Here is a 142,381-nt window from a genome sequence, read left to right as displayed (position 1 = left end):
GCATCGGACGGTACTGGGTCTCCTTAAAAAACCCCAGTGGGCAATCTTCTCAGTCCATGTCAGTTCTAGAGTAAAGCAGGTTCATTTTGTACAATCATGACTAGCCAATGTAAAATGTCTTGTTTGGCTCTCTTCTCTAAGGTACCATATACTTAGATATTTTCAAATACTGGGGACAACATCCTTGTCCTCATAGAGGAATCTGTAATTTGAATAATCAAGTTGTGAATAATCAACAATGCAGGAGGCCCCATAATATCACAGGTCACTTACATGAACTAAAGAAACTTGTAATTTGAACTCTATATAAGGTGATTGTTTGTAAAATTTCAATTAACCTTGGAGATCGAAAATGAACATAAGCTGGTTGAGGCCGCATCCCGTTCAAAAGGGCCACCTTATGTTCACTGGGCAGCGGCAATGGCAGTAAGTCGCACTCTGCAGACAGGTGTTCTGTGGATGATTCCCCGGATCCAATTGTCAGTGACTCAGTGGCCATATTTATACAATTATGGGAAATGTTCTGTGGATGATATCGTTTTTGAATACCAGCGCAATGTTGATGATATGGCTTAGATTAATAACTGAAATGGGCTCATCTGTGGAGAAACAATTTCTAGGCCCAGATTCGCCAAACATTTGGAGCATCGCAAGGTCTACAAAACTTTCACCAATATTCAAGTGGCGAACACACAACACTCATCAGAAAGAAACTGTACCATACGCAAACACTCTTTCTGGATGTGGCGCAATTAACCTCATTTGGACATGAGTAGTGTATCAGGCTTCCGCTGTTTGCTTGGTGTGTTTGGCTTCGAACTTGGCCTAGAGCTTGATGTGTTGCTTCCAGCAGTGCCAACTGTGACAATTTGCCCAGAAGCCACCACTGCCGCTGCCTTTGCAACCTTTCGTGTACTCTTGTCAAGCTCGATCAAGCTTCGGGCTGCTAAGATTGCCTGTGGCACAAGGTCGTGGCACGCACGAGCATAAACAACCCTCACTGCTTCTGCTGCAGCATCATGCACCTCGGCCAGGTTCAGCGGTGCAAGCAAGCAGTGGCCAAGAACCCTCATCACTGGCTGGAGCAGGTCCCAGGGAAGTGGCACCCTTGCCTCCATGTCCTCCTCGCTGCAATTGTTGTCTCCATTGATACGCAGCCTGGCCAATTCGTCCACCAGCTCCTTCCCATTCTCAGCCTCCGAGGACACTGGCGAGACAGACCCCAAAGAGTCAGCTTCCTCTTCTTCCAGTTCCTTCTCATCCAGCTCAAAACGGCATTTGCAGTACTGCCCCGCCCACGCAGCAGCAGCATTGCAGGCATCCACCTTCGACGCAGCAAGCATCTGCCAAATCTTAGAATAGTAGGCCTCAAATGCGATCCCAATGATTCCCGCGCGCTTCGTTGATTTCACCGCGGCCTGTGGCTCCAGCGGCGGCGAGAGAACCCCCACCACGGGAGTCGCCTGCGGAGGGGGGATTGGCGGGGACTGCGGGGGCTGCGACCACCGAGGGGACTTGGAGCTGAGGCTGGACGCCATCGCTGGCGTGTGGTACAGGGATGGGACAGAGAGGTCGGGCATCTGGACGAGGACCGGCTTCCCCTGACGATTCTTGGCTTCGGAGGAGTAGACGGCGAGGAGGACGGCCTCGAAGCCCGAAAGCGAGGAGCGGAGCTCGGGCGGGAGGTGGCGGAGGTAGAGCGCCGCCAGCAGGGGCAGGAACGCGAGCGCGGCGAGGCGGAGGTCGGGGTCGGCGGAGAGGAGCGTGTCGTAGAGCCAGTGGCAGGCGGGGTCATCGGCGCCGCCACCCGCCCGCAGTGCGTCAGAGAGCGCCGCGTAGGCAGCGGGCGAGCGGAGGAGCGCGCGCGCCGGTCGGTCGGCGTCGGCCAGCGCCGCGACGTCGTGGGAGGCCGGGGCCGGCAGGATGGAGGAGAGCGCCAGGATGCGGGAGCGCGCCTGCGACACGGACTCCCACCAGGACGGGGTTGGGTCGGAGGCCGAGGCGGACGCGGAGCCGGACGGCGAGGCGGAGCCCGCGGCGGAGGATGGGGAGGGAGGCATAGCGGCGACGGCGGCGGAGAACTCGAGATAAGATCTTTACCTTTGAAAATGGAGAACATTGGCCTACTGTTTACTCAACTGGCCGTCCAATCAAAATGGCTTCAGTTTTAGATACAGGGATTTTCTAGCTACCATCCTAATTAAAACCTTAGTATTTTAAAACAAATAGTAAAATATTTCTTTCTAGTTATTATATACTAATAAAATATACATGCAATGTTTATCTTCTGTTTCTTTTTTCTATTCTTCCTCTTCTCTTTTCAACTTGTCTCCCACATCTCTACTGCTCTACCGTACCTATCCTCTTCTTCAACCTCCACCACACCATACATGTTCTTTGGTCATGCTAGGATGCCTCCAACACGAAGAAGCTATTTCAGCCAACCATTTGATCTTTTCGTTGCCATCAGTGGTTGAATTGCCCATCCAAATTATAAGTATATCCAACAGAAAAGTCATTTTACCTTCTATATTTATATCAAATAGTACTGATATTGAGTTGGTGGATAGTTGACTGTCTGCCATTGAGATACGTATAAAAATAGTTGTCCTTGCTAGCATTCATTTTAACTTTTCTCTATCATCTTATCCAAAATGGTTGCTCTTTTTATCGGTACAGAGAAACTCGGTTCTGAACCTTTGTAATTGTGTTTTTTAGAGCCGCCGGTATTATAGGCCGGTTGAAATAACTATATGTACCACGGATAATTGAGAACCATCGATTTCCACCTACGGTCGAGGTAATAAAAACTTTAGTGAAAATCTTTTCTGGATAAAGCACAATTGTCTTGCCCTGGGGCAAAAATAAATCTTTCATAAAGTTTGGGAACCCCCGTGGAACTTGTAGACCATACCAAAAGGGACGCCCGAACTCCTTATCTGTTGTTGAGAAGGTAAATTTCGCACGGAATTTTGACAAATGCTCACATGAAAATGAAATAGACCCCGGTATCAGAGAGAACCAATGGACCAGATATCAGTTCTTAATTTTTTGAGATGTGTTGATGCATGTGGACTTGGATCGATGCACTCAAGCACATGGACTTAGTCTTGTATGAGTCTGAGTTCTTACTATGCAATGTTGTCGCTACTGGGGTTATATTATGGTTTACAATCCGGGGGTGGGTTGAAGGCAGGGTTCACAGTTTCGTATTGGGTCAACCGAATTTCGTTTTGTTAACTAAAATTTGACATTTATATTTTTATATTTTGAATCGAAATTCATTTGAAACCTTGCTGAAATTCGTTTTTCGCTTAGTAGCGAAAACAGAAGAAAAAAAAACCACCGGGTTTTGGTGATTTCCCAGCGAGAAGTTGTTCCATGGTTGAAGGCGGCATCTACAAGGGTTAACTCTATATTTCAATGTAAACAATGAGGTTCATACATGCTGTATGGTAATCGTCTATCTACATTGAGATGAGATCCACATATCTACCGTTGACCATATCAAACTTTGCACTTTTACATAACAGCTCTGTCCATTATTCTTGGCAGGATTGTCTGGACACCAATAGACGAGATGATCTTCGGGAAGGGTTTATGCCCTGGAGTCACCAAAACCCTCGCCATTGGAGCGGACTGTTCTTGGTGGCCACTACAAGTACAACCGTGCATACCAGGCTCCACTACAGTTCTGTCCATTGAAAGTTGTTCCTGAACAGTGACCCGAAGCTGAGTCCTGAAAGGTGACGGTTGAAGACAGCGATCGATACTGTCCATCTGCGCCAGCAAATGCATCATGCATTGTGATCTCTACATGGACTGTTCGATTGAGAAGCGCCAACGAACCTGCCATGACGCATGGAGGAGATCCGATGCACATGAAACTGTTCAGAACTGGCATCCCCTTTCGTTATGAACATCATCAGATCGCACTAAATGCAGCCCATCTAAACGCTCCCCCTTCATTCATGTTGTGTCGCGTACGTCATGAACTCTCTGGATTAGCCAGTGACAACGATGCTGCATAAATTCTAGATCGGAAAGATGGCTCGTCGTTTCCTCAAGATCGGGGACACAGATGAGCTGCCCACTGTGATACTGATACCACCATGGTTACAGCGTGGGGCTGTAGGTTGAGGAAGACGAAACCTTCAGCTTCCCATTATTTGGCTTGTCATTTTGCCGTAGCTTCTGGGTTATGAGCTTGAAAGCGCCCGTGCTGTACGGACATTGGATTGGAGCGTGCAGTAGTAAAATTTCATTCGGCTCTTAGAGAGCTGCTCCGGTTTTATTTGAGCCGGTGCAGTGGCGAAGCTAGAGCAAATTTGACGGGTGCAATTGCTTCATGGGTGCATAGATATCAAGTAATGTGAGTGCATATATGGTGAAATTTTGCGTATTATAACTGATTCTGTATTTTTTAGGGGGTGCACTAGAATGAACCTAGCTTCGCATGGTGTTGTCTTGAGACGTCAACGTTGTGGCGGCATCTTCGGTTTGGATCAAATTTATATAATAAAACAATAATATCTATGTATCATTAGATTTTTTATTGATTATATTCTTATAGTATATCTAGGTTTTATAATTTTGACTAAATTTAAGATACTTTGGCTTTTAAAAAAGTTAAAATATCTTATAGTTTGAAAGAGATGGGGGTACATCACAATCACAAAGCAGGCGACATCTTAGCTAACGGAATCTTTTTCTCCGCAATTTGGCACGTAGCATTTTCACGGATAATGCTGGCCACATTTTTTAGAGGGAGGGTTGGGAAATGGTGCTACACTGCTCCTCACAAGTGCGTTTGTTTCTGAATGGCTTACCTGTTGCCTCTTCTGCATACTCTTTCTGTAAGTCTGTAGTATGAGTGTGTTTGATGGTATGCCCAAAGGCATTAATTCCAAACTTACTGATTCTCTTTCAGTAAAAGCTTGGAATGCTTCATGCAACCAAAATTATAAACTCTGCCTCCTTTTCGTGAAAGAAATATGAACTGGCGACCAGTTTTTTGTCTCCAGGTTTTTCAGAGGATTGAGCGTTCCTCATTTCTTGGGAATTATGGAAAGAACAGAAGACAATAGTTTCACAGACGATTGAGCTAGCTGCGAAGATTAAGGATGAAGTGAGATGTTGGATTCATGCTGGGAGCAAGAGTTTTAGATTGCTAGCTTCCTTAGTCTAGTTTTTTCATCTAGGTAGACGCTGTTGTATAGCTCCTATTCTCTTTTCTTTCATCTCTTGTTTCTGGGCCTAGGTCTTTTAACTCTTCAATATCAATAGAAATCTGGCATGTCTCATGCCAGCTTTACGTTGAAAAGGAGGATTGAGCGTTGAAAGTGCATTTCAGAAGGCTGGCCTAGTAGTTGGTACACAGATAAGATGCCAGGGTGTGTGTTCAGGTCCTATCCAGGTCTTAAACCCCACACACGAAGCAGAGTATTAGTATAATCCAAGATAGTGGCTACATTGGAGCATCCAGCATTCCAGCTTTATTAGATGGCCGTGGGAGGCCCAGCCATCTTCTTGTTTCTTAGCTTTAGCAGCAGGCAATACAAACCGAGATTCTCGCGCATTATAATTCATAAACACTAGCCAATGTTTGATTATTCTGCGTACATAACCAAACCAGGGCCCAGGGCACATGATTGCTCTCTGCTATCCACTAACACAATACTCTCGTCAGAAGACCTGTGAAGGAAAGGATAAGGCTGATGACATTGCAGAAAATAAATAAATTTGGCACTCTTTATTTTCTACCGCAACATCTTTACAGAGTATGGTGGAAAATAAAAAAATGTATATTTTTCTTCTTTCAGAATCGATATTAACATCAATCAACTGTTGCTGTCTCTATTCAGTCCAACATCAGAAAGCTCACATCTGAGTGTTTTTTTTTATTGAGCGAAATAGAACTCGTACATAAACTGGCTGATCTAGGCAGAATGACAAATAGATATCTTCCCCATCTGCCGACACTTGAGTGATAGTCTCTGCTGCTGCTGCTACCACTACGATAACGGTGTCGTATGCTGAGGTTTACATCAGGTTGTTCCAGTGGTTGCAACAGCGACAATGATACGGAGGGAGGAGAAGCGAAACAAGAAATTGAAAGAAACGATCGCGCTGGTTTACCTAATTACCTTGGACCTGATGGGTAGGATGTGATTTGGACAACAGCAAAGTGGATGGCAAACTGTCCTCACTCCTCAGCCCATATCACAGTGTTCTGATCCTACAATTTCGCGAGATAATTGGATTTTTGCCACTCACAATATTGTCTTCTTGTTATAATTAACATTGTGCCTATGAATTGTGGGTCCAGTTGTGTCTATGAAATGTGGGTCTGATGGCAATTTTACAAACCTGTTTCTTACTGATGGCAAATATCAGAATCTCTCACAATTTCGCGGTAATGACGTAGCAGGGAATCTAATAATGGTACCATCTTAAATCTCTTATCTCCCAACATGCAATATCATTGCCCATTGATATAATTTTCTAAGTAGCACCTAGCAGCTTCCATCAGGAAAGAAAAAAAGGAGAGAAGATCAAGGACACCGACCGAGAAGGCATATCTCGATTTGGAATCAAATAAAGGCAAGAGTGAGGAGAGGCCCCGAGTGTTTTCGTTTTTTTTCTAACGGGTGGTAGTGGTAGTGGTAGTATGATCCAAGAACTTTGAAAGCAATAAACATGATGCCAATAATTCGAAGAAGAAAAAACGTCTATTTTATGATCACGTTGTCAACCTCACATCGCTTTTGCAGAGATGGTTCATTGGAGGGCCCTCTCCCTAGCTACACCTAGAGCAGCATATATGTTGATTAAAGAATCAATTACCTTAACTTTTTCCCAACCATTTCGTGCCAAATTATACAGGTATAGGTGATGAATGTGCTGCCATGAGATGTTGCGATGGTTATCTGAGGCTCAGAGCGCATTTCGCACTGTTTCTGTGTCAACTCCAGCATGAAAGAACGTAGCCTTCCTTGCAGTATATATTTTATTTTAGGGCTGGTTTGAAAACCACATTTTTTCTATGGGATTTTCATTTTTCCATGGTAAATAAGAATCCCTTGAAAAAATGGAGTTTCTAAACTAGTCCTTAAACAAATAAAATCCTGAAAATGTCGGTTTCACTTACTGAAACTGTCAAAATAGTTCGTCAAACTTTTTTAGACTTTAACGAGAGGTATGATCTAAAAATGTGGGAGCTTGGCTCTTGATCCTGGTCTTCGTTGTCGGAGCAGCGGGGTGAAGGCTGAGAGCGTCCCAAGAAATCGAAAGAGGAAGAGAACTAGTGAAGCCGTAGGGAAACTTAAACTGTCATTTAATATTAAAATTTTTATGTGGTACTTGTTAAAAGGAGTAGTGCTGACAAAATATAATTTAGCAAAACACTATTTAAGGTAGCAGTAAGTGTGGCTTTTGTAATTTGGATAAAATCAATTAGCATTTATTTATTGACTGTTATGTTGCTCATTTTATGTGGCGGTTGATATCCAACTGTTTCGGTTTGTCGGGTCCTAGATCTGTCAAACATTGCTTTGGAAGATGGTTGATGGGGTGGATTTAAATACTAAGAATCTTATTATTACGGGTGTCTCAGTATTGTGCTGGGCTATCTGGATAAGTAGAAATGGCTTAGTGTTTAATAAAGCACAAATGTTTACTTATTTGCAGGTTCTATTCAGAGGAACTCATTGGCTCAAACTATGGGCGCAGCTGCAAAGAAGTGACGATTCAGCGGATCTGTTAAGAAGAGCTTGTCGATATCTGGAGACGATGGCCATGCAGTTTTTTGCTTATCGGGGTTGGAGGTTTTTTAATAGGATTGCGTTGTATTGATCATTCTTCTTTTTTTAAGAGAGTGTTGCATCGGTGAGGAATAAGGGAGAGTTTAATTCTTTTAGGCTAACAGTTTTTGCCTTCTTACGTAGTAGTTGAAGTTGTTATATGATGTGTAACTTTGGCGCTTTTCGAGGCGAAACCCGGATTTTATTCCATTATTAAAAAAAGGAAGGTGTGGCGTGTTGGTATCGTTGCACTGAAATGCGACCCCAAGAAGAAATTTCACCTCGGCGCTTTTCTAACTAAAAGCTTATAGGTTGGCGAGTCAAAATCAAGTAGCGCGAGAGACCTGACGTGGACGCGGCGGAACAAGGTCAAACACCAGCCCGCCTTTCATGTTTCGCTCAACCACTCTGCACTGTTGGATTTCCTCCTTTTTTTTTTTGCTGCCGCTCGCTGCTATTGGTTAGCCCCTTTCCGGTACGAGTGTGAGTGAGTGGCACTAATCCCTTAGGGTTTGGTGCGAGCATTTGCTCGTCCGGGACATGGTCCAGTCAAGTGGCGTGCGAAGTGACCCCCTAACCGCAAGCAGCAGCAGTCCTGCTTGGCCCTCCTTGCCCCCTCCCCTCCTTGTGCCTTGTCTTTTTCGAAGGTGAAGAAAAAGAACAGTACTAAAGAGTTCTGCCATTTCGCGCTGAGCAGAATATCGGAGTCGTTTAGGAAGGTCCCCACTACCCCCACGCCATGCATGTCTACGTGCCACTCCACTGTTGCCCAGATCCGAAGCAGCGTTACTGTACTGCATCGAGTACACGAGTACGTGGGGGCACTGCCGCACTGGTGTAGTGGTGGCATCTCATCTGCGACGAGATGGCCAGATGGGCCATCCGCGACCAGCGACAGCAGCTGCCTCGGCCTTCTGCGTGCTACCTGGCGAGTGGCGAGTGGCGACCTCCTCAGTCACACGGGCGTGCTCGGAAGAAGAATCCAAGGAGGCCGAGGGCATGGGTTCTTTTGACTGGTCCGCGTCCGCCGGTGGATCTGCTGTCCATACGGACCGTACGCCCACGGTGGGCCCGAGCCCGGTTATAATTTTCTGAAACGGACGATCTCGATGCGTGCGGGTGCGCTGCGCCAATCGCGTGGTGCAAAATGGAATATCGCGTCGCCCGTCGGGTAATTTTGTACGGGCCATCATCGCCAGCGAGCCGCGGCAGCTGACTGCGCGGGGAAGAAAACAAGAAAAAAAAACTCGCCGATCTGGCGCCTGCCGGAACAGCACCAGATACCGCTGCAGCTGCCGGTACGGACAATTATTGCGGCGACCAATCATTGGCTCGCCTGCTGCAGGCGATCGAATCGTCCTTCTCCGTCAGTGTGATTAGAGAGGTTCATGCGTTTTTTTTATGTTAAGTTACTGTAGGGTGTAGGGGTGCCTGCAGTATTTTTATTGATTTTTTTGCAAAGTATGAACAATTTACAAGGTGGGTATTGAACCATTACGTTACATAGTGTTGAATCCAACTTCTAATTTTATCGTCTATCTCTGTCTTAACTCGGTGACAAACGAGACTCATTTCACCCTTGAACATCTCCCTGCATGCTTCCACAGTGAGCGAGATCTCGTTGAATATCCAGTTGTTCCTACTTTTCCAAATACGTGCTTTTATTGACAAATTTTGTGGTGAGCCAGTGCGAAACGCAAAGCAAACAGATCTCACGCGATGGCATCGTTGGGTCTCGTGTTCCTAGGTGACAATGGCCTCTAAGTTTTACTCTAGAAAATTTAAGTATCAGATCGTATTAGATTCTGACTTTATTTCTATTTAATTTTAAATAAAAATAATTTAAGGTCCTAATAAATTATGAAGAAACATTTAAATCCGGATCTATTACTGTCGGTGTTTTGGGTCCGACCGCACACCCGGGGTTGCCCCTCAAGGTGTTTCTAGGAGTAGGACGGTATCGACGACTGTAGCAAAATGGTTCGTGCCGATCGCACGAGGGACAGTGGACAAGATTTACAGGTTCGGGCCGCTTAGAGATGCGTAACACCCTACGTCCTGGTGAGTATGTTTGGTGAGCGTGGTTACAAGAGGGCTCTCTGGATTGAAGACACAGAGAGTTGATGTGGGTGGCTAAGTAAGATAGGGTCGATCGTTCTGAATGGGTGCCCCCTAGGCCTTATATACTCGACCGTGGGGCAGTACACGTGGATATGATAACAACAAGTAGCTAAAAGGTAGTGAACCTCTTGAGTTTATCCCTACGTAACCCTCGCCGACTTATCCTCGCATGGCTCCGTTCCATGGGGGCTTCAGCGCGGGAAAGTCGGGTCTCTGTTGCGATTTACTCGTTCGACGTTGTGGGCCGTCCGGGTTTGCACCAATTCGGTCTCACGTCGCTCTGCTTTATTGGTTGTTTCTCCCCAGGCCCATGAAAGAATGACCTTACGATTTATTGGGCCCTTGGGCCTTTCGTGAGGTCTTTTACTCCTTTAGTGGACCCGGGGGATATCTATCCCCCACAAGCCCCCGATCTTTGGGTTAATTTAGAGGTAATCAGCCCAAAGATCCCAGGTCCAACTTGCGGGTGTTTTGAAGAAAAATGACTTCCTGCTGTCTTCTCTTGCTCCGATCACTCATTTGACCGAAGCTTAGTTTCATGCTTGTGCCTTAGAGGTCGGCATTTCAATTTGTAGGATTCTGAACTTCATTGGGTGCACCGGTGCACCCAATGGGTGTAGCCCCCGAGCTTTAAGTAGATTTTAGAAAATAATCTACTCGAAGGTCTTCCCCCGAAATTATCTCCATTTGTGCTCCTGCATCTTGGTTGAGGGTTGGTCTTTTAATCTTGTCCCACGCCTTAGAAGTCGGCACTATCTCGGCTTGGAATGATAATCCATGGGGTGCACCGGAGGTGCACCCAATGGGTGTAGCCCCCGACCTTCAAATGGATTTTTTAAGGATAATCCATTCGAAGGTCTTCCTTTCGTGCCTCTTTGCTGAAAATTATCTCTTTCGTTTGTAAAAATTGGCATGAAGCTATTTGCATTATGCTTTGGAGGTCAGCATTATGTCATCAATATTTTGCTGCAGAGGTCAGCATATATTTTGTCTTTAGCAGCCGAGTTTGCAATCCATTCATGTCTTGCTAGGTAGTGCAATTTATTTGCTTCTGCGACTGATTGGACGTTTGATGGACGTTCTCTGTCTAGTCTTCACGTCGCTTCTGCCGCCCATATCTTGTACTTCGCTGGCTATATTTGGCTTTCCTCTGATCCTTACTGATATCTCATTTTTGTCTTGAGGTATTCACTGCGTGCCCTGCACAGATGTGACCGTTTTGAAAAATATACTGATAATTTCTGTGCGTCCCCCCCCAATGGGTGTGGGCAAGGGACGGCTTGGTACGCTGAGTGTTTTAGTCGGCTGCTTCTGAGTAGTAATGTGATGGGACGGCGAGTGTAATCATATCCTTTGCGCTGTTGACTGGAGTCCCAATGGGTGTAGTGTTGCATGAAACGGTGTCAGCTGCCTGACGTGTCTCCAGACGGGTGGAAGTGCTTATTGAATGCTTTGCGACTGTTCAGTGACCATGGTTGGAGGTGAGCGGTTGCCTTTCCCTTCTATAAATAACGTTGTTGCCCCTCTGGTTTTTTCACATCTCTTCGCTGTTCTTTACTGCATCCTTCTCTTCTCTCCCGTCTGCTTCCGCCATGGGCAAGAGTAACAAACGCAAGCGCGAGCCGACTCCTCCGTCGGAGGACTTCGGCGACTCGGAATACTCGGAGGAGGAGTTCTCCTCCGAGTCCGAGGGGTCTCCGGCTCCCGTCTCTCCCCCGGCGTCGTCTGATGATTCAGACGACTCCCAGGGGATTGCCGCGGAAGTCTGGACGTACATCCGGGTCGTCGAGCGCTCCGGGCTCGAGGGCTCGGATGAGTCGGAGTACTCCTCGGATGAGGAGGACTCAGACGGCGGCGAGGACGAGGACGACGACGGCGACGACGACGACGGTGGCGACGGCGACGGTGACGGCAGCGGCAGCGGCGGGGGCAGCGGCGGCGGCGACGAGAGCAAGGGCAGCACCAGAGGCGGCAGCAGCAAGGGCAGCACCAGGGTCGGCGACGGTGGCAGCAGCAGCAAGGCCAGTGGCTAAACGCCACTGGTCTTTAGATATTAGTATAGTGTAGTTAGAATAATGTAGTAGTAATGTAGAGTAGTATAGCGTAGTATAGTAGTAGTAGTAATGTAATGTAGTAATAGTAGGGAAGCATCAACTCGCAAAGAGTTGATTTGTAAGCTTATTGTCTTCCCTTAATGAAAGAATGACGTTGGCTTCTTCTTGCTTTGCTTGATTATAAAACTGGTTCTTTTGAGACAGTAGATGAATAACTTGGGCATCACACTGACGCTTCCAGAAGTAGCTGCCGAGTAATCTTGTAGTATGTGTCGAAGTTTTAGAAGTAATGCCGAGCGACTGAAGGTCGACGTCGGCATTTTAGAAGTAATGCCGAGCGATTGAACACGAGATCAACGTTTTAGAGGCAACGCCGAGTGATTGAAGGTCGATGTCGGCATTTTAGAAGTAGTGCCGAGCGATTGAAGGTCGACGTCGGCATTTTAGAAGTAATGCCAAGCGATTGAACACGAGATCAGCGTTTTAGAGGCAACGCCGAGTGATTGAAGGTCGCCGTCGGCATTTTAGAAGTAATGCCGAGCGATTGAACACGAGATTAGCGTTTTAGAGGCAACGCCGAGTGATTGAAGGTCGTCGTCGGCATTTTAGAAGTAATGTCGAGCGATTGAACACGAGATCAGCGTTTTAGAGGCAACGCCGAGTGATTGAAGGTCGCCGTCGGCATTTTAGAAGTAATGCCGAGCGATTGAACACGAGATCAGCGTTTTAGAGGCAACGCCGAGTGACTGGATGGTGACGTCGGCATTTTAGAGGTAATGCCGAGCGACTGAATATGAAATCAGCGTTTTAGAGTCAACGCCGAGTGATAGCAGGCCGCATGAGCTATTTTGAGGATGATAACCGAGTGATGAGGTGGCGCATCGGCTTTTTGGAAATAACTGCCGGATGACCACGTGGCATGCTGGGGTTTTGGAAATAACCGTCGGGTGATGACTGGGCACTTTTTGAAACGGTATCTGGCTCGAGAATATCCCATAAGAGCTGCGCTTTTAGCCGCCTTTGCTTTCCGTGCCCTAGTTCTTGCATTCCCGCTTCCGAATCCTCTCTGCCATTCGCCTCCTACTCTGCTCGCTGGTGAAATCGAGATGGCGCCCAAGAGGAAGACTGCGAGCTCGTCTGCTGCGGTGATCCCTCCGATCGACCCCAACAGCCAGTTGCCTTTCGCAGGTAACCATATGTCCATCATTTCCGAAGCTGAACTTCTCCACCTCGTATCCATCGGGGTTCTTCCTCCGCGGGAACTCTGTTCTTGGCGGATTTGCCACGGGACTACTGTCCCAACAGAGGATACCCACGAGTCTGTAGTTTACGCTCCTTTTCTTCTCCGCGGCCTCGGCCTTCCCATCTCTCCCTTTTTCCGTGGCCTCCTTGATTTCTACCACATTAACTTGACCCATTTGAACCCTAATTCCATTCTGCAAATCTCCATTTTCGTTCACCTATGTGAAGCCTTTCTTGGCGTGCTGCCGCATTTTGGTTTATGGAAGTATTTGTATCATTGTCGCCCTGGGATGGCCGGGGGACAACATTAGTTGGTCGGAGGTGCCAGTTTGGAGATGCGTCGCGGGCGGAAAACTGAGTATCTTGAGATTCCCCTCAAGGACATTATTAAGGGGTGGCGTCTAGAGTGGTTCATAGTTGATAATTATGGAAATTCTCTCCCCTCCCGGTCGGGAAGACAGCCAGACGTTCGCACTCCGAGCTGGACCGAGTCTCCCACAGATCAGAAAGTGGCTGAGGCAGGTGTGTTGCTAACTGAAGTTGGACTGCTGAAAGAGAGAGGTCTGACTCCTGAAGCTGTGGTTGCTGACTTTGTTTTCAAGAACATTCAGCCACTGAAAGATAGGGCCTATCCAGCATATCTGTATCGAGGGCTAGCCGACTCAACTCGGGTTACCAATAGGAGAATTCCTTCTGTAGACTTAGTAAGCCGACTTGAAATGATCCTCAGGGGTAAGGTGTCAAATGTTGGTGCTCCTGTGGCATACTCATCCTGGAACCTGCCTCCTCCCAAAGCCTTCACCCTTTTTGTGTCAAATCCGCCTGTGACTGATGGCAATTTGGGCCTTAGAGTGCGACCCTCTGCTGAAGAAGTCAGTACTTTGGTTGCTTCGCTTGGGGAGATTCCTGATGACGAACGGCAGGTCCATTTTGAGGTGCCCCTGAACCCTAGTGATGCGGATATAAATGCCATGCTTGATCTGCTAGCTGAGGATTCCTCCGACGCTGCTCCTGCTGGTACGTTGGCAGTGGTGCCCCTTCCAGAGGTTGATACAACTTTGGATGTCCAGAAACCTGTCAGTACTCGCCCGAGGCACCCTAGCCGAAACAATCAGCCTGAGCCTTCTGCTGATGAGCAAAAGAAGAAAAGAAGACGCCTCCCGCGAGTATCCAGTTTTGATGAGGACGCTGGTACCTCAGTTCCTGCTACTGAAGAAGTGCCTGCGACTGGACTTACTGACGCTGACCCCAATGGGTGTACCCAAACTGCTACTGATCCCAATGGGGGTGCTGCTTGTGTTGTCACTGTGGAAGATGAGGAGGAAGAAAATGAGGCTCCTTTAACTCGGAAAAACAGTCGGCAGTTCATCGCCAGAGGTGAAAGTAGTGGAGTTCCTTCTCCTGCTTTGTCTGCCCTCATTGGTCTGCAAGAACTGTCCCTGGCCAACTTTGATCAAACTCTTGAGGATATGGTCCCAGAGGACTTGTTATCAGAGCCAGTGGATGATGATGCAACGGAGGCTTGCGCTGCCGTGCCTGATGCTGGGTTGAGGTCATCCCGTGCCTCGTCGACCTTAGAGCACGATCTCGAGGGTCGGGATGCTAACTTGGATTGTCCTGGTCCCATGGAAGTGGCTGAAGGCCCGTCAACCTTAGAGGTGATTACTGCGGAGAGTCTGGACCTCAAGAATGGTGCTGACACATGCCCAGCCCCCAAGGATGTCACCGGGGATGACTTAGCTCGGGTGAAGAGTGTAAGCCACTGCCCTGCCCCCGAGGGTGCTACCGGGGATGATCCGGCTCAAGTGGGCAGTGCCAACTATGACCCAGCCCCCGAGGGTGCCCAAGCAGGGTCTCCTTCCTGCACTTCCATGGACGTTCACGCGGGATCACCTCCACATTCTGGCTGCATGGTGGTAGCCCAAACTTTGGACCAGGGAGTTGCTTTAGAGGGCAGCGTCCCCGCTGATCGGGCGTTTGGCTCTGTTGAAGGCACTGAGCTGATTCCTACTGGTCCGTTGCAAGCTGCTTCGGGTGGTGGCCTTGCGCCTGGTTATCAGCTGATTTCTCCTGATTTGGGGATCCCTTCGTTCTTTTCCAACCTCCAGGTACTGTGCTGTATTTTAGCTTGATCTTTACATTGCATGAACTTTTGTCATTATGTTCATCTGTTCTTCTCATTAGGCTTTGGTGGATGGGATGGCCAGCCAGCTGAGATTGCAGGGTGCTTCCGTCCCAGAAGTGGCTTCGTCTCTTGCGTGTTGGAATCCAGTGTCACTTCATCGTCGTGTATCCGAGTTGGAGGCAGCTAACGCTGGTTAGTGCTCTTTTTCTTCTCTTTGCCTTTGTTGTGGACTGTTTTACCTTCTGACCTCGTTTTGTTTGATTACCTCTTGCTAGGAATGACTCGGCAGATTGCAATTCATGAGGAAAAACATTCCCGAGATCAGGCTGAAATGGTTCAACGGTGCGCTGACTTCGAGGAGAAGTACTCTCAGAGCCAAACTGAACTAAATCAGGTCTCCGCTGCCTTGGATGACGCCAATGCCCTGAGTTCTTCTCTTCATGCTCGGCTTGACTCTGAAAAGGTAACTTACAAAACTGTGCCTTGCCTTGCTATGTTCCTATTACTTGCTTGGTTTCTGAAGGAGTTGATTTTTGTTTGCAGGAAGAAAAGCGTATCCTTGCTGCTTCTCGTGACAATCTTGACAGATTGTATCGTGATTCTAGCAACTCGCTGTCAATCTTGGAGAGGAGTCACCGTTTTACAATGGAGGAACTGGACAATCAACGTTGTAAGCTGCAGGAATCTGCGGACGAAGTGACCCGCCTTAAGCAATTGATATCAGCAAAGGATGCCACCATCAAAGAACTCCAAGCCTCCAAGAAATCCATTGCCCAGGAGTTAGAGGCTGCTCGGCTGGCTGCTAAAGTTGCCGAAGAAACTGCCGCTACTCTCAAAGCCCAGCGTGATAAAGCCATGGACAAGGCTATTCGGGCGGGACGAATCTTAATGAGGAGACCCGGCGTGGTTGTTCCTGAAGACATAAAGGCTGACGTGAATGCTGCCCCTGATTCCTCGAGTCGCCCTTCTTCGTCGGTCGCTCCTGAGAAAGACATTGCGAAATAGAGAAACATTTTTCGTGCTCTGAGCGCGCGGTTAGCATGATCGAGTATTTGTTAGAGGACATCAGTTTATCATTCGAATGACATAATTACTCTCTTATTGTATCAGAATTTGTTGGTTCGTAAATTTGCGGTAATGAAATGACGCATGATGATTATGAAATTTGTTTGCGGGATATGGAAATCATCCCCCGAATCACATAGGTGCGAGTATGTTGCACCGGCTTAAGTCGCCACTGACTTTAGCCGATAGCTTCGTTAGTAGGGTATAGTGGTCACCCCGAGTTAAGTAAGCATGAGCATGTTGCACTGCCTTAAGTCGTTGCCGACTTAAGTCGATTGCTCCGTTTGTAGGGCATAGTGGTCACCCCAAGTTAAGTAAGCGTGAGCATGTCGCACCGCCTTAAGTCGTTGCCGACTTAAGTCGATTGCTCCGTTTGTAGGGCATAGTGGTCACCCCAAGTTAAGTAAGCGTGAGCATGTCGCACCGCCATAAGTCGTTGCCGACTTAAGTCGATTGCTCCGTTTGTAGGGCATAGTGGTCACCCCGAGTTAAGTAAGCGTGAGCATGTTGCACCGCCTTAAGTCGTTGCCGACTTAAGTCGATTGCTCCGTTTGTAGGGCATAGTGGTCACCCCAAGTTAAGTAAGCGTGAGCATGTTGCACCGCCTTAAGTCGTTGCCGACTTAGTCGATTGCTCCGTTTGTAGGGCATAGTGGTCACCCCGAGTTAAGTAAGCGTGAGCATGTTGCACCGCCTTAAGTCGTTGCCGACTTAAGTCGATTGCTCCGTTTGCAGGGCATAGTGGTCACCCCGAGTTAAGTAAGAATGCAAGTCAATCGTAAACGAACTGAGTATCTTTGAAATCTCTCTTTATTGATGACATATTTCCACTTTACAGAATACATTGTCGCCCCAGCAGTTTTGAAATACAGCTAGGGATAAAACTTTCTGAGGTGCTCTATGTTCCAGGAGTTCCCAACTTCTGTGCCATCCATCTGAGTGAGGCAATACGATCCGGGCCGAGTGACTTCTGCTACTATGAAGGGTCCTTCCCATAAGGGTGATAACTTGTGTCGTCCCTCCCCTGTTAGAATTCGGCGGAGGACGAGGTCTCCTACTGAAAAGAACCGTTGCCGCACAGCCTTGTCGTGATAGCGCCTTAGAGTCTGCTGGTACCGTGCTGATTGGATTACCGCATTCAGCCGTTCTTCCTCAAGTACATCAATGTCCTCCAGCCTGGTGGCCTCAGCTTCTGCTATGCTTTCGAAGATCAACCTTGGCGCCCCAAACTTGAGATCAGCAGGTAGCACTGCCTCCGACCCATAGACCATGAAGAAAGGAGTGTTTCCATGCAGGGCTCGGCTAGGTTGAGTTCTTAGGCTCCAAACAACATAAGGCAATTCTCTTATCCACTTTCCTGCGAATTTTTCATTCTTATTGAAGACCTTTTTCCTGAGTGCCTCCAATATCATTCCGTTGGCTCGCTCAACCTGCCCGTTGGCTCTTGGATGTGCTACAGATGCGTACTTGATCTGAATGCTCTTTTGCTCGCAGAAGTCGAAGAATTCTGAACTGGTGAAGTTGGATCCTAAGTCAGTTATGATGCTGTTTGGTATCCCGAATCTGAATATTATGTCTTGTATGAATTCCACGGCCTTAGCAGAGGTTAAAGAGGCAATGGGCTTGAACTCTATCCATTTAGTGAATTTGTCAATCGCCACCAATACATGAGTATATCCCCCTTGAGCTTTCTTGAAAGGTCCAATCATATCCAGTCCCCAGCATGCGAAAGGCCAGGTTACTGGTATGGTCTGCAGTTGCTGTGCTGGCAGGTGTTGTTGTTTTGACAAGTATTGGCAAGCTTCGCACCTCTGAACTAACTCGGCTGCATCGTTCTTCGCTGTCGTCCAATAGAATCCTGACCTAAAGACCTTCCCGACTAGTGTTCTGGACGCTGCATGTATTCCGCATTGCCCAGCGTGGACCTCCTCCAGAAGTTGCTTTCCAGTGGATGGGAGAATGCACTTCATGAGGACGCCTGATGCACCCCTTTTGTATAATATCTCCCCAATGAGTGTATAGTGAGCCGACTGTCTAGCGATGCGCTCTGCTGAGTTCTTGTCGTCTGGTTCTTCTTCATTCTTTATATACTTAACGATCGGCCTTCTCCAGTCATCAGAGTCTGACTCGAGTTGATCTATGACGTTGCACTCTTCTGTTTGATCCATTGAGATACTCGGCTGTTGGATTTCTTGCACGAAGACTCCGGGTGGGACCTGAGTTCGACTAGATCCGAGCTTGGACAGTACATCGGCTGCTGTGTTCCGATCTCTTTCTACATGATGAAATTCCAGACCCTCGAATTTATCTTCCAGCTTTCGGACGGCAGCGCAGTATTTTCCCATTGAATCGCTTGAACAATCCCATTCCTTGTTTATCTGGCTGATGACTACCAGAGAATCTCCGTATACCATCAATCTCTTGACGCCCAGTGATATGGCGATGTTCAATCCGTGTATCAAAGCTTCATACTCGGCTGCATTGTTAGAGGCCGGGAATAGCAACTGGAGGGCGTACTTGAGGTGTTCGCCTCCAGGTGCGGTGAAGAGAATCCCTGCTCCTGCTCCCTGCAGCTTCAGCGAGCCATCAAAATACATTCGCCATACTTTTGCAGTTTCTGGATTATCCGGTGCTTGCTGTTCTGTCAACTCTGATACGAAATCAACCAGTGCTTGAGTTTTGATGGCAGTGCGAGGTCGGAACTCGATGTCGTGGGATCCTAGCTCGCAAGCCCACTTGGCTATTCGGCCAATGGCTTCCTTGTTGCGAAGAATATCCCCTATTGGAAAACCAGTGACTACTATGACTTTGTGCTCGTCAAAGTAGTGACGCAGCTTGCGGGCAGTTAGAAGTAATGCATATAATAGCTTCTGAACTTGAGGATACTTTTTCTTTGAGGGGCCCAGAACTTCACTGATGAAGTAAACAGGATGTTGCACTGGGTAGGCATGTCCTTCTTCTACTCGCTCGACTACCAACACGGTGCTTACCACGTGAGTCGTGCAAGAAATATACAGTAGCAATTCTTCGGCCAGTTGAGTCGACGTAGCTCGCCGGGGTGGTTTCAGTACTGGTGGTGTTGTCAAGAATTTCTTCAGTGCATCTAGAGCTTCTTGTGCTTCTGAAGTCCATTGAAACTTATCCACCTTCTTGAGTAGCTTGTAAAATGGCAAACCTTTTTCTCCCAGTCTGGATATAAATCTGCTCAGAGCTGCCATACATCCAGTAAGTCGCTGAACCTTCTTTTGTGACCGAGCAGCTTCCATCTTCATGATAGCTTCAATCTTATCTGGATTAGCCTCAATTCCCCGGTGGCTGATGATAAACCCGAGCAACTTTCCTGCTGGTACCCCGAAAACACATTTTTCGGGATTGAGCTTCCATCTATATCTTCTCAGGCTGTTGAAAACCAGCTGTAAGTCTTCGATGAAGTTTTCCGAATCCTCTGTTTTGATTACCACATCATCTACGTAAGCCTCCACACGCTTGCCCCAGTGATCGGCTAGGCATGTTTGAATGGCTCTCTGATAAGTCGCTCCAGCGTTTTTGAGGCCGAACGACATGGAGGTATAACAGAAAGCACCAAACGGAGTGATGAACGCCGTTTTTTTCCTCGTCTTCTTTTGCCAAACTAATCTGATGATACCCGGAATAGCAATCTAAGAAAGACAGCACAGAACATCCAGCGGTAGAGTCCACCACCTGATCTATCCTCGGGAGCCCGAAGGGATCCTTCGGACAGTGTTTGTTGAGATCAGTATAGTCGACGCACATGCGCCAATCCACTTTATTCTTTTTGAGTACAAGAACAGGATTGGCTAACCACTCGGGGTGTAATTGTCGGTGTTTTGGGTCCGACCGCACACCCGGGGTTGCCCCTCAAGGTGTTTTTAGGAGTAGGACGGTGTCAACAACTGTAGCAAAATGGTTCGTGCCGATCGCACGAGGGACAATGGACAAGATTTGCAGGTTCGGGCCGCTTAGAGATGCGTAACACCCTACGTCCTGGTGAGCATTCGAGTGTGGTTACAGGAGGGCTCTCTGGATTGAAGGCACCGAGAGTTTACGTGGGTGGCTAAGTAAAGTAGGGTCGATCGTTCTGAAGGGGTGCCCCCTAGGCCTTATATACTCGACCGTGGGGCAGTACACGTGGATATGATAGCTACAAGTAGCTGAAAGATAGTAAACCTCTTGAGTTTATCCCTACGTAACCCTTGCCGACTTATCCTCGCATGGCTCTGTTGCATGGGGGCTTCAGCGCGGGAAAGTCGGGTCTCTGTTGCGATTTACTCGTTCGACGTTGTGGGCCGTCCGGGTTTGCTCCAATCCAGTCTTACGTCTTCTCCGCTTCGTTGATTGTCTTTCCCCAGGCCCACGAAAGAACGACCTTACGATTTATTGGGCCTTTGGGCCTTTCGTGAGGTCTTTTATCTCTTTAGTGGACCCAGGGGATATCTATCCCCCACAAGCCCCCGATCTTTGGGTTGATTTAGAGGTAATCAACTCAAAGATCCAAGGTCCGAAAAATGACTTCCTGCTGTCTTCTCTTGCTCCGATCACTCGTTCGACCAAAGTTTAGTTTTGTGCTTGTGCCTTAGAGGTCGGCATTTTGAATTGTGGGATTCTGGACTTCATTGGGTGCACCGGAGGTGCACCCAATGGGTGTAGCCCCCGACCTTTGAGTAGATTTTAGAAGATAATCTACTCGAAGGTCTTCCCCAAAGATTATCTCCATTCGCGCTCCTGCATCTCGGTTGAGAATTGGTCTTTTCAATCTTGTCCCACGCCTTAGAAGTCGGCGCTATATCGGTTTAGAATGATAATCCATGGGGTGCACCGGAGGTGCACCCAATGGGTGTAGCCCCCGACCTTCAAATGGATTTTTTAAGGATAATCCATTCGAAGGTCTTCCTTTTGCTTGTAAAAATTGGCATGAAGCTAATCGCATTATGCTTTGGAGGTCAGCATTATGTCATCAAAATTTTGCTGCAGAGGTCAGCATATATTTTGTCTTTTAGCAGCCGAGTTTGCAATCCATCCATATCTTGCTAGGTAATGCAATTTATTTGCTTCTGTGACTTGATTGAACGTTTGATGGACGTTCTCTGTCTAGTCCTCACATCGCTTCTGTCGGTCATATCTTGTACTTTGCTGGCTATATTTGGCTTTCCTCTGATCCTTACTGATGTCTCATTTTTGTCTTGAGGTATTTACTGCGTGCCCTGCACGGATGTGACCGTTTTGAAAAATATACTGATAATTCCTGGGCGTCCCCCCCCAATGGGTGTGGGCAAGGGACGGCTTGGTACGCTAAGTGTTTTAGCCGGCTGCTTCTGAGTAGTAATGTGATGGGACGGCTAGTGTAATCATATCCTTTGCGCTGTTGACTGGAGTCCCAATGGGTGTAGTGCTGCATGAAACGGCGTCTGCCGTCTGACGTGTCTTTAGATGGGTGGGAGTGCTTATTGAATGCTTTGCGACTGTTCAGTGACCGCGGTTGGAAGTGAGCGGTTGCCTTTCCTTTCTATAAATAACGCCCTTGCTCCTCTGGTTTTTTCACATCTCTTCGCTGTTCTTTACTGCGCCCTTCTTCTCCCCTCTGTCTGCTTCCACCATGGGCAAGGGTACCAAGCGCAAGCGTGAGCCGACTCCTCCGTCGGATGATTTCGGTGACTCGGAATACTCGGAGGAGGAGTTCTCCTCCGAGTCCGAGGGATCTCCGGCTCCCGTCTCTCCCCCGACGTCGTCTGATGATTCTGACGACTCCCAGGGGATTGCCGCGGAGGTCTGTACATCTGGGCCGTCGAGCGCTCCGGGCTCGAGGGCTCGGATGAGTCTGAGTTCTCCTCGGACGAGGAGGACTCGGACGGCGGCGAGGACGAAGATGAAGACAACGACGACGGCGACGACGACGACGGTGGCGACGGCGATGGTGACGGCAGCAACGGCGACGGGGGCGGCGGCGGCAAGGGCAGCACCAGAGGCGGCAGCAGCAAGGACAGCACCAGGGGCGGCGGCGGCAAGGGCAGCAGCAGCAAGGCCAGTGGCTAAACGCCACTGGTCTTTAGATATTAGTATAGCGTAGTTAGAATAATGTAGTAGTAATGTAGAGCAATATAGTGTAGTTTAGTAGTAGTAGTAATGTAGAGTAGAAGTAGGGAAGCACCAACTCGCGAAGAGTTGGTTTGTAAACTTATTAACTTCCCCTTAATGAAGAACTGTCATTGGTCCCTTCTCGATGACTCGCTTTCTCTGATTGTCGAACTGATTCTTTTGATATAGTAGATGAATAACTTGCGCATCACATTGACGCTTCCAGAAGTTGCTGCCGAGTAATATTGCAGTCGGTGTCGGTGTTTTAGAAGCAACGCCGAGCGATTGAAGGTTGACATCAGCGTTTTAGAAGTAACACCGAGCAATCGAACACGAGACCAGCGTTTTAGAGGCGACGCCGAGTTAGTGAAGGTCGACATCGGTATTTTAGAAGCGACGCCGAGCGATTGAACATGCGATCGGCGTTTTAGAGGCCATGCCGAGTGATTGAAGGTCGGCGTCGGCATTTTAGAAGTAATGCCAAGCGATAGAATACGAGTTCAGCGTTTTGGAGGCAACGCCGAGTGATAGAAGGTCAGCGTCGGTATTTTAGAAGTAATGCCGAGCGAGTGAATACGAGGTCGGCGTGTTAGAGGCCACGCCAAGTGATTGAAGGTCGGCGTCGGCATTTTAGAAGTAATGCCGAGCGATAGAATACGAGTTCAGCGTTTTAGAGGCAACGCCGAGTGATAGAAGGTCAGCGTCGGCATTTTAGAAGTAATGCCGAGCGATTGAATACGAGGTCAGCGTTTTAGAGGCAACGCTGAGTGATTGAAGGTCGGCGCCGGCATTTTAGAAGTAATGCCGAGCGATAGAATACGAGTTCAGCGTTTTAGAGGCAACGCCGAGTGATAGCCGGTCGCGCGAGTTATTTTGAGGATAATAACCGAGTGATGAAATGGCACGTCGGCTTTCTCGGAAATATCTGCCAGACGCCCACGTGGCATGCTGAGGTTTCAGGAATAACCGCCGGGTGATGACTGGGCACTTTTTGAAGCGGTATCTGGCTCAAGAATATCCCGTAAGAGTTGCGCTTTTAGCTGCCTTTGCTTTCCATGCCCTAGTTCTTGCATTTCCGCATCTGAATCTTCTCTGCCACTCGCCTCCTACTCCGTTCGCCAGTGAGAAGCAAGATGGCGCCCAAGAGAAAAACTGCGAACTCGTCTGCTGCGGTGATCCCCGCAATCGACCCCAACAGTCAGTTACCCTTCGCAGGTAACCACATGTCTGTTATTTCCGAAGCTAAGCTTCTCCGCTTCATCTCCATCGGGGTTCTTCCTCCGCGGGAACTCTGTTCTTGGCGGATTTGCCACGGGACTACTGTCCCAACCGAAGATACCCACGAGTCAGTAGTTTACGCTCCTTTTCTTCTCCGCGGCCTCGGCCTTCCCATCTCTCCTTTTTTTCCGTGGCCTCCTTGATTTCTATCATATCAACTTGACTCATTTGAACCCTAATTTCATTCTCCAAATCTCCATTTTCGTTCACCTGTGCGAAGTCTACCTCGGTGTGCTGCCGCATTTCGGTTTATGGAAGTATCTGTATCATTGTCGTCCTGGGATGGCCGGGGGGCAACATCAGCTGGTCGGAGGTGCCAGTTTGGAGATGCGCCGTGGGCGGAAGACCGAGTATCTTGAGATTCCCCTCAAAGATAGCATTAAAGGGTGGCGTCTGGAGTGGTTTATAGTTGATAATTATGGAAATTCTCTCCCCTCCCGGTCAGGAAGACAGCCAGACGTTCGCACTCCGAGTTGGACTGAGTCTCCCACAGATCAGGAAGTGGTCGAGGCAGGTGTGTTGCTTACTGAAGTCGGATTACTAAAAGAGAGAGGTCTGACTGCCGAAGCTGTGGTCACTGATTTTGTTTTCAAGAACATTCAGCCACTGAAAGACAGGGCCTATCCGGCATATCTGTATCGAGGGCTGGCCGACTCAACCCGGGTTACCAATAGGAGAATTCCTTCTGTTGACTTGGTAAGCCGACTTGAAATGATCCTCAGGGGTAAAGTTTCAAATGTTGGTGCTCCAGTGGCATACTCGGCTTGGAACCTACCTCCTCCCAAAGCTTTCACCCTTTTTGTGTCAAATCCGCCTGTGACTGATAGCAATTTGGGCCTTAGAGTGCGACCTTCTGCTGAAGAAGTCAGTACTTTGGTTGCTTCGCTCGGGGCGATTCCTGATGATGAACGGCAGATTTATTTTGAAGTGCCTCTGAACCCTAGTGATGCAGACATAAATGACATGCTTGATCTGTTAGCTGAGGATTCGTCCGATGCTGCTCCTGATGGCACGTTGGCAGTAGTGCCCCTTCCAGAGGTTGATACAACTTTGGATGTCCCGAAACCTGTCAGTACTCGCCCGAGACGCCCTAGCCGAACCAGTCAGCCCGAGCCTTCTGCTGATGAGCAAAAGAAGAAGAGAAGACGCCTCCGGCGAGTATCCAGTTTTGATGAGGACGCCGGTACCTTAGCTCCTGTCGCTGAAGAAGTGCCTGCAACTGGTCTTACTGACACTGATCCCAATGGGTGTGCCCAAACTGTTGCTGATCCCAATGGGAGTGCTGCTTGCGTTGCCGCTGTGGAGGATGAAAAGGAAGAAGATGAAGCTCCTTTAACTCGGAAAAACAGTCGGCAGTTCATCGCCAGCGGTGGAAGTAGTGGAGTTCCTTCTCCTGCTTTGTCTGCCCTTATTGGTCTGCAAGAACTGTCCATGGCCAACTTTGATCAAACTCTAGAGGATATGGTTCCAGAAGATTTGCTATCAGAGCCTGTGGATGTTGATGCAACAGAGACTTGTGCCGCCGTGCCCGATGCTGGGTTGAGGTCATCCCGTGCCTCGTCGACCTTAGAGCATGATCTCGAGGGTCGGGATGCTGAATTGGATTGTTCCGGTCCCATGGAAGTAGCAGAAGGCCCGTCAACCTTAGAGGTGGTTACGACAGAGAGCTTGGACCCCTTGAATAGTGCTGACATGTGCCCAGCCCCCGAGGATGTCGCCGGGGAAGACTTAGCTCGGGTGAAGAGTATAAGCCGCTGCCCAGCCCCCGAGGGTGTTGCCGGGGATGATCCGGCTCAAGTGGGCAGTGCCAACTGTGACCCAGCCCCTGAGGGTGTCCGAGCAAGGTCTCCTTCCTGCACTTCCATGAATGTTCATGCAGGTTCACCTCCATACTCTGGCGGTATGGTGGTGGCCCAAACTCTGGATCAGGGAGTTGCTTTAGAGGGCAGCATCCTCGCTGGTCTGGCGTTAGGTTCTGTTGAATGTACTGAGCTCGTTCCTGCTGGTCTGTTGCAAGCTGCTTCGGGTGGTGGCCTGGCACCTGGTTATCAGCTGATTTCTCCTGATTTGGGGATCCCTTCGTTCTTTTCCAACCTCCAGGTACTGTGCTGTATTTTAGCTTGACCTTTTCGTTGCATGATTTTTTGTCATTATGTTCATCCGCTCTTCTCATCAGGCTTTGGTGGATGGGATGGCCAGCCAGCTGAGATCGCAGGGTGCTTCCATCCCAGAAGTGGCTTCATCTCTTGAGCATTGGAATCCGATGTCGCTTCATCGTCGTGTATCCGAGTTGGAGGCAACTAATGCTGGTTAGTGCTCTTCTTCTTCTTCCTTGCCTTTATTCGTGGATTGTTTTACCTTCTGACCTCATTTCGTTTGATTACCTCTTGATAGGAATGACTCGGCAGATTGCAGTTCTTGAGGAAAAACATTCCCGAGATCAAGCTGAAATGGCTCAACGGTGTGCTGACTTCGAGGAGAAGTATTCTCAAAGCCAGACTGAACTGAATCAGGTCTCCGCTGCTTTGGATGACGCCAACGCTCTGAGTTCTTCTCTTCATGCTCGGCTTGACTCTGAAAAGGTAACTTACAATACCGTGCTTCGCCTTATTACATGCTTGGATTCTGAATGAGTTGATTTTTGTTTGTAGGAAGAAAAACGTATCCTTGCTGCTTCTCGCGACAATCTGGACAGATTGTATCGAGACTCTAGCAACTCGCTAACCATCTTGGAGAGGAGCCACCGTTTTACGATGGAAGAACTGGACAATCAGCGTCGCAGGCTGCAAGAATCTGCAGACGAAGTGACCCGCCTCACGCAATTGATATCAGCAAAATATGCCACCATCAAGGGACTCCGAGCTTCTAAGAAATCCATTGCTCAGGAGTTAGAAGCTGCTCAACTGGCTGCTAGAGTTGCCGAAGAAACTGCTGTCACTCTCAAAGCTCAGCGTGATAAAGCCATGGACAAGGCTATTCGGGCGGGACGAATCTTGATGAGAAGACCCGGCGTGGTTGTCCCTGAAGACATAAAAGCCGATGTGAACGCTGCCCCCGATTCTTCGAATCGCCCTTCTTCGTCAGTCGCTCCTGAGAAAGACATTGGAAAATAGAGAAACATTTCGCATGCTATGAGCGCGCGGTTAGCATGATCAAGTACTCGTTAGGGGCTATCAGCTTATCATTCGAATGATATGATCACTCTCTTATTGTATCAGAATTTATTAATTCGCAAGTTTGTGGTAACGCTGCATGATGATTATGAAGTTTGTTTTCGGGATATGGAAGTCATCCCCTGAATTGCATAAGCGCGAGTATGTTGCACCGGCTTAAGCCATCGCTGACTTTTAGCCGATAGCTCCGTTGGTAGGGCATAGTGGTCGCCCTGGGTTAAGTAGGCGTGAGCATGTTGCACCGGCTTAAGTCGTTGCCGACTTAAGTCGATTGCTCCGTTTGTAGGGCATAGTGGTCACCCCGGATTAAGTAAGCGTGAGCATGTTGCACCGCCTTGAGTCGTTGCCGACTTAAGTCGATTGCTCCGTTTGTAGGGCATAGTGATCACCCCGAATTAAGTAAGCGTGAGCATGTTGCACCGCCTTAAGTCGTTGCCGACTTAAGTCGATTGCTCCGTTTGTAGGGCATAGTGGTCACCCCGAATTAAGTAAGCGTGAGCATGTTGCACCGCCTTAAGTCGTCGCTGACTTAAGTCGATTGCTCCATTTGTAGGGCATAGTGGTCACCCCGAATTAAGTAAGCGTGAGCATGTTGCACCGCCTTAAGTCGTCGCCGACTTAAGTCGATTGCTCCGTTTGTGGGGCATAGTGGTCACCCCGAATTAAGTAAGCGTGAGCATGTTGCACCGCCTTAAGTCGTCGCCGACTTAAGTCGATTGCTCCGTTTATGGGGCATAGTGGTCACCCCGAATTAAGTAAGAATGCAAGTCAATCGTAAACGAGCCGAGTATCTTTGAAATCTCTCTTTATTGATGACGTATTTCCATTTTACAGAATACATGGCCGCCCCAGCTGTTTTGAAATGCAGCTAGGGGTAAAACTTTCTGAGGTGCTCTATGTTCCAGGAGTTCCCAACTTCTGTGCCATCCATCTGGGTGAGGCGATACGATCCGGGCCGATTGACCTCTGCTACTATGAAAGGCCCTTCCCATAAGGGTGATAACTTGTGCCGTCCCTCCCCCGTTAGAATTCGGCGGAGGACGAGGTCTCCTATCGAAAAGAAACGTTGCCGCACAGCCTTGTCGTGATAGCGCCTTAGAGTCTGCTGGTACCGTGCTGATTGGATTACTGCATTCAGTCGTTCTTCCTCAAGTACATCAATATCCTCCAGCCTGGTGGCCTCGGCTTCTGCTATGCTTTCGAAAATCAATCTTGACGCCCCAAACTTGAGATCAGCAGGTAGCACTGCCTCCGACCCATAGACCATGAAGAAAGGAGTGTTTCCATGCAGGGCTCGGCTAGGTTGGGTTCTCAGGCTCCAAACAACATAAGGCAGTTCTCTTATCCATTTTCCTGCGATTTTTTCATTCTTATCGAAGACCCTTTTCCTGAGTGCCTCCAATATCATTCCGTTGGCTCGCTCAACCTGCCCGTTGGCTCTTGGATGTGCTACAGATGCGTACTTGATCTGAATGCTCTTTTGCTCGCAGAAGTCAAAGAATTCTGAACTGGTGAAGTTGGATCCCAAGTCAGTGATGATACTGTTTGGTATCCCGAATCTGAATATTATGCTTTGTATGAATTCTACGACTTTAGCAGAGGTTAAAGAAGCAATGGGCTGGAACTCTATCCATTTAGTGAATTTGTCGATCGCCACCAATACATGGGTATATCCTCCTTGGGCTTTCTTGAAAGGTCCAATCATATCCAGTCCCCAGCATGCGAAAGGCCAAGTTACTGGTATGGTCTGTAGCTGTTGTGCTGGCATGTGCTGTTGCTTTGACAGGTATTGGCAAGCTTCGCATCTCTGAACTAACTCGGCTGCATCGTTCTTTGCCGTTGGCCAATAGAATCCTGACCTGAAAACCTTCCCGACTAGTGTTCTGGATGCTGCATGTACTCCACACTGCCCTGCATGGACTTCCTCCAGAAGTTGCTTCCCGGTGGACGGGAGAACGCACTTCATGAAGACGCCTGACGCGCCCCTCCTGTACAATACCTCCCCAATGAGTGTATAGTGAGCTGATTGTCTGGCAATGCGCTCTGCCGAGTTCTTGTCATCTGGTTCTTCTTCATTCTTTATATACTTAATAATCGGTCGTCTCCAGTCATCAGAGTCTGACTCGGGTTGATCTATGATGTTGCACTCTTCTGTTTGATCCATTGAGATACTCGGCTGGAGAATTTCTTGCACGAAGACTCCCGGCGGGACCTGAGTCCGACCGGATCCGAGCTTGGACAGTACATCGGCCGCCGTGTTCCGATCTCTTTCTATATGATGAAACTCCAGACCCTCGAATTTATCTTCCAGCTTTCGGACGGCAGCGCAGTATTTTCCCATTGAATCACTTGAACAATCCCATTCCTTGTTTATCTGGCTGATGACTACCAGAGAATCTCCATATACCATCAATCTCTTGACGCCCAATGACATGGCGATGTTTAATCCGTGTATCAAAGCTTCATACTCGGCTGCATTGTTAGAGGCCGGGAATAGCAACTGGAGAGCATACTTGAGGTGTTTGCCTCCCGGTGCAGTGAAGAGAATCCCTGCTCCTGCTCCCTGCAGCTTCAGCGAGCCATCAAAATACATTCGCCATACTTCTGCCGTTTCTGGATTGTCTGGTACTTGTTGTTCTGTCCATTCTGATACGAAATCAACCAGTGCTTGAGTTTTGATGGCGGTGCGAGGTCGGAACTCGATATCGTGGGATCCCAGCTCGCAAGCCCACTTGGCTATTCGGCCAATGACTTCCTTGTTGTGAAGAATGTCCCCTATCAGAAAACCAGTGACTACTATGACTTTGTGGTCATCAAAGTAGTGACGCAGCTTGCGGGCAGTTAGAAGTACTGCATATAATAGCTTCTGAACCTGAGGATACTTTTTCTTCGAGGGGCCTAGAACTTCACTGATGAAGTAAACAGGATGTTGCGCTGGGTAGGCATGCCCTTCTTCTACTCGCTCGATTACCAACGCAGTGCTTACCACGTGAGTCGTGCAAGAGACATACAGCAACAAATCTTCAGCCGGTTGAGTCGGCGTAGCTCGCCGGGGTGGTTTCAGTACTGGTGGTGTTGTCAAGAATTTCTTCAGTGCGTCTAGAGCGTCTTGTGCTTCTGAAGTCCATTGAAACTTATCCACCTTCTTGAGTAGCTTGTAAAATGGCAAACCTTTTTCTCCCAGCCTGGATATAAATCTGCTCAGAGCTGCCATGCATCCGGTGAGTCGTTGAACCTTCTTTTGTGACCGAGGAGCTTCCATCTTCATGATAGCTTCAATTTTATCTGGATTAGCTTCAATTCTCCGGTGGCTGACAATAAACCCGAGCAACTTTCCTGCTGGTACCCCGAAAACACATTTTTCAGGATTGAGCTTCCATCTATATCTTCTCAGGCTGTTGAAAACCAGCTGTAAATCTTCGATGAAGTCTTCCGAATTCTCTGTTTTGATCACCACATCATCTACGTAAGCCTCCACACGCTTGCCCCAGTGATCAGCTAAGCATGTTTGAATGGCTCTCTGATAAGTCGCTCCAGCGTTTTTGAGGCCGAACGACATGGAGGTATAACAGAAAGCACCAAACAGAGTGATGAACGCCGTTTTTTCCTCGTCTTCCTTTGCCAAACTAATCTGATGATACCCGGAGTAGCAATCTAAGAAAGACAACACAGAATACCCAGCGGTGGAATCCACCACCTGATCTATCCTCGGGAGCCCGAAGGGATCCTTCGGACAGTGTTTGTTGAGATCAGTATAGTCGACGCACATGCGCCAATCCACTTTATTCTTTTTGAGTACAAGAACAGGGTTGGCTAACCACTCGGGGTGTAATACCTCTCTAATAAATCCAGCCGCGACCAAGCGAGCTAACTCGGCACGAATGGCCTCTCTCTTGTCGGGCGTGAAACGACGTAGCTTTTGCCGGATCGGTCTCGCCTGGGGATAGACCTTCAATTTGTGCTCGGCCAGTTCTCTTGGGACTCCCGGCATATCCGCAGGTTGCCATGCGAATACGTCTCAGTTATCTTGCAGGATCTGGACGAGCGCGCTTTCCTATTTATCGTTCAAGCTGGAGCTGATGATGGCCGTCTTGCGCTCATCAGCGAACCCCAGGTTGATTCGCTTGGTTTCTTCAGTCGGCCGCATAGAGGCCACGGCCTGGGCTTCGTTCGCCGGCACTGCGAGGTTCTCCTCAGGCTTAGAGTTCGCCAGCGTAGGAGGAACTGTTGACGGCTTGGTGGTGAGGGCTGCTTGGATGGCCACTCGGAAACATTCTGCGGCGTCTTGGAAGTCGGCGCACACAGTTATGATTCCTTGCGGTCCTGGCATCTTCAGTACCATGTATGTATAGTGCGGAATGGCCATGAATTTGGCCAGTCCCGGCCTCCCGATGATGGCGTTGTACCCGCAGTCGAAGTTCGCCACCTCGATCCTCAGGAACTCGGTTCTGTAATTCTCCGGAGTTCCGAAGGTGACCGGCATGTAGATGTGGCCCAGCGGGTATTCCCCTTCCGTCGGCACGATGCCAAAGAAAGGAGTGTCCGACTCATGGAGCTCTTTGAGGTGAACTCCCAAGCCTTGAAGTGTCCGGGGGAAAGTGACGTTGATGCTGCTCCCCCCGTCCACTAGCACCTTCTTTACCCGGCTTTCTCGGATCACCGGATCGACGAGAAGCGGGTATTTACCTGGATGGTCGAAGTTGAGCCATTGATCCTCCCGAGTGAAAGTGATCGGGTGCTCCGACCACCGGTATGGGGCGGGAGGATCGGTGGTCGCCACCAGTATCTGGCGGTCGTTGAGCTTTTGTTGTCTTTTGTTCTCCTGCGACCCATGTTCGCCGAAGATGACGTTGACCTCCCTGTCAACGCGTGGGAAAGCTCCTCCTCCCCCCTCCTCCCGCTGATGGGGCTGGCGTGGTTCATCTGGTCCTCCCCTCGGCGGAGGAGGCGATAGAGGTTGGAAGGGTCGGCCGTGCCCGACGGAGTGCTTGAAGTCCCGGCAGTTACGAAGAGTGTGGCGCATGTCCTTGTGGTACGGGCACTGGGCGTCGAGGATGTCGTCCAGCGTGCGCTCGCCTCCACGAGGTCCTCCTCGGGCGCGAGAGGCGGGTGGTCCGGCGGCGTGTACTTCTTCACAAGGCCTCTTCTCCCAGCGTTTGTCGGGTGGTTGGTTCGCGTCACGTCGCGGTGCTGCCGGTGCAGGCTTTGCTCCTCCAATGAGATCCTGGGCCCGCTCGTCGGTGGTGATGTAGAGGTCGGCTTCCCGGAACAGCTCCTCGGAGGTAGTCGGTGCCTTTTGTAGTATGGCTCGGACGAAAGCCGAGTCATTGGATCCTCTGTAGAAGTCCTCGATCACGGCCGCCTCCGTGACCTCGGGGATACGGTTTCTCATGGTCTGGAACCTTTTGAGGTACGACCGGAGAGTCTCGTCCCCCCGGCGCTTGATGGATTTGAGGTCCCATGGTTGCGCTGGTTTGTCGGAGAGGGACTGGAAGTTGGCGGTGAAACGTCGACTGAAGTCTCCCCAGTCGTCGATGCAGTGTCGGGGTAGATGTCATAGCCACTGCAGCGCATCTTGCCCAAGGACGATGGGCAGATACGCGGTCATGACGTCCTCAGATGCCCCGGCAGCCCGAGCGGCGGTGGTGTAGACGGCTAGCCAACCCCCTGGATCCTGCTTAGGCTCATATTTGTCGACATTGGATACCTTGAAGTTGGGAGGCCATTGGATGGCCCTAAGGCGCGGAGTAAGAGCGGATACCCCGCACGTGTCCTCCTGTCGTCGGGGACGACGTCTGTCCCAGGGAGGGGAGTGGTGGTTGTGGTTCCTCGACCGTCCTCGGGTGGTACCGCCAGTTGAAGCTGTTGCCGACTCAGTCCTGGTGGCCTGGCTTTGAGTCGGGAAACCATGATCTCGGTCATACTCCTCCCGACGGCGAATTTCGTTTTCATGCCACCGTTCGCGCGAAGCGTTGATAGAGCTTCGCGCGTCTCGGCGACTGTTGATGGCGTGTCGTAGGTCGTTCGGCGGGTGAGCGAGCGGTAGAAGATGGTTGGCTGCCTGAGTGAATAGGCGTCGGTATCCCTCGGCGTCGGGAGTCCGAGGAAGTCCGTCAGCTATCCGAGCTAGTACGCCTCCGACTTCGCTCGGCGTGTTCATAGCTCGGGCAAAGTCGGGGTTCAGGTTGCGCCCGAAGAGCGGATTCTCCCGGCGTTGCCTTGCATCTTGCTCGGCTTGCTCCTGAGTCCGTCGCCGATCGCGTCGTCGGGAGTTCCTTCGTTCCTTGAAGACGCGTTCTTCCGGAGTTTCTCCTATCTCCGAGACCTCGTCTCGCGAGACAGGCTGCTCCGGATCCCGTTCTCCTGCCGCGTGATGTCGTCGAACGTTCTTGCGTCGGTTCCTCCGTCGGCGGGATTCTCGTTGAGGTGGTTCTTCTCCAGGCGCGGTCGGTTCGTCGTCAGAGACGGCGGGCGACTCCACTCTCCCGATGAAGAGGACGTCGGGGTAGAATGGTGCTGCTGTCGTGGTGACTTTCTTTCCGTTCTCCTTTGAGGCCGGAGGAACGGAAAGAACGACTTGCCTTTCCCTGGTCTCCTTCTTCCTCGCGATCCGTGTCCATTCTTTCGTCGGGGAAGTAGACAGCGGAGTCTTCCGGGTCAGCGAACTTCCAGCTCCAGCCTTTCTGGAGATAATCTTTTTCCGAAGAGCCGGAGGTAGCGTCTTTCCAGCATTTTCGGAGTTTGTTGGAGGAGACTTCTTTTCTGGCAGATCTGCGATGCGGTGTAGAATTCCCTCTTCATCCGCTACAGATGAGATTGTCCCGAAGCAGAATACAGATCCGGGACGCACAGTGATCTTGCTATGGAAGGTGACGGCCATTGAGCTAGCTTGGATCGTCGACACACCCCCTACCTGGCGCGCTAGCTGTCGGTGTTTTGGGTCCGACCGCACACCCGGGGTTGCCCCTCAAGGTGTTTTTAGGAGTAGGACGGTGTCAACGACTGTAGCAAAATGGTTCGTGCCGATCGCACGAGGGACAATGGACAAGATTTGCAGGTTCGGGCCGCTTAGAGATGCGTAACACCCTACGTCCTGGTGAGCATTCGAGTGTGGTTACAGGAGGGCTCTCTGGATTGAAGGCACCGAGAGTTTACGTGGGTGGCTAAGTAAAGTAGGGTCGATCGTTCTGAAGGGGTGCCCCCTAGGCCTTATATACTCGACCGTGGGGCAGTACACGTGGATATGATAGCTACAAGTAGCTGAAAGATAGTAAACCTCTTGAGTTTATCCCTACGTAACCCTTGCCGACTTATCCTCGCATGGCTCTGTTGCATGGGGGCTTCAGCGCGGGAAAGTCGGGTCTCTGTTGCGATTTACTCGTTCGACGTTGTGGGCCGTCCGGGTTTGCTCCAATCCAGTCTTACGTCTTCTCCGCTTCGTTGATTGTCTTTCCCCAGGCCCACGAAAGAACGACCTTACGATTTATTGGGCCTTTGGGCCTTTCGTGAGGTCTTTTATCTCTTTAGTGGACCCAGGGGATATCTATCCCCCACAGTAATACTTCTCTAATAAATCCAGCTGCAACCAAGTGAGCTAACTCGGTGCGAATGGCCTCTCTCTTGTCGGGCGTGAAACGACGTAGCTTTTGCCGGATCGGCCTCGCCTGGGGATAAACCTTCAACTTGTGCTCGGCCAGTTCTCTTGGGACTCCCAGCATATCTTGCAGGAACTGGACGAGCGCGCTTTCCTATTTATCGTCCAAGCTGGAGCTGATGATGGCTGTCTTGCGCTCATCAGCGAACCCCAGGTTGATTCACTTGGTTTCTTCAGTCGGCCGCATAGAGGTCGCGGCCTGAGCTTCGTTTGTCGGTACTGCGAGGTCCTCCTCAAGCTTAGAGTTCGCCAGTGTAGAAGGGACCGTTGACGGCTTGGTGGTGAGGGCTGCTTGGATGGCCACTCGGAAACATTCTGCGGCGCCTTGGAAGTCGGCGCGCACAGTTATGATCCCTTGCGGTCCTGGCATCTTCAGTATCATGTATGTATAGTGCGGAATGGCCATGAATTTGGCCAATCCCGGCCTTCCGATGATGGCGTTGTACCCACAGTCGAAGTTCGCCACTTCAAACCTCAGGAACTCGGTTCTGTAGTTCTCCGGAGTTCCGAAGGTGACCGGCATGTAGATGTGGCCCAGCGGGTATTCCCCCTCCGTCGGCACGATGCCGAAGAAAGGAGTGTCCGACTTGTGGAGATCTTTGAGGTGAGCCCCCAAGCCTTAGAGTGTCCGGGGGAAGGTGACGTTGATGCTGCTCCCCCCGTCCACTAGCACCTTCTTCACCCGGCTCTCTCGGATCACCGGATCGACGAGGAGCGGGTATTTTCCCGGATGGTCGAAGTTGAGCCATTGATCCTCCCGAGTGAAGGTGATCGGGTGTTCTGACCACCGGTATGGGGCGGGAGGACCGGTGGTCGCCACCAGCATCTGGCGGTCGTTGAGCTTTTGTTGTCTCTTGTTCTCCTGTGACCCATGTCCGCCGAAGATGACGTTGACCTCCCTGTCGACGCGTGGGAAAGCTCCTCCTCCTCCCTCCTCCGGCTGATGAGGTTGTCGTGGTTCATCCGGTCCTCCCCTCGGCGGAGGAGGAGGTAGAGGTTGGAAGGGTCGGCCATGCCCAACGAAATGCTTGAAGTCTCGGCAGTTGCGAAGAGTGTGGCACATGTCCTTGTGGTATGGGCACTGGGCGTCGAGGATGTCGTCTAGCGTGCGCTCGCCTCCGCGAGGTCCTCCTCGGGCGCGAGAGGCAGGTGGTCCGGCGGCGTGTACTTCTTCACGAGGCCTCTTCTCCCAGCGTTTGTTGGGTGGCTGGTTCGCGTCACGTCGTGGTGATGCCGGTGCAGGCTTTGCTCCTCCGATGAGGTCCTGAGCTCGCTCGTCGGCGGTGATGTAGAGGTCGGCTTCCCGGAACAGCTCCTCGGAAGTAGTCGGCGCTTTCTGTAGTATGGCTCGGACAAAAGCCGAGTCGTTGGATCCCCTGTAGAAGTCCTCGATCACGGCCGCCTCCGTGACCTCGGGGATGCGATTTCTCATGGTCTGGAACCTTTTGAGGTACGACCGGAGAGTCTCATCCCCTCGGCGCTTGATGGATTTGAGGTCCCACGGTTGCGCTGGCTTGTCGGAGAGGGACTGGAAGTTGGCGGTGAAACGTCGACTGAAGTCTCCCCAGTCGTCGATGCAGTGTCGGGGTAGATGTCGTAGCCACTGTAGCACATCTTGCCCAAGGACGATGGGCAAATACGCGGTCATAACGTCCTCAGATGCCCCGACAGCTCGAGCAGCGGTGGTGTAGACGGCTAGCCAACCCCCTGGATCCTGCTTAGGTTCATATTTGTCGACATTGGATACCTTGAAGTTGGGAGGCCACTGGATGGCCCTAAGGCGCGGAGTAAGAGCGGACACTCCGCACGTGTCTTCCCGTCGTCGGGGACGATGTCTGTCCCGGGGAGGGGAGTTGTGATTGTGGTTCCTCGACCGTCCTCGGGTGGTACCGCCAGTTCAGGTCGTTGCCGACTCAGTCCTGGTGGCCTGGCTCTGAGTCGGGATGCCATGATCCCGGTCGTACTCCTCCCGACGGTGAATCTCGTTCTCATGCCGCCGTTCGCGCGAAGCATTGATGGAGCTTCGCGCGTCTCGACGACTGTTGATGGCGTGTCGTAGATCGTTCGGCGGGTGAGCGAGCGGTAGAAGATGGTTGGCTGCCTGGGTGAACAGGCGTCGGTATCCCTCGGCGTCGGGAGTCCGAGGAAGTCCATCAGCTATCCGAGCTAGTACCCCTCCGACTTCGCTTGGCGTGTTCATAGCTCGGGCGAAGTCGGGATTCAGGTTGCGCCCGAAGAGCGGATTCTCCCGGCGTTGTCTTGCGTCTTGCTCAACTTGTTCCTGAGCCCGTCGGCGATCACGTCGTCGGGAGTTCCTTCGTTCTCTGAAGACGCGTTCTTCCGGAGTTTCTCCTATCTCCGAGACCTCGTCTCGCGAGACAGGCTGCTCTGGATCCCGTTCTCCGGCCGCGTGATGTCGTCGAACGTTCCTGCGTCGATTCCTCCGTCGGCGGGATTCTCGCTGAGGCGGTTCTTCTCCGGGTGCGGTCAGCTCGTCGTCGGAGACGATAGGCGATTCCGCTCTCCCGATGAAGAGGACGTCGGGGTAGAATGGAGCTGCTGTCGTGGCGACTTTCTTTCCGTTCTCCTTTGAGGCCAGAGGAACGGAAAGAATGACTTGTTTTTCCCTGGTCTCCTTCTTCCTCGCGATCCGTGTCCATTCTTTTGTCGGGGAAGTAGACAGCGGAGTCTTCCGGGTCAGCGAGCCCTCGGCCCCCGACTTTCCGGAGACGATCTTTTTCCGAAGAGCTGGTGGTTGCTCCTCTCCGGCATTTTCAGAGTTCGTTGGAGGAGACTTCTTTTCCGGCGGATCCGCGATACGATGTAGAATTCCCTCTTCATCCGCTACAGATGAGATTGTCCCGAAGCAGAACACGGATCCGGGACGCATGGTGATCTTGCTGTAGAAGGTGACGGCCATTGAGCTAGCTTGGATCGTCGACACACCCCCTACCTGGTGCGCCAGCTGTCGGTGTTTTGTGTCCGACCGCACACCCGGGGTTGCCCCTCAAGGTGTTTCTAGGAGTAGGACGGTATCGACGACTGTAGCAAAATGGTTTGTGCCGATCGCACGAGGGACAGTGGACAAGATTTACAGGTTCGGGCCGCTTAGAGATGTGTAACACCCTACGTCCTGGTGAGTATGTTTGGTGAGCGTGGTTACAAGAGGGCTCTCTGGATTGAAGACACAGAGAGTTGATGTGGGTGGCTAAGTAAGATAGGGTCGATCGTTCTGAAGGGGGTGCCCCCTAGGCCTTATATACTCGACCGTGGGGCAGTACACGTGGATATGATAACAACAAGTAGCTAAAAGGTAGTGAACCTCTTGAGTTTATCCCTACGTAACCCTCGCCGACTTATCCTCGCATGGCTCCGTTGCATGGGGGCTTCAGCGCGGGAAAGTCGGGTCTCTGTTGCGATTTACTCGCTCGACGTTGTGGGTCGTCCGGGTTTGCACCAATCCGGTCTCACGTCGCTCTGCTTTATTGGTTGTTTCTCCCCAGGCCCACGAAAGAATGACCTTACGATTTATTGAGCCCTTGGGCCTTTCGTGAGGTCTTTTACTCCTTTAGTGGACCCGGGGCCCACAATTACCATCCTTCGGTATGTTCCTCTTTCCTTGCCCCTTACAGTCTGTGTGCTGTGTGCATGTCCATTGCCAACGATTCACCTACGGACCTACCCACGTGGCCTCCATGGCCCCATACGTACAATGATTACTTGCATTTCAGATGGCACCCATTCGAAATTTCATGCAGTAAACCCCTCCCTTCCAATAAGTACTCTATCGCTCTCACCTACAGCAACCCCAAAATCCAAAAACCCGATCCTAAAACACGTTTCCTTAGCCCGATACCTTACCTCGCAAGAGCTTGGTCTAGCCCGTTTAAAATGGGTCCGGACACGGACCGACATGAATAAGCGAGCTAGAACCGAACATAGAATTAATATCGACAAGCTAGCCTGAACCGACCCGTTTAACGTTTGGTCCGTTTTTTTACTAAACTATACTTTTTAGCTCGCTAAACTCGCTTTTCGACCTGATCTTTTTTTACCTACTGGCTGAACCTACCCGTTTAAACCTATAGCGTGCCGGACCCGTTCGGTGAAATAAACCCACAGGTCTGACAAGCTAGACCCGGTTTTCTGGTCCACATCACTACTCTCCATCTAGTCCACATAAAAGTCACTCAGTCCTCTAATCCTCTCTCGCTCGCTCTCTAGTCTCTTTTCTTCTCTGGTCTCGCGTTCTCCCTCCTCTGTTCGCCGCTTTATACCGCCCGCCCGCCCACCAGAACGACATACATCCTCCTCCCCCGTCCCCTCCAATGGGGAACCCGCCGGAGCTGTACCACAAGATCCTCAACATCCCCAAGGACACCTCTCCGCAGGAACTCCGCGCCGCGTACAAGAGCCTCGTCAAGAAATGGCACCCCGACAAGCACCCGCCGTCGTCCAGGCCGGAGGCCGAGGCGCGCTTCAAGGCCATCAGCGAGGCCTACGAGGTGAGAACGAGATCCGGCGGCGGCGTCTCCCCGCCGTGCCGTGCGCACGTTCCTGCGAATCGTGTGCATTGCGCTGCGCCCTGGCGTCTTCCCGCGTCCTGTCCTGACGACGTCCCTTCCCCTTTCTCGCGCGCGCAGGCGCTCCTGGACCAGCAAGAGAACAGGGCCGTGTTCGGGCCGTGCAACGGCGACCGGGCGGGTGGAGGCGCCGGGGCGCGCGTGGAGAGGACGCGCAGTGACGGTTTCTGCGCGAGGAGCGCGCCCGGCACCCCGGCCAGGGAGTTGAAGAAGGTGTACAGCGCCGGCAACCCCGGCGGGCGCCGCGCCTTCGCCGAGTTCTCCAGTTCCATCGTGCGCAAGGCGCCGCCGCTGGAGCGCAGGCTCGAGTGCACCCTCGAGGAGCTCTGCCGCGGATGCAGCAAGGAGGTCACGTTCACCCGCGACGTCGTCACCAGGAACGGGTAACCATCTTGTTCTTCCTCTGTTTCCCTCTGCCTGCTGAGCAAGATCGATGCACAAACCTTGCAAGAAATGAAATCAGGGCTTGCCACTGTTGCCAGTAGATTCTTTTTTCTTCTTCTTCTTTTCAAAACAACAAAGTGGAGAATTCAATCGAACAAGGGCACAATGTGTGTCGTCGATGTGGATTCAGATTTTAACAGCGAGCCGATGCTTGGGAACTTGAGGCTAGGCGAGATTTCAGAACTCTTTCTCTGATGGTGACAGACATTCCACTGTCGTGTTGTGCTCCCAACCCCCAATTCGCCGCCCTGTTCGGTAGCTCTCGATGAACAGTGCACGAGCACAATCGCTTTCTAGCTGCTGCTGCTGCTTTTTTTTTTTTTTGCAAGGTTATGGCGCGCATTTGTGTTTACAGTAGGGGTCGGGTCACTGCTTTTCTACCACCACCTTGCATTTGTCGGTGGAATACTTATCTAGCTAGCTTAGGAACATAGGCGTGTCAAACCCTTCTCTCATTGCAGGTATCTATGCTATTCTTGCAAGATTATCCTACCTAACACAAGGTCACGATGACAATGTTTCCGGACGCGGTTTTAGTACAGCTAGAGATCCTATCTTCACACGGTAATCTTGACTTGTTTGAGGCCCTAAGATGCTTCCTTGGCCACATATGCGTGTGCATGTTTGTTGTAGCCTTTTAATACCCCCAATTCTGGATGTATATGTATCATCGAGCAGAGAGAGGAGTGGTGGTCCTTTCGAGCGATGGGCAGAATTCCGTATTCATAATTCTTTTATTTTACATGTGACGGTGGTGGACAATGACTCCTGAGCATCCCTCCTTGTCCCCGTCCTCGAGCTCACTCTCTCTTGGACGTTCACTGCACATCTTCGCATTTCTAGCGCTAGACTAGACTAATGGCTCGAGGTGCTTTGTCTATTGGGCAGGTCGATCGTGAAGAAGGAGGTGACGCAGACGGTGCAGGTGAAGCCAGGGTGGAGGAAAGGGAAGCAGGTGGTGCTGGAAGGCATGGGGGACGAGCGGCCGGGGTGCCTGCCGGGCGACGCCGTCCTGACGGTGTCCGAGAGGAGGCACCCGGCGTTCAAGCGGGTGGGCGACGACCTGGTGCTCAGGGCGGAGGTGCCGCTGGCGGGCGCGCTCACCGGCTGGTCCCTCTCGTTCCGGCTCCTCGGCGGCCGGAAGGTGACCTGCTCGTTCGAGGACGAGGTCATCCGCCCCGGGCACGAGAGGGTGATCCGCGGCGAGGGCATGCCGGTCCCCGGGCGGAAGGACGGCGCGCGCGGCGACCTCAGGGTGAAGCTCGAGGTCGTGTTCCCCACGGAGCTCTCCGACGAGCAGCGCGCCGGCCTCGCCGAGATCCTCAGAGGGTCCTGCTGATCGGTCGGTGTCGCCGTCGGTCCAATTAAGTCCTATCGTATCAAGTTTTCTTGGGCGTGTGACCGTGTCCGATGAGTAACTGAGTACATAAAGAGAGATGGTCGACGTTCGTTGTACATACGGGTTGTCTATGTATATGTCGATATATATGAAACGTGAGGCAAGCCTTGTGTAGTTGTGTACCTGCCTGCATACATAGGGTATTAGGGATGGTAGCTGTGGGTATGGATACTAGCGAGTTTCGTATCTGGTGGATATGAATAATGGTAGACAAACTCACCCGCGGGTTCTATTGGGTTGGATACCCGAAATACATTGGATCGGATATGAGATATCAATATACATCTTTAAATATGCTACATCCACTAAAAATTAAGGCCCATAAAAGAATGGAGCCAAAAAATACACAACAATTCTGGGTTGCTATGCATGTTGCTACTTCACTATGGGCACAGACACGACCACAGGCTGCTAGTGTTGGCAGTAGTCTGCTGCAGTGCTGCTACTATACACCATATCACGGACTGATGGATCTGGTTGTTATATGTTGTTTTTATTTATCAATTTATTATGGCTCATGCGTGTTGATTAATGGATTTGTGTTGTGTTAACATTCAGCTATAATGTACTAGAGACCAATGAGACATTAACAATGTTATGATTATGAACTGTTATGAACTTATTAAGCTTTTATTTTCTGTACTCCATTAAATCTATTGGATGTGATAATTATGAGTTGAGATACTGTATGGACATGTAGCCAACTGTTATGAACTCGATCATTAAGCTTGTTGGGTTTAGATATTTGTAAAGATCTCGGTTACAATTTTACTTCAGATATTATTATATCCGAACAAAATCACACGCTCGTGGAATGAGCTGGATGTGTTTGTTCTGGTGAGAAGCAGATATCTTATCGCCCCCTTTTCTCTGTCTGTCCTGACAGACCCTGTCGTTCGGTGTCTGGTCTGATTAACCATCGCGAAGTACTCCGCCTACTGCCTTACCAAATGCCACCTTCACCTGCTGCTTTGTAGGAAGCTGGTGCGTCAGTGCAGATACAATACTCCGCCGAACTGCCGGTTGTCTTGTCGCGTCGATCACCTGCCGATCCAGAGCCTAGTTGTAATGTTGTATGGTGAGTTGGTGACACCTTTGCGTAATCCCTTCCTTGTCCGAGTCCGCTGTGTGTGTGTGTTTTGTGCTAATCACGGGTCCGTGCCAAGGGTTCAGGAATCAGCCGTGCGAGTCGAGTCCATCGCAGCTAGCACCGCTGCGTGCGCTGATGGGCCATGCAAGTCGTGGGCCAGCGAGCCAGCGAGCGAGGCCTGCCGGTGCCGGATGCGGATCAGGAGGAGGAAACCGGGCTTTATCTGGACCACGCCGCCACGCACAAACGGCCTGGAGCCCGCTGGCGTACTCGAGTGGAAGTGCGGGAATCGAATGCGGTGATCTCTTCCTCATTATTATTTTTGTGTTGGTCTGTATCTTTCACGGAATTATTAAGGGAAAACTCATATCGGTTATCTGTTCAAATCTAATAAACAAAGTTTATAACAATAGAAAAACAAACAAGAAACACAATTATAATTGGTGCATTGGCCGTAGCGTGTTTTTTAGACCAATAAATCACAAAACCTAGTTCAGCTTGAACTAGCAGCACTGTGTATCGTCCTTGGCCCTCTAGCGCTAGAGGGCCAGGCCAGACGGGCCCGAATGCACACCTATCGTGGAGGCTAAACAAACTCAAGTATTCAACGCATTCTAAGTTAGTGAGTAAATGGCACTCACAAGCTAAATAACTTGAACGGTTAGCCGAAAAGGAAAGGAGTGGCATGATTTCAACTCAAGCGTACCACGATAATAATACAATGAGAGTACACGCTGTAAGCTGTCACATCGATTCAGTTGACAACTTGATATCTCCTGTGCAACTTGCTCCAGTTGCTAACAACATTCAAAGTAACTTGAACCACATATATATATGTTCTTAAACATTACTAGAAAATCAACGACACAGACAGTTCCACGCTTGCACACCGTTACAGGTGAACAGTCCTAATACCAGTAATCATGATATATACAGGACATGGACATGTCGTGCAATGTATAATTGTTACATGCATGTATTTTTCAGTTCTACTACCTATCGTCTTTTTTCTTCTCCCTTTTTTTTTTGTTCAACGAACACAGTCTTTGACGCATTATTTTCTTTTTCTTTTTTTGATATTTTATCAATGTTTAAGCAAGCAGAGCAGTGTGGATAGGCAACGAACATTTGCGCCCCATGTTTCTTTTTTTTTTTTTTGGCTCGTCGGCAAGCCGGCCTGATCAGGCCAGCGCGTTGGCCAAATGGCGCGAGAACGGGAACAGCCAAACCTGTATGAGATGCGTGCCTTCTTTCTCGGAGCCGAACACCCATTCCTGGACGCGCCTCTCGACCAAGTCGAACGCCAGCAGCTTCCACGGCGACCACAGGTACACCAGCTCCCGGTCGGGGTGGAACGCCATGAACAGGAACGTGATGGGCTGTGACGCCGCGTCGCCGGGGACGACGTCGCTGACCCCGATCTCGTGCTTGAGCGCCCACTCGCCCGCGGCGGCGTCCTGGAGCTCCCAGATCCTGAGGCGCTGGCCGTCGCTGGACGCGAACCGCAGGCGGCCGCGGCAGTGCCCGGCGCGCGCGCGGCAGCTGACGGGCGCCGGGAGCGGGGTGACCGCGCACGCCATGGTGTCCAGGTCGACGCGGACGACGTGGCCCGAGTAGGCCAGCACGTGGAGCGCGCCGGCGGCGTAGTGCATGGAGGCCGACATGGCGTCGGTGCCGAGGCCGAAGTCGAGCTCGTGGCCCCGCCACGCGCCGCGCTCGGAGTCGAACACCTCGACGGTGGCGCCCCGGGGCAGCCACCCGGTGAAGCACACCACCCGGTAGCGCGGCGAGGCGCGGGGGTCGAACGCCAGCACGGAGAGCAGCGTCATGGCGCGCGGCGCCGGCAGCTCCGCCCACCGCCGCGTGGTCGGGCTCACGACGTGGAACGCCGCCGGGCGGGACGCGTAGTAGAGCAGCAGGCCGTTGCAGCCGTCGATGATGGTGGACGTCTCGTGGCGCGGGAAGAAGCGCATGTCCGCGGCCTCCGCCATGGCGCCGCCGCCGCCGCCGCCGCCTGACGCGCACGCGTACGTGTACGACTGCTGCCTCCTGCCACCATCGTGGTAGAGCACGCCCGACGTGATGAGCGGCAGCCGGCGGCGGAGGTAGTCGCTGGAGATGATGCGCCGCCACGACGTGGACACGCACTGGAACCGCGCCAGCGACCTGCACGGCAGCCTCGCGAGGATCTCCGTGAGCACGTCCTCGTCCATCTCGCCGTCCATCTTCTTCTTTGGACCTTCCACAGACTAGGACGCCACGAGAGCTCCTCCTGAACGTGCACCCTTGTGCCGATTCTACGCAACAGGAGTATATATAGATAGATAGATAGATCGAACGATATATATATTTATAAAAGTCATGCGCTGTGCTCTGGTTTCTCCACCGGGTGAAGCAAAGCAAGCGACTTGGACGTCCGCCCTCCGCAGAAATCTCGATCGATGCACAGGATGTGTATCCCTACAGTCCAGTCCGACTGAACTGCTCAAGGAGGTGATGTGTCATTTTCGGGTGATAGCAAAAACCTGATTCTGAAATGAATTCAGTGACCGTACGTATACACTCGCTTTTGATCGCCGTTGCACTTTTTGCGCCGGAACTGACTGATGCAATACATGTAGTGGACTCTGCTGGAGTGCTGGTGCCTGCCATTCTCGCAAGAACATGGATTGTTGCTAGGTTTTGGTGGTAAAAGCCTACTTTGCACGCAAGGTTTGCAGCGTGTTTTCCGCGTTGCCCCTACATTCCACCAGAAAAAAAAAGGAGTCCTGGCCTCTGTGACTGTGGAAGCGAGGGAGATTGGGTGACCAGCTCTAGAAGAAGATAGTGCTTTGTTTCATGAACAGATAGATGGCGAGATGGAGCTAGCGAGTTGCCGAGGCCGTCACAGGATACTCATTCGGTCGTCGAATCTCTCAATTATTGTTCGTTGTTCCTGGGGGGGTTATCTTTTGTGCAGAGATGGTGGCCACTGCTCAAGTTGAAAGATGAGGCATGGGTGGACACGAGCGTACACTCGCCTGGCTTTCGTGGTTTTAGGCATTGGTGGAATCGGCGGAATCTCTGTTGCACCTGCGTCACCTTTATGTGAAAACTACGGTGTTTAGGAGCCCGTGTCCTCACCCTTTTTGTTTTGTCTGCGAACGATTATTTTGCTTTCAATGTGAATGCTTATTTGCTTTTGCTTTCAATAAAGCAGCGGTACTCTCTTTTCTACTAGAATAAAAAGGCCTAGGACAACGGATTATCCTGTGGGCGCGCGTTACTGTTGGATGTGCTATGTGTACGAGAATATCATGAGAAAAAATGAAGTGTTTTTTTATACGAACAGTTCTGGATATACGTAAACAACCAACGCGATGACCTCTATTAACCACATCCAAATTATATGGGCATACATGCTGGCTCATTTTAGGAAAAAAAAGATCAGGTGGGTTTTTTGTCTTTAACGGCCGAATCAAATGTCTTGTAGAATTCATATGCTTAAGAGGGGTTCACCTGAAATTTTACCTTGGAATTAAACAAGAAAAACGCTGCAACTTACTAATTAATACTACATCCGTTCTTGAGTATTTATCGTCCGCTAGTTTATTTTCGAACTAAAACATGGTAAATAAATAAGAAAACGGAGAGAGTATATGTAATTACAGATTCAACAAAAATATAAATAGATTGCAACTAGAAATTTATATGTGCCAAAGACCTTAAACATACCTAGATCAAATTTTATTTGTTCCATGCGTGGCGTGCTGCCCAGAAACAAACAATACAAAAAGAAGATAAAGAATTCACTCACAAGAAAAGGCACCGGCGGGATGCCAGAAAAAGATCTCTATTGTTTAAAAATAAAAAGAAACATAGCTATCTCACCAACTCACCGGTACAAATACCCGAATTTTATTTACTATCGAAGTCAACAAGCATAGGTGCCCTATTTTTTAAAAAAAAATAAACAAGTACACTAGAGGTGAGCTACTAAAATTAGTTGAAGACATCTAAATAGACTAACTAATAGTTTAACTATTAGATATTTTTAGTAAATTAGCTAATAATAAGCTAGCTATTTGTTAGCTAACTAATTTCACTAGCAAATTATAGTCAACTAACTATTAGCTCTAGTACATCAAACACCACATAAATATAAACAATTTCTAATACTTAAATTATATGTCCATTTATTCACACCAATAATACATACGCGTTTGAGTGGTTTGACGTGGAATTTATACGGAATTCTACACCGAATCACAGAATATAAACTAAGGCACATGGACATCTAAACGAACCCTTACTTGGTTTTCTATATAAGATGACGAAAAACTAAGGCACATGGACATCAAAGGGTTAAGAGGGGGTTTGAATGTACTAGATCTAATAGTTAGTTGACTAAAAATGAGAGTGAAATTAGCTAGCTAACAAATAGCTAACTAACTATTAGCTAGATTGTTTAAATATATTTACCTAATTTTATCAGCTAATTATTACTAACTTGGTTCTTGAATATTTGTCATCGGCTAGTTATTTTTTTAACTAAAATGCGACAAATAAAAAAGAACAGATAAAGTAGTACTCAAGACGTGTTGCCGTTTTTATGCGTTTAACACTTCAATAAGATACTCTAAAGGTCTTGAACACCTGTGTTTTTAGATACATCAACGGAAACTACGAGAAATAGCACTTCAACTGTAATAAACTTAATTATAGAGACACTCTTTGCGTTCTTAGTCCTGTTTTGAATTTAATCATGTTTTCCTTCTTATTTATCTAACTTTGTAAACTTTTCCTAGCTCTTTCAAAGCAAAGGTAGAGTTTTACCACATTGTTAGTTCAGATTTTAAAAAAACTAGATTTCCCAAATAAAATTTGCGCTTCAGTTTTCGAGTATGTGATTTTAACCTATATTTTTTTATATTAAAATATCTGCACCCAACATTATAGAAAAAATGTATAAATAGTTTAAATCTAAACAGAGTTTAACAAGTTGCACGTGCCCATTGGTATAGGTTGAGAGAGTTAGAAAAAAAAGCAAGGGGTTAACAACTTAGCATCACTGTTGTTGTTATTTGTTAGACTTTGCTAACTGAGTCTAGACTGAGCTATCTAATTGTACTAGCATTTGAACACCCCATAGTAGACTTAAGACTTCTCTCATGTCATCAACACCTGTGTTTTTAGATACATCAACTTTACCTAGAAATTACGGGAAATAGCACTTCAACTGTAATAAACTTAATACTAGAGGCACTCTTGTGTTCTTAGTCCTGTTTTGAATTTAATCATGCTTTCCTTCTTATTTATCTAACTTTGTAACATTTTCCTAGCTCTTTCAAAGCAAAGGTGGAGTTTACACCTTTTCTGTTACGGAGCGTTTGGATCCCTTCATTTTAGAGGAATTGGAATTCACTCAATAAAGTAACTTATTTAGTTTAGAAATTGACATTCCACCACTTTTCAAAGTTCAGATATAAGTCTATCTCAAATTTATAGGGTGGAGGGTGAGAAATGATTTTATGTATTAGTAGAATTTGTTTCTACTCTATAACTTGCATGACACTTTTCGTCTCACTCCTCTATAGTAAAAATGTAGCACATAAATATCTTCGACATCTTGCTAATAATAGAATACAAATATATTTTTTGCATAAAACCGAATTATCTTAATTGATATATGCCTAAATTACTATTATTATAATGTAATTCAATTCCAATGATCAAAACGGGGCGTTAGAGGTGGTAACATTGTTAGTTCAGTTTTTTTTTAGAAAAACTAAATTTCCAAATAGAATTTGCGCTTCAGTTTTCGAGTATGTGATTTTAACCTCTATTTTTTTGACATTAAATATCTGCACCCAACATTATAGAAAAAAAGCTATAAATAGTTCAAATCTAAACAGAGTTTAACAAGTCGCACATGCCAATTGGTAAAGGTCGAGAGGGTTAGAAAAAAAAAGCAAGGGGCTAGCAACTTAGCATCGCTGTTGTTATTTGTTAGACTTTGCTAACTGAGTCTAGAACATGTATAAACGGTGCACGGTGGCTTGGAATTTAAATAACGAAGGCGAAATCATAGAACTGGATGAGGATAAAATCACAACTGACCATTTATAACTGTACTGTAGCTAGAAATTCAGGCGCCAGATCCCACCAACACGTCTATTTCCTTTAGCCGCTTCCATTTTCATGCATGTTAATTAACCATATGAAGAAGAAACAAGGGGAAAAAAAGAGAAGCCATCAGCCGGATGCCATATAGCGACGACCCCTTTTTATTTTTTTTTTTGTTGAATCCGGCAAAGAAAAAAAAATACCTTCTTATATTTTAAGAGAAAAGGCATAGCAATTCCACCCGTACAAAATAACCAAAAAAATGTTTATCCTACAAGACAGTAAGCGTAGGTATCACATTGTGCATCAAATAAACAAGAGTAGGTATTACAGGTCTCTGGTGTGCAAATGACGGTAAAGTCTTTCTCCTGTAACAAGAAACCGTGCGGTGGAAGACCTTGAATCGACACCCCTCCCTGCCTCCACTAGGCCACTTCTTTCTCTGGTGCCTTATTAGTTGTTGTTTTGAACAAGCTTTGAGTTGAACTTATAAGTTTTTGACTATAAATAAATATTTTATTATATAGTTTTTTAAACATAATGTTTATATACACCGATTTATCTTAACAAGTACTTTTATAAAAATATAAATGTATTAAAAGTTTATTTGTATTTTAACAAAAATATTGATCAAAATTATATTTTAAAGACCGTGTCGCTGTACTAAACGATAACTAATAATATACCAGATGGACAAAAGGAACTCCACCTCCACCCTTCTTGGCCTTGCCTCCAAGCAACTGCCGACCAGGACGACGGGTACAGGCCACTAGGCCAGGACACCACCCGTGCCGGCACGCACGAACATATAAATGTATTAAAAGTTTATTTGTATTTTAACAAAAATATTGATCAAAATTATATTTTAAAGACCGTGTCGCTGTACTAAACGATAACTAATAATATAGCGGATGGACAAAAGGAACTCCACCTCCACCCTTCTTGGCCTTGCCTCCAAGCAACTGCCGACCAGGACGACGGGTACAGGCCACTAGGCCAGGACACCACCCGTGCCGGCACGCACGAACTCGTGCTCGTGCACACGGTGAGGCGTCCACGTAAAGAGTTGAGCTGGGACCAAGCTGCCATCTGTACGTCCGTGCGTATGTCGTCACGATGCTTTCGTTCTGGCACAAAGGAACAAGAAGCGCCAGGATCGATCTATCGAAGACTGCCGAAGACAGCCTAAGCTAGTTAGGCGCACATCGTCCAGTGCAGAAAAGAGGAGGCGTCTGTTGCTTGGACGCAATGCCACACCACACCTTTCCTCGCGGCAATCTTTCTCGGCTCGTCGCCGTCTCCGTGTCCTGCGCCTACGGCCCTGCCCCGCGCGCCGCGTTATCGCCTTACCGGCGCAGTTGCCCGGTCGCGGACGCAAGGGCGTTCGGCGCGCCGTCCTCGCCGCACCGTGTGGACGCCATGTGGCCACTCACTCAAAGCCCCTCTAGACTCTCGTCTGGAATTTTGGTGGGACTGGAGTACTGGACCTGATCTGATCTCCCCGATGGGCTGACGCCGACGTGCTTGCCAAAATGAAGTGACACGGCGTTCCTTGGAGCGTGCAGCTTCTCCGGCCACACCGCCACATTGGCGCGTCGCCGGATCAGCTTGCTGCCATTGGCACATCACGACGCGTTTCGCGCACCGCCCGCTACAGGTGGCGGGTCATTGAGTGGGTAGAGCCGTAGAGGGAAGGAGACGTGTCGGCTGGAGGGAACGTACACGCGCAGGCGGTACTGCCGGTAGCATGTACGTGTCCACCAGTAAGCACAAAAGTACACACCCGGGCTAGTGCTGAATTTATATTCGAAAACTCACTGAAGGGTCTTATAATCATATAGATTCGAGCTGTCGTGCATTTGCATTAAATTTTAAAAACGGAAGAGGGGAGATAACAACGTCGTCCGTCCTCCTTGGGCTGACAGGTAGGCCGGTTTGGGCACAGCTGGGCCGGAAACGGGAGGCTGGCCCGTGCATCGATCGGGCGAGCGGGCCCGCTCGTCAGAGATCACCTCCGAACCTGCAGTCAACAGTGTAGCCACATATTCTCAACCTGCTGCTGCAGATTCTCCGCGACAAAAACGCATCTCCCAGCTTTACTCTGCTGGTCTGGTCAGTCCAGGAGAAACAAGTCCCGTACGGGTTTCGCATGAAATCACAGAACTGACAGAAGCGAACGAGGAGAAAGCTACTTCTGGTGATAGCTCTAGCCAACCAGATTTTTCATGGCACCTTAGCAACCTATAGCTCTTTTTCCATGTTCCCACCATGCTTTATCGCTAAGAAGACAAGTAAACCACATTCCAACAAATGATAGATTGCATCTATAGTTGGAACTTGGAAGACAGACCACTTGTCACTCGGCACAATGCAATCGACTTCCTTGAGGAGCTGCGGATACCCATCAGGCGAGATGACCAACTTCATGCATACCATACCAACAAAAAAAAAATGCTAAGCCAGAGCCAAGCAGCTGAATTTCAGACACCCAGTAAGCTGACCGTTGGTCACATTCATAGTTTGCATACAGTTCGCGTCTTCTGTACATAATATGAAACAAAATCTGTCAGCCATCGTGGATGACCGACCATTTCTGAAACTGTTTGGACTAGTCCGCATCAGCGACCTACTGCAACCCAACCACGGTCTCAACTCTCAACCAACTCAAAAGAGCTCCAGACAGGAGTGGATTTCACTTCACACAATCGTGTAGTAGTATTTTTCCGCGTTGACTTTGCTGCTGAGTGCTGACTGAAGTTATCAGCGACGCCTTTCCTGCTGGAAACAAACATGGACTCCACAGTGCCTTTCAAGGCAGTCCCAGCGTTGAGGCCATGTGCACGAGCCAGAAGGCCAGCTGAAGAACATGGACTGCACAGTGCTCATGGAAGGAGGAATACTACTAGTATATTAATTATTAACCCATGCCTCCATGACAATGAATACATTGGCAACATGGAAGCCACATGGGGACCATGCTCTGGTTCCTTGAACAAATAAAGAAGCGCGCCGATCCACAAGTATGCCAGGTAGACTGCACATGCTTTCCAGGTCGATTTGCTTTACATTCCCCAAAACCTTGAGCGGAACAAGAAAAATATTCTACTCGCAGTAGTCTGCTGCTGCTGCTGCGGCTGTAAAAGGACCTCCGAACTGAGACAGCAACTAATGGCGCGAAACAACTGCGCTGTTTGAAATTGCATGAGCTGTGAAAGAGGTATAGTTTGTTTTTGAAACAGAAACCTCATGCGACTATAATGTACAGCCTTGATTCCTTGAACATGTGAGGTTGAATGCTTGTGTTACTGTATTATCAAAATGGTGGATATGATGCAACTGCTAAGCAGCAGCACAAGCCACCCGGATCTTACATTATGGAACTTCTCAAAGTCATAGAATCTACAAAATCTGGACATGATGCCTATAGACAGCTTAGCAAGAGCTAGGCAAGCGAAAACAAAACTGAGGAAAATAACGGCAAGACTCCTGTTCTCCATGTCAGCCTGTTTTTGCCGAAATGTTTCAAATTCCGATCTGCGGAAACATAACAGAGAGATCAGCAAGGTAATGTGTATCAAATATACTTCTATGAGCACATGCTGAAGCAACTCAAGTTGTGTGTACATCATGATCATGAATTGGGAGCGAGGAAAAGGAATACGTTAATATTAATGTACAAACCTGAGTAGAGCATTATCTAGGACAAGCTGGTTTAGTTGCGAGGAAGCAACTACTTTCCAGGAGATGATACCTTCAATTTCATTCATCTGAAACCAAGAAAATATATCATTAAATACCAAATTAGCAGATGCTCAATAGCTCAAGGAAAATTTAAGTACAGACATATACATACAATGCTGTCCTTGCTGCTCTCAAGATTCTTCAGCTCTGTTTTGATCTTCTCTAACAAGGCATCTTTGCTATCAATATCGGAATCAAAATCTTTAAATATTTGCCCATATCTGTTGTTCAACTCCACTAGGTACCTCTCCAAGACAGAGAAGCTCACGTCAAGAGATTGAACTTTCTGCATTAGCACCTTAAGAACAGTATCTCCAGGAATCCTGCCAGCCTGAAGTGTCCTTGTCTCTGAAACTGGATCACTAGCACCATTCTTCGATGGATCACCATGTCCATTTGGTTTACCATCTTCTAGTTCAAATTCATCTTCGTCAAGTGGTTCCTGTGAGGATTCCTTTCCTCCAGCAGACTCTTTCAAAGGAATTTGCTCAATGGGTTCCTTTAACTTGCCACCAGGTTCCGTTTTCTTATGCTCAACTGGAATCAAGTTTTCAAGCATCTTTTCTACAGCATCCATTCCATACACTTCGAGCATACTGAGAGTACAGTAGAACTCAGAACCATAATGGCTTACCAAGTTCAGTTTCAAATATCTAGCCCACTTTGGCTCAAGAAAAGTAAAATTCTGAGCAAGCCTTGCATTTGCGGCAGTGAATCTTCCAAGAGTTTCCCAGTTTTCTGTGGGATATGTCAGACTGCTCAGCAGTTCAAATTCTTTTGGATTAGACGAATAATGCTCAAAATTTGCGATTGCAATTGTATCTACTAAAGTTTCTTCAGAAAGCTCTATGATGACAAACTTCCCCTCTGCTGAGCAAGCATTGCGGAGGTACTTGTCTTTGTCTTTATCTAAGATGTTGGAAGCACCCTTAGCCTCCTTATTGAAATCCAGAACCTTAGCCCCTTTAGATGCCGCGGCATAATTATACAACTTCCCGCTAGGCTCCCTTCGGTGGATGACATTACCAGGTTGACTAGAAATACCAGGTCCCCTTTCAGCAATTGCTCTTGTCTTGAATTCATCAAGATCAGGAGGAGCAACCCGTGATAGTCTTGGTGGTCTCGGCAAATCTTCACTCTCCACCTTCTCCCCTGGTTGAACTCCAGAATCAAAATCTGGCTGAGGAAGATACCCACACTGATCCCCTGAAAGCTCAACCTGATTGTTTTTTGTTAGAGCTTCTGTGTTCTCACTCCGTGCCTCATCATTGGAGCACAACTGAGCTGCTTGCACCAGCGTGTCCTCTGGAAGCACAGCATTTTCGACAGATCCAACACAGGTATCACCCGGCACTGCCAAATTCTCTCCATGCACTTCCTGTACAGCCGAATTAACAGGACCACCATTCAAGGCAGGCTCGATAAAAGTAATATCGACACCAGAACCGCCTCCATCTGCAGAAACCAGACAACACATATGTAATTTATAATATTTTAAAACACATGATAAATTAGCAGCTCCAGCACAAAGAAATGTGGGGGAGGGGGGGTCATCGCCTCATCGGTAAGTCTAACAACCATCGACTTGTATTCAGAAGGAACGAAAAAAGGCACCCGGATCTACCAAGTTGTGACGGACTTCGATGACGCCTCGCAGTCTGATCGGCTGCATAGGACAGCTGGGGTATGTTGCGACAGACTTCGATGGCACCCCGCAGTCTGATCGGCTGCATATGACAGCCGGGCAAATTGTGACGGACTTCGATGGCGCCTCACAGTCTGATCGGCTGCATAGCACTTAGCAGCATAGGATAGCCCCGGGGCATCGGTTTGCGTGTCACGATCACCAACACGCAAGCAGCTACGCGGCTGACTCTTCAAGACGGATTGAGAAATGGCCGGGGCGAGATACAGCGGAAGAGGGAAGACGGTTATACCTCGTTGACCATCGCCGTGCCCGACCAGGGAGTGGAGCAGGAGCACGGCGACCCACAAGGTGACGACGAGGGAGACGGAGAAGCCGTACAGACGCCTCTTCCTCCCGTTACCAGCAGCCTCCGCCACTGCGCTCTGCACCTGCGCCGCCGCCGTCCTCCGCAGAAGGGCCTTCCGCGACCTCTGCATTCCTTCCCTGCCCCTCCCGGCTTCCCTCACATCCGCACCAGGAAACCGCACCCTCCAACACGACAAGGACATGCGGAATCCGGCCGACCCCCCAGTAGGAGAGGTCGGAAATCAGAAGCAGCGCGGCGTCCGGCGCAAGGCGACGCGGGCCAAGGGCCGAGGATGCGCAGACGCAGCCGCGTGGCGCGGGGCGGGGGATAGGGGTTTTTGAAACGGCCGGAGCTCCATCAAGGGCAGACGAGGAAGGAGGTGTTTATGGCTTTTGTGCTCTTGTGCGCGAGATCTCGTCTGCTTCGTCTTCCCGTTGCAGCGTGAATCGTCGCGCGGTCTGTCCGTTCATCCAGCCTGTGCTGAGGTGGACACCTCGTCGATTGTTTGATTCTCTGTACTGTTTAGTGGGTGTTTGGTTGTTAATTTTTAGTCCATTTTATTTTATTTTAGTTTATTTTAGTTTTTAAAATGCTAAATATAAAAAATAAATAGTTTTTAGTTTCTGTATTTAATAATTTAGGGATTAAAATAAAATAAAACTGTGTAACTAAAATTTGGTTCATATAAACCAAACATTCTCTTAATGAAGTCTTATAAGACTATTCTATATTTGTTATAATATACTAGCACAGTGTCCATATGTTGTGAGGGTCTTTCAACCTTCCGTGTCCTTTTTTTCTTCGAGTTGTACTTCTAGGTTGTGGCCTCTTGCAGTTAAAGGTGGTGTTACACCCTAAAATTCTAACTAGGGATTTAACTTGAAGTCACATCTCCTAAAATGAGTGATTTCTAATAAAGACTTTGTAAAAGCATCCCTATATGAATTCCCTTGTTGAAATACTCTCGAAAGGATTTTATATTTTTGGGTGCACGAATTTCATATTTTAAACAATGCTTTTACCTAAATAGGATGATAATAAATAAATAAATTTATTAATATTCTTTCATCCATATAGGAGTTTTTTTTGTGTGAGCATTTAATTTAGTTGGAGTTGAACTGCATTCAAATTTAATTCAAAAATTGAAACTGAATCTATTTTGAAATAAGGAGAGAAATTGTGATTGAATCATTTATTAGAATTATATAAAGGGAAGAAGAATAAATACTAATACTGAAAATAGTAGCGTTTGTATTCATAATTGAATCATGTTTTATATTGGAAACTAGAACTTCAAAATAGGGATTTGAATTTGATTTGGATATCTGAAATAGAAAATATAAAGGAAAACATAAAATATAAAATAAAAGAAAAAAACCATGTTTGGGCCGAATTCCTGCATCCTCGGCCCACTCCACTATCCTCCCTCGCGGTCCAATTCTCCTGCCTGGCCCGCCTGACCCTGCTCTGCGGGTGGGGCCACAGGGTCGGTCACTCGTTCGGTGTTTACGTGTTGTAGAGCAGTCATCGACGCGTGGGTCCGCTTGGTCGGACTTATCTTCTCTACCAGAACAGCGTGGACGCCGCCATAGATCCCGCTCGGATACTGCATGCCGATCCAATCCCTATTCATCACGGCTCATAAATAGAACCGACCATGACACCCCTCTTCTCCATCGTATTGGCGAGAGGTAGACCGTGGCTGTGCTGTGGAGCTAGGATCTCCGGAGCCGAGCTTAAGCGCCATTAGAGAGCAAAGAGAGACCGCCATGAGAGAGATGACGGCCACCGCCGTGGTCGTCTTGATTCCCCGCGATTGATCAGGGCGCGGAGACCCGGGGGCATTCGCAGCACCATAGGCGCTCGGGAATTTTCATGTGCATGCGGCGCTAGGCGGACCGGGCCTCTTCCCTCGCCACTGCCGCAAGAACAGGAGGGAGATTACCGCCATGGCCGTTCCCTGTGCGCGACGCCGGTCCAGACGCGGGGATTGGTCGAGGCAATAGGCGTGGTGTCCCGTGTGGCGTCGGTAGGTGATTACATCTGCGAAATTACTTTGGGATGGAGCAATTCCTCGTCGGCCTTCGCAAGGAAGCTCGGATGTCGCCGCTAGCTGTGGATAGTATCCTAGCGGTCGTCTTTGCCTTCGGTAAGCCATCAACCCTCTCCGACGTGATCACAGAATCTCGTAGAACCGTTGGGATTAAGGAATAGTGGGGCGAGGCTCTTGTTCGGCCGTACTCCGGCGGGAGCGCCGCCTCGGTCGCAACTGTGCCACCGTGGCATGTTGATGGGTGGAAGACAGGTCTGTGGCCGTCGATCTTATGATGGGTGGCTAGGATTAGATCTTAGTTTACCCTTTCGTTTCATCGAGGCTATGTCGTTGGATTGGGATCGCGCGTATGAGATTCCATCGCTAGTGTTTTAAATCGTGATCGTATCCTTTTGATCCAACGGTCTGTGTTGCGCACCGATTCACTTATATGGGGATCTAATCTGGGCCGCCCACACTTGATCGGATGGCACAGATTGGCGCGTACCCCTTTGGCCTAGCCATCTTTCAAAAGAGCCCCTACTGTTTTAAGCAATCAACCCGCAGTACAGGTCGGTATTAAAATAATTACCAGCGGGTCCTAGAATTTGCATATTCGACCCTGGGCTTCAGGAGATTTGTGGCCGCAGTCCAAGTAACTCAGAAATCTATTAAATTTAATACAGAAATTCTTTTTAATGCAAAATAATGTCCCAAACTTAGGAAATTCATAACTTGATGAATTTAGCTTCAAATTGATTCATTCTAGTTGAAATAATTTTGTATTAATATTGTTTATCACCTAGTACCTTTGTTTAACCATGAAACTTGAATTAAAATTGTTCATTAGGATTAATCTATTCTAAGCACTAAATAATTTCGGAAATTCATAACTTAATAACCGTAACTCCAAATTTATCGATTCTTGAACCCACGATCTCATAGCAACGCGTAGATTATTATCATACAGTTTGTTCTTATGTTTGGTGTAATGTTAATTTTGCCTATACTATATTTGTCTGTATTGCTACGTTTAGCAGTGAGGACACGTGTCTCCTGAAGATCATCCTGGTACCTGGAATCTCAAGTCCCAGGCAAGTTGTGCCCTTGACCACTTTTTACCCAATAATGTTCTTTAATATCATTTATTCATGCATAGATTAATTTTGATGGGACCCAATAGGTTACCCTAAATTGTTTATCTCATTACCTTGTTTACCCCTGAATCACATGGGTAGTTTGCTATTGCTTTACATGGATTTGGGATAATTATTTATCATATCTATGTTCCAGTTATTTTGTTATTCTATTTATGTTCATGTCAAGATCATTAATGTTAATTGGAACATAGAGCTTAACTTGAGAAACACGTGCCACCACAAGGGTTTATGGACGCCCTTGGCTGATTAATTAGGAAAGCTATTGGAGGACTACCTTACCCGAAAGGGGCAAGGGCAGTAGGGGAGTGGTTAGTGTAGGGAGGTCCTTGGTTGATTTTGCTGTGATGGCAGTCAGGCAAGAACCCTGCATTGGAGCTTCCTATAAACTGTAGCGGGTTTTCTGAAGCTAGTGGAACTTTGTAAAGACCTCGTAGTGTTACCCTGCCTCGCCTCCTCGGTAGAGGTGTATGGGAAGTCGTGATCCCTTGGCAGATGGGTAACATGACTTGTGGGTAAAGGGTACAACCTCTGCAGAGTGTAAAACTGGTATACTAGCCGAGCTCACGGTTATGAGCAGCTCAGGACTCTCTGATGATTAAATTATGGAACTTAAACTCAATTTGTCATATGCATTGCATCGCAGGTGGTGTTGTTACTTTTGTTCTACTACTTAATTGGGTTGGTATTTACTTATACTTAGTAATTGCTAATAAAATTTTGACCAACTTTAAAAGCAATGCTCAGCTCTAACCATCCTCTTTGGTAAGCCTTACACTTCACGTGAGCTCCCACCTTTGGTGAGTTCATGCACATTATTCCCCACAACTTGTTGAGCGATGAACGTATGTGAGTTCACTCTTGTTGTCTTACACCCCCACAGGTCAAGAACAGGTACCGCAGGATGAGGCGCATGGAGGATGTTGCGATGAGTTCGTGAGAGATCTAGGCCGTCGTCTCCCAGTCAACTTTGGGTTGCTGGACCGTTGTCTCCATATAATGTAATTATTTATTTATTTTGTTCAAAACTCCGATTACATAGTAAAGATGTGACATTCGATCCTGTGCCATGATTCATCATATGTGTGAGACTTGGTCCCAGCACACCTGGTGATTATGTTCGCGCCCGGGTCTTGGTGCCCCGAAACCCGGGTGTGACAGAAGTGGTATCAGAGGAATGTTGACTGTAGGACGAAACCTAGATAGAACTGGACAACCATTATCTACTTACCTTTGCTACTCTGATTCTTTTCTAAACTTTTCTTAATCTTTCTCATCTATTTCCGCTTACTCTGATTATTCTTACCTTTTCTTTCTAAAGACAAATGTGGGTTTCACACTTTGAAATCTCGTGCCCAAAGTGACCTTTGGGAATAGGAGACCTACTCTTAGGAACAAAGACAAAAATATTTTTATAAGTATCTATATGCTTGAATGCTTGTTCTTATTGAGAGCACCTAGAGGGGGGGGTGAATAGGTGATCCTGTAAAAGTTCAAAACTTAAGCCACAAAAACTTGTTAAGGGTTAGCACAAGTATGGCCAAGTGGCTAGAGAGAGCTCAAAACACGATAACCACAAGAAAGCAATCACAGAGTTGACACGGTGGTTATCCCGTGGTTCGGCCAAGTACAAAACTTGCCTACTCCACGTTGTGGCGTCCCAACGGACGAGAGTTGCACTCAACTCCTCTCAAGTGATCCAATGATCAACTTGAATACCACGGTGTTTTTCTTTCCTTTGATCTTTTCCCGTTTGCGAGGAATCTCCACAACTTGGAGTCTCTCGCCCTTACAATTGAGTTCACAAAGAAATACGGAGTAAGGTGGGAATGAGCAACGCACACAAGACTTGAAAATCAGAGCAACAACACGCACACAAGTCGCAACAAGAGCTCGCAACGCAACACAAGGAGTTCACAACTCCACAAGAGCTCTATATGCTATCACAATGAAACGAATGCGTGAGATTGATGTCTTGGTGCTTAGAAGAGTTGTAGGAATGCTTGGTGTACTCCTCCATGCGCCTAGGGGTCCCTTTTATAGCCCCAAGGCAGCTAGGAGCCGTTGAGAGCACATCTGGAAGGCTATCCTTGCCTTCTGTCGTCGGGCGCACCGGACAGTCCGGTGCACACCGGACACTGTCCGGTGCCCGATTTGTTTCCTTAAATGGCGAAGCCGACCGTTGCCGACCGTTGCAGATCTGGCGCACCGGACAGTCCGGTGCACACCGGACAGTCCGGTGCTTCCTTCCGACCGTTGGCTTGGCCACGTGTCGCGCGCCGATCGCGCGGCCGACCGTTGGCCCGGCCGACCGTTGGCTCACCGGACAGTCCGGTGCACACCGGACAGTCCGGTGAATTTTAGCCGAAGTCGCCGGAGAAAAACCCGAGAGCGGCCTCTTCGGCCGAGGCAGCCTGGCGCACCGGACACTGTCCGGTGCACCACCGGACACTGTCCGGTGCACCACCGGACAGTCCGGTGCCCCAGACCGAAGCAGCCCCTTGGCTGTACACAGCCAAGTCTTCTCTTCTCTTCTTCTATCTGTTTCTAACACTTAGACAAATATATTAGTACACAAAACCAATGTACTAAGGCTTAGAAACATACCTTAACTTGTGATTTGCACTTTGTTCATCCTTGGGCATATTTTCACATTTAAGCACTTGTGTTTGCACTCAATCACCAAAATACTTAGAAATGGCCCAAAGGCACATTTCCCTTTCAATCTCCCCCTTTTTGGTGATTTATGCCAACACAACATAAAGTAGATAGCACAAGTGCAAAATCACTTCAAATAAAAACTCAAATTGGTTTTATTCAATTTTGGCATATATGGATCATCCTTTGCCACCACTTGGTTTGTTTTTGCAAATCAAACTCAAATCTCTATTTCTAAGTCAAACACACATGTTGAAGCATAAAGAGAGTCATTCCAAAAGAGATTGATCAAAGATTTCAAAAACTCCCCCTATTTCCCATAATCAATACTTCTCCCCACAAGAAGCCAACTTTTGACAAGAGAGACAATAAAAGACAATAAAAGCTTTTGACACAACAAAAACTCTACTATTTTCAAAATCTCTCAAGTGGTAGCTGATCCATTTAATTGCTTTGGCCTTTATTTTCTCCCCCTTTGGCATCAAGCACCAAAACGGGATCAATCTTGGCCTTTTAACCCCATTGCCTCACCAAAGTCTTCAATTAAGAGCAAATGGCAATAAGATTTCATGAGATGAACTTGGAATTAGTTACCCTCTCATCGGAGTGCAGTGGAAGTCTTTCATGGTCCAAGTCCACCTTTTCCCTTTCAATCCTCCTTCAAGACTAAGTCAAGCAAACTCAAGCAAATGGTTAGTCTCAAAGGGTCAAGTTGTAACACATCTCCCCCTAAACATGTGCATCACTTTGCAACGGACTTGTGAGGTCCAGGGAGTGTTGGTACAACTTGAGCACCACAATAAGCAACAAAATGCAGAATGAACCTGATCAAATGCATAAACACATGTATGCTACAATTCAATCCAAGTTCCGCGAATCTAAGACATTTAGCTCACTACGCAGCCTGCAAAAGGTCTTCTCATCTAGAGGCTTGGTAAAGATATCGGCTAGCTGGTTCTCGGTGCTAACATGAAACACTTCGATATCTCCCTTTTGCTGGTGGTCTCTCAAAAAGTGATGCCGGATGTCTATGTGCTTTGTGCGGCTGTGTTCAACAGGATTTTCCGCCATGCGGATAGCACTCTCATTGTCACATAGGAGTGGGACTTTGCTCAGATTGTAGCCAAAGTCCCTGAGGGTTTGCCTCATCCAAAGTAGTTGCGCGCAACACTGTCCTGCGGCAACATACTCGGCCTCAGCGGTGGATAGGGCAACGGATGTTTGTTTCTTAGAGTTCCATGACACCAGGGACCTTCCTAAGAATTGGCACGTCCCCGATGTACTCTTCCTATCGACCTTACATCCAGCATAGTCGGAGTCTGAGTATCCAACCAAGTCAAAGGTAGACCCCTTTGGATACCAGAGTCCGAAGCAAGGCGTAGCAACTAAATATCTAAGAATTCGCTTCACCGCCACTAAGTGACACTCCTTAGGATCGGATTGAAATCTAGCACACATGCATACGCTAAGCATAATATCCGGTCTACTAGCACATAAGTAAAGCAAAGAACCTATCATTGACCGGTATGCTTTTTGATCAACGGACTTACCTCCTTTGTTGAGGTCGGTGTGTCCGTCGGTCCCCATCGGAGTCTTTGCGGGCTTGGCGTCCTTCATCCCAAACCGCTTTAGCAGATCTTGCGTGTACTTCGTTTGGGAGATGAAGGTGCCGTCCTTGAGTTGCTTCACTTGGAACCCAAGGAAGTAGTTCAACTCGCCCATCATCGACATCTCGAATTTCTGCGTCATCACCCTGCTAAACTCTTCACAAGACTTTTGGTTAGTAGAACCAAATATTATGTCATCGACATAAATTTGGCACACAAACAAATCACCATCACATGTCTTTGTAAAAAGAGTTGGATCGGCCTTCCCAACCTTGAAAGCATTAGCAAGTAAAAAGTCTCTAAGGCATTCATACCATGCTCTTGGGGCTTGCTTAAGTCCATAGAGCGCCTTAGAGAGCTTACACACATGGTCGGGATACCGTTCATCCTCGAAGCCAGGGGGTTGCTCCACGTACACCTCCTCCTTGATTGGCCCGTTGAGGAAAGCGCTCTTCACATCCATTTGGTACAACCTGAAAGAATGGTGAGCGGCATATGCTAGCAAGATTCGAATTGACTCTAGCCTAGCCACAGGAGCAAAGGTCTCCTCGAAATCCAAACCTGCGACTTGGGCATAACCTTTTGCCACAAGTCGAGCCTTGTTCCTCGTCACCACCCCGTGCTCGTCCTGTTTGTTGCGGAACACCCACTTGGTTCCCACAACATTTTGCTTCGGACGAGGCACCAGTGTCCAAACTTCATTGCGCTTGAAGTTGTTTAACTCCTCTTGCATGGCCAACACCCAGTCCGGATCTAGCAAGGCCTCTTCTACCCTGAAAGGCTCAATAGAAGAGACAAAGGAGTAATGTTCACAAAAATTAACTAATCGAGATCGAGTAGTTACTCCCTTGCTAATGTCACCCAGAATTTGATCGACGGGATGATCCCTTTGAATCATCGCTCGAACTTGGGTTGGAGGTGCCGGTAGCGCTTCTTCCTCCATCACTTGATCACCTTGTGCTCCCCCTTGATCACACGCCTCCTTTTGATGAACCTGTTCATCGTCTTGAGTCGGGGGATGCACCATAATTGAGGAAGTAGGTTGATCTTGCTCATCTTGTTCCTGTGGCCGCACTTCTCCAATCGCCATGGTCCGTATAGCGGCCGTCGGAACATCTTCTTCATCTACATCATCACAATCAACAACTTGCTCTCTTGGAGAGCCATTAGTCTCATCAAATACAACGTCGCTAGAGACTTCAACCAAACCCGATGATTTGTTGAAGACTCTATACGCCTTTGTATTTGAGTCATAACCTAATAAAAACCCTTCTACAGCTTTGGGAGCAAACTTAGAATTTCTACCCTTCTTTACTAGAATGTAGCATTTACTCCCAAATACACGAAAGTACGATACATTGGGTTTGTTACCGGTTAGTAGCTCATACGACGTCTTCTTGAGGAGGCGATGAAGGTAGACCCTGTTGATGGCGTGGCAAGCAGTGTTAACGGCTTCCGTCCAAAAGCACTCGAGGGTCTTGAACTCTCCTAGCATCGTCCTCGCCATGTCGATGAGCGTCCTGTTCTTCCTCTCTACCACACCATTTTGCTGTGGTGTGTAGGGAGCGGAGAACTCGTGCTTGATCCCTTCATCTTCAAGGAACTCCTCCACTTGAAGGTTCTTGAACTCGGACCCGTTGTCGCTCCTTATCTTCTTCACCTTGAGCTCAAACTCATTTTGAGCTCTCCTGAGAAAGCGCTTGAGGGTCCCTTGGGTTTCAGACTTATCCTGCAAAAAGAACACCCAAGTGAAGCGGGAAAAGTCATCAACAATAACTAAACCATACTTACTCCCTCCTATGCTCAGATAGGCGACAGGTCCGAAGAGGTCCATATGCAGCAGCTCCAGGGGTCTTGATGTCGTCATCACATTTTTGGTGTGATGTGCTCCACCCACTTGTTTACCTGCTTGACAAGCTGCACAAGGTCTATCTTTTTCGAAATGCACGTTAGTCAAACCTATCACGTGTTCTCCCTTTAGAAGCTTGTGAAGGTTCTTCATCCCCACATGTGCTAAGCGGCGATGCCACAGCCAGCCCATGCAAGTCTTAGCCATTAAGCATGCATCTAGACCGGCCTCTTCTTTTGCAAAATCAACTAAATAAAGTTTGCCGTCTAATACACCCTTAAAAGCTAGTGAGCCATCACTTCTTCTAAAGACAGACACATCTACATTTGTAAATAGACGGTTATACCCCATATGACATAATTGACTAACAGATAGCAAATTATATCCAAGACTCTCTACTAAAAATACATTAGAGATAGAATGCTCATTAGAAATCGCAATTTTACCTAACCCTTTTACCTTGCCTTGATTCCCATCACCGAATATAATTGAATCTTGGGAATCCTTATTCTTGACGTAGGAGGTGAACATCTTCTTCTCCCCCGTCATATGGTTTGTGCATCCGCTGTCGATAATCCAGCTTGAACCCCCGGATGCATAAACCTGCAAGGCAAATTTAGGCTTGGGACTTAGGTACCCAACTCTTGTTGGGTCCTACAAGGTTAGTCACAATTTCCATAGGGACCCAAATGCAAGTTTTATCACCTTTGCATTTTGCCCCTAACTTCCTAGCAATTACTTTTCTATCCTTTCTACAAATTGCAAATGAAGCATTCAAAGCACAATAAATTGTAGAAGGTTCATTTGCTATTTTCCTAGGAGCATGAATAACATTCCTTCTAGGCACATGATGAATAGCATTTCTTTTAGGAACAACATTTCTCCTAGTAACATTTCTATCATACACATAAGAGGAACTAGGAGCAAACATGGCATGAGAATCATTAACATATGAATCAAAAGCATCATGACTTACATTTCTAGTTTGTCTTCTATCATGATACAAAAATGCATGGTTCCTTTTAGCACTAGTAGCCATAGGGGCCTTCCCTTTCTCCTTGGCGGGAATGGGAGCCTTATGGCTTGTTAAGTTCTTGGCTTCTCTCTTGAAGCCAAGTCCATCCTTAATTGAGGGGTGTCTACCAATTGTGTAGGCATCCCTTGCAAATTTTAGCTTATCAAAGTCATTCTTGCTAGTCTTAAGTTGAGCATTAAGACTAGCCAGTTCATCATTAAGCTTGGAAATTGAAGCTAGGTGTTCACTACAAGCATCAACGTCAAAATCTTTACACCTAGTGCAAATTGTAATATTTTCAACACAAGAGTTGGATTTATGTGCTTCTACTAGTTTAGCATTTAAGTCATCATTAATGCTCTTTAATTTAGAAATTGAATCATGGCATGTTGACACTTCACAAGCAAGCATTTCATTTCTCTTAATTTCTAATGCAAGGGATCTTTGAGCCTCTACAAACTTATCATGTTCTTCATACAACAAATCCTCTTGCTTTTCTAAAAGTATATTCTTTTCATTCAAGGCATCAATTAATTCATTAATTTTGTCTATCTTAGATCTATCTAAGCCTTTGAACAAACATGAATAATCTACTTCATCCTCATCACTAGATTCGTCCTCACTTGAAGAAGCATAGGTAGAGTTGCGAGTACATACCTTCTTCTCCCTTGCCATAAGGCATGTGTGACGCTCGTTGGGGAAGAGGGTTGATTTGTTGAAGGCGGTGGCGGCGAGTCCTTCATTGTCGGAGTCGGACGAGGAGCAATCCGAGTCCCACTCCTTGCCTAGATGCGCCTCGCCCTTTGCCTTCTTATAATGCTTCTTCTTTTCCCTCTTGTTTCCCTTTTCCTGGTCACTTTCATTATCAGGACAGTTAGCAATAAAATGACCAAGCTTACCGCATTTGAAGCATGATCGCTTCCCCTTGGTCTTAGTCTTGCTCGGCTGTCCATTGCGACCCTTTAGCACCGTCTTGAATCTCTTGATAATGAGGGCCATTTCTTCTTCATTAAGACCGGCCGCCTCAATTTGCGCCACCTTGCTAGGTAGCAACTCCTTGCTCCTTGTTGCCTTTAGAGCAATGGGTTGAGACTCGTGGAGTGGACCGTTCAACGCGTCGTCGACGTATCTTGCCTCCTTGATCATCATCCGCCCGCTCACGAATTTTCCAAGTACTTCTTCGGGCGTCATCATCGTGTACCTGGGATTCTCACGAATATTGTTCACGAGATGAGGATCAATAACGGTAAATGACCTGAGCATTAGGCGGACGACGTCGTGATCCGTCCAACGCGTGCTTCCGTAGCTCCTTATCTTGTTGACAAGGGTCTTGAGCCGGTTGTATGTTTGAGTTGGCTCCTCGCCCCTTATCATCGCGAACCGTCCAAGCTCGCCCTCCACCAACTCCATTTTGGTGAGCAAGGTAGCGTCATTTCCCTCATGAGAGATCTTGAGGGTATCCCAGATTTGCTTGGCGTTATCCAAGCCACTCACTTTATTATATTCATCCCTGCACAATGAGGCTAGAAGAACAGTAGTAGCTTGTGCATTCTTATGGATTTGCTCATTAATGAATATAGGACTATCCGAACTATTAAAGTGCATTCCACTATCTAAAATCTCCCATATGCTAGGATGGAGAGAGAATAGGTGACTACGCATTTTGTGGCTCCAAAATCCGTAGTCCTCCCCATCAAAGTGTGGGGGCTTGCCGAGTGGAATAGAAAGCAAATGTGAATTTGAACTTTGCGGAATACGAGAGTAGTCAAAAGAAAAGTTAGAATTAACCGGTTTCCTTTGTTTGTCGTGGTCGTCGTCCTTTTGGGAAGAAGAGGACTCATCACTGTCGTAGTAGACGATCTCCTTGATGCGTCTTGTCTTCTTCTTCTTCCCATCTCTTCGCTTGTGGCCCGAGCCCGAGTCATTGGACTTGTCATCCCTTGGCTCGTTGACGAAGGACTCCTTTTCCTTGTCGTTGATCACAATTCCCTTCCCCTTAGGATCCATCTCTTCGGGCGGTTAGTCCCTTTCTTGAAGAGAACGGCTCTGATACCAATTGAGAGCACCTAGAGGGGGGGGTGAATAGGTGATCCTGTAAAAGTTCAAAACTTAAGCCACAAAAACTTGTTAAGGGTTAGCACAAGTATGGCCAAGTGGCTAGAGAGAGCTCAAAACACGATAACCACAAGAAAGCAATCACAGAGTTGACACGGTGGTTATCCCGTGGTTCGGCCAAGTACAAAACTTGCCTACTCCACGTTGTGGCGTCCCAACGGACGAGAGTTGCACTCAACTCCTCTCAAGTGATCCAATGATCAACTTGAATACCACGGTGTTTTTCTTTCCTTTGATCTTTTCCCGTTTGCGAGGAATCTCCACAACTTGGAGTCTCTCGCCCTTACAATTGAGTTCACAAAGAAATACGGAGTAAGGTGGGAATGAGCAACGCACACAAGACTCGAAAATCAGAGCAACAACACGCACACAAGTCGCAACAAGAGCTCGCAACGCAACACAAGGAGTTCACAACTCCACAAGAGCTCTATATGCTATCACAATGAAACGAATGCGTGAGATTGATGTCTTGGTGCTTAGAAGAGTTGTAGGAATGCTTGGTGTACTCCTCCATGCGCCTAGGGGTCCCTTTTATAGCCCCAAGGCAGCTAGGAGCCGTTGAGAGCACATCTGGAAGGCTATCCTTGCCTTCTGTCGTCGGGCGCACCGGACAGTCCGGTGCACACCGGACACTGTCCGGTGCCCGATTTGTTTCCTTAAATGGCGAAGCCGACCGTTGCCGACCGTTGCAGATCTGGCGCACCGGACAGTCCGGTGCTTCCTTCCGACCGTTGGCTTGGCCACGTGTCGCGCGCCGATCGCGCGGCCGACCGTTGGCCCGGCCGACCGTTGGCTCACCGGACAGTCCGGTGCACACCGGACAGTCCGGTGAATTTTAGCCGAAGTCGCCGGAGAAAAACCCGAGAGCGGCCTCTTCGGCCGAGGCAGCCTGGCGCACCGGACACTGTCCGGTGCACCACCGGACACTGTCCGGTGCACCACCGGACAGTCCGGTGCCCCAGACCGAAGCAGCCCCTTGGCTGTACACAGCCAAGTCTTCTCTTCTCTTCTTCTATCTGTTTCTAACACTTAGACAAATATATTAGTACACAAAACCAATGTACTAAGGCTTAGAAACATACCTTAACTTGTGATTTGCACTTTGTTCATCCTTGGGCATATTTTCACATTTAAGCACTTGTGTTTGCACTCAATCACCAAAATACTTAGAAATGGCCCAAAGGCACATTTCCCTTTCACTTATGATATTTGTTTGATTTGGATCTTTGATTGAGTGTGATGAGTTGTGGAGTAATCTCCAGACTTACATCTACATATATAGGCATAAATATAATTAAATTCATAAGATAACTAAACAACCTAGATTATCCTCCATTAAAGTATATCTATATCTCTCTTATCTTAAAAGACTCTCTTATCTTAATAGATTTATCTTATCTGGAAGGATTCACGTTATCCTAACCACTCTACTCATCTCATCCTAAAATAACAACCATGACCTAATGCAAATTAATTAGATTTTATCTAGTCAAACTAGTCATACCAATCTAATCTAGATCCCATCTAACCTAATATGATCTAATCTAAAGTAAGTTACATAAATAGGTTAGTTAATATTGGTGAAATAGATTAGACCCTATAAACATGTTTTGGGCCTAAGTTAGTGCCTTAGATCAACTCAGCCATACACTCCTAATAGGTTGCATAATCCATCTATGCTAACCTATTGATAAACAAGATTTTGTCCTACCCATATACCCCAGCTATCTTAACTATATCTCCCTAGCTCGGATGGAGACACCAAGATCGACAAAAAGGAAAAGATCAACATCGGCAAGGAAGGATATAACAGTTAGAGCGAATCTCGAGATGAATCAGGGCTTAAACATTGCCATAATCTATTCTTGCCCTAACCCACCCATCTTTTATCCTACACACTTAGGTGGGTATACATATATATACCCATGCCTTCCTAATTGCCTTCCTAATCACCTGCTAAATTGTTTTATAAACTTTAACAAAAAAATGTTTTGGTGTTAAAATCAATTAGAAACTAACCCATAGACTACAAAGATTTTTTTTGTTTTCTACATCCTTTCTCTTACAAATCTCGAGGACAAGATTTCTTTTAAGGGGGTAGGATTTGTTACACCCTAAAATTCTAACTAGGGATTTAACTTGAAGTCACATCTCCTAAAATGAGTGATTTCTAATAAAGACTTTGTAAAAGCATCCCTATATGAATTCCCTTGTTGAAATACTCTCGAAAGGATTTTATATTTTTGGGTGCACGAATTTCATATTTTAAACAATGCTTTTACCTAACTAGGATGATAATAAATAAATAAATTTATTAATATTCTTTCATCCATATAGGAGTTTTTTTGTGTGAGCATTTAATTTAGTTGGAGTTGAACTGCATTCAAATTTAATTCGAAAATTGAAACTGAATCTATTTTGAAATAAGGAGAGAAATTGTGATTGAATCATTTATTAGAATTATATAAAGGGAAGAAGAATAAATACTAATACTGAAAATAGTAGCGTTTATATTCATACTTGAATCATGTTTTATATTGGAAACTAGAACTTCAAAATAGGGATTTGAATTTGATTTGGATATCTGAAATAGAAAATATAGAGGAAAACAGAAAATATAAAAGAAAAGAAAAAAAACACGTTTGGGCCGAATTCCTGCATCCTCGGCCCACTCCACTATCCTCCCTCGTGGTCCAATTCTCCTGCCTGGCCCGCCTGACCCTGCTCTGCGGGTGGGGCCGCAGGGTCGGTCACTCGTTCGGTGTTTACGTGTTGTAGAGCAGTCACCGACGCGTGGGTCCGCTTGGTCGGACTTATCTTCTCTACCAGAACAGCGTGGACGCCGCCATAGATCCTGCTCGGATCCTGCATGCCGATCCAATCCCTATTCATCACGGCTCATAAATAGAACCGACCATGACACCCCTCTTCTCCATCGTATTGGCGAGAGGTAGACCGTGGCTGTGCTGTGGAGCTAGGATCTCCGGAACCGAGCTTAAGCGCCATTAGAGAGCGAAGAGAGACCGCCACGAGAGAGAAGACGGCCACCGTCGTGGTCGTCTTGATTCCCCCGCGATTGATCAGGGCGCGGAGACCCAGGGGCATTCGCAGCACCATAGGCGCCCGGGAATTTTCCTGTGCATGCGGCGCTTGGCGGACCGGGCCTCTTCCCTCGCCACTGTCGCAAGAACAGGAGGGAGATTACCGCCATGGCCGTTCCCTGTGCGCGACACTAGTCCAGACGCGGGGATTGGTCGAGGCAATAGGCGTGGTGTCCCGTGTGGCGTCGGTAGGTGATTACATCTGCGAAATTACTTTGGGATGGAGCAATTCCTCGTCGCCCTTCGCAAGGAAGCTCGGATGTCGCCGCTAGCTGTGGATAGTATCCCAGCGGTCGTCTTTGCCTTCAGTAAGCCATCAACCCTCTCCGACGTGATCACAGAATCTCGTAGAACCGTTGGGATTAAGGAATAGTGGGGCGAGGCTCTTGTTCGGCCGTACTCCGGCGGGAGCGCCGCCTCGGTCGCAAATGTGCCACCGTGGCATGTTGATGGGTGGAAGACAGGTCTGTGGTCGTCGATCTTATGATGGGTGGCTAGGATTAGATCTTAGTTTACCCTTTCGTTCCATCGAGGCTATGCCGTTGGATTGGGATCGGGCGTATGAGATTCCATCGCTAGTGTTTTAAATCGTGATCGTATCCTTTTGATCCAACGGTCTGTGTTGCGCACCGATTCACTTATATGGGGATCTAATCTGGGCCGCCCACACTTGATCGGATGGCACAGATTGGCGCGTACCCCTTTGGCCTGGCCATCTTTCAAAAGAGCCCCTACTGTTTTAAGCAATCAACCCGCAGTACAGGTCGGTATTAAAATAATTACCAGCGGGTCCTAGAATTTGCATATTCGACCCTGGGCTTCCGGAGATTTGTGGCCGCAGTCCAAGTAACTCAGAAATCTATTAAATTTAATACAGAAATTCTTTTTAATGCAAAATAATGTCCCAAACCTAGGAAATTCATAACTTGATGAATTTAGCTTCAAATTGATTCATTCCAGTTGAAATAATTTTGTATTAATATTGTTTATCACCTAGTACCTTTGTTTAACCATGAAACTTGAATTAAAATTGTTCATTAGGATTAATCTATTCTAAGCACTAAATAATTTCGGAAATTCATAACTTAATAACCGTAACTCCGAATTTATCGGTTCTTGAACCCACGATCTCATAGCAACACGTAGATTATTATGATACAGTTTGTTCTTATGTTTGGTGTAATGTTAATTTTGCTTATACTATATTTGTCTGTATTGCTACGTTTAGCAGTGAGGACACGTGTCTCCTGAAGATCATCCTGGTACCTGGAATCTCAAGTCCCAGGCAAGTTGTGCCCTTGACCACTTTTTACCCAATAATGTTCTTTAATATCATTTATTCGTGCATAGATTAATTTTGATGGGACCCAATAAGTTACCCTAGATTGTTTATCTCATTACCTTGTTTACCCCTGAATCACTTGGATAGTTTGCTATTGCTTTACATGGATTTGAGATAATTATTTATCATATCTATGTTCCAGTTATTTTGTTATTCTATTTATGTTCATGTCAAGATCATTAATGTTAATTGGAACATAGAGCTTAACTTGAGAAACACGTGCCACCACAAAGGTTTATGGACGCCCTTGCTGATTAATTAGGAAAGCTAGTGGAGGACTACCTTACCTGAAAGGGGCAAGGGCAGTAGGGGAGTGGTCAGTGTAGGGAGGTCCTTGGTTGATTTTGCTGCGATGGCGGTCAGGCAAGAACCCTGCATTGGAGCTTCCTATAAACTGTAGCGGGTTTTCTGAAGCTAGTGGAACTTTGTAAAGGCCTTGTAGTGTTACCCTGCCTCGCCTCCTCGGTAGAGGTGTATGGGAAATCGCGATCCCTTGGAAGATGGGTAACATGACTTGTGGGTAAAGGGTACAACCTCTGCAGAGTGTAAAACTGGTATACTAGCCGAGCTCACGGTTATGAGCAGCTTAGGACTCTCTGATGATTAAATTATGGAACTTAAACTCAATTTGTCATATGCATTGCATCGCAGGTGATGTTGTTACTTTTGTTCTACTACTTAATTGTGTTGGTATTTACTTATATTTAGTAATTGCTAATAAAATTTTGACCAACTTTAAAAGCAATGCTTAGCTCTAACCATCCTCTTTGGTAAGCCTTACACTTCACGTGAGCTCCCACCTTTGGTGAGTTCATGCACATTATTCCTCACAACTTGTTAATCGATGAACGTATATGAGCTCACTCTTGCTGTCTCACACCCCCCACAGGTCAAGAACAGGTACCGCAGGATGAGACGCATGGAGGATGCTGCGATGAGTTCGTGAGAGATCTAGGCCGTCGTCTCCCAATCAACTTTGGGTTGCTGGACCGTTGTCTCCATATAATGTAATTATTTATTTATTTTGTACAAAACTCCGATTACATAGTAAAGATGTGACATTCGATCCTGTGCCATGATTCATCATATGTGTGAGACTTGGTCACAGCACATCTGGTGATTATGTTCGTGCCCGGGTCTTGGTGCCCCGAAACCCGGGTGTGACAGGTGGTAAATAGTTTCTAAAGTTTATACTATAAAATTTAAAAACACAATCATAATAAAATCGGGCTCTATTTTTATTTATTTTTAAAATAAAATTAGTTAAAAACTCAAACAAATTATGAAAAGATATTTATCCATTGAGAACATATCTAATGCACATGGAAGATTGGTGCACATGGTGCACATATTAAATCATTACCACTTATTTTAGATCTAACGTCTCTAGTTGTTTGGTATATTTTGCTAAGGACACCCTCCAACGTGGTGGTGTGTAATGGTGGAAGGTGTTATTTGTAAATTGAATGATCAACTAGAGACATTAGATTTAAAATGAGTGATGGTGATTTAATATGTGCACCATGTGCACCAATCCTCCATGTGCACCAGATATGTCCTCTTATCCATTACCATCCCTACCTTCGCTCTCACTCTGTCCAAACCATGAGCATGTTCAGAAGACGCTCGTCGAGGCGTTGAAGAAGTTCAAGAGGGCGTTAAACGATCTTTCCTCTTCCTGCCTCCACCTGGCTTTGAACCCGACGTCGTTCTCATCTTACTCTTCGGCATCGGTCTCTTCCACAACGACATCGCCGACGCCGCCACCGACCTGTTCTCCTCTGATCTCAGGTGGATAGATTTTATTCGTGTATTCTCTCCATCTGCAAACGCGTGGCCTGTTCATTCCATAGATCGCCCGCTTCCTCATGCTCAGCACCTACGTGCTTCACAACTTCTATGATGTCGCACTGACGCAGACGGTCTGCGCTCCGTAAAGTAGAGTGGAGCTCACTGCACAAAGTCACATACGGTCCAGTGCCTACCATAGAGAGTCCACCTTCTTCCGCGACCGCGAGGCCGTATCGTATGCACATAGGTGGACCTGTGTACATATACTCATCTGTGATCCTAACCCTTCAATGTTGATCTAACGGCCACCACATTTTTTACATTTTAATCCCTCCGCAGCAGTCCTTTGGTACGAGTATCTTTTGCAAAAACACTCCAGCTTCTTTTACACGTCTGATCAACATTAAAGAGTCAGGATCACAGATGTGTATATGTGCACAGACCCGCATATGTGCATACGATACGTTCTCAGCAGAGAGAACTCCAAAGTCTAGTTCCCCACGATCGGGGTCTAGGAATAGCTGATGTTTGACCAAAAAGTCACCAACAATAATAGTCCAAATAGTAACCTAAATTTAAATAATGTAGCATTGGATAAAAAACCCTAGGTGCAAATTACACCTTGTAGTGTAACCAGCAATCATCCAGTGATATGAATATACTTGGCCCCTGTGTAATTGTAGTTTCCACCGTCCAATAACTCAATTGTAACCAAATATATAAAATAAAATGTATATTACACAATTTATATAACTGACCATAAAATCTGGATACAAATGTTACTAATATTTTCTACCAATTTAATTAAACTTAAAAAATAACCGACACAAATATAAACGATATCTTAAACATACCAGAGAGTATACAAGAAGATATAATATAAAAGGTTTAAGTCTCTAGAAATCTCTACTATATTAAAGCGCCAGTTTCAATGATCGTCCCATGTCAATATATTTCAAAAAATCTACATTTATTTAGAATCAATCCGCACTTCTATAATCTCTTCTCTACTAATATAATAGGAGAGTTTATATTAAAAAATAAGGTGAAATTATTTACAAGTGAGTGTTTGAACCTTGGTTATTGGCTCCACATTCACACTCACCTAATTAATAGAAAACATATATTTTGTGTTTTATTAAAATAAAATTTATCTTATGTTATATATAAAAACTGTAACAATGCATAAGCGTATGACTAATTCAATATGAGTGGTACTGTCTTTGGCTATGTTATAAATATCTATAACTAATTGTTAGACATAGATGAATATAGTTGGGTCTAGTCGACTAACAACTAATGACTATTTAAGAGGTATATCTAATAATTAGCTAGTTCATTAGCTCACTTTCAGCTAAAACTTAGTGGTAAATATTAGTTTTAGAAGTTATAAAGATGGCCTTATTTGTTTTAGAAAGATCGATGATGATTCTTAAATTACTGGTAGTTAGATTAGTCTTAGTGAAGAGTTTTTATGGTATTTGTATAACTGTAGTACTATATATAACGAATTGAATATAGATATTACACCCATTTCCCATGGAAAATTTTATTTTATGATTTTCATAAACATTTCAAATTTGGCAATTATGCTAAAAATTTTAATATCATAAAACACTTATTCTCTTTTCTTAAAACATTACTAAAAAACTTATATGTAATTAATAAAATACAAATAAAATTTAGATAAAACTTTCACCCATATTGACGTTATATATTCGGTCTACACATATTGTTAGCTTAGAGTTTGTTTGATTCAGGATGATTAAACTTTAGTTATTTTTAGACCCTAAAGAAATAAACAGGATGACCAAAATTTAGTCCTCTAATTATTAAGAAGTGACGATAAGTGACATTCTTAATTCATTTACCCTACTTCCTAGCGCCCTATTAAATAGAGGTAATGCAGTATTTATGCATGTTAATTAATGCTCTTTTGCCAGCTTTAGACTCAGTTTAAAACTTCTAGAACTAATAGTTAGCTACTGAAAATTAGTTGTTAGATTATAAACATCCTCGACTAATACCGTAGCTAATTGGTAGCTACCTCACTACTAATAAATAGTTTATTATCTGGCTCAACCTAGCTAATAATTAGTCAGTGCTTTAGGGGTTCCAAATAGATCCTGCCACTGAAACCAGATAGTATATTTTAGTCTAAAATTTAGTTAGGTGAGTAAAGGAGCTAGCCCTGATTAACATTCATTAAAGTTTAGTTAGATGATGCCATTCTTAATGGGCATTTTATGATAGTTTAATTCTCATTATATGATATGCCACATAGGCACGTAGAGTGATATGTTATGCAATTTAATAGATTTTTATAGGAGAAGAGAGAGTTTTATAGAGATTAAACTTGGTATACACTATTTTCTAACAAGTATTAATATGATATCTTGGAAACAATGCGATAAAACTGTATATCAAGAATGGCCTGAGTTATAGATGTTGAGGCGGACCGGGCGTGCCGACAACCCCGAAACCCACCACGGGTTTGGCCCCGCCCGAATCTGGCACGTCACAAAGCGCAGCGAGCCTGTGCGTGGGACTAAGACGTGACACAGTTGGCTAGGCACAACACAACCCATTTTTTCTCTATATTTTTTAATATAAATATATATGTATATATATATATATTATACTTGAATATAGAGTATAAAATACAAGAAACATGTTTGTTATGTTTGTTTTGTTGGTCTTGGGTGCAAATAAGTGTTTAGAGCTAATAAGTATAGTTTAAACATTCGTATATGTATAGTTTTAACATATTTTTATCATTTAAACACAATATGTTATTTTATATTGTACTTGAATATAGAGAATAAAATACAAGAAACATTTTGTTTTATTGGTTGTGAGTGTAAATAAGTGTTTACAGCTAATAAATATAGTTTAAATCTTTGTATATTATAATTTTAACATACTTTTATTATTTAAACACAATATATTATTATAGGTACGCAGGATCATGAGTCGGTACGCAGGATCGTGTGCCGTGTCTGGAGCTAGCTCGGGATACGTGCTGGCATTACCATTACCGTCACCTAACGGTTACGCACACATACGCGTCGCGGCCTCATGGGCATGTGAGCATGTCGCGGGTGGTGCACGACACGCGTACCAGCCAATCCGGAGCGCACACGCGTGCAAGCAACGTCATCTACTTGAAGCGACGCGGGCCTTTTGCGCCGCTCCTGTGTCGACAGACGACAGTTGACCCCTAACACTACAACTGATGCGTGGGACCCGCTCGCACCACGCCAGACCCACTTCTGGGGTTCCGCGCCGGTTTTTTCGAATCTCCAGGCAAATATAGCCACCCGCCGCCTACGGCCTACCCGCGTCCCTTTCCGATTCCACCCCGCGGCACCGGCAACGGCCTACCCTACGCTGCGTCGCCGCCACCTGATTTTCTCGTCCGGTCGTGCTGCACTGCATCACACCGATTCCCACGTGATTGCGGCGCGGCCGCGCGAGGAGTGCTCGTAGCCCTCCCCCCCGCCCGCCCGCCCAGATTCGGTCGCCCATGGCGAGGGACCCAGCCCGCACCGTCTTCATAGGTGAGAGCTCTCTTCACGCTCGCGATTCCCTTCCGTCGTTTATGGGTCGGTTCGTAGGATCCCAATTCCCACGGGGTTTCAGGGTTATTCAGTTCGAGCTAGCTGCGTGGTCCAATCAAGTGTGTTTGCTTTGGTTAGAGATTGGATGATTTATTTACTAGTTCTGATAGCATGAACCGTTATTGTGGGTTACCTTGTTCTGCAGTCTGCGCTCGCACCCAGTGAGTGTGTGGATACGACATTTGGGGACAATAGGTGGTTTGTAATATATAATCTTAATCGGTGTGCCGATTATGTATTTCTGACGCTGGTATCACTGGCTAAGCGGTTAGTGCTGATTATACATTTCTGATGCCGAATGCCGGTGTCACTAACTAGTTTTATTAGGGGTGTATGAATGCATTAGAACTAATAGTTATTTGGCTAAAAATTGTTAGTAAAATTAGCTAGCTAACAAATAGCTACCGAACTATTAACTAATTTATCAAAAATAGCTAATAGTTGAACTATTAGCTACGGTGTTTGGATGTCTCAACTAATTTTAGCCACTAACTATTATCTCTAGTGCATTCAAACACCCCCTTAAATAGCCTCGACTATTGAATTGTGCTGTTTTGATGCGTTAGACATTTATACTTGTAATTTATGCGTTTGAAGATTCCTGGTTTTACTGCTGTTGCTGCTATGTTTATAGACTAAAGTTTCTGATTCTCTGTTTAAGTGCAGTTGCCACACCTTGTCAATTGTTTTCTTCTAGAACTTTTTATCCCTAAACATGAATTGGCAATGCTTCCTGCTTATGTTACAGAAAGAGCTGTGATATCCTGTTAGGTTATTTGCCATTTTGATTACCCACCGATGACTTTCTGAATTTTAATTACCACACCCTCCGTTTCAAATTATAAGTCATTCTGGTTTTTGTACGTGCATAACTTTTGCTACCCATCTAGATATACACTGTGCTAGTTACATAGTAAAAACTATGTATTTAGAAAAGCTAGAACAACTTGTAATTTTGAACAGAGGAAGTAAATATTTAGTGTGGTTTCAAACTATATATGTTACTGAACTAGCGTGTTATGGACATCTGGAGCTCTCCTATTGCGCTCTTTAATTTAAGACTGAGTACAACTTATTAGAACATTATAGCTACGACTGTGTTTCTGTTTTAAAGTTATGTTGCCATGATCTCTGGACCATCTGGCAGCTGTGTTGGCCCTAGTGTGTTCTATTAACTCTACAACTGTTTTATTTTCTTAATAGGTAACTTGGACGAAAAGGTATCTGAGAGAATCTTGTATGAGATTCTTATTCAGGCAGGCCATGTAGTAGACCTGCATGTACCCAGTGACAAGGAGAGTAACAGTCTCAAAGGTTACGCTTTTGTTGAGTATGAAACCGAGGAAATCGCACAATACGCTGTTAAGCTTTTCTCAGGACTTGTTCGGATCAGTGGTAAAACGCTTAAGTTCATGGTAGGTTTTCATTTCTATCTAGGTACATTACTTGTGTATAATATTTTGTCTACATACATCACTTGGTATATTATTCTGTCCATATAGATTACTTGTCTATAATCGCAGGACCACTGCTTTTACCTAGACACCTAGCTGTAGTACAATGACAGTTTTGTTCTTATGTTATCTGTCATACTATTTGCTGAAATATTGAATTTGCCACAAGTCCCTAGTTTCTTCCATCTCCTTCAAATCACGTGCAACTTGTAGCTTTATTTACGTTTTTGCAGATTGCTGGTTATGACAAACCGTCTTCAAATGTCAATACCTCAGTAATGCTCAATCCTGTACCCTCTTCAAATGGCAATAATCCAGTAACGCCTAAGCTCAACCCTATACCATTACCAAAACAGACTCAAATAATGTGTTGTAGTGACATGCCTGTCTCTCGTACCCTAGCATATCAGGTGGTAAACGGGAGGATTGGAGGTTATGTCTTTTCTCTCACTCCTTATCCATATGGTTTTCAAGGTGAGATACTTTCCTGAGCCTGTTAATACATGTTCCAAACTGCAGTTATATAAACATGATCATCGTATGTTTCCTCTTTATGACCAGCTTTATCAGGTGGACAAGTACACGGCCATGGCCAGGTAAGCAACCGTACCTATGATTACAATAGGCAGGAATTTGGTTCTGTTCTGAGCATTGTCCATGGAGGTCCTGTTATGAATTTCCTTTGCCCATGGAGTTGCGAATTGAACCAGTCGATCATGTACCCTTCCTAGGTGCAGAAGAATGTAGTATGTTTACAGTAGGCAGGTTCCAGCTCCACATAGGTTCTTGACATGGTCACGTCTAGATTTTGGTAATAGTCATGCCCAAACATGTAAATATGGTTGTCATATCCTCTAGATCTTCAGAAGAACGCTGCACTATCCTTGGAAGGCAAAAATCCTGTCCTGTTGTGTTCTCCATTGTCCCAACTCTGAAGCCAGCAGATGTTACTAATAAAAAGAGAGTGAAGAACTCTACCATGTTCGTGCCAGCCACACTAGTGAATCTAACTCGTTCGGGTTGGATTGCAGTTGCAGGAACAACAGAGAGTTCCTGAATGTAGGCAGGCATGGCCAATTAGTTTTGATGTTGACATTGCAGACCGAAAGCCTACTAGATGACAAGGAAACTCAGTTGCAGTCTGGCACTTAATATGTTAATTCGTACACTAGTGATGCAATGGTTCTGTGTGTCATCTTTCACTGCTAGCATGATCTTGGTTGCCATTTGGCCTTTATTTTTTTAGTTAGGTGAGATTGCCCGGTGCCTGAATACATAGCCTGTTTTTATGTTTGACGAGTCTGATGGTTTCTTTTAGTAGCGCAGTTCCACCTTTCATCATATGCGTAACATTTGTAAGTCGTACGTACCTTTCATCTTATGAGTAAGTGTCAAGGTCATTGTCCGAACTACCACCAATTAAGCTTGTGCTAAGTGATGACAAGCAACCTGTCTTCTCGCCCTATTGCTTCACTAACATAGTATTCCACCAGCATCCTCGCAAGAGGGGAAAAAACGAGACGGTTTAGAGGACGTGTATCGCACCAAGGAACTTGCTCGTAACTCACGACCCGACCAAAATTGTTTTATTCTGGAACGAGAACTGTCTACAGCAGAACTACACTCTATCATTGTCGTGTGCACCTTGGAGGCTTCTCCAAGGTCAGAACCACACTTGAAGCCATGAATCAGAATGGCATTCCTCTCAACTAAGTTTACTTGTGATGCACCCTAGCTCCTCTACTGACCCAGCACCTAGGGCTTCTTTCCTTCTCTCTTTGTGTATTCTTTGGCAAACAGAGCACATATCATCTATATCGTTCTGTCCTGTACTTCCTTCCGGTAGGCTTGAAATCATTTCTGCATAAGCACAGCAACTCCCGGTTGCAGCAGTTTTCCCTCAAAACTTTTTGCGTCGCAGCAGCCTTTGCACATCGGACATACTTGAAGGCTTGAAGCTGTCGTCCTTACAGTCTCATCGACCGATGCCACAGCGACACATGCACGAACAAGAGCACCTGCCCGACTGAGCGTGCACGACCTCGCGCCGATCAGGGCCAAGAACTCACCCCCGTCGTGTGTGCCGATGGAGGTGGAGGCCGACGGGATCCAGGAAGCCACCGCAGGCGCAGGAGACGGCGGCGGCGTGGACGATGTCTTCTTCTGCGTCGCCGCGACGTCCAGGGGCAACAAGAACAGCATCTCCTACTTCCACACCAACGCGGTCGGCGAGGACGCCGAGTCGGCGCTCGCGCTCGCCGCGCTCTGCCTCGACCACGCCCCCGACCACCACCGGTGGCACCACCACACCGTCGCCGGGGCGAAGACGTTCGCGTTCCTCTCGGCCGACGACGGCCGCACGTACTTCGCCGCGGCCGACCCGAGCCCCGGCGCCGCCGAGGTGGTCCGGTTCCTGGAGCGCGTCCGCGACGCGTGCGACGCCGCGCCCAGGAAGCGCCTGCGCGACGAGGCGGTGGCCCCCGTCGCTCGCCAGTTCGCCAGGACGCTGCGGGCGGCGGCGGCGGGCCCGAGCTCAGGCGCGGAGCTACCGGAGGCCTCGCTGCAGGCGAAGGAGCCGTCCACGCCGCTGGCGCCGGTCTGCGAGAAAGACGAGGAGGAGCGCCAGAGGGCCGGAGAGCGACGTCGCGCCTTCTTGCAGCCGGAGGAAAGCGCAAGCGCGCTTCCGGGGTGGCGCCCGTGGTGGCGCCACGCGTCGGTCGTGATCGTCGTGGATGTGGTGCTGTGCCTCGTGCTGTTCGCCGTGTGGATGGGGGTTTGCAAAGGCTTCGGGTGTCTGACGCGATGAAAATCGCCCGAGAGCATGCAATTGTAAATTTGTAATCACATCCATGCTGTGTGCATGGTTCGCGTTCTTTATGTTAATTTGCTTGTCAGATATCACATCTACAATTTGAAGGAAAAAAACGGTTTAAGAAACGAAGACGCATGCCTTCAATGCACACATTCCTCGCTCGACCCAGGAATTACATGCCTTCAGTTTCGCAAAATGTGTACAAGTTATTATTTCATGGACGGCAAGCACCACGTGTTTCTTTGACGAAATCAGGTGTACGCATGTGAACATATGTGAAGTAACTCCAAGACAGAGATATGGCAAATCAGTACCACAAATCAATGTCTCAAAAGCAAATACCTAGACAGAACTGTAGAAAGAAGGTTGGCAACATTGTTGAACTATCTATGGAAAAACTGTGTTCATAATAATACATTTGTCATCTTAGATAGTCCAAGTAAGGAGAATTGGCTTAGGGCAAAACTTGTGTGGACTTATGCCATCGTATTTGGCAAAGTTTATTTAAAAAACCATAACTTAAGGAGAACCTTCTCAATTAGGTTTAATCTATGGGTATATGCACCATTTGAGTGTTACCACAAGTCGTTTTCATTCAGAAATCTAGAATATGTTCCAACTAATGGCTATCTATAATCAGCTGTTCCTGTTGGCGTGGTGTACGTACTATGAATTTCAGAAGAGTAAGCAAGTGTAAAGTTTTGCTGTTGGGCCATCGTGGTGGTCAAAGTACTCGTTTATTTTTAGTTGTCGCTGGATAATTTAATTTTGCAATATCCAGCGATAACTAAAACGAAACGAAGGGAGAACAGTTTAAAAAAAAATATAACGGTTTAAGAAACGAAGACGCATGCCTTCAATGCACACATTCCTCGCTCGACCCAGGAATTTCATGCATGGCAAGCACCACGTGTATCTTTGACGAAATCAGGTGTGCGCACGTGAACATGTGAAGTAACTCCAAGACAGAGATATGGCAAATGGCAAATCAGTACCTTCTAAAACATGACTCGACCTAATTGTCTTAAATGAAATCATCTTTACTTTGGCACAAATCAATGTCTCAAAAGCAAATACCTAAGCAGAACTGTAGAAAGAAGGTTGGCAAAATTATTGAACTATCTATGGAAAAAAAACTATGTTCATAATACATTTGTCTTCTTAGACAGTCTAAGTAAGGAGAATTGACTTAGGGAAATATAATTTGGCAAAGTTTATTGAAATAAAACCGTAACTTAAGGAGAACCTTCTCGATTAGGTTTAATCTATGGGTATATGTACCATTTGAGTGTTACCACAAGTCGTTTTCAGAAATCTAGAATATGTTCCAACCAATGGCTATCTATAATCAGCTGTTCCTGTTGGCGTGGTGTACGTACTTTGAATTTCAGAAGAGTAAGCAAGTGTAAAGTTTTGCTGTTGGGCCATCGTGGTGGTCAAAGTACTGTGGGAGGTTCGCTTGGGCCACTTGCGGGCGGCCTACCAGGCCCAGACGCAGACGAGCGGGGTGGTTGAGGAGCGGCGATCAGTCGGATCGCGACTTGCGAGGCTCGCAGTCGGTCACACTCACACCCAACCAAAGAAAAGAAAGGTGGTGGGAAAAAAAAACATCTCCCTCTTTACATTAACAAACGAAAAGAAACAACAGGTACCTAGGGGGCCCTAATGAAATGGCCTACTTGACCCCGACAGGAGATCGGAATCCACTTTGCTGTCCTCGGTGCAGACAGCTCGTCTTTCCCTGGAGAAAGACAGAGAGAGAGAGAGAGAGAGAGAGAGAGAGAGAGAGAGAGAGAGAGAGAGAGAGAGAGAGAGAGAGAGAGAGAGAGAGAGAGAGAGAGAGAGAGAGAGAGAGAGAGAAGGTAAAGAACGTGTACTGTCTTTCTGCTGGCACCATATAATTGTGGTAGGCATATACGATTAGCAGCAGTAGGCAGTTGCTGCTGTCGCCACGTTGCAGCACCAAACTAGGGTTAGATGGATTACTTGTGAACGTAGAGGTATCATCGTCTTCGCTTCATTGCTTTATCACTCCTGCGTCCTACCAATACCATGGTCCATGGCGGTCGGCAGAGAGCATGGCACGGCAGCACGCATGCTCCCGAGTCTCGTTTCGTTCCCTTCCCGCGCGCCGCCGGCCGGGTGCTGCTCAAAAGCCTGGCCGTTCCAGGCCCCCGGCCCGCGTTTCGTCGGCACGGGCACCGCCTTTATTACCCGGGGCGTCGGGTTGCGTTCCGTCACATGCACTCATGATCCAGCGGGCAGCGCGCGGCTGCCTCCCCCTTCAATGCCGGCGCCGGCAGCGAAGTCATGGGGATCGACTCATGGTGCTCCTCCTCCTTGGCCACATGGTAGGCAGGCAGGCAGGACAGGATGACGGCCGCCTCCTGAATGCTGATCGACGTCCGCAGCTGGAAGTCTTTGCCTCTTTGGTGCCGAGTGGTGTACTGCTGACGCTCTGCATGTCCGTCCGTTCCTCCTGCTGCTGCCCCGGACCGGTGAGCTTGCTTGCTGGTGACGAGTGTGCAGCGATGTGCTGCCATCGTCTCAGCAGCGCTTGGTCGCCTGGTCAAACGAGCCTCTCTTTTCCTCACTCACTGTCTGTCTCCACTCCAAGTCCTATAGCCGCGCCACAGTGCTTGGGGCTTGTGCCCACGCCTCCGTGCCATGTTACTGCAGTTCTGTTTGAGCATCTTATCTTAATTAGGATTAAACTAGCATTTCTCGCCACGCAGAGGGGGGGGGGGGGGGGGGGGGGGGGGACAAGGGCAAGCACCCTTTAACCTAGCTATGAATTGCCTTGACCGTCGGTCTCGTCTTTTCTGGTCGTCGGCCACCGTAGGCTGCGCTGCACGCTGCAGTCTGCGCCCCCTCCCCGGAGGACGAAGGTGGAATGCGTAACGCGCCAGCGATACCCCGGCGGCCTTTGTCTGGGACTGGGAGCGGACGGGAACAAAACAGCAATCTTCGTCGTTTGCGGTGGACCGTCGACGATACGAGGGAGACGATGCCCGCCTAGCTGTGCCCTGCTGGCTGCTGCACCAGCCGGACAGAATCTGCGATGCTTGGACCACGCCCACATGCATGCCTCGAGATCCACACCCCCGCTGCAATGACTTGACCGCCACGGGGCCCCTCCCCGCAACGCACTGGCGCCGTGTCACGAATTGTATATTGCTGCGAGTGCGAGGCACCGCCCACGGCGTCAGCGTCACCCGCCAGCGTGCACTTGCCACTTGCTCTCAGCTCTCGCCACTCGCCCACTGCACTGCGCAAACTGTCTACGTACAATCACGCGCGCGACAGGCTCCAGCCTTCCAGGGCGAACAGCGAACCGGGGGTTTTACTCCCTCGTCATCCTTGCAAAACTGCTGTTCTTTCTCCTTCTTTTTATTGGAATCGGCTATTTTTAGTTGAACTTAAAATATAGTATTCACTTTAGCCGAACTTAGAACTGTATTTTTTTCCCTGGACAACGCCACAACGGTGGTACTACTAGACTAGGCCATTAGCCATTAGGGCAGTACAATGCGTGCAGAAAAAAGTTGTGGTATCCAAAGAACAAGGTACCACCACGGCTGCCGTGTCCTTTACCAGAGGAAGGGCGTGCAGGGGTAAATTTCCTGTTGCACCACAAGGGAGAGGAAGGAGGTCGGGGATCCACAGTTCCGTTCCGCCTCCACATCCACTTCAGCAGTCTGTGACTGACTGACTGTGAGCACGGGCCACGCCACGCGGGCGGTACCTGGACCGCACGTGCCGCCGAGCCCGGGGCAGGGGGGACAGTGGTCGGTGGCTTTTTGGGCGCAAGTGGGGCAGACCTTCGATGGCCGCCCCAGTAGGCCGGGCCCGCTTTACAGCTGGTCTCGTTCCTTCCTCGCGTGGGGGTGGGGGGCACACTCTGTCTGTTCACTCCGTGGGTGTGCGTCGCGCCAGCTGTTTCCAGATTTTATTATTGCGCCCAAACGGCTCCTGGCCCACCTGCAGCCGCCGATGCATTCATGGGTAAAACAACGGCGGGAAGATGCTGCTGCTTTCTGTTACGTTTACGGCGCAGCCTAGGCACGTCACACTGAACGGACGTGCGATGGCTTTCATATGAGGTACCCGGGCCTTATTCCATTGTTCGTTCCACTCAATCAGCCACCCAAACCGCTGGTAAGTGGTAAATCCCTCCTCCCCCCTCTCGGAACTACTAGTGTGCATAATAATGCAGGTGAAACCGGCAAGAGGTCGAGGTCGCGTGGACCAGACGGCGACTGGTTTCTAGCTAGGCCCGGGTGTCGTTCTCGTCTGTCCACGTACACGTACTACTGCATCTCGGCTGCTTTGCTGAGGATGGGATTTGGATAAAACCGACACAGTACGCATCAGTAGTCATGCCCGCGACGGGAATCTTGTCCTTGCTCTTGCGGTAACTTCTGTCGAGCGTGTTTCCATGATACTCCCCGTTGCTTCAACATATTTTGCGCAAGCCACCTGCACGAAACGGGGACAAAAAAAAAGACATTGGATCTCGAGCTTGGGTACAGTTGTAAGCAAGATGGAGCGCAACTACGGGAGTGGAAATTTCGCGGTTTTCTTGTCACAAGCAAATCAAAAGGCTGCGAAAGCAACACGCGAACATTTTATCGCGGCAGAATTCAACGCTCCACCATTAGAAAATGGGTGGTGGTTTCCTTTCGGGCAACATTTTTTCTTTCTTGCAAAGGAAAGGCAAGCTAAGCCCTTTTTGCAACGTCAGGTTTGGCACCGCCCAAACGTCGCCCTGCAAGAAGAGATTGGAAACTGGGGGGCGGGGTGGTAGAATCTGAAATTATGCGCAGTTAGGCACCAGCCGACGACCTTTTTTCACACCGGCCGGTCGGCTTCATTGCCGCCATTCTTTTTTCCCCCTATATTTGCCGTGTGGAAGGTGTGAAGGGGCATATCAGCATATGGGAGTATTGTAATCCGTCGCTCACAAAAAAAAAACGAAAATGTCATTTCCCGAGGAATCAAACAAACACAAATTTAATTAGGACGCCACAAAATCAGGTGTTAAAAACACAATCAAAACGTGGGATGGGGATGGCCATGCTTTCTGGATCGTGGTTCATAAGTATTTTGATACATAGAAAGCAATGGCTCAGATTTCTAAGGATCAACACTGATGTCTAAAATGAACAGACAAGAAGAGCGGGTGTGCTTGCCCTACATGTCTAGATAACTACAACAGTACGTAGAGCACATTAATTTAGGCATAATAGGGACCATGGAGTAAGAGGCTGCCCCCTTACATTCAAAATTGCTTTGCTACCCTTGTTCCAAGGCCAGTCAAACAGGCAACGGACACAAATTGGGGAAACAAAATCCAGGATACTGATACGTACGTCAGACGATATTGGACCAGGCTTGATTCCTCCCTTGTGAAATACGTACTTCAACAGAATGTAATAAAAGACTTACCTTCGCGATGAAGTAGGTGGCCAAATGATTAGAGCAAGAACGGAAGAAGAATTGCCGGGAGAGAGGAACAGCTGACGAAAGAAAACAGTATTCAGAATATTATTCTTCATGCCAAATGCTAGACTTTGTACTATATTAACACCGACCACTACAGTTCAATCGTTCCAGCTTCCAGGGAGGATAACTTCAGTACTGCAATCACCACCAACTATATAAAAAAAATGAACGGGACCACATTTCTGGAGAAACATCACATGACATTGTTCGTTTCACCAAGCATTAATTCTTCACGGGGATTCTGGACAAATTCAGGGCACACACAGCAAAACAGTGCGCCTTGTCCAAAATGGAAGCTAATCGACCTAAACCGCATTCACACCTCAGTCTGCTAAATTAGCAGGCAATAGCCGCCCCACACAGCGATACTATCCTCTGAGAACTTTCAACAGATTAGACTGGGACATTCCATCCTTCTTGATTTACGACTTTCTCTAATCACACAACAAAACTATAAAAAATTGTAACTTAACTTATTTGTCCCCAATACAATCCGTTGGAGCCCACTCACCCATCGCAGATTGGCTATATTATATATTAATAACAAAAAATACGGCAAATGATTTTATGCATAATCACCCATAGGTATGCACTTCCACTGTTAGTAATATAAATATAATAAAGCTTTCGTGCCATATACCTTAGCATAATGTTCTTTTTGTATATTCTCCTATATTCGCCAGGTAAGAAAGGGACGCCTATTATTAGTCAGCAGCAAGACATTGCATGGATAGGTACGTATACTACGTACACGTGGCCACACCGTCAAAAAGGTTATATCGTTGCTGTTTTTGAGGGATGATCGAGCTATGGAGGATGTTATTATCAGAGATGGCTTATAATATAAACAACGAGAGGTCTAGAGTTAGGAGCTAGGAGGCAAAAGCTATGGGGCTGAGTCCTTATCAAGCGATTGAGCAGATCCCAACCACACCAAATGGGCAAGCGTCTCCAGCCGTCCATCTCCAGATCAGACCTGATGACACATCACGCATCTCCCTTCTGTTTACCAGTGCTAGGCAACCCATATCAAATATCTTCACTTCTAAAGAATGCCTTTGTGCATTATTGATGATGTACTATGCAAAAGTCTCCGGCCTCCACCACAGCATGTCGCACTCACTCAAGTGGACTAGGATCACAAATGCTCACAATAACATCAGATCATTGATCTAGCCTCTAGCGTTTTTATTCGCTGTAATAAATGGCTTCAAAACATTCAAATTTCACAGATGGGCCATGGTATTTTCTAGGCTATAAGAAACAAGGGTATAAAGGTCAAATTTAATCAGCTAATCATCAAACTTTTTTGCACAGCAAATACAGGTGGTCTCTTAACCACCTAGAGATATGGTTTACTAACAGTATATAGTGCCTTAAAAATACCGTGCTATCACCAACTATGCCCCGCTACAACAGCAATAGAAATAAGAACCGTGTTAATAAGTAAAAATTCATTAAATATTTTTCCTCACGTTATAAAGCCGTGGAACTGAACAATTAGCAAAGCTCAAATGACAATCAAAATCCAAATGCAAAAAGAACAACACATGTTAAGATCCAGATAAGTTCGGAAAGAATCCTCCTAAGCTCCATAATCCCGTTGGACTAATCCCCAGTCCCCGCCATCCGTTGTGTTTCTACCACTCTACAGACAAGGACAGCCCAACACCACCCTGTAACTACTGTTCACTCTGATAGGGGCAGCACGGCCATTTTTACCTACTATTGGCGGGGGTGGGTGTCTCCCGGTGCATGGTATTTTAATATGAGCGTGCTTTGGACCAAAAGGACCTCGCTGGTGCATTATAGCAAACACTAGTATATATTGATGTTTCTGTACCTCGCCCTCTCTCTCCTCTACCCCTTTTCCTCTAACCTTTAGCTTTCCTCCCTCCCTCCTCTCTTTCTCTCCTCTAACAAGAACTTAGTCCCGGCAGTTCAGATCCTAAGTTGCTGACCTTGCTGCTGATTGTTGGAGATAGATTTGCTGCTTCTAAGTTGGAAATACCATGAGTCCACCGAGTGTGATGGGGCAGTTTGGGGACACGACCTACACCAAGGTTTTTGTTGGGGGACTCGCGTGGGAAACCCAGAAGGAGACTATGAGGAAGTATTTCGAGCAGTTTGGAGAGATCCTGGAGGCTGTTGTCATCACTGACAAGAACACTGGCAGATCCAAGGGCTACGGATTTGTATGATTCTACACAATTCATCTCCTTTATATGCATTTAATTTCAGTAGACTTTATAAACATTTCTCTCCCCTGTTGATGTGTCACTTTTCTTTCTTTTCTGATGCAACATATAGTGTTTGTTTAATTTCAGTTAACCATGCACCGTGAATTCACATTGTAGGTTACCTTCCGGGACTCGGATGCGGCAATGAGAGCTTGCGTTGATCCTGCACCGGTGATTGATGGGAGGAGGGCTAACTGTAATCTTGCTTCCCTTGGGGTTCAAAGATCTAGGCCTCCTACTCCCCAGCATGGTTAGATATTTATCATCTTTCAGAAATCAGAACTGTACAAGGCAGCACAGAAGAAATAATTAGCTTGCTTGCTTAAGTGTTTTATGAGAAGTTCTAGTGAGTTGAGTAGAGCAATATATAACCTATAAGATTTTGAAAAAGAACAATCATAATTGTCATTATACCTCTTAGATATTGACGTATTGCTAGAAATTTTATATGTACTTCCACGCATGACCACAAACGAACTACCATGATTTTATGCACTAAAGGTTCCTTCATAGCATTAAAATCAGCAAAGAGCTTAAAGAGATGGCAACAAATTGCCTAATTTTTATAGATGGCCAGCCTCAAGTGCTCAATGAGGCTATTGTGTAGGCATCCAGTAAAGAATAAAATGCTTAAATGTGTAGCTTTAACACGGTGCTACTTAAGTGTCCTAAAAACAATGGTTTCCATTAAAACAGTTCATGTTAATTGGAATTGCCTTCAGTTAAAACAATAAATATATAGACTTGGAAGAATATACTGTTGGCATTGCTTGTTGGAAAAGGTAGAGCTGAAGGAACATCAATAGTACATAGATGTTAGTTATCCTCGAGCTAAGTACCTTGTTTCAGATAATGTGGTATACTATTCCTAGGAGTGGATTATAAAACATTCCAATGAAAAAATAATCATATATTAATAAGGTGTAGCAACCAGGACCTTTTACTGCTATTATGCTGTCTTGCTTGCAACTGATAGACTGAAGACAGAAAGATGCACATGCCTGTTTTTTTAATAAGTGCCTTCTCCTGATAATATTAGCAAGCAATGTGGGTAAAATTGCTCTCTCTTTTTTTGCTGATGATGTTGCTACAGGAGGGGCTAGGAACTTTAAAGTGATGAAATCTTTCAGCCAGCAGGCAGGAATCCAAGGTGGACTGGGCGCAGCTTTTCCTTCTCATGCCACCTTCCCTCATTATGCCATCCCACAAGGCCTCCCCTACCATATCTATGGGTACCCCTCCCTCCCTCCCTCTCTACCTATACGCGCACACATCTGGTCAGAATCGGGGCCCCGTGAAACTTGAAAGTCGTGACGGGTGTGGGGGTATCACATGCATGACATGTGCATTGTGACATGTCACCTTGGTCAATGGTGAATGGGCACGAGGCTTCTAGCTTGCATGCACCTATTACTCTCTCTTACATACATCCTCAGCCCTCACACACCCATAAAGTAGTCATGCGTGCTAGTGGCACATGATGGCAGCCCTGTCATGTGCTCACCCTCGTGAACAGTAAGCATAGCTGCGATAGCAACGACTTCTCTGTGTCTCCTTTAGAAATCAAGTAGCTCGCTCTATCACGTTATAAACGAACAAAATTTCATAATTAATTTGTAAGGAAAAACTAATATCCCCTTCTATCCTTCACTCTGCAGGTACTCTCCATATACCCTAGACTACGGTTATCCAACAGTAAGTGTACCTAACTACATTGCTAATAAGCTCTATTTGCTTCACCAACAGTACAATAAAATCGTTGCTTTTATTCATTTCAACATGAATTAATAAGTGCAGTAGCATGGATGTCACTGAGTGCATCAAAGTATCTTTGCATCATGCATCGTCAAAATTATGACATGATAAACAATGCACGGAAAATTGCAGTGTGTAATTTTTTCTGGCTATAATATATGATTATATAACACAATGTTCCACAGAAGGAAACTAAATGCAAATGGCACACAATAAGAAAATAATTTAAGAATTACCCGTCTTTTTTCCCGACGAAAACCAGAATTACCAATCATTTTAGCCTCAGAAACCTTTCAGACCAAAACTTGAGGGTTGGCCTTCAGCTCTCGTGTGCTTACTGTACAATTCCGTTATGCTGGAAACAAGTTCTAAAAAGACTGACAGTCAGCATGCACCTTTTCTTAAAACAGAAGTACATAACTGCAGTAGTATGCAGAACCCATCAAAGAAAAACATCAAATGATGAAATATTCAACCAAAAGCCATTATATTAGTGCCAGTTTTGTTTGAACACGATTAAAAAAGTTTTGGTCACTTTTTATCATCAAGAAATATGACATGAAGATGCAAAGAATACGGCGGTATCATCTGAAAAATCTAAAGCAAGATCAACTGCCACATGATTTCACATAAAAATGAAGGCACCTAAGCACTGCTAGAGAGCTGCTCATAAAAAGATTCACCTTCTGCCTACCTTTCCTGCATAACGACAATAATATGTGCTAAATCATCTAAACTATCCTTTCAAAATTCAAAATCATTTTGCTTCTTCAAGTTTGACAAGGAAAGAGATACAATCATGTAGAGTCAAATATCTGCTCGTGGATAGCCAATTGCTTTCCAGTCTTCCTCAAAACAATTATTCTAGATGATGAAGGGCCCAGCCTCTAGTGATCTAGTCTCTACGATTGAAAAACATGTACTCTCCATATTAAGCAATGACATGAGGACTACATAGTGGTTTCTGGTCCTATAGCAACCTTTATCGTACCCAGCCACACATGGTACGAGGCCTTAGTCTGTGAATCTCTAGTCAGTAGACACATTGTTAACCAAATAAAAACCAAAGGCAGACCCCAACCTGGACTCTGGAGTACTGTAACAAAGTATATCTTTTAAAAGGTGCTTGGGTTCAAACAGCGACTACCATACCAAGTATGGAAAAAAAACTTGATCAAGGGGAGAAACATCCCTTTGACTTTATTCTTAAGAAGGAGGCCCCACCAAACCTGGCAAACAGGCAGGACCCTTACACGTTCACGCTTCTTTGGCAGCCGCGGAACCATCTGCCCTGTTTCAACCACGGAGGTGGGCACATAACCATGCAGCACCATGGATTGAACCCTGATGGGGAGCTCCGCACTGGCGTGCTCAACCACTGTGCTATCAGATATCAGTGTCTGCACCATAGCAAGTAGTAGATAATACTACGATTTCTAAAACATCAGATACTTACCAATGAAAGGAGTGGTAGTTAACAGAGTTTTTTTTTATCATGAGCATAATATAAAACATAAATACTTATTGGATTCCCTTGTCTGTTAAATAGAACTTTTATAATATATATGGAGGACCTCAGTACACATTTTATGGAGGAGGAGCTGGCATGGTGACAGGAACAAGTCCCTTTTATCCATATTTCCAGTTTGGGCAATCAGGAAACACTACTACCAACTATACAAGTGGACAAGGCTACAACTTGCAATACCCACAAATGTTCCACTTCTCAACTGTATCATCTACAGCTGCAGCTGTGAACGGCTTTGCTCAGCAGTATGGAGGACCATTGTCACTAGCAGCAAGTCCTCAAGCCCAAGCAGGTATTTCTAGCTTCATTCTTCTTGATATCTAACTAGAAACATTATAAAGGGATTCAAAACTCATCTGATTGTGCTTTTGTCATCCTAGCTTAATGTAGCACTTGATGCAAATTCTAAACTCACATATTGTTCTAATAATCCACCAGCATTCATTTGTCAATCTATCAAGTTACAATGCAAGAATGTAAACTATTGTGCATGCATTTGAAAACAGTTGAAAGTGCGATAAAAAAAATATGCCTGCATTGGTTTGATAAGAAACTCACTTCCTATGTTATCAGAATTATTTGAACAAATTCTTTCTGCTAAGCTGCGATACTAATATCTTGACAGTGTGTATCCCCATTAAACAGGCATGACTATGGCACTCGCAGCTCCAACCATGCCAACTCCAACACAGGCTGCTCATCCTTACCGGTTGATTCCCTCAGTGTCCACTGCTCCAGAGCAACCCTTGGCCTAACCATGGTCTCCCTTCTCGTCATTGCTGTACTGTCTCGTTTCCAACTTGTCGAGTCCATGCATCCATCTCTAACACCAAAAGGCACTATTGTAGATCATGTTTATCAGCCAAAGTGCTCACATCCATATCCCACATGGTCATGTGGTAACTGGATATTAGCTTTAGCCCCAGGATGGGCACAAAGCTTCATGCCCCGAGGATGGGGCGTTCTAACAGACAAGTACAAACCCTAACCATTCTAAATATAGTCCAAGGAAGGACTTTATCTGGGAGAGTTAATTTCAGCTGTAGCGAGACAAGGCTGTAACTAAAAGATACTAACAGTCAAGCATGACCCAAGGAGGGTTCATGCTGATACTAGTCAAATTGGACTACAATGACAGCTAAATAACTGAACTAGCATGCCACTCCCACATTTCATCGGTAGAATCCCAACTGTACCTAGCTTAGGCCTGACATTTCTTGTTGAAGCATAAACCATTTAGGCAAACCTACCCTTCTATAGTCCTGCTGTTACGGTGTTACCTAGACCAAATGCATATGATATATGACCAGCGACTAGTGTAACCAACTCATCTTTTCTTTGCAAAAGATTAGATGCACCAACTAACAATTTATTTGATCTTTCAGTTGATAGCTTGCATCTAGGTGGTCAAGGCTCTAAGGAGAGCCTGTGCCCCTAATCAGAAACAGGTTCAGAGTAGTGCCAATGTTTGTTTTTAGCACTTGGCACTACCCCCTGTCCCTCGAAACACAGCATTGGGGACTCCAAAGAAGGCTTTGGAGTAACCAAGCACTGCTGTGTAACTCATTAACACAATGGACCCATAGATGAATTTTTGTTGTCTTGGGTCACCCCACTCATGTAGATGTCATTACTTCTCAGTGTCACTACCATGGTTAGGTCCAGGCCCCCCTTCACTCCCTCCCTCTCTCTCTGCACAGGGCAGAGACCTTAGCACTCTTTAATCTACTATTACCAGGCATGGTGGTTGTAATAATAAATTAGCGCTATGCTACTTGTAGGACACGAAGAACTCTGTTATTCCACCCTTCATATGTACTTAATATCCTGTCCATTTCAGTTCAGTAGTTGGTACTTATTTCCAAATTCCAACCATTGTAGTGCACCATATAATGTTGTGTAATATATGTCCACTGTGCTGCACATTTCTTAATCATCTGTCGTTCAGTTGCATATATTCCAGGTGAATGTACTATTAGTCTATTACATCTGTGAAAGTATGCCTTTGAAAGCATTTACTTCATATAATAGGACAAGACTAAGAAGCCTTAGAATCTTGGGGCCTGGTTGGTTGCATGGGATTGACTAGCAAGGGATTATATGCCCATGAATCCCCTCCAATCCCCATGCATCCAAACAAATCCTTGAGGTAACATCCCCACCCAATAGCATTTTAGTTGAATAAATTCCAATAGTTGGGGAAGCTTGCATTTTCGTAACACATTCTTTTTTTTTTCCGAAAACGCAGGAGAGCTGCGTTTCATTGTGTTTAAGGGAACCAAACACTAGAGTTTTAGGAGTTCTACAATAAGCCATGCCTCTAGGTCGTCATGTTCATACTGCTATGATCATTAAATATGCATGTTTAACTGGAAAAAAAATCTAAACAAACAGTTTACCTGGCCTCTACAGTTCGATATGCAGAACTGAAGATGACGATAATGAGCAGACGCGACCGCCATTACTCCCCACCTCCTTCCCTCTGTTCGTCGAGATCCGGCGGTGCTGCGACCAGATCCGAGCATTGAAGCTTGGGGGCCACTCAAATGATGACCATCCCTCCCGACGCAGCGATAGGGCATGGGCTACAGGGGGGGGGGGGTCGTCCTTCGTCTCTGCGGACGGATCCAGGTCTTCAATCCCCCTAGAGCACTTATGGCGGAGCTCCTTCCCAAGACGGCGACAAGACTACTCGCTTGAAGGAAGACGATGCCGGCTGGATCTCCGTATCTTACAAGCGCAGGAAGCGGGAGACCCTCCGGGCGTGGATTAATTCGCCAACCACCAGGCGCACTCCTCGCCCCGTCTTCAATGTCTCCATCCATGGTAAGTGCTTTCGCTGCCTTTGCCGTTGACACCAGACCGCAGCATGTAAGGACCTCGTCCACTGCCTGGCCTGCACCTGCAAGGCGACATCTCCTCACAACAGCCGCATCCTTCACATTCCTTCTGCCTCTACTCCGCGCCCACCTCGCCTCGATGACGCATCCGTCTTCCCCAAGCTTCCAGTGGGCAGGATGTCGCTGCCCGGGAATGGAACTCCGGCCAATGGAGACTGAAAGGGAAATGGCATTGGCCTCAACTATTTCCTATAATCGATTTTGGTGTTTGACGACCATCACAAATCTTATGGACTAACTAGTTTGCCTAGTTGATCATTTCTCAGGTGCATAAAGTTCATCTACATCAATTCCAAGTCAAATGTCCGGAATATCGAAGATTATTCCGGACAGGATAAGTTTTTTTGGAAATTCACCTATGTGCGGACCGTCCAACCCCTTGCGGCGCACCGTCCGCGACACTAGGGTGAGCCTCAGACAGGAACACTGCAAAAACACGAGTTAACACTGTGGACTGTCCGAAGGAGAAGTCAGCACCGTCCGAGACCAAGAAGCGGACCGTCCGGCCTCAGGCACGGATCGTACAACCGTTGAAAAACCAGAAAAAAAACTGAAGGTGACGGGTTCGGTAAAATGCATTTTTAGCGTCCTCGCGAACCGTCCGGGGTGCACGGCCGGACCGTCCGCGACTGCTTTATCTGACATCTGATGACACATTAAATGCATTGTAGACGTTGATATAGTCGTTACTGCTAACAGTTGTGATTTCAGTTGTTGATGTGCAGGGGCGTACCGTCCGAACCAAGTGCACGGACCGTCCGCGGTCGGCAGAAAAGGAGCAACGTCTAGGAAGTGGTTGGTGGCTATAAATAAAACACCAACCACCTCCATTCAACACACCCAAGCATTTTACACATACACATTCAATACAAGAGCTAGCAATCCATTCCAATACACATTCAAAGCTTCCAATCTCATCAAGTGCCACAATTAAGACAAGTGATCATTAGTGCTTAGTGACTTGAGAGAGTGTGATCCGTGTTTCATTTGTTGCTTGGTTTTCTTAATCGTGCTTTCTTCATCTCTTTCTAAACTCTCTAGTGACTTGTAAAGCTAGCAAAAGACACCTAAGTGTGTGGTGATCCTTGAGATTAAGAAGAAGCACTCAAGCGGTCTGAGTGGTCGATTGAGAGAGTGAAAGACTGAAAGGGTTGAAAAAGACCCGACCTTCGTGGCCTCCTCAACAGGGAGTAGGTTCATTGGAAACGAACCTCGGGAAACAAACTGTTGTGTTCATTTGTGTTGATCTTCACCTTACGGTTTGATTCCGCATTGATTGAGCAACTCATTGCAAGAACTCTCTTCTGCACTCCGTATTCATTATAATTTGTTTCTAATCCTAACCCCGGGTAAAGTTCGTGTTCAAAGTTTATAATTTACATGTTTCACCTATTCACCCCCCTCTAGGCGACTTTCAGAGACAGCTGCCATGGCTTCGACGACCTCGGCCATGGAAGAGGTGCTGCAGCGGCTGACCGCATACTCGTACGAGACTTGGTGTAGGGAGAAAGACGACGTTGGGCCGGAGGTGGTTGCCCGGGCTCTCTGTACGAGACTTGGTGTTCTGGAGGGGGACATCAAGGTGTCACATCGCCGGCCTGAGGACTTCCTCATCACCTTCGTGCACCAGCACCATCACAGGTGCGGCTTTGAACCTAGGACGCTTCGGGGTCGGCCACCGACATCGACATCCGCATCAAGCCATGGCGTATACTCCCCTACTTCGACCTCGTCGATCTGCGATACCACATGCGCATATGCCTGGAGGGGCTCCGGGCATGCCTAGAACGAAAGCATCACCAAGAAGAGTGTCGATGTTCATGCCCCGCCACGCGGCCGCAAGGGTCTCACCTTCAAGGTTCTAGTCCACCTAGATATCATCGAGCCTCCGCCAGACGAATATGGAAACGTCTCACCGAGGAAGGTGGACTGGCGCTTTGGGATCATTGATGGAGAGCGCAGCACGCGTGACCGTCGTGAACCTCCACCGCCCGATAACAGGCGGGACAGGCGTCGCGACGACGGTGACGCCGGCCGTCACAGTGACAAGGGGGGATGGTGGTCCAGGATGTTCCAGATTCTCTCACGGCCCCGACCTCCGACCAGGACCGATCAACGTCGTGCCACGACCTCCGAAAGGATAGCACGTCCTCGGCTGGGAGGCATCGTCAACCAGCAGCTGCACCCTCAACCTCGCTATGCATGACGGGCGCCGCAAGACCTTCACCAGTTGACACCATTTCTAGTCCCCACTCCGGTTCCACTTCAGGGGTCAGGCTGGCAGCGGGTTCGACAGTTGTGCTGGCTTTGAGGGAGCATGGGCGCAGACTCCCATCGACCCGGCTCCTACACTACGCCGCGACTCTAGGTGCCTCCGAGCCAGCATCCTTGGTGGCGTGAACCGCTCCCCGAGCCCGCCAACCGCGCCTTGTCTCAGCATTCTTCAGAGCGCCGCCTTCCCTGACCCACCAACTCTGTGCAGGAGCGCTCCGCCGACCGGAATGGACGCGACGTCGTTGGGCTCCCCTGTCACCGCGTCTACCAGCGCTGGGCTACGCGTGGGGGGCGTTTCAAACTGGGCGTCGTAATCATGTGTCGTGCACGTGGGATGTTGTCGCGGTGGCGCCCACGCCCGCTCAGCAAGGACGTTTCAAGCCAGGACGCATCTTCAGACGTCGTCCGAGAGGTCCTAGTGGCACCACGGTTGGTCGTGGCTACTCCAGTGCGGTCGCAGCCCGCTCCGTTATCTGGTGAGGGGAAGACCGGGGCTTTCCTGGCCTCCATCTTGCGTCAGGTGCCCCCACCCATCCTTCAACACCCCAACAGGGGGGCATCGCAGCGACGCACTTCGGCTCCGCCTCCCCTTCTCCGTCGGCGCAGCGTGCGCATCGCGACCAGGACAGGCGTGAACACCCTGGAGTGTCCTCGCTAAGTCCTCATAAGCCGCCTCGAACTAAAAGATGAAGGCGATGACAATGACTGTCTCTTGCGCTACGTCAACCTCTTCAAGGGGCCACTCAATGACACCAACATCATGGCCATTTCTGCTGTGTGGCCTAGAAGACACCTCGACGCCGAAGTCCATCCACGAGTAGGTTTGTGTGTCCCACCTGCACGAGGGTCTGTATCGGTTACCATGTCTGTCGTCGTTGTCTTTGTTGTCATGATGGTTAGTGTCACCTTTGGCCAAAGTATGCCAATTGCACGGGTCCTACATCCAGAGGTTCAACCAACTCTAGCGCATTCATGGTTTGTAAACCTTTAGAGCGCCAACAGTAATGGGAATTCAGATTATATGTTGTCTGCTCTCTGTTTGACGTTGCATTCAGGCTTCTGTGTCTGACTGTGGCTTCGGTATGCTTGTCGTCTTCCGGCCTATGCAGGTCACCTTGCACCCAAGCACCTATGCAACACCACAACTTTCTTTTCTCGAGTTTTAAATTGGAACGTCAGGGGCCTCAACAGCAACGCCAGGCGTGACGTGGTTCGCGATCTCGTTCGTGACAGCGCCACAATCGTCTGCCTCCAGGAGACAAAATTACAGGATGTTGATGCGATGGTGGTCACCCGTACTATTGTACATACCTTTGCAAACTCCTTTGCAACTCTGCCTGCCTCTCAAACTAGAGGCGGCAACCTCCTTGCCATAGACGAGAGTTTTTTCAAGCTATCCAGCATCAGGCTCTCTCCGCATGCGGCGACCGCTACCATTTCTATGCGCACGGATGCGACTTAGTGGCAAATCACCGTGGTGTACGGACCTCAAAGCGATGGTGACAAGACGCAGTTCCTCTAGGAACTCAAGAATATCAACCCTTCGTCACATGGGCGCTGGCTAATCCTAGGTGATTTCAACCTAATCTATCAAGTGGAAGATAAAAACAATGCCAACCTCAACCGCCGGTTAATGACCTCCTTCAAGTCCACCATTGATGATCTGGGGCAGACAGAGATTAAACTAAACGGGCGTCGGTTCACTTGGAGTAATGAGCAACAAATGACTCGAATCGACAGGCTGCTATGCACTCCGGACTGGGAACTGCTCTTCCCAGCATGTTTCCTACACTCGCTACCTTCCCTCATGTCGGACCACACACCTCTCCTTCTTCTGGGGGAGTTGGAGCACTTTCACAACCCTCTCTTACGCTTTGAAAATTAATGGACAAAAATGGACGGCTTCCTCCAGGTAGTGCAAGAGGTAGAGGCTTGGGAAAGGTCGGTATCCACAACATTGCCCGTCAGACGGCTTCATATCAAGCTGCCCAGAGAGGCCAAGAGCCTTAAAAATAGAAAAGGTGCAAAATAGGAAATACAAGACTGCAGTTGGCCATAACCAAAGAGATCATCCTCCAGCTAGAGTCTGCACAGGAGTCCAAGGCTCTCAACGCCTAGGAGTTGGATCTAAGGCGCCGCCTCAAAATCTGTAGCACGGGGCTGGTAGTCATCGAGAAATTGAGAATGCGGCAGAGGTCTAGACTCACCTACATTCATTGTGGAGACGCCAACACCAAGTTTTTTCACTTGAAAGCAAATGCTCGCAGAAGGAAGAACTACATCCAATGCTTACAGTCTCAGGATGGCATGGTCTTCTATCAGCACGAGAAAGAAAAGGTGATCGACGACTACTTCAATGAGCACCTCGGCACTTCGGTTACTAGAACCATGACCATTGATTGGCAGGCGCTAGGGTATGAAATGAGGGACCTCCAACACCTAGAATTGCCTTTCTCTCATGATGAAATCTGGCGTACCGTATTCTCCATGTCGTCTGACAAGTCGTCGATCCCTGATGGCTACACGGGTGCCTTCTTTAAGACATGCTGGGACATTATCGGGAACGATTTGACAGATGCACTCAATTGTTTGTACCAACTCAACTCCCAAGGTTTCAAGATTTTAAACTCAGCTAATATTGTCCTGCTCCCAAAAAAAACTGAGGCTCTCAAGATCACAGATTTCAGGCCTAGCAGCCTTATTCACAGCATCGCTAAAATCTTTGTCAAGCTGCTGGCCAACAGACTCGCCCCCACCTAAATGCTTTGGTTTCCAACTATCAGAGTGCTTTCATCAAGAAAAGAAGCATCCATGATAATTTCCTTTATGTGCAATCCACCATTAGGGAAATGGACAGGCATAAGACGCATGCACTCTTCATGAAGCTCGACATCCATAAGGCTTTTGACACAATCAACTAGAGCTACCTCATCGAAGTTCTGCGTGCTCTGGGCTTTGGTCAGCGGTGGCGCGAATGGGTGTCCATCCTCTTCCGCACATCCACCTCCCTCTGTGCTCATAAACGACCGCCAAGGCTCAAAGCTTTTCCATGCTAGGGGGTGCGCCAGGGAGACCCTCTCTCGCCTATGCTTTTCATCCTAGCTATGGACCCTCTGCAGCGCTTACTTGACCTAGCAACCGAGCATGTCAAACTTTCCCCATTGCCCGGAGAGACGACTAGATGGAGAACCTTGCTATACGCTTATGATGCGGCCATTTTTCTAAACCAGGTCAGACAATACATGCAGGCAGTAGTGGCAATTCTCCAGGCTTTTAGACAATTCTCCGGCCTCCACATAAACCTGCAAAAAAGCTTTGTTCACCCAGTATGTTCTGAGGACATCGAGCTAGATCACGTCCTTGAGCCCTTCAATGGGGCCAGAGAATCTTTCCCTGCCGCTACCTCGGACTGCAGCTCCATACACGCCCTCTAAGGAAAGTGCACGTTCAGCCGCTCATCGAACGTATTGCTCAGAGACTCCCTGGTTGGAAAGGGAAGTGGCTAAACAGAGTCGGTCGTCTCACTCTTGTCTCATCAATCCTCTCTTTCGTACCAACCTATCATCTGACGGTGTTCTCGCTTGTGGTCTGGGACCGTAAGCGAATCGAAAGAATCAGAAGATCCTTCCTTTGGAAAGGAGAAGAAAACGCCAACGGGGTCACTGTTTAGTGAATTGGGCAACGGTCACAAGACCGAAGGACTTGGGTGGGTTAGGGATTCCAGGCCTTGATAAATTTGGCCGGGCTTTACGCCTCCGTTGGTTGTGGCAGGAACGGGTGGATGGTGCCAAACCTTGGGTTGGCATGGATACCCCGACAGACGACACTGATCGAGCACTTTTCACTGCCTCAACAAGGGTCGCCGTTGGAGATGGCCACAAATGTCGTTTCTAGCATGATGCTTGGCTTGATGGAGAGGTGCCACGCCACTTAGCTCGTAACCTATTTGTGATGTCTAGGACGAAAAACGGATCAGACTACATGGAGCTCTGAAATAATCACTGGATCAATGCGATACGAAACCGAATCACCACTGCAACCCAGATACAGGAGTTAGTCTCACTTTGGATCAGAACCCAGGACACCCACCTTACACCGGTCACGAGAGAGTGCATTCTCTGGAGATGGACGACAGACGTAACATACTCCGCTCGCTCAGCATATTGTGTCCAGTTTAGAGGCTCGTTTGAGTTGTTTTGGTTGAGCCTAATCTGGAGAGCACAAGCTAAAAACAAGTGCAAGGTTTTCGCATGGACAATGGCATTGGAAAAAGTTCTCGCTACAAACAATTTACAAAAAAGGGAGCTGGCATCACCAAGATCACTGTGTTGTATGTAATGGGCCACTGGAAACTTGTATCCATTTCGCATTGCTTTGCCCTTTCACCAAATCTGTTTGGAGACTCACCTTGTCTTGGGGCATTTCGACGAAAATCTAGTCATTCTGTCAGAGGAGCCTACCAAGCTGACACGGTGGTGGGAGGCATCCTAAACCAAGATTCCAAAAAGTGAAAGAAGGCGATTCAACGGAGTAGTGATTTACACTATTTGGAACATATGAAAAGAACGGAACAGAAGGATCTTCACTGGCGATTTTGAAACAGTAGTGCAAGTTGCCTCTAGAGCAAAGGAGGACATCGAGCAACAAAGAATAGCCTTACCTTGGAAAGTGTAGAGTCGTAGAGTCTCTTTGGTTTTTTTGCACCTTCGTGTTGTCCGGAACGCTGTTAGGAAGCATGTTCATAACCTCTTCCCTATCTTAATTTAAAGGTAGAGCTCCTGCCAGTTTTTCAAAAAAAAAATTACATTCCAGGCAAATATGTATGACATTTTAGACTGATGTCCTAGCCAAATATTGAAATAGGACATCATCAGTGTGAAACTATAGAAGAATTTTGTCCCTTTTTGTTTTTTGAAAGGGACATTGATCAAAAGACCTGGAAAGACTTACCTAGTGATCTTGCAGTTGAAAAGAATGTTAGTACGGGAACAATTACTAACATGGAAACATTTCGTCCAATGTGCTATCTACTAACACGTATATGAAAATATCCAGTTAAAGAATATCGAAAAAGGAAACAAAGCTATGAAGATTTCATGAAACTCGGGAATTTAGATACTGGAAAGCTGTTTCGTAACAAGCAAACAGCTCAGAACAGTAGTTGCATTTGGTACTTTGATAGCTGACATATAGCATGACAGCCTAAACTTCAAACACTTGCACATACATACCACATTTAAGAAAAAGAAGCATGCCCAGTGCAAATGGGTAGCCCATTAAGGGACAATGGTCCGCCACAAACACTAACATTAGTCAACTACGAGTCTATGACATATCTTCATGGTAGAGATGGAGTCCAAGACCAAGACGTGCACAAGCACGACGAAAAGCCATAGCTTCTGCCTTCTGTATGGGATCACCATAGCTTGTATCATCAACAGAAGCAGTTCCAGTAGCCTCTCTATAGATCTGATAGAGAGAACAGAGAGAGCAGATAACATTGTCAATACACTATTTATGTTAGTTCTGATCATATATTATATGTTAAACAAAACTACTGCACTCAGAAGCCGTCAACTAGTTAACAGTTCACCATTAATGGCTATTGTGGTAAAACGACAATGGGATGAGTTTACATTGACTATAATAATTAACAAGCATGGCCAGCTTGCAGAAGTACCATAATAATTAACAAGCAGCAACAAAGCTAATTTGTCCAGAAAATAAATATCTGGTAACAGAGATGAAACTAATGGATCCAAATAATAACATGCTATGCAACACAAAACTTGCAAATTAGAACTTCAAAAATTATGATAAAGAAATCCACAATTCAACATCAATTAAATTAAGCGTCAACAGGTCAACAGAAGAGGATTGTTTACCAACTTTTGAGTACAAAGGAAGAGAAATACATATATAGGATGGATAGTGTCCGTGAGAGGAAGACAAGGGACTTCAACCAAGTTAAATGTATTAAGGAAGAAACAGAGCACCTCTTGGTGAAGAAGGATGAGATCAATCATAAATGGCGAGAGTATTTTGACAACTTGTTCAATGGAGACTAATCGATTGGTAACTGATCAGTCGCGATTAGTCAGGGTCGAGTAGTCCAACAGTCTGTTTGACTGGCCCATGATTAATAAAGGTAGCCGCTGCCCCAGATCACGCCTATCTCTTCGTGTTCCCCGCCTCCCTAGAATCCCTACAGGCGTGGTGCACTCTGGAGCAAGGAGCCCAGGACGATTGGACCCTTCCCTCTCCCTTCTTCACCCTTCTCTCTCGGTCTCTCCCTCCAAGGCTCCGACACCCTTCTCTCTACACCGACCGGGAGGAAACACAGGGACTGGAGATGAGCTCCTCATCTAAAGGTATATGTCTGGACTTGGACTCTGAATCTCCCAATCTTTTTCATTTTGTTGTTCCGGACTTCCGGTTCAGACTTCATTTCAGAGTTTCAGACTTCAGTTAGGAGTTTCAAACTTCAGAGTTCAGAGTTTCAGACTTCAGTTTTGGACTATTTATACTGCTGTTGTGTTGCCTTGTCTATAGTTGTGCTTGTTCTGAGCAAGTCTCTATACTATATAAGTATATATAAGTATATATATATATATATATATATATATATATATATATATATATATATATATATATATATATATTTATATATAGTGTTTTATATGACTATGTGCGTGTGTGTCCTGGAAATACACAGGATGACCAGGGGCGACTAATTGCCCTGATCGTCACCTAATCATGACTAATTGTCTGATCGCCTTGTGGCATCGATCAGATAATCAGGCGATCTGAAAACTAGTGTTGGAATATAATATATGTGAATCGTCTACCTCTTCCTATCAGCTTAAGCTTTTGGGTTGAATTGTTTGGTGCATGCAACTTAACATGGTATCAAAGCCAGAGGTCTCGATTTCAAATCCTGGCAGAGACTTCATTTGTGCCTCCGCCCCTGTATTTCCACGTTTATGCCATTTGTGTCTGGTTCACGTGAGTGGAGGTGTTGGAGTGTATAGGTAGATTGACTACCTTCTCCCAGCAGCTTAAGCTTTTGTGTTGAATTGGTTAATGCGTCCACTCTAACAATATGATATTTAACTTCGGCACTACTACACATTTCTATACTATAGTTTCTCCCTCCATACGTCCCTCCTCCACGCGTACGCGCATAGCGAGCATCGTCAGAGTTTCCCTTGCGCTCAACAAAATATCAAAAAAAGCGCCCACTGAGATTTGAAATGTGGTCTCTATGAAGTATGAACAAAGCACTCATCTCTAACCACTGCAGGCCATGTTGGTTTGTGCTATACAAAGAAATTGTATATGATATATAGAAACCATAGCGATGCACGGGCAACTAACTAGTGAAGAATAATATGTTGGTTTGGAAGGTCAAGTAGTGCCCATGAATGACACCTTTCAGTGGCTCAATGCTACAGAGAGACAGGGATATTAATGAAGATGTTAGTCATAGAATCAAAGCAGGATGAATAAAGTGGCATCAAACATCTGGTGTTCTATATGACAAGATGGTACCGCATAAGCTAAAAGAAAAGTTTTATAGGAAAGCGATTAGACGTACTATGTTGTATGGTGCAGAATGTTGGTCTACAATAGACGACATGTTCAGCAGATAAGTGTTTTGAAAATGTGTATGTTGTGTTGGGTCGAGTCCCGAACGACGATATATCTAAAGGATACTTGAAAGATAGAATATCTCTAAAGATTTAGCCTTGAATATGAGTGCACGGAAAACAGATATCCATGTGTTTGAACCTTGACTTGTGGTTTATGTTGGGTTTCAACTCTAGCCTACCCTAATTTGTTTGGGGCTTAAAGGCTTTGTTGTTGTTATTGTCAATAGAAGAGGATTGGTAGACGCTAGCTTAGAGAAAAGAAAGTTTCAAAATTACAGCTGGGAACTAGCAAATCTAACTTGTGAACAACAATTTCAATGTCAATAGAAGAGGATTGGTAGACGCTAGCTTAGAGAAAAGAAAGTTTCAAAATTACAGCTGGGAACTGGCAAATCTAACTTGTGAACAACAATTTCAATAGTCACAGTTAACCAGAACATTGTCGAAAACAAATGAAAGCATACTTATTATTTACTAAAACCAAAATTTAGTAACGGTTAATCAGAACATTGTTGAAAACAAATGAAAGCATATTTATTATTCACCAAAACCCAAATGTAAGCCATAAGACCATAAAATTTTCAGGCTTCAGAATAACCATTAGTTATAGAGATCAATCATTTATGTACAAAAGCATTTTCTGGAAGAGAAGACGTACCTCTGCATCAATCCCATGAAGAGTCACTCGATAGACAACAGATACTGTTTTCCCGTCAAATGAGTAAACAATGCTGCGTACCTCACCCGACCACTCTGTAATGGATTACAAGACGATAGTAGAAGAAAAGTAACTCACTGACAGTTCAATTTCTCTGAACTTATGTCATCAAAAAGAGGGCAAACAAATATCCTAATGATGACGAGAAGTTCACCTGGAGCATGTATGTTGAGAATTTTGTTCACAATGTGCCTGCAAGGGGTATGAGAAGTGATATCACAAGGATATATATTAAAAGATAAAAATAAAATGGGATCAAATAATCTGTGTATAGCTTATTGATGAATCCAGCATTCTTTCCTCTAAATAAAATGTCCATGATGTAAGAAACAAAGTAGTTATGAAATGTAAACCATAAAGGTCTGACTCTCATATTGAAAAGGAGGGCATGTTGTCAATAGCTAAAAATGCCAAAATTTGTCAAACCCTCTTTAATAAATCTAATTATATATTCGGTTTATTTTATGTTTGTCAAATGCTCAGTTCGCGACAACTCCCATAAAATTGTGCTGCAGGAGCAACATCTTCAATTAGAAAGCCCATAGATCGAGTTAAGATTCTACAGGAGTGCGGAAACTTCCGTCCGAACTACCTCTTGCAGGCACATTGTGAACAAAATTCTCAACATAAGCTCCAGGTAAACTTCTTGTCGTCATTAGGATATTTGTTTGCCTTCTTTTTTTATGGCATAAGTTCAGAGAGGTTGAACTGTTAAGGAGTTACTTTTCTTGTTCTACTTCTATCATTTTGCAAATCCATTATAGAGTGGTCGGGTGAGGTCGCAGCACTGTTTACTCATTTGATGGGAAATCAATATCTGTTGTTTATTGAGTGAATCTTCCTTGATCAATCAGAGGTTAACAAATCAACAATTCCATCTTTGGGAACGCATAACAGCGCTGAAGGTATGAACCAATGGACAGACCTAATTCCACATGAGTGGGGTCTAGAGAACGGATAAACCAAGACAAACATTTATCCAGATTTCCTCTCGTCAGAAGATCAACCACAATCTGTGCCTTCTTGTCCTTTGTAACTAAAGTCTTTAACCAGATCTTGCTAGAAAATGTGTTCATGGATCTCTCGATGAAATTAGCTGTTATCCCCAGGGGAGTGATTGTGGATGGGTTCTAATGGCTCCTCCTAAGCTAGCAATCGGCAAGAATGGCGAACCTTGCGCCAATCATAGAGGTTGTAATTCCATGGCCACGCATCTAAAAGAGGATATTTGAACCTCTCCCGGTAGGTCTTACCGATTATCAGAAATAGTTGGATAGCACTAACGCATATCAGAAATAGTTGGCTAGCACTAACGGATAACGTATGTTATCCCAGCTGGAAACCACTACTATTGTTACAAAGGGTTCATAGATCATTACAGTTATTATTTCAGGATGAATGACCGTAGTGGAAGGGGCCCATGCCTAAGCGTCTACCCGAGATCAGTCCCTCCTGGATGCCAGTATTTATAAATAACTAGAGGGTAGGTAAGACATCCCTCCGGGATGCCACTGTTTATATGTAGATAGTTCGCTTCGAATCTGTGACCCGGTAATTCGGTTTTTGTGACACGGCTCTCATCACTGCTCCAGGCCTATGAAAGCTTTTGGATAACTGCTTAATACATATATAACGTGCTCATTTTTTGAATAACCTATCCATCGACTCTCTCTCCTAAAAATATTCTGATTATTAAAACCAACTAACCAAGACACCTTATAATCCCACTCATGGACCAGGATCTTACTCAGATGTAAGATCATACTTCCACATAAATCTGCAATACGTATGTCCTGTTTGGTTTTGCTTCTCTCCAGCACGCTTAGATTCTAGGAAACGCAATTATTTTCACCATATTTGATTCTCGCTTACTAGTTCAACTATGAACTGTCGATTTTATGATAATCTAGGCATTTAGTGAGATTCTCGCTTATTTTCATCCATAAGCAGGTTATAAGTGAAACGAAACACCCCGTAATCTAGTTAAATGAACACAAGTGTCCGAACTGTTCCATGGGTGATCGCTAATTCGCTACCGAACGGGTGACTTACCATGGGATGTACTTGATAGCGAAGCCATTATTCTCGACGCGGGTCTTGACAAGGGAGTCCGGAACCCTCTTCCCGAGCTCTTTGAGCACCTCGGCGAGCGGCTTGCCGATGCCCTCGGTGGGGGCGGTGAGCTCGCCGCCGGCGAAGTCGTTGTCGTCCTCCGACGGAAGCTCCGGTTCCTGCGGCCGAGACGCACGGACCTTTGCAGCGAAGGGGCGCGCGAGGCGAGGGGTGGGCGCAAGGCGGAGGAGGCGGGCTAGGGCACCGAGAGCCATGTTGGGAAGCGTGCGAACTGAGCCCTCGGGGAAACGGAGGGTTTTTCGGTGGGTTTAGTTCAGTTTTTGAACCTGCTTAACTCTTGTTCAGCTATTCTAGAATTGTCTTGTTTGGTTACTTTAGTACATTGTATTAAGTGGATTAGACTGTAAATTAGTTAAATTTACACCTAAAATTCATCTCAATAAATATAGATTAAGGTGAATAATAGAGTACCTAAATAAAGCCTAAGTTGTTTTCGGTGAACCATGTAAAATAGAAGATCTGCATTATAAATAATATTGGGAACTTGTTCTCAAATGCTATGAGTTAAGAACAAGACAACACAAAATGTTAAAGGTTCATGTCCTTCGTCCTTCGAAGCATTATCTTCCTTAGGATATAATGACCTTCAGACGAAGGTCGTGAAGAAAGTGCATTCATCATCACAGTATATGTTAATGAAAGAAGAAGCATATGAGATGTGAGAGACATGATGAATAATCATATCTCATTATCAGTATATTTTTATTACATCATCATGAATGAACAAGAGCAATATTGAATTACAGTTGTACTTTCGGTTTGACAGAAGGCAAAAGTCCAAGCGTGACGCACGAGTGAATACAAGTCAGCGTAAATAGTACGGGGTACTGTTCATCTATTTATAGGCACAAGACGCAGCTTGTGTAAAATTACATTCATGCCCTTCATTTTTACTATTGACTTAAGGACAATCTATCAAGAACTAGATAGCTTTTTCCTCTTTAAGTCGGTTCTTTTTTCTGCTACTGAGCCGAAGCTTCCTTGCGTGTAACTTCTTAGCTGGTTTGACCTTCGTCCCAATCATGCTTATCATATTGTGTACAGCTTCATTCCGAGTTCGAAGGTTCCTGTTCAAACATTACACTTGGGAAATATTGTTAATCGTGTTTTTGAGGACCTTCGAAAGACGAAGGCCCCAGCAAATAGTATTGTTTGTATAGTGAGATTTGAAATAGAGATGTAAATATGTGATAGGAGATCTGTTGGGATAGCCTTAGACTATGTTTATTTTCTTCTAAGTTTATATAATCCAGCTTATAGATTATATGAGCATCTAATGACCTGCTTATGGATTATCATAATCTAGGTACCTAAATTATATAAGCATCTAATGAGCTACTTAAGCATCTAATAGCCGCCACATGTTCTTTTTGAGTTCTTCCTGGTCTGGGATTTAACCCAAGGAATACAACTTATGTTGGTTGTTGCTGATCAACACCACTGGCTACCTACTTTTTCGGGAATATATTCTGCAAAATCTGCATATGATCGCTTCCTAGTCGGTGTAACAAATTTTGAGTCGGCTAAAAGAATATGGAAGACTTTAGCACCTCCACGTAAATTCTTCATATGGCTGGCCTCACTAAATCGGTGTTGGACAAGTAATCGACTAGCACGTCGAGGAATGGACCACCCAGAAAGATGCCCCCTCTGTGACTAGCATGATGAGACAATTCAACACATCTTAGTGTCTTGTGTCTTTGCAATGGACATTTGGTTCAGAATCTTGAGCAGGGTGGGGCTACAACGGGTCTGTTTGGTTGGGCTTTGGTTGTGAAAAAAGCTGTTGTGGGCTGTGAGCTGTGAAAAAAGCTGTTGTGAGCTGTAAACTGCTAAAAAGCTAAAAACCGTTTGGTGGAAACCACTAAAAGTCGCTAAGAATTCTTTCATATATATTTTCACAGTTCCACCTAAAAGCTGCCAAAAGCAGGTCCAGAGGTGCTTTCAGTTTTACACTACAAGAAAGTCGGCTTTTAGAAAAAGCTGCTTTCCAGATTCAGCCCTTTGGTTTGACTTTTGGCTTTTAGGGGGCAAAAGCCAAAGCCAAAAGCCAAACCAAACACACCCAACATCTGGCTCCCAGGTAAGATGTTGTGGTGTTCCAAGAATGGTGGGGAGAGGTTGAGATTAGAGTGCCTAAATCAAAGAACAAAGGCTTTAATTCCATTGTGAGTTCGGTAGCTTGGCAGATTTGGAAGCACATGAATGATGATGTGTTTAATGAAGCTTCCCCAAACATCAACACAATCATGCTGTCTATACAAGAAGAGGCTAAGTTATGGGGTCTAGCTGGGGCAACTGCCCTTAGAAGATTGTGGCCTTAGTTTTGGCTTGGTGATCTCTAACATCTATTTGTTTTGTTTTGTTTTTTATCATCCCATTTTCCCCTTTTTTGGTTGCCTGTATAGGCACCTAGTACATGGTCTATTTTAGACCTTCCTTTTCCTTCTTAATCTAATTATAAACAACTCTCCTGCATTTTTGAGAAAAAATCATGCATCTTTAAATAGAGTTAGCCGAGTGCACAGTTATTGGTACATACTTTGTGAAAACAGTTAATTTAACTTGCATCATTTCTTCTATGTGCCATGCTTTTGCTAGATTCAAAGTTTTTGTCATATTTGATAATTATGTCATGGAGATTACTCTGCCTTAAGCACAAAAGTACGGTGCATGGTAAATACTCTTGGAATCGACAGTGAAGCCAAACAGACAATAGAAACAATACAAACTGAACTAAAGAAAACAAAAGAGAAGTTGCGAGCAGCTGAAGAACTGAATGGACAAGCTGTTATGCAGTCACATTATTTGTGGATTTCTATTTTAATTTATTGTCATATGAAAAAACTTAGTTATCGTGTGCTTACTCTAGTATACAATGTACTCCCTTGAAAGTGCATTCATCCCTTTATGAGTTTTGGTGATTTGGATAACAACACATTTAAAGGTCTAACAAGTTTGCTAAGTGTTGAACAAGAAATTCAGTATGATGAACATACTTGAATAGTGTATAATGATCAGTGAACAAAGGTTCAACACAAGGTTAAATAACCAGTGAGACAATGCAAATGTATATAGGGCGTGTTTGGTTCGGCTTTTTTCTGAATAGCTTTTCTGAAAAGCTGGCTGTGGGGAAAAGCTGACTGTTGGGAAAAGCTGGTGGTTAGAATTTAGGTGTTTGGTTCGCCAGCTGTGCAGAAAAGTTGTTCATTAGAATCTAGGTGTTTGGATACACAGATTCTCAGATTGCAGATTCTGTTTGAACAAACGATACACATAAACACCGAACCAACAAAAGGTCATTACATAATAATTAGTGGAGTTCATTACAACATAACTACCATTACATTCACATATTTAACTACGACACTAATGCATTAGCAATTCCATCTCGAAATGCACTCATGTCTAACTCATCAGATGTGCTACTACTACTCTCACCCACAGGTACATCATGACCAAGGCTATTAGGTCCTAGTTGATCAAAGTCTCTATCGTGTAGAGCACTGTCTCTAATGAAGTTATGCAATGTCATACATGCAATAATTATCTTCGATTGTTTCTTAAGCGAAAAAAGAAGGGAGACTTAAGAGAATTCTCCCCTTCATTTTAAGCACCCCAAAAGATCGCTCTATAACATTGCGTAGCGAAGAGTGTGCATAGTTGAATACTTCTTTGCTCCCAATAGGTTGCCTCGCATTTTGCCATTCTGAAATGTGGTACTTCTGACCCTTATAAGGTGCAAGGTACCCCTTTCTATTTGGATAACCTGAATCCACAAGGTAGTATTTACCTGCACAAATAGAAAATATAAAGTTAAATACTTAAGACATAAATTAATATTGTATGATATAAAAGTATCTTGTAATACTCTAGTGTCATGTACTGAACCTGGCCAACCTGTGACAACAAATGTGAACCTCATATCGAAGTCACAAACGGCCATTACATTCTGCGATGTGTAATCGTGCCGACCAATATATTTGGCTTGCTCCGAGGCCAGGACAGACGCAGGAAAGTGACTACCATCAATTGCTCCTATGCAATCCTTGAAGTGGGGCCAAAATCTCCCCTCTCGCAAACGAGGATGAATCTCTATGAAATTTGGGTCTTTGGGCTTGATTACGTCAGATGACATCTTATATAGTGCATTAAGGACTTCACTATACTTGCGACTAATAGTTTCCAAGAAGTGACCAAACTTATTCCTTATCTGCCTAAATGATTGTGGACCCCCACATGCCCACAAGAAAATATCTAGAGCTTCCGTTGTACTGACACCACAGCTTAGAACCAGACCGTAACTTTCCACCAACGTAACATGCAATCGTCTAAAAACAGTACACCGCATGCGAAACATGTCAAAGTAGTCGTTACTATTCTCCAAAGTTCGCTTAACCCATTGAATACCTATTTCAACCATTGTTCTTCTAGAAACCCCACTGGATGACCTCCCCCAAATGTCTACAACATATAGGGCAACAAGCAATTGTCCATCCCTGTCATCCCTGTCAGCATCATATGTGTGTGCATCAGGATCACACATCTGCATGCACACAAACAACAACCACATTTCTTGAATAAGCACAATATATAAGACACACATTATCATACCTCAAACAAAGTTCACAGATTGACATTGTTCACAAACATACAACTCTGAATATTCAAATACATGTTCAACTCGAATAATTGGAAAATTGTGCGATGCGGAAAAGAAATACTGACGACATGTTTATTTTGTAACACGACTGCACCACGACAAGACTCATAATAGTGACGACAGTTTAGACTATAAAATGAACAGCAACATAGTTCGGACCACCAGGCTCTGTTGTCGGACGACCACCATCTAACTGGACTTAACATTCATCTCGAAAGCACGGCGCAGCCAAGCGTTCCTTCCTTCTTTGGTCTTAAGTGTTGCAAAAACATCTCTATACTTTTTCTCCATCAACAAATGAGTGGCAAAGAAATGTAAACCGCTGCCTTCCGGTGAACCATCTTCGATCACTTGTAGCAACTGAGCAGCTACCTCAACACGAACAGGGTCGGTCTCAGCAGAGGTGTCGGCGTTTCGACCCCGGGGGTCCCTGGACCGACGAGTAAAATTGTCGTTGCGTGTCCCAGCTCAAATGGGTTGGCGCGAGATGGAACACAAGGGGGAAAACACGGCTCGTGTTATCCTGCGCCAGGGGGATGCGCTCGTAGTAGGGGTTACAAGCGTTCGCGAGAGAGAGAGAGAGTGAGCATGTCCGTCAGCCCGTTCTCCCGCGCGACCCTCCCGCATGAAGGCCCTGGACCTCCCTTTTATAGAGGCAAGGAGAGGGTCCATGTGTACAATGGGGGGTGCAGCTATGCGCTAACGTGTTCGGCAGAGAGGTGCCTGAGCCCTGTGTACATGCCAACGTGGCTGTCGGAGAGGTGCTAGAGCCCTGTGCACGCGGTATCGTGGCCGTCGGAGGAGCGCTTGAGCCCTGTAGAAGCACAGCTGTCGGGGTTGCTGGGATCTTGCTGACGTCTCCTTGCTTCCGTAGGGGGCTGAGAACCACCATCGTCATGGACGCACGCGGGGAGCCATCATTACTTGTTGCCAGGGCGAGCCTGGATGGGACACCGGTCTTGTTCCCCCGTAGCCTGAGCTAGCTAGGGGTAGGGTAATGATGTATCCCCCGTGGCACGGTCGGTCCGAGCCCAAGGTCGGGCGAGGCGGAGACTCCTCCTGAGGCCGAGGCCGAGGTAGGGCGAGGACGCGATTCCTCCCGAGGTCGAGATTGAGGCCGAGCCCTGGGGTCGGACGAGGCGGAGACCACCTTTCGAGGCCGAGGTGGGGGCCGAGCCCTGGGGTCGGGCGAGGCAGAGACCTCCTCTTGAGGCTGAGGCCCAAGGTCGGGCGAGGCAGAGCTTCCTGTTGCGCCTGAGGCTGAACTTGGCTGTTGTGAGCCTCACCCTGGCGAGTGGCACAGCAGTCGGAGCGGGGCAAGCGGCGCTGTTTTCCTGTCAGGTCGGTCAGTGGAAGGGCGAAGTAACTGCGGTCACTACGACCTTGCCGACTGAGGCACGTGTGTCAGGATAAGGTGTCAGGCGATCCTCGCATTGAATGCGCCTGCGATATGGTCGGTTGGTGAGGCGATTTGGCCAAGGTTGCTTCACAACGAAGCTTGCCCGAGCTGGGCTTCGGGCGAGTCGAGGGTGCACCCGTTGCTTGAGGAAGCCCTCGGGCGAGGCGTGAATTCTTCTGGGACTACTGTTCTCGCCCGAGGCTGGGCTCGGGCGAGGCGAGATCGCGTCCCTTGAGTAGACGAAGCCTTGACCTGAATCGTGTCCATCAGTCTCTGCAGCTTGTGCTGATGGTGGTTACCAACCGTGTTTAGGAGTGTTGGGGGTACCCCTAATTACGGTACCCGACAGTAGCCCCCGAGCCTCAAAGGGAGTGTTGGTACTCGCTTAGAGGCTTTGCCACACTTTTTGTGAGGGGACCGGCCTTTCTCGGTTACACTTTGTTCCGGTGGGTGCGCGCGAGCGCACCCGCCGGGTGTAGCCCCCGAGGCCTCGGAGGAGTGGTTTGACTCCTCTGAGATCTTAATGCCTTTCGTGATGCCTCGGTCGGTCTGGTTGTTCCCTCACGCGACCTGATTGTAGCCCGGGTGCATGGTCAGGTTCTGAGTTTTCAGGCTGGTTTGTTGACGCTGTCAACAGTTTGGCCATAGTCGGGTTTGCGAGAGCAGCCCCCGAGCCTCTGCACGGAGCGAGAGGACGATCAAGGACTGTCTCGACTTTTATCATACGCCCCTTCGTCGCCTTTTCCCAAGGAGGAAGGGGGAAAGCGCCATGTTGCCCTCGGAGGGCGCCGAACATGGTGTCTCCAATGAGTTGCTAACAGGTGATCCGAGTGGACGCCCGTGCCCCGTTCGATAAGGGTCGGCTAGTGGCCCAGAGGCGCGCTCCAAAAGTACCTGCAGGTGATTTGCCGGACCCGGACCCGTTCGATAGGGTCTGAGGGCTCAATGCCTCCCTCTGGTGGGATTCCGTTACAAAATCGCTCCTGCTGGCCTCGGAAATGTCCTAGGGTACCTCGGGAGCGTAGCCCGAGCCTCAGCCATGTAACGGACGTACCCAGAGTCATCTCTCGCTCTACGTGCTCTGGGGCGGCTGTCGAACCCTTTCGAGGGCTAGCCTTTGAACCCCTGATCGGTAGTGGGCGCGGAGCCCGAGTGATCTGAGGCGGTTGTCGAACCCTTCCGAGGGGCTAGCCTTCGAACCCCTGATCAGTAATGAGCCTGAAGCCTGAGTGCTCTGGGGCGGCTGTCGAACCCTTTCGAGGGGCCAGCCTTCGAACCCCTGATCAGTAGGAGGGCTCGGGGCCCGCTTCCTTCGCGGAGAAGGATCCCTTTCGAAATATCCCCTTTCCCGGTCCCTGTAGCAAGAGAGAGAAAGGGGAAGAGGAAAATGATATGAATTTAAATGGTGTGGCGCACCTTTTTTGACGCGGTCATCATGGCGGAGGTGAAACGACGCCTGCTTCGCCTACCAAAGGTGTTGCTTGCCTTGCCGTGGAGTTAATGCGACGGGGCAGGCGGTTCGCGGGGCGACCGTTGCGCGTGCGCGAGTCATTCGAGAAACGGGCGTTTTGCCTTCGAGTTTGAATTTCGCGGTGGGTTCGGGCGAAGTGTTGAATGGATCTCGCCCGAGCCTTTATATACCCGGAAGAGGGGCTGGCGGTGGTTCTTTACTCTGCTATTTGCGCTTGGCTTCTGCTTTGGTTTCCGCAACCTAAGAGAATAGCCAGATAAAAGAAAACCGCGCACCTTGTCCCCTCCGCCTCCACCCCCTTCGTTCAGCGATGACTGACAAGGTGACTGTCGTTCCGCCGCGCGATCCGTGGCCTTTCTCCACCGTCACGGTGGATGATCTGGAGGCCCTCGTCGCTGATGGTTTGCTCCGTCCCCTCTCCGGTGACCCGCAACCGGAGTGGATGGCCCCTGCGAGCGAGGTCGACCCGACTCCGTCGCTGGGGTATGTGGTCAGTTTCGTCTCCTTCCATGAGCGGGGGTTCGGAGTGCCAGCGAGCCGTTTCATGCGGGCGCTCCTGCACTACTACGGGGTGGAGCTGCACAACTTCAACCCCAACTCCATCGCACAAGCGGCCATCTTCGCGACGGTTTGCGAGGGTTTTTTGGGGATTGACCCCCACTGGGATCTATGGACCCATCTCTTCTCCGCGGAGCTCTTTGCCTCGACGACGGAGGCGAAGAAGGTCCGTATGGCGGTGCGGGCCGGTGGCTGCACCCTTCAGCTGAGGCCGGGGCGCGCGCAGCTGTACATCCCTGCCATCCTTGTGTCTTCGAACAAGGGGTGGGAACGCTGGTGGTTTTACCTCCGGAACGACGACGGAAGGCTCCCGTCATTTTCTCAACGAGTGGTGACCGCCGCCGGCAGCAACTAGCATTGGGGGGGCCACGCGCAAGAAACTGAGAAGCTCCAGCCTCTTCTGGAGGCCTTGCAGAGGTTACGAGATGGGGGGCTCACCGCCGCGGGGGTGGTTGCCGCCATCCGTCACCGGAGGGTGCTTCCTTTGGCAGAGCGACGGTTGCCGCTTTCGGAGATGAAGTCGGGGATTGATTTGGAGGGTTCGCAGATGTCCTCGGCTCCCCTCTCCGCCGACGACCTCCGCAGGCGGGTGGCGGGCACGGTAGGGAGGCTGGATGCCGGCGCCCTTACCCAGCCCGTGATGTGTCCTGAGCGTGGGTACGTGTCCCTGGTGAGTGTCTGCTCCTTCTCCTATCTTGCGCCGAGTTGCCTTTGATTCTTACCGTCGGGATTTCCGTTCGTCTCCAGGGGTTGGGGTTTTACAAGCCCTCCCTGCCACCGGTCCCGGAGGACGCGGTGGACCGAGCCGCACGGAGGGTCACCGCGGAGAAGAAAAAGGAGAAGAAGGACACGGAAAAGGCCTGGGCCCGCGAGCGGATGCGGGCTCGGGAAGCCTTGGAGAGGCGCCGTCGGAGGCAAGAGAGGGACGGGCTCACGAGGGAGCCGTCGCCGGAGACGCCTGATGACGATGACGATGACGATGATGACGAGGACGACGACATGGCAGCCCGTCTTGGCCTTAGCCCGAATCTGAGGCTGGGCCAGGGGTCGTCGAGCTAGCCTCCAAGTGGGCTGGCGCCATCAGTGTCTAGGGTCGGGACATCAAGGTCCCGGTCCGAGGAGCGAGGACAGGCCGAGGGGGTACTTTACCCCTTGGCCGAGGTAGTTGAGGTGACTCCGGGGAGTCAGACCGATCCGCCTGTCCCCCAAGAGCAGTCGCTCGTGCCGGCTGCACAGGAAGTTGGTCCTCCGGCCATCGTGACGACGCCTGGGCAGGCCGCCCCTTTGGCGCCTCGGGCGCCCGAGGCGGAGGCGGCGCCGGAGTCGGCAGCGGGGCAATCCTCGACAGCGCCTGTAGGGACCGAGGCCCGAGGGGCCTCCCCGCAGGCCCGATTGGCCTTGGTCCGGAGCGGGTAAGTATCTGAGGATACCTCTATTTTGGCTCTTTCTCCATGTGCCCTGATCCTGCTCTATCTCTTCCCTTCAGCAAACGGAGGCAGGGCTCAGCCGGTCTAGCCCCGCGGAAGGCCCTTAAGATAGTGCTGGCTTCTGCAGCCAGTGCTGCAGCGCGTCATGCCGGTTGGCTGGCCTCCGCACAAGACGCCCTCGAGCGGGGGGCCCAGGCGGCATGAGTTGCCATTGCGCAAGCCTCCCAGGCTGACCCCTCCATCGGGGCAGCCATCGTGCTGGGGGAGCTGTTGACGTGGCCGCGGCCCCGAGCCCACCTGACGTGTTGCCGGCGCCGGCACCAGCTCCTGTCGAGGCCGTCACTGTTTTGCCCGTGGATATAGGTGTACATTTGTGCTGTGCCTAATAGGCCGGCCCAAAGCACACAATTTCTGGCACGGCCCATATCTGGCACGACCCAACCTAATTGTGGGCCTAGGCCGGCACGGCCCACATTGTGGGCCATGTCTGGGCCTCAAGTCAAGCCCACGGGCCGGCCTGGCACGGCCCATTTAACTAAGGCACACCGAGGCCCACTAAATATAGACTCAGTATTTAACTAAGGTCCGTCAAAGCCCACATGACTAGCATAACTTGGAGAATCTAGAGCTTCATTAAGCCATCGAAAACCAATACCTAGATATGGATAGTGAATAGTGATGATGATCATTGTATATGTATTCTGTATGGATGTATAGTACTCAATTAAACACTAAACAGAGAACTGAATATTATTTGTGAGCTAGTTGTAATATTTTTTTCTTTCTGACCAAAGGTTTATAATGTGCATCCACAAAACATCTTAGTTTTATTTTGGTCATATATATATTATACTTTTTGTTGATGTATTACTGTTGTATGTATATGGGCCGGTCTGGCACATTAAGGTATTTTGGGCTATTTGGGCCGGCCTGACACACATAACTAATTGTGGGCCGTGCCGTGGGCCGATGACTGGGCACACGTGCTGGCACGACACGACCCATAATTAGATATGTGCTTTTGTGGGCCGTGCCTTTGTGGGTCGTGCTTTTGTGGGTCGTGCCGTGCCGGGCCAGGCCGGCCCACATGTACATGTATACCCGTGGAGCCACCCGTCGTCGCTGATGCTGGGATGGCTGAGGTGCCGCTGCTCGAGGTCGTCTCCGACCTCCCCAGTCTCGACCATAAGGAGAGGGCGGCCACTGTTGCCGAGGTCAGTGATCGGAGGCCCGCCTCCTTAGCCGAGGGGAGGCCCAGTACGTCGTCAGCGATGGTACCCGATGCGTCGACTATAGGGGGTCCTGACGCCTTGGAGGAGGGGTGCGCAGAACAGCGGCCCGTCTTGGGGAGCGACGACCTTATCCCCGCGTGGCGCAACCCCAATGAGTGGTGTGGGGAGGCGCTCCGGTTCTGGACCCGCGGCGCCTCGAAACCCCTCTTCGTCCTCGACGATGAGCGGGAGGAGCGGTCTCGGGATGAGCTCCGTGAGTATGCCGAGGCGGCGATGGGGTCGCTTCGGTCGACCATGGAGATCCTTTCCAGGGATGTTCCCAGGGTCCTCCAGGTAAGGATTTTAGGCATACCCCTTGCGTGACCAGGGCATTCTTTGTAACACCCTGCTTCCCTTACTCAGGAACTGACGGATGTGAGCACCGTGAAAGGATCACGATGCCTAAGAGGGGGGGTGAATTGGGCTTTTCTAAAAATCAACACTAATTAAAACCTAAGCAAGAGCTAAACAAGAGCCCAACTTCACCCCAACAACTAGCACTAAGAATATAATACTAGAAATGTAACAAAGCTAAGATAATACTTCAAATACTTGCTAAACAAATACACAATGTAAAGTGCTTAAATTAAGTGCGGAATGTAAAGCAAAGTTTAGAAGACTCCTCCAATTTTTCCCAAGGTATCGAAGAGTCGGCACTCTCCACTAGTCCTCGTTGGAGCACCCACGCAAGGGTATCGCTCCCCCTTGATTCTCGCAAGAACCAAGTGCTCACTACGAGATGATCCTTTGCCACTCCGGCGCGGTGGATCCCTCGAGACCGCTTACAAACTTGAGCCGGGTCACCAACAAGATCTTCACGGTGATCACCGAGCTCCTAACGCCACCAAGCCGTCTAGGTGATGCCGATCACCAAGAGTAACAAGCCATAGACTTTCGCTTGACCAAGAGAAGCCTAATGCAAGTGGTGTGTGCTCTAGGTGGCTCTCACTAGCGCTAATGAGGAACAAGCGCGGATTATGATTCTCTAATCTCCTCACTAGGCTTTTGGTGCTTGCAATACTCTACCAAGGTGCTGGAATAAATGTGGAGTGCAAGACATTGAATATGGTGGGTGGAGGGGGTATAAATAGCCCTCACCCACCAACTAGCCGTTACAGGCAATGTGCTGCGTGATGGCGCACCGGACAGTCCGGTGCGCCACCGGTGCGCCAACGGTGCGCCACCGGTGCGCCAACGGTCACTTCCAACGGCTAGTTCTGACACAGAGCCGTTGGACTCATGGCGCACCGGACAGTGAACAGTCCACTGTCCGGTGCACACCGGACAGTCCGGTGCGGTGTCCGGTGTGCCACTAAAATTCATCTCCGAAGGCTGCGCTCTCGGGTTTCTGCGACTGGGAAAACTCTGCTGAGGACCAGCCTGGCCCCACCTGGCAGAGGGTGCACCGGACAGTCCGGTGCACACCGGACAGTCCGGTGCCCCAAAGCCAGAAACCCTACCTCTTGTTTTTCAGCTGTTTTTCAAATCGGTTTTCGCTCTAACTTGTGTGTGAGTTCTAGAGTGACACCTAGCACTGTATATGAGTGTGATTGTGCACCAACACTACACTAGAACTCTCTTGGTCAAACTACTCATCGACAACCCCTCTTTATAGTACGGCTAAAAGAGAATAAAAGACCTAACTAAATCGCGAGTGTCCACATCTTCTTGACACTCGGACTCCGTAGACCTTCACCTTTTGTTCCGTCGTTTTAGCCGTCGCTTCGAGTTCTTATCTCCGGGATTGCTTTCTCATTGTAGTGCTTTTACCTGTCATGCGACCTAACTTACCATTTGTCTCTGCAAAACACACGTTAGTCACATATAATATTACGTTGTCATTAATCACTAAAACCAACCAGGGGCCTAGATGCTTTCAATCTCCCCCTTTTTGGTGATTGATGACAACCCTACAAGTTTTGTGAGAGTAGTTTGTTTTGAAGATTCTGTCAATAGAGAGAATGGTTAGTTATACTTAGTAATCTTTTTGACAGAAAGAATGTGTACCATAATAATAAGAGTGAGCGCATACACATCATAAGATTCTTGTTCATATAAAAAAGAGAAAGTAAATTAATGAAACAAGAGCTAGAAGACTGGTGATATGATATAAGGTGAAAACATAGAACACACAGTCAAACAAACGCAACGAGAGTATATGACGAGTTTGTGAGCCAAAAACATAAAGCTAGTACAGAGAGTAGCAGGCACAAATATTACATCAAAAGGACACTGACTCTCTACTAACTCTCTAACTCCCCCTAGCTCTCACAACTCATATCGCTCCCCCTTTGGCGTCAAACACCAAAAGGAACCTAAACCTAAACATCTGATGCAGGAGGAGGCGGCGGGGGCGCATCCGGTCGAGGTCGAGGTAGCAGAGCGAACACCGACGGAGGGTCAGAGTCAGTCTCGGATCCAGGATCTGCGGTAGAAGCTGGAGCTGGTACTGACTCGGACGCAGGCAGCGCTGCAGGAGCTACCGGAACAGAAGCGGTCACAGATACTGCCACAGCGGTAGTGGTAACAGCAGATGCTGGTGGCACTGGCGGCTGCGGGCAGACAGAGCTGAGAACCGGAGAAGTGAACGCCAAGGTGACCGGCCGGAGCGGAGAGGTAACAGCAGGGGGTGCAGATAAGATCGAAGGCACCACTGGAGCGTGAAGCGAAGAAGGCGGAACAGACTGAACTGGAGGTGCGGAGATACCAGAATGCTGAAGCATGAGGGCCATGAATGCCCTATTCTCTGCCCTATCCTGAATAAGCTGCTGCTGAAGTGCATCCTGCCTGTCCTGCATGTTCTGAAACATGGAGAGCATCCTATCTGATAAACGGGCCTGCTCGGCTGCCAGGTGAGCCTGCTGCTGAGTGAGAGTCTGGAGAATCGAAGCAAGAGCAGGGTCCATAGCCGGAGGAGTAGCAGGGGCAGCACTAGAGCTCCCAGCCTCATGATCATGTGAGCGTGGAGGCATAGGAGGCGGAGGCGGAGGAGGAATCCCAAAATCATCATCATCATCATCATCAGCTGCTGTACCCTGGGTGTCAAACTGTCGAAGTGCTGCATCCTGGGCCTGAGTGTCAAACACAGGAGCATAAGCTGGCACTGGAATCTCAGGAGCAGGACGGTAAGATCCAAACACAAGGCGTGAGGCCTCAAGGGTGCTCTGAAAACGAGGTGGCTGGATCAGCTGCGCAAAGATGTGGCATAAGTAGTGAGCATAGGGTAGCTACCGACGAGCACGAATCCCATCCAGAACGGTGTCCTCAATCTCACAGATCAGAAAGTCCACAACATCAAACTCAGAGTGGGATACCAGGGCACCAAGGAGCCAAAGCTGAATATGAGTGGTAGCCTCCCTGTATCCCATCCTAGGCAGGAGTGTCCGTCTGACGAGCTCATATAAGTACTTCGCTACAGTAGTGAAGTCGGCTGGAGAACGTCGCGACCCATCTGTGAAAGGCGGGCGGAACAGAGCCGCGACGTGAGCTGTCCCTGGAGCCACACCGTCGTGAGGGCGACGTGGAGGATCTGAAGTGCCGTAGCAGAGACTGTGAAGGCGAGTAGTCGACTCAGGGAATCCAAAAAGCTGTCGGATCTGACTAGCGGTGATCGTGACATCCTCGCGCTCAAAGCGGAACCTCATCCAATGATGATCCGGGTCAATCCAAACAGAGGCATAGAAGACGCGGACCCACTCCTCAACATATCTGCCGCTGATAGTCAGAAAGGACAGAAGGCCTGGCAAATAGGTGAGATGCGCCTCAGACTCAGCACCGGCTGCTAGCAAGAAGGCTGGAAGATCCAATAGGCGGTGCACTCGTAGCGCAATCTGAGCAGACATCTGAGCCCTGAAGAATGACTCCTGAATCCGTGTGCTAAAAAAAACTCCTGCAGCTGGGTCTCTCTGAGCTAGCAGCCAAGACTCCACGGGTACGTACCTGAACCGACGTACCCGGGCTGCAGTAGCACGCTGAAGATCAAACAGACGAGGATCCGAAACCAGTGGACGGACCTCAGTCTCATCACGCTCCCGGAAGCGAGGTGGAGGGACAGGTGGAGCAGAAGCGGGAGCGGGAGCAGGGGTAGCAGTGGAAGCTGGCGTAGAGCTAGTAGTGGGTATGGCGGTGGAGGTGGATGGAGCAATAGGAGTGACTGGAGCAGGCAGAGTGGGTGGCGGAGTGGACGCGGAGGTGTGAGAGGAGGAGCGAGACCGGGAGGCGAGACGACGAGCACGGAAAGCAATCTGATCTGAAGGAACATCCGGCTGATCTCCAAGTGCTGCCTGTGCAGCGGCTGCTGCAGCTGCTGCTGCTGCACGAGCCTCTCTGTCCGAACGCCGCTTCTTGCGGCCTTCCTGATGCTCCAAAAAGACAGTCTTCCCCTTCACCTGCCTGAAGGGGCGACGAGGGTCCTCGTCATCGCCACCCCTGACGCCGACGCATTCTTCGTGCGCGGCATCCTGAACTAAAGTCTGCAAATGAGATAGAGAGACTAAGCATAGAGCAAACGTGACCGATAGATTTAGCAAAGAGTGAGATGTCTACCTGGAAGGCTCACACGAGAGGTGACGATCCAGGCAGGATGGGAGACGGCACACGATCACACACGGTCACTGAAATGACAGAAGAGGTGAGCACGTATTAGTCACATAGTCATAAGCATATGAAATGTGAATAAATACATACACAGAGAGATATGGCACGGGACGGGACGATCAAGAAGTCAAATAGTGACATAGGATGATTGGAATTCGAATTGAGGCACGAAACGATATGGGATTGAGCCGATACTTCACGAATAGGTTTATATAGGTCAATATGAGTGAAGTGTGTGCTTGGTTTGAATTTAGGCGAAGAAATAGGGTTTTGGGCACTCGGCTCGGAAACGATCGCGCAAAACGGGAATTTTGGTGAAATTTAAGCCTGAGATCTCGGATTGACGTGAAATTTGGCAAGTAGGTTACTGGAAGTGTGGTGAAGGTGCCTGAAAAATTTGGGTTCAATTGGAGCAAGTTTGGCAGGTTTGGGCATTTCATCGAACACGTGGTGTGCGGGGAGCTAGGGTTTTAGGAATATGGCCATTTGAGGTAGGAATGCCCTCCCGAAGGAGCTAAAAGCAAGCAGGGATACACAATAGAGACATTAGAGCACAAACCACCAATTGGATTCACAGGAAGTCACCAGATTTCAAGAAATGTGAAGAGGTGCACAAAAAAAGGGGAAGAGAGGAACTACTGCTCACAGGAAGAGAGGGAGAGGAGATCTGAGGGAAGATCTGCTCACCGAGGAGGGGGAAGAGGTCGCCGGAGGTTGGAGGCCGCCGGTGGCGGGAGATCGCCGGAATACCGCCAGGAGCAGAGAGGAGGCGCCTGGAGACAGAGAGCTTGCGGGCGCAGGCTGGGGAAAAAGAAGGCCTCTGGCCCGGTCGGGCTGGGGGCCGATTTTTTAAAACGCGAGATGGGCACACCAGACAGTCTACAGTGGCTGTCCGGTGCACACCGGAAAGCGCACAGTAGCTGTCCGGTGAACCACCGGACAGCGCACAGGAAAAGAGGATTTTTGCGCGCGGCTGCCGGTGCACCGGACATTGCACAGTGCAGTGTCCGGTGCACACCGGACTGTCCGGTGAGCCCAGACAGAGGGGAGTTTGGAAAATTTTGAATTTTTCTATCTTACTCCTAACCAAACCAAATCCCAACTTATAATCACACAAAAGAACACTTGTTGGGACAGGTATTGGCACCCTCATATACTTTTCAAAATATTTTGCCATAGGCTAGATAATTTTTAGAGAAAATAGGCAAATGGTGAATTTTGCATTTTGGTTTGCACTAGGGGTTTTCATGAGTGATTTGAGTTTTGAATACTCCCCCTAAGTGCAGTACCTCATGCATATTTCAAGAACCAATAATTGCATGAAAAGAAAGAATTGAAGTGCTAAAAGCTTAAAAACTAAGACTTGTCAGGTTTGACCCGAGTTAAGCTTTTTCACTCGCTTTATTGGCGGTTATCTCAACTAGGTTAGACAAGTCCTAGATGCAATACAAGGAATTTAAATATGCAATGCAAGTGACAACACCATTTGACATTTCACATAAAATTTCTGAGATCAAGAATATTTAGTTCATTCCTCAACATGCAAAAGCGGGTCTTATCAAGTGGCTTAGTGAAAATATCCGCTAATTGATCTTCCGACCTCACTCCTTCTAAAATGATATCTCCTTTAGCAACATGATCTCTAAGGAAGTGATGACGGATATCAATGTGCTTGGTGCGAGAGTGTTGTACAGGATTATTAGCAATTTTAACAGCACTCTCATTATCACACAACAAAGGAACTTTTTCTAGAACTACGCCATAGTCTAGAAGAGTTTGCTTCATATATAAAATCTGTGTGCAACAAGCACCTGCGGCAATGTATTCCGCTTCGGCAGTTGACAAGGCAACACTATTTTGCTTTTTGGATGTCCATGAAACTAGTGATCTACCAAGCAGATGGCATCCCCCAGAAGTACTTTTCCTATCAATCTTGCAACCGGCATAATCCGAATCGGAATAGCCAATTAAATCAAAAGTAGCTCCTTTGGGATACCACAGACCAACGCTTGTGGTGTGCTTGAGATACCTAAGAATTCTCTTAACAGCGCGAAGATGAGCTTTCTTAGGATTAGATTGAAATCTAGCACACATGCAGACACTAAACATAATATCGGGCCTAGATGCGGTAAGGTATAATAAACTACCAATCATAGAACGGTAGAGAGTTTGATTAACCGGGTTACCTCCCTCATCTAAGTCGAGATGTCCATTTGAAGGCATGGGGGTCTTGATTGGTTTGCACTTCTCCATGTTGAATCTTTTCAACAAGTCTTTGGTATACTTCTCTTGAGAGAGAAAGTTACCACCTTTCATTTGCTTGACTTGAAAGCCGAGGAAATATGTTAGCTCACCAATCATTGACATCTCGAACTCCTTCGACATCAACTCACCAAATTCCTTGCAATGACAGTCATTTGTCGAGCCAAAGATTATATCATCAACATATACTTGACAAATGAAAATATCACCGTTATGTTTCTTTGTGAAGAGAGTTGTGTCGACGGTCCCGATTTTGAAGCCCTTTTCGATGAGGAAGTCGCGAAGACGCTCGTACCAAGCCCTTGGAGCTTGCTTTAGCCCATAAAGCACCTTGGACAACCTGTAAGCATGGTTAGGATATCTAGGGTCTTCAAATCCAGGCGGTTGCTCAACATATACAAGTTCATTTATGAAGCCATTTAAAAATGCACTTTTTACATCCATTTGGTAAAGTTTTATATCATAACATGATGCATATGCAAGTAGGATACGGATGGCTTCCAGTCGAGCAACCGGTGCAAAGGTCTCTCCAAAATCTAAGCCTTCAACTTGAGAGAATCCCTTTGCGACAAGTCTTGCCTTGTTTCTTACAATCACACCTTGATCATCTTGTTTGTTTCTGAACACCCACTTTGTTCCAATGATTCTTGCATCTTGTGGGGGCTTCTCCAGGGTCCAAACTTCGTTACGGGTGAAGTTGTTAAGTTCTTCATGCATGTCATTCACCCAGTCCGGATCCTGTAGCGCCTCATCTATACAAGTAGGCTCAACACAAGAAACAAAAGAGTGATGTTCAATAAAATTAGCATGTTTATGTGATCGAGTAATAACCCCTTGTGAAGGACTCCCGATGATTTGGTTTTGAGGATGAGCTTGAAGTAGTGATGAGTTTCTCCTGTCAACCACTTGGGAAGAAGATCCTGGAGCATCAACATCTTCGGCTTGTACCCTTGCTTGTTCATGAGAGACAAATGTATCTTCATTTGCATGCCTCTCATCTTTTTCATCATCTTGTGGTACATTTGATGAAGAAGGCCTGTCAATGATTTGCACCTCTTCTTCATCTTCTTTTGGTTTGATAGCTTCAATAGGCATGTTCTTCATTGCTTCCCTAAGTGGCTCATCACCTACATCATCAAGATTTTCAAGTGCTCCTTGGGAGCCATTAGTCTCATCAAATTCCACATCATATGTTTCTTCTACCACGCCAGTGGCATGGTTGAATACTCGATATGCTTTGGACTTTAATGAATAACCCAAAAGAAAACCAATATCACAACGTCTTTGAAACTTCCCTAGGTGATGGCGTTTCTTGTAGATGTAGCATTTGCATCCAAATACCCGGAAGAAAGAGACGTCTGGCTTTTTCCCATTTAGCAGTTCATAAGGAGTCTTCGCAAGTAGCCGGTGAGGAAATAGCCTGTTTGATGCATAGCAAGCAGTGTTGACAGCTTCGGCCCAAAACCTCTCCGGTGTGTTATACTCATCAATCATTGTTCTTGCAAGAGTGATCAAGGTCCTATTTTTCCTTTCAACAACTCCATTTTGTTGAGGTGTATATGTGGCAGATACTTCATGCTTGATCCCAATTTCATCACAGTACTCATGAATGTTGGTGTTGTCAAATTCTTTGCCATTGTCACTTCTAATCTTCTTAATCTTGCAATCAAATTCATTTTGTGCTTTCTTGGCAAACTTCTTGAATATAGATGCAACTTCAGATTTGTCATGGAGAAAGAACACCCAAGTGTATCTTGAGAAGTCATCAACAATCACTAGACAGTAGAGGTTGCCACCGGCACTGACATAATTTGTAGCTCCAAATAAATCCATATGAAGTAGTTCCAGTGGCCTTGATGTTGACATGAAAGCTTTAGTGGGATGTGTATTAGCAACCTGCTTTCCAGCTTGACATGCACTGCATGGCTTGTCCTTTTCAAATACCACATCCTTTAATCCTCTAACCATATCTTTCTTTAATACCTTCTTGAGTGTGCTCATCCCAACATGTGCAAGCCTCCTATGCCAAAGCCATCCAAGAGAAGCTTTGGTGAAGAGGCAAGTTCTTAAGTCTGCATCTTCTGAAGTGAAATCCACTAAGTAGAGGTTGTTGTATCTAAAACCCTCGAATACCATTGATTCATCATCCATTTTTGTTACAATAACCTCTGATGGAGTGAATAAGCATTGAAGTCCAAGATCACAGAGTTGTCCCACTGATAATAAATTGAAGCTCAAAGGTGCAACTAAGAGAACATTTGATATTGATAAGTCATTTGAGATTGCCACCTTGCCAAGTCCTTGTACTTTTCCTTTTGAGTTGTCTCCAAATGTGATTTTATCTTGACCATCAACATTCTCATCTAATGAGGTGAACATCCGTGGGTTGCCTGTCATATGTTGTGTGCATCCACTGTCAATAACCCAATGGCTCCCACCGGTCTTGTAGTTCACCTACATTCACAGACAATTCAAGCTTGAGTTTTGAGAGCCCTATATTGCATAGGACCAGTGACTCTCTCAATTAAGGACTTTGCCACCCAGATTTGTCTAGGTCTACTCTTATTTGGTGGACCTAGGAATGTAACCTTAATCTTTCCATTTGCAACCTTTCTTAGAACATAGTGAGCATTGAAAGCAAATGGTCTTGAGTGCTTAGGCAAGGGAGTTGGTGGTTTAGCTTTGCAGTTGTGGGCAAAATGACCTTCATTTCCACACTCAAAGCATTTGATAGGCTTGTGAGTCTGCTTTGGCTTGTATTGAGTGATAGATTTCTTTTGCACAAAAGCATTGTATCCAATACCACTCTTGTTATTTTTCATAACAGTGTTCATAAGCAGCTCATTTTGGAGGTATTGACCCTTGTTGAACTTTTGCACACTTGTTGCAAGATGTTCATTTTCACTTTTTAGTTTCTTGACCTCATTCTTAAGCCTTTGATTATCCACTGCCAACTCATTGTTGAAATCATTGTTCTCAATAGCAACTTTTCCTCTAGTAGTTGCATCAGTCAAATAATTCTTCAATTTTTGGTTGTCTAAAGTCAGGACTTCAACTTTTTCAGTCAATTCAGCATGTAGACTAGTTTGCTCTTCTTGAATCAAATCATCACATGAGGTTGCTACATCAAGCTTAACAACAGGGTTAATAGCCTCATGTGTTTTGCAAGATAAAAGTTCATTTTCAACAAGAAGATTGTCATGATCAAATTTAATTTGAGTATAGTCTTCCTTGATCTTAACTAGTCTATTTTGCAACTCCCTATTAGCTTCATTTATTTGTCATATTTCTCCTTAGCATCTTTTAGGGAGTTTGTGAGCTCATTTACAGTTGATGACATAGTTTTATTTTCTTTTTTTATTTCATCACTAGCCTTTATAACTATGTCATACTTGGCATTTAAAGATTCATTTTCATTTTTCAACCTATCACATTTAGCTTTTGACTTTCTAATGATTTGAGTATATTCTTTAAGTAAGTCAGCTAACTCATCATATGAAGGTGAAGCAAATTCTTCATCACTATCACTATCACTATCATCATCAATATTAATATCATTTTGTACCTTTCGTTCACCCCTAGCCATGAGGCATAGGTGAGAAGTGGATGATGGCGATGGTGGTGGTGAAGAGAAGTCCCCGGCGATGGCCGCAACTTTTTCATCATCCTCTTCTTCACTTGAAGAAGATCCACTTGATGATTCGATGTCGGTGAGCCAATCGCCAACAATATAGGCCTTTCCATTCTTCTTCTTGTGAAACCTCTTTTGCTTCCCATCCTTCCTCTTGAAAAAATTCTTTTCCTTCTTTTCATCATCGCTGTCATCTTCCTTCTTGCCCTTGAACTTGTTCTTCTTGGGCTTGTTGCATTGATGAGCAAGATGACCAAGCTCACCACAGTTGTAGCAGTCCATCTCAGAAATGGGCTTTCTTTTGTTGGAAAAGAACTTCTTCTTTCTTGAATCAAATTTGATGCCTTCTCTATTTAGCTTCTTCAACATCTTGGTGGTCTTCCTTACCATCAAGGCAATGTTTGCATCAAGGTCATCATCACTTGAGGACTCTTCCTCAACTTGTATTTTTGCTTTTCCTTTTCTTTCATGATTTGCTTTGAGAGCCAAATCCTTTCTTTTGGAAGATGATTCTTCTTTGTTGATGTGCATGTACATTTCATGGGCATTGATCTTTCCCAAAATTTGTGTAGGTGTGGTAACTGAAAGATCCATTTGATGTAGCACAGTGACAATGTGTCCATATTTGTCTATTGGGAGGACACTGAGAATCTTCCTCACAACATCCGGTTGTGAGATTTGAGTAAGCCCCAATCCATTGACTTCCTCTACAAGAATATTAAGTCGTGAGTACATAGCGTTTGCATTTTCATTAGCAAGCATTTCAAAAGAATTTAACTTTCGCATAGCTATGTGATATCTTTCCTCACGTTCACTTCTAGTTCCTTCGTGTAGAGCACAAATGTCCATCCACAAATCATGAGCATTTTTATGATTCCGAACTCTATTGAACACATCTTTGCAAAGGCCTCTAAAAAGGGTGTTTTTGGCCTTCGCATTCCATTTCTCATAATTGAACTCATCACCTACAAGATTTGTGGGATCTCTAGGTTGGGGAAACCCTTGTGTGGCGGCTTTATAGACACCAATGTCTATAGCCTCTAAGTATGCTTCCATACGAATTTTCCAATAAGGAAAATCGTCACCATCAAAAACGGGAGGAGGTCCATCCCCACCGGACATCGTAACTCTAGCGGTTAAGCTAATCTATGAGCAACAAGGCTCCGATACCAATTGAAAGGATCATGATGCCCAAGAGGGGGGGTGAATTGGGCTTTTCTAAAAATCAACACTAATTAAAACCTAAGCAAGAGCTAAACAAGAGCCCAACTTCACCCCAACAACTAGCACTAAGAATATAATACTAGAAATGTAACAAAGCTAAGATAATACTTCAAATACTTGCTAAACAAATACACAATGTAAAGTGCTTAAATTAAGTGCGGAATGTAAAGCAAAGTTTAGAAGACTCCTCCAATTTTTCCCGAGGTATCGAAGAGTCGGCACTCTCCACTAGTCCTCGTTGGAGCACCCGCGCAAGGGTATCGCTCCCCCTTGATTCTCGCAAGAACCAAGTGCTCACTACGAGATGATCCTTTGCCACTCCGGCGCGGTGGATCCCTCGAGACCGCTTACAAACTTGAGCCGGGTCACCAACAAGATCTTCACGGTGATCACCGAGCTCCTAACGCCACCAAGCCGTCTAGGTGATGCCGATCACCAAGAGTAACAAGCCATAGACTTTCGCTTGACCAAGAGAAGCCTAATGCAAGTGGTGTGTGCTCTAGGTGGCTCTCACTAGCGCTAATGAGGAACAAGCGCGGATTATGATTCTCTAATCTCCTCACTAGGCTTTTGGTGCTTGCAATACTCTACCAAGGTGCTGGAATAAATGTGGAGTGCAAGACATTGAATATGGTGGGTGGAGGGGGTATAAATAGCCCTCACCCACCAACTAGCGTTACAGGCAATGTGCTGCGTGATGGCGCACCGGACAGTCCGGTGCGCCACCGGTGCGCCAACGGTGCGCCACCGGTGCGCCAACGGTCACTTCCAACGGCTAGTTCTGACACAGAGCCGTTGGACTCATGGCGCACCGGACAGTGAACAGTCCACTGTCCGGTGCACACCGGACAGTCCGGTGCGGTGTCCGGTGTGCCACTAAAATTCATCTCCGAAGGCTGCGCTCTCGGGTTTCTGCGACTGGGAAAACTCTGCTGAGGACCAGCCTGGCCCCACCTGGCAGAGGGTGCACCGGACAGTCCGGTGCACACCGGACAGTCCGGTGCCCCAAAGCCAGAAACCCTACCTCTTGTTTTTCAGCTGTTTTTCAAATCGGTTTTCGCTCTAACTTGTGTGTGAGTTCTAGAGTGACACCTAGCACTGTATATGAGTGTGATTGTGCACCAACACTACACTAGAACTCTCTTGGTCAAACTACTCATCGACAACCCCTCTTTATAGTACGGCTAAAAGAGAATAAAAGACCTAACTAAATCGCGAGTGTCCACATCTTCTTGACACTCGGACTCCGTAGACCTTCACCTTTTGTTCCGTCGTTTTAGCCGTCGCTTCGAGTTCTTATCTCCGGGATTGCTTTCTCATTGTAGTGCTTTTACCTGTCATGCGACCTAACTTACCATTTGTCTCTGCAAAACACACGTTAGTCACATATAATATTACGTTGTCATTAATCACTAAAACCAACCAGGGGCCTAGATGCTTTCACACCGCCAAGTCGCTGTTCATCCGCCGCGAGACCGACGTCTGGGGTTCGCTGTGGTTCCTGAGGGCCGCGCTTGCCGAGGCTAATGAACGCCTCGCCCAACGGAGCACCGAGGTGGCGGACCTTCGGCTGCTCTGTGATGAGCTGGAGGTGGAGGCAGCGGCGGTGGAGGCAGAGGCGGCGTCAGCATTGACGGAGGCGCAACAACGACAGCTGGAGCTTGGCCAGGTCATTGGCGAGTGGGACCAATCTCGGAGCCAGGCTGCCGAGGCTGTAGGCCGGGCTGAGGCCCTTGGGGGTCAGCTGGCCGAGGTGTCTGCTCGGGCCGGAGCCCTTGCAGAGGACCTGTCCGTGGTCGTCGGGTCTGCTCAGTCCGCCCAAGCCATAGCCTCGGAGCTGCGTGCCCGGGCTGAAGGTACGTTTCGGCCGCTTTGTGACTTCGATTCAGCTTCATTCTTCAACTCGTGTCTGAAGAATTATGTTCGGTTGTCTACAGAGTTCGAGACAGCTCTTAACGAGTCCGTCAAGGCACTTGCCCAGGCGACTGAGCATAAGGAGGCCGACCGCGTGGCCATGTCCGAGGCTATCTCGGCTTTCTGCCAGGCCTTTGGCCTCAATGACGTCCCCTCGGGTCGCTCCCCCAGAGTCGCCTGTGGGCCTTGGGCGGCCATGTGCGCAGCAGACTCCGCGGGGCGCTACATTAAAGCGTTAGGCGGGCCTTCGTCGTGCTCGCTTCCCACTATGACGTGGATCTGGAGCGGGTCAGCGAGGGGTACTGTCTACCCAACGAAGATGAGGCTGCCTTAGCCGAGGTCCAGAGGCTTGACGCGACCGTCGCGTGCCCAAGCGCGGTGCTGGCGTCCTCCTTCGAGGTGGAGATCCTTCCACTCGCGTCGCCGTCTGGGGCCGGGCCAGATCTTGTTGAGGGTGGAGACGACGCCGAGGGTGCCGCTCCTCCCCCGGGCGATGTCTGATTCTGCCAAAGCAGTTTGTTTGGAGTATGCATGTGTTTTTCGCGGCCACCGAGGCCTAAACATCTTATTGTCGTGCTATAAAGCTGTGTTTCCTTTCCTCTTGTTTCGAGTATCCGGACTTGTTCGTCGGTAGCAGAATCGTTTATCCGAGCAAGATTTACTTTTCGCAGAAGGTGACGAGTGAGGTATCCGTATCCCGGAGACGTAGGAGTCCCTCAGCTCGGTCGGCCTTGCCGCTTACGTGTGCTCTTACTCGCTTGCAGGATTCTGTTATCGATATAGTCGGAAAGCACGAAAGTCGTTTTGGTAGAAAACTTTTCCGAGGAAAATTTTGACGCAGAGGGGGTTCCCCGTTCTAGCCCCCGAGGGAGGGTCGGGCTTTGCCGAGGCAAGGCTGACCCTTCCTTGACGGTTAGACTTTATTTATGTATGTAAAGAGAGCGAGGTATATGAACGACTTGAAACATCTTAAGGGTAAAAGTGACGTAGTTGTTGGATGTTCCAAGCGTTGTTGTAGACCTCGCCTTGATCGTTGGACAGCTTGTATGTTCCGGGCTTCAAAATCTTGGCGATGATGAATGACCCTTCCCAGGGAGGAGTAAGCTTATGGCGCCCTCGGGCGTCCTACCGCAGCCGAAGTACCAAGTCTCCCAACTGGAAGCCACAGAGCCAAACCCCTCGGGCGTGATAGCGTCGCAGAGACTGCTGATACCGCGCCAAGTGTAGTAAGGCCATGTCCCGAGTCTCTTCGAGCTGGTCCAGTGAGTCTTCTCGACTGGTCTGGTTGCTTCGGTCGCCGTACACCTTTGTCCTCGGGGAACCGTATTTTAAGTCTGTGGGCAAGATAGCCTCAGCCCCATAGACTAGAAAGAACGGCGAGAAACCCGTGGCTCGGCTTGGCGTCGTCCTCATACTCCAGACCACCGAAGGTAGCTCTTTCATCCATCGCTTGCCGAACTTGTTGATGTCGTTGTAGATCCTCGGTTTAAGTCCCTGCAGAATCATACCGTTGGCACGCTCCACCTGCCCATTCATCATGGGGTGAGCTACGGCGGCCCAGTCCACACGGATGTGGTGGTCCTCGCAGAAGTCCAGGAACTTCTTCCCAGTGAACTGGGTGCCATTGTCGGTGATGATGGAGTTCGGGACCCCAAAGCGATGGATGATGTTGGTGAAGAACGCCACCGCCTGCTCGGACCTGATGCTGACTAGAGGTCGGACCTCGAACCACTTGGAGAATTTGTCGATGGCGACCAGCAGGTGCGAGAAGCCCCTGGGTGCCTTCTGCAGGGGACCAACGAGGTCCAGACCCCACACAGCAAATGACCAGGTGATGGGTATTGTCTGCAGGGCCTGAGCGGGTAGGTGCGTCTGTCTCGCATAGAATTGACACCCATGGCAGGAGCGTACAATCATAGTGGCGTCGACCACCGCGGTCGGCCAGTAGAAGCCTTGTTGGAAGGCGTTCCCAACGAGGGCGCGAGGTGCTGCATGGTGACCGCAAGCCCCCGATTGTATTTCTTGCAATAGCTGCGGTCCTTCGGCGACAGATATGCATCGTTGGAGAATGCCTGAGGGGCTGCGGTGGTAGAGCTCCTTTTCATCACCCAGTAAGACGAATGACTTGGCACGCCGCGCCAGTCGCCGAGCCTCGGCCTTGTCGAGGGGTAGCTCTCCTCGGAGGAGATATTCCAGGTACGGGGCCTGCCAGTTTCGATTAGGCGTGACCCCATTCCGCTCTCCCTCGACGCGCAGTGCCTCACCCTCGGCGGCCGAGGATACCTCAGGCTGGGCCGAGGCCTCCTCGGGCTCGAGCGTGTCATCGGTCTTGACGGAGGGTTGATGTATGTCTCGGGAGAAGACGTCCGGGGGAACCGTTGTCTGTCCAAAGGCTATTTTAGCCAGCTCATCCGCAGTCTCGTTGTACCATCGAGCAATGTGGTTGAGCTCGAGCCCGTAGAACTTGTCTTCCAGGCGCCGAACTTCGTCGCAGTAGGCCTCCATCTTTCGGTCGCGGCAGTGGGAGTTCTTCATGACTTGGTCAATGACAAGCTGCGAGTCACCACGAGCGTCAAGGCGCCGAACCCCTAGCTCGATGCGATGCGCAACCCATTAACCAGAGCCTCGTACTCAGCCACGTTGTTTGACGCAGGGAAATGGAGGCGCAGCACGTAGCAGAGATGTTTCCCGAGGGGTGAGATGAAGAGCAGGCCCGTGCCAGCTCCTGTTTTCATCAGCGACCCATCGAAGTACATGGTCCAGAGTTCCGGTTGGATCGGAGTCGTTGGCAATTGGGTGTCGACCCATTCAGCCACGAAGTTCGCCAAGACTTGGGACTTGATGGCCTTCCGAGGAGCGAACGAGATTGTCTCGCCCATGATCTCCACCGCCCACTTTGCTATCCTACCCGAGGCCTCTCGGCACTGGATGATCTCCCCCAGGGGGAAGGATGACACCACAGTCACCGGATGAGACTCGAAGTAGTGTCGCAACTTTCGCCGCGTCAGAATTACTGCGTATAGTAGCTTCTAAATTTGCGGGTAGCGCATCTTGGTCTCGGATAGCACTTCACTGATGAAGTAGACCGACCTCTGGACGAGCAGTGCATGCCCTTCTTCTCGTCTCTTGACTACGATCGTGGCGCTGACCACCTGAGTGAATGCGGCTACGTAGATCAAGAGGGCTTCTCCCGCAGCGGGGGGCACCAAGATGGGTGTGTTTGTAAGGAGCGCCTTTAAGTTTCCGAGGGCTTCCTCGGCCTCGGGGGTCCAAGTGAAGCGCTCGGTCTTCCTTAAGAGGCGGTACAAGGGTAGGCCTTTTTCGCCGAGGCGCGAGATGAAGCGACTCAGAGCCGCAAGGCATCCCATGACCCTTTGTACTCCTTTCAAATCTTTGATAGGCCCCATGTTGGTGATGGCCGCGATTTTCTCCGGGTTGGCCTCGATGCCCCGCTCGGAGACGATGAACCCCAGGAGCATGCCTTGGGGGACTCCGAAGACACACTTCTCGGGATTGAGTTTCACGCCCTTCACTCTCAGACACTTGAATGTCGTTTCAAGGTCAGAGAGAAGGTCAGAGGCTTTCCTCGTCTTGACAACGATGTCATCAACGTAAGCCTCGACCGTTCGGCCGATGTGCTCTCCGAACACATGGTTCATGCACCTTTGGTATGTTGCACCTGCATTCCTCAAGCCAAATGGCATAGTAGTATAGCAGTACATGGCAAAAGGTGTGATGAAAGAAGTCGCGAGCTGGTCGGACCCTTTCATCTTTATTTGGTGATACCCTGAGTAGGCATCGAGGAATGACAGGGTTTCGCACCCTGTGGGGGATAGATATCCCCCGGGTCCACTAAAGGAGTAAAAGACCTCACGAAAGGCCCAAAGGCCCAATAAATCATGAGGTCATTCCTTCGTGGGCCTGGGGAGAAACAACCAACAAAGCAGAGAAGACGTAAGACCGGATTGGTGCAAACCCGGACGACCCACAACGTCGAACGAGTAAATCGCAACAGAGACCTGACTCTCCCGCGCTGGAGCCCCCATGCAACGGAGCCATGCGAGGATAAGTCGGCGAGGGTTACGTAGGGATAAACTCAAGAGGTTCACTACCTTTTAGCTACTTGTTGTTACCATATCCACGTGTACTGCCCCACGGTCGAGTATATAAGGCCTAGGGGGCACCCCTTCAGAACGATCGACCCTATCTTACTTAGCCACCCACCTCAACTCTCTGTGTCTTCAACCCAGAGAGCCCTCTTGTAACCATGTACACATATTCACCAGGACGTAGGGTGTTACGCATCTCTAAGCGGCCCGAACCTGTAAATCTTGTCCACTGTCCCTCGTGTGATCGGCACGAACCATTTTGCTACAGTCGTTGACACCGTCCTACTCCTAAAAACACCTTGAGGGGCAACCCCGGGTGTGCGGTCGGACCCAAAACACCGACAGCTGGCGCGCCAGGTAGGGGGTGTGTCGACGATCCAAGCTAGCTCAATGGTCGTCACCTTCTACAGCAAGATCACCATGCGTCCCGGATCCGTGTTCTGCTTCGGGACAATCTCATCTGTAGCGGATGAAGAGGGAATTCTACATCGTATCGCGGATCCGCCGGAAAAGAAGTCTCCTCCAACGAACTCCGAAAATGTCGGAGAGGCGCAACCTCCAGCTCTTCGGAAAAAGATCTTCTCCGGAAAGTCGGGGGCCGAGGGCTCGCTGACCCGGAAGACTCCGCTGTCTATTTCCCCGACAAAAGAATGGACACGGATCGCGAGGAAGAAGGAGACCAGGGAAAAACAAGTCGTTCTTTCCGTTCCTCTGGCCTCAAAAGAGAACGGAAAGAAAGTCGCCACGACAGCAGCACCGTTCTACCCCGACGTCCTCTTCATCGGGAGAGTGGAGTCACCCACCGTCTCTGACGACGAGCCGACCGCGCCCGGAGAAGAACCGCCACAGCGAGAATCCCGCCGACGGAGGAACCGGCGCAGGAACGTTCGACGACATCACGCGGCCGGAGAACGGGATCCGGAGCAGCCTGTCTCGCGAGACGAGGTTTCGGAGATAGGAGAAACTCTGGAAGAACGTGTCTTCAGAGAACGAAGGAACTCCCGACGACGTGATCGCCGGCGGGCTCAGGAACAGGCCGAGCAAGACGCGAGGCAACGCCGGGAGAATCCGCTCTTCGGGCGCAACCTGAATCCCGACTTCGCCCGAGCTATGAACACGCCAAGCGAAGTCGGAGGGGTACTAGCTCGGATAGCTGATGGACTTCCTCGGACTCCCGACGCCGAGGGATACCGACGCCTTTTCACCCAGGCAGCCAACCATCTTCTACCGCTTGCTCACCCGCCGAACGATCTACGACACGCCATCAACAGTCGCCGAGACGCGCGAAGTTCCATCAATGCTTCGCGCGAACGGCGGCATGAGAACGAGATTCGCCGTCGGGAGGAGTACGATCGGGATCATGGCATCCCGACTCAGAGCCAGGCCACCAGGACTGAGTCGGCAACGGCCTCAACTGGCGGTACCACCCGGGGACGGTCGAGGAACCACCATCACAACTCCCCTCCCCGGGACAGACATCGTCCCCGACGACAGGAGGACACGTGTGGAGTGTCCGCTCTTACTCCGCGCCTTAGGGCCATCCAATGGCCTCCCAACTTCAAGGTATCCAATGTCGACAAATATGAGCCTAAGCAGGATCCAGGGGGTTGGCTAGCCGTCTACACCACCACTGCTCAGGCTGCCGGAGCATCTGAGGATGTTATGACCGCGTATCTGCCCATCGTCCTTGGGCAAGATGCGCTATAGTGGCTACGACATCTACCCCGACACGGCATCGACGACTGGGGAGACTTCAGTCGACGTTTCACCACCAACTTCCAGTCCCTCTCCGACAAGCCAGCGCAACCGTGGGACCTCAAATCCATCAAGCGCCGAGGGGATGAGACTCTCCGGTCGTACCTCAAAAGGTTCCAGACCATGAGAAATCGCATCCCCGAGGTCACGGAGGCGGCCGTGATTGAGGACTTCTACAGAGGATCCAACGACTCGGCTTTTGTCCGAGCCATACTACAGAAGGCGCCGACTACTTCTGAGGAGCTGTTCTGGGAAGCCGACCTCTACATCACCGCCGACGAGCGAGCTCAGGACCTCATCGGAGGAGTAAAGCCTGCGCCGGCAGCACCACGACGCGACGCGAACCAGCCACCCGACAAACGCTGGGAGAAGAGGCCTCGCGAAGAAGTACACGCCGCCGGACCACCTGCCTCTCGCGCCCGAGGAGGACCTCGCGGAGGCGAGCGCACGCTGGACGACATCCTCGACGCCCAATGCCCATACCACAAGGACATGCGCCACACTCTTCACAACTGCCGGGACTTCAAGCACTCCGTTGGGCATGGCCGACCCTTCCAACCTCTACCTCCTCCTCCGCCGAGGGGAGGACCGGATGAACCGCGACAACCTCATCAGCCAGAGGAGGGAGGAGGAGGAGCTTTCCCACGCGTCGACGGGGAGGTCAATGTCATCTTCGGCGGACATGGGTCGCAGGAGAACAAAAGACAACAAAAGCTCAACGACCGCCAGATACTGGTGGCGACCACCGGTCCTCCCGTGCCCATACCGGTGGTCAGAACACCCGATCACCTTCACTCGGGACGATCAATGGCTCAACTTCGACCATCCGGGCAAATACCCGCTCCTCGTCGATCCGGTGATCCGAGAGAGCCGGGTGAAGAAGGTGCTAGTGGACGGGGGGAGCAGCATCAACGTCACCTTCCCCCGGACGCTCCAAGGCTTGGGGGCTCACCTCAAAGAGCTCCACAAGTCGGACACTCCTTTCTTCGGCATCGTGCCGATGGAGGGGGAATACCCGCTAGGCCACATCTACATGCCAGTCACCTTCGGAACTCCGGAGAACTACAGAACCGAGTTCCTGAGGTTCGAAGGGGCAAACTTCGACTGCGGGTACAACGCCATCATCGGAAGGCCGGGATTGGCCAAATTCATGGCCATTCCGCACTATACATACATGATACTGAAGATGCCAGGACCGCGAGGGATCATAACTGTGCGCGCCGACTTCCAAGGCGCCGCAGAATGTTTCCGAGTGGCCATCCAAGCAGCCCTCACCACCAAGCCGTCAACGGTCCCTTCTACACTGGCGAATTCTAAGCCTGAGGAGGACCTCGCCGTACCGGCAAACGAAGCTCGGGCCGCGACCTCTATGTGGCCGACTGAAGAAACCAAGCGAATCAACCTGGGGTTCGCTGATGAGCGCAAGACAGCCATCATCAGTTCCAGCCTGGACGACAAATAGGAAAGCGCGCTCGTCTAGTTCCTGCAAGATAACCGAGATGTATTCGCATGGCAACCTGCGGATATGCCGGGAGTCCCAAGAGAACTGGCCAAGCACAAGTTGAAGGTTTATCCCCAGGCAAGGCCGATCCGGCAAAAGCTACATCGTTTCACGCCCGACAAGAGAGAAGCCATTCGCGCCGAGTTAGCTCGCTTGGTTGCGGCTGGATTTATTAGAGAAGTATTGCACCCCGAGTGGTTAGCCAACCCTGTTCTTGTACTCAAAAAGAATAAAGTGGATTGGCGCATGTGCGTCGACTATACTGATCTCAACAAACACTGTCCGAAGGATCCCTTCGGGCTCCCGAGGATAGATCAGGTGGTGGACTCTACCGCCGGATGTTCTGTGCTGTCTTTCTTAGATTGCTATTCCGGGTATCATCAGATTAGTTTGGCAAAAGAAGACGAAGAGAAAACAGCGTTCATCACTCCGTTTGGTGCTTTCTGTTATACCTCCATGCCGTTCGGCCTCAAAAACGCTGGAGCGACTTATCAGAGAGCCATTCAAACATGCTTAGCCGATCACTGGGGCAAGCGTGTGGAGGCTTACGTAGATGATGTGGTGATCAAAACAGAGAATTCGGAAAACTTCATCGAAGATTTACAGCTGGTTTTCAATAGCCTGAGAAGATATAGATGGAAGCTCAATCCTGAAAAATGCGTTTTCGGGGTACCAGTAGAAAAGTTGCTCGGGTTTATCGTCAGCCACCGGGGAATTGAGGCTAATCCAGATAAGATTGAAGCTATCATGAAGATGGAAGCTCCTCGATCGCAAAAGAAGGTTCAGCGACTTACTGGATGTATGGCAGCTCTGAGCAGATTCATATCCAGGCTAGGAGAAAAAGGTTTGCCATTTTACAAGTTACTCAAGAAGGTGGATGAGTTTCAATGGACTTCAGAAGCACAAGAAGCTCTAGACACACTGAAGAAATTCTTGACAACACCACCGGTACTGAAACCACCCCGGCGAGCTACGCCGACTCAACCGGCTGAAGATTTGCTGCTATATATCTCTTGCACGACTCACGTGGTAAGCACCACGTTGGTAGTCGAGCGAGTAGAAGAAGGACACGCCTATCCAGTACAACATCCTGTTTACTTCATCAGTGAGGTTTTGGGCCCTTCGAAGAAAAAGTATCCTTAGGTTCAGAAGCTATTATATGCAGTACTTCTAACTGCCCGCAAGCTGCGTCACTACTTTGACGACCACAAAGTCATAGTAGTCACTGGTTTTCCAATAGGGGACATTCTTCACAACAAGGAAGCCATTGGCCGAATAGCCAAGTGGGCTTGCGAGCTAGGATCCCACGACATCGAGTTCCGACCTCGCACTGCCATCAAAACTCAAGCACTGGTTGATTTCGTATCAGAGTGGACAGAACAGCAAGTACCAGATAATCCAGAAACTGCAGAAGTATGGCGAATGTATTTTGATGGCTCGCTGAAGCGGCAGGGAGCAGGAGCAGGGATTCTTTTCATCGCACCTGGGGGCGAACACCTCAAGTACGCTCTCCAGTTGCTATTCCCGGCCTCTAACAATGTAGCTGAGCATGAAGCTTTGATACACGGATTGAACATCGCCATATCACTGGGCGTCAAGAGATTGATGGTATACGGAGATTCTCTAGTAGTCATCAGCCAGATAAACAAGGAATGAGATTGTTCAAGTGATTCAATGGGAAAATACTGCGCTGCCGTCCGAAAGCTGGAAGATAAATTTGAGGGTCTGGAATTTCATCATATAGAAAGAGATCGGAACACAGCAGCCGACGTACTGTCCAAGCTCGGATCTGGCCGAACTCAGGTCCCACCCGGAGTCTTCGTGCAAGAAATTCTGCAGCCGAGTATTTCAATGGATCAAGCAGAAGAGTGCAACATCATAGATCAACCCGAGTCAGACTCTGATGACTGGAGAAAGCCGATCATTAAGTATATAAAGAATGAAGAAGAACCAGACGACAAGAACTCGGCAGAGCGCATTGCCAGGCAGTCGGCTCACTATACACTCATTGGGGAGATATTGTATAGAAGGGGCGCATCAGGCATCCTCATGAAGTGCGTTCTCCCGTCCACTGGGAAGCAACTTCTGGAAGAGGTCCATGCAGGGCAATGTGGGATACATGCAGCATCCAGAACGCTAGTCGGGAAGGTTTTCAGGTCAGGATTCTATTGGCCGACGGCGAAGAACGATGCAGCCGAGTTAGTTCAGAGATGCGAAGCTTGCCAATACTTGTCAAAGCAACAGCACATGCCAGCACAGCAACTACAGACCATACCAGTAACCTGGCCTTTCGCATGCTGGGGACTGGATATGATTGGACCTTTCAAGAAAGCTCAAGGGGGATATACTCATGTATTGGTGGCGATTGACAAATTCACTAAATGGATAGAATTCAAGCCCATTGCTTCTTTAACCTCTGCTAAGGCCGTGGAATTCATACAAGACATAATATTCAAATTCGGGATACCAAACAGTATCATCACTGACTTAGGATCCAACTTCACCAGTTCAGAATTCTTTGACTTCTACGAGCAAAAGAGCATTCAGATCAAATACGCATCTGTAGCACATCCAAGAGCCAACGGGCAGGTTGAGCGAGCCAACGGAATGATATTGGAGGCACTCAGGAAAAGGGTCTTCGATAAGAATGAAAAATTCGCAGGAAAGTGGATAAGAGAATTGCCTTATGTTGTTTGGAGCCTAAGAACCCAACCTAGCCGATCCCTGCATGGAAACACTCCTTTTTTCATGGTCTATGGATCGGAGGCAGTACTACCTGCTGATCTCAAGTTTGGGGCGCCAAGGTTGATCTTCGAAAGCATAGCAGAAGCTGAGGCCACCAGGCTGGAGGACATTGACGTACTTGAGGAAGAACGACTGAATGCGGTAATCCAATCAACACGGTACTAGCAGACTCTAAGGCGCTATCACGACAAGGTTGTGCGGCAATGGTTCTTTTCAGTAGGAGACCTCGTCCTCCGCCGAATTCTAACGGGGGAGGGACGACACAAGTTATCACCCTTATGGGAAGGACCCTTCATAGTAGCAGAAGTCACTCGGCCCGGGTTGTACCGCCTCACTCAGATGGATGGCACAGAAGTTGGGAACTCCTGGAACATAGAACACCTCAGAAAGTTTTGTCCCTAGCGGTATTTCAAAACCGCTGAGGCGACAATGTATTCTGTAAAGTGGAAATATGTCATCAATAAAGAGAGATTTCAAAGATACTCGGCTCGTTTACGATTGACTTGCATTCTCACTTAACTCGGGGTGACCACTATGCCCTACAAATGGAGCAATCGACTTAAGTCGGTGTTGGGTCTATGCTTCGTCGCCGAAGGTCTTCAAGGGAGAAGCGGCTTAAAATGTGTGAGCAGGTA

At 47.8% G+C, this 142,381-nt stretch overlaps 7 protein-coding genes across 16 annotated transcripts; 3 read left to right on the top strand and 4 right to left on the bottom strand.

Annotated features, from left to right (window-relative positions):
* Positions 1-604: 604 nt before the first annotated feature.
* On the bottom strand, positions 605-2,121 carry LOC100273673 (uncharacterized). The gene has a single exon (NM_001148085.1). The coding sequence runs from the start codon at positions 2,058-2,060 to the stop codon at positions 759-761; it is 1,302 nt and encodes a 433-aa protein (NP_001141557.1). The 5' UTR covers positions 2,061-2,121; the 3' UTR covers positions 605-758.
* Positions 2,122-38,798: 36,677 nt separating this feature from the next.
* Positions 38,799-41,325, top strand: LOC100282402 (dnaJ protein). The gene is made up of 3 exons (NM_001155313.2): positions 38,799-39,111; positions 39,250-39,572; positions 40,522-41,325. Exons 1-3 carry the CDS (start codon positions 38,935-38,937, stop codon positions 40,970-40,972), a joined length of 951 nt encoding a protein of 316 aa, NP_001148785.2. The 5' UTR covers positions 38,799-38,934; the 3' UTR covers positions 40,973-41,325.
* A 1,465-nt stretch (positions 41,326-42,790) lies between these two features.
* Positions 42,791-45,137, bottom strand: LOC100284405 (F-box protein interaction domain containing protein). Of its 3 annotated transcripts, none has more exons than XM_020542169.3 (2): positions 44,678-45,137; positions 42,791-44,603 (listed from the first exon to the last, which is right to left on the bottom strand). In XM_020542169.3, exon 2 carries the CDS (start codon positions 44,345-44,347, stop codon positions 43,304-43,306), a length of 1,044 nt encoding a protein of 347 aa, XP_020397758.1. In that variant the 5' UTR covers positions 44,348-44,603; positions 44,678-45,137; the 3' UTR covers positions 42,791-43,303.
* A 6,372-nt stretch (positions 45,138-51,509) lies between these two features.
* On the bottom strand, positions 51,510-54,385 carry LOC100502541 (uncharacterized). The gene is given in 4 exon segments (NM_001197012.1): positions 51,510-51,761; positions 51,909-51,994; positions 52,081-53,423; positions 53,906-54,385. Coding segments are annotated over 4 exon segments (1,920 nt in total). The 5' UTR covers positions 54,165-54,385; the 3' UTR covers positions 51,510-51,529.
* Positions 54,386-75,952: 21,567 nt separating this feature from the next.
* On the top strand, positions 75,953-80,670 carry LOC103636432 (phytolongin Phyl1.2). Of its 4 annotated transcripts, none has more exons than XM_020542776.2 (6): positions 75,953-76,189; positions 77,453-77,664; positions 77,937-78,020; positions 78,106-78,177; positions 78,265-79,545; positions 79,625-80,670. In XM_020542776.2, the coding sequence occupies exon 6, from the start codon at positions 79,790-79,792 to the stop codon at positions 80,507-80,509; it is 720 nt and encodes a 239-aa protein (XP_020398365.1). In that variant the 5' UTR covers positions 75,953-76,189; positions 77,453-77,664; positions 77,937-78,020; positions 78,106-78,177; positions 78,265-79,545; positions 79,625-79,789; the 3' UTR covers positions 80,510-80,670. The 4 variants fall into 4 exon arrangements, with proteins under 4 accessions (XP_020398365.1, XP_008657009.1, XP_008657007.1 ...); XM_008658787.3 differs by having other exon boundaries at positions 75,966-76,189; positions 78,265-78,299; positions 78,562-80,670; XM_008658785.2 differs by having other exon boundaries at positions 75,967-76,189; positions 78,265-78,299; positions 79,628-80,670.
* A 7,063-nt stretch (positions 80,671-87,733) lies between these two features.
* Positions 87,734-93,496, top strand: LOC103636431 (RNA-binding protein 24-B). 4 transcript variants are annotated; one of them, XM_008658782.3, is made up of 6 exons: positions 87,734-88,215; positions 88,378-88,510; positions 89,354-89,492; positions 89,919-89,955; positions 91,565-91,835; positions 92,169-93,496. In XM_008658782.3, the coding sequence occupies exons 1-6, from the start codon at positions 88,033-88,035 to the stop codon at positions 92,192-92,194; spliced, it is 789 nt and encodes a 262-aa protein (XP_008657004.1). In that variant the 5' UTR covers positions 87,734-88,032; the 3' UTR covers positions 92,195-93,496. The 4 variants fall into 4 exon arrangements, 2 of the variants coding, with proteins under 2 accessions (XP_008657004.1, XP_008657003.1); XR_002264299.3 differs by having other exon boundaries at positions 87,771-88,215; positions 91,290-91,835; XM_008658781.4 differs by having other exon boundaries at positions 87,771-88,215; positions 92,189-93,496.
* An 8,296-nt stretch (positions 93,497-101,792) lies between these two features.
* LOC100283612 (uncharacterized) lies at positions 101,793-107,492 on the bottom strand. Of its 2 annotated transcripts, NM_001156513.2 has the most exons (4): positions 107,140-107,492; positions 105,242-105,279; positions 105,028-105,122; positions 101,793-102,186 (listed from the first exon to the last, which is right to left on the bottom strand). In NM_001156513.2, exons 1-4 carry the CDS (start codon positions 107,412-107,414, stop codon positions 102,043-102,045), a joined length of 552 nt encoding a protein of 183 aa, NP_001149985.1. In that variant the 5' UTR covers positions 107,415-107,492; the 3' UTR covers positions 101,793-102,042. The 2 variants fall into 2 exon arrangements, with proteins under 2 accessions (NP_001149985.1, NP_001399492.1); NM_001412563.1 differs by lacking the exons at positions 105,028-105,122; positions 105,242-105,279.
* Between the last annotated feature and the right edge of the window lie 34,889 nt (positions 107,493-142,381).

Source organism: Zea mays, chromosome 8, assembly GCF_902167145.1.
Source record: "Zea mays cultivar B73 chromosome 8, Zm-B73-REFERENCE-NAM-5.0, whole genome shotgun sequence".
Lineage (NCBI taxonomy): Eukaryota > Viridiplantae > Streptophyta > Magnoliopsida > Poales > Poaceae > Zea > Zea mays.
The sequence above is the reverse complement of the archived record's forward strand: the minus strand, read 5'-3'. Positions and strand labels throughout refer to the sequence as shown.

What these genes read in the sequence shown, in the direction of transcription:
- LOC100284405 (XM_020542169.3), bottom strand. Translation starts at nt 44,347, where the DNA reads ATGGACGGCGAGATGGACGAGGACGTGCTCACGGAGATCCTCGCGAGG.
- LOC103636432 (XM_020542776.2), top strand. Translation starts at nt 79,790, where the DNA reads ATGGAGGTGGAGGCCGACGGGATCCAGGAAGCCACCGCAGGCGCAGGA.
- LOC100283612 (NM_001156513.2), bottom strand. Translation starts at nt 107,414, where the DNA reads ATGGCTCTCGGTGCCCTAGCCCGCCTCCTCCGCCTTGCGCCCACCCCT. An exon ending in TCTCAACATACATGCTCCAG is followed by an intron (nt 105,123 to 105,241) that starts GTGAACTTCTCG and finishes AATCCATTACAG; the next exon opens with AGTGGTCGGGTGAGGTACGC. An exon ending in TTCATGGGATTGATGCAGAG is followed by an intron (nt 102,187 to 105,027) that starts GTACGTCTTCTC and finishes TCTCTCTATCAG; the next exon opens with ATCTATAGAGAGGCTACTGG.
- LOC100273673 (NM_001148085.1), bottom strand. Translation starts at nt 2,060, where the DNA reads ATGCCTCCCTCCCCATCCTCCGCCGCGGGCTCCGCCTCGCCGTCCGGC.
- LOC100282402 (NM_001155313.2), top strand. Translation starts at nt 38,935, where the DNA reads ATGGGGAACCCGCCGGAGCTGTACCACAAGATCCTCAACATCCCCAAG. An exon ending in CCATCAGCGAGGCCTACGAG is followed by an intron (nt 39,112 to 39,249) that starts GTGAGAACGAGA and finishes TCGCGCGCGCAG; the next exon opens with GCGCTCCTGGACCAGCAAGA. An exon ending in GACGTCGTCACCAGGAACGG is followed by an intron (nt 39,573 to 40,521) that starts GTAACCATCTTG and finishes TCTATTGGGCAG; the next exon opens with GTCGATCGTGAAGAAGGAGG.
- LOC103636431 (XM_008658781.4), top strand. Translation starts at nt 88,033, where the DNA reads ATGAGTCCACCGAGTGTGATGGGGCAGTTTGGGGACACGACCTACACC. An exon ending in TAGACTACGGTTATCCAACA is followed by an intron (nt 89,956 to 91,564) that starts GTAAGTGTACCT and finishes TCTGTTAAATAG; the next exon opens with AACTTTTATAATATATATGG. An exon ending in AAGTCCTCAAGCCCAAGCAG is followed by an intron (nt 91,836 to 92,188) that starts GTATTTCTAGCT and finishes CCCATTAAACAG; the next exon opens with GCATGACTATGGCACTCGCA.